We start from the raw sequence: 144,179 nt of genomic DNA on the forward strand, positions 1-144,179 counted from the left end.
CTGTCTTTCCAGGCTGTCACAAGGTGTTCCCCTGGTTGATCCAGATAATCAGATTTACAAACACTGGATATGATGTTAGTACCCAAAATGCCATGAACTCTGTATTGCAGGTGCACCCTTCTCCCTAAGCCAAGCTTGTGCCTGAACACATACCTGAGTGGGGTTAGATGGTTTTTTTTCCTAACAAACTTGGGTGGGGACGATAGTCATCACAAAATAGACAGACAGATGTCCATGACAGCCTTGGGCACCGCAAAGATTGCTCCAAGTTGGTTTTACAGACACATGATATGATGTTAAAATAATATCTAAGCGGCGGACATTTATCCATGAAATTATGGAGAAGCTGCTGACGGTGTGTTTGACCAGGAAGCAACTGGAAGAAGACATCGAGGAAGTCCACTCTCCAAGGTAAATGCTGTACATTATTATTATGTTACTTCATCACTGTAAAAAGATTGTATTGTTTTTCGTACAATATTTGGATATATAAAAATATATCTTACAATTGTGATGTTTTGGGGGGCTAAAAACACCGATTAAATAGATTTCAATCCATTTCAATGGCAGATGTTGGATGGAATGGAAAATACAAAACAAGAGTCTGACAGGAAATAATACACAACAGGATTTAAGATACACATGTTTTGAGTTAAGAGCTGCGTCACAGAACCAGTTGAGCTCATAAATTGAGGTTATTAATTAAATTAGGACGTAAGTACAACAATGTTACAAATTCTTTACCTCTCACACAACATTCTTTCCAATATGTATATAGTGCATTTATGTAAAGCTATGAATCCACAATTGAGTCTATTCCAGTTTCATTGAATGCTTGTTTTTTTTCTCTATAAATTATAATGGCAATATATTCAAATGCTCCATTGTTTAGTTGAAATTTATTTTCATTGACTTTTAATCAAAATTAGTGCTGTGAAATGATATTTTTAGCAGATTAATCACACTTTTGAATTTTGATTAATCATGGGTAATCGCTATAAATTACTTATTAAATTACCTTTAAAAAGACCCCAATATTTTGACACAAATGCAATTTATTGTCAGAATTTCAATAATGTTTTTAATATTTTGCTTAACTGTACATCATTTATTTGCTGAAAACATGGTAACAGTTTTATTTAAAGTTCTGTCTGGGTTCATTTTGAAGTGACATCTGTATTCGTATGCACTGACCTGCAACAACCTGCTCCTCTTTTTAGGTTACCAGCCGCTGTTAAGCATGAGCGCTCCGATTAAATTAAGTGATTCATCTGCGTTTATCAATGATAAATGCAATATTTTTGTGTGATTCCTTTATTATTAATTAAGTGATTTTTTTTTGTTTTTACTTTTTAACAAAATATTCCACATCCAAAGTTGCCTCATTTGGATTCAAAATTAATTCCTTTAAATATTATTAAAAATGATTAACAATGTTTGCGGGTTTTTTTGTTACTTTTTATTCAACTCTTTCATGTTTCTACTGTCATTCCTTTAAATCTCGGCCAATTGTTTTGGTTTCAAAGGCACTGTGTCCCTGCATATTTGTCTATAGTCAAAACTACAAAATAAAACAGTTTAGTTGAAAAATAAGAGTTGCACATTTTTAACCTCAGAAAAACCACATTGCACATACTGTATTTGTAAAAGTAAAAAAAAAAAAGTCTATATTTCAAGGTTTAAACTTTAGGATTCTTTGTTTGTTTCACAGTGCATTGCAAAAAATAGCTGTCAAAATATAATTTATTAGAATATATATTAATATAATATAAAATAATTTTACTTGACAAGACTTGTGTAACTAAAAATTAGCAGGACCTTTAAGCTGCAAATAAGTATTTTATTCTAAAAACAAGCATTAGTCGAATTGCAATTCTTAAATTAAGCATCCTCGAGATGTTGCAGGATCTTTAAACAATCATTTCTATGCGGGAGAAAACCAAAATACCTTATTTGAACAGTTATTTTCTAAATTTTTGCATGTTTAAAATAGAATAGAAAAATATAGTTATTCATGCCAAAATTAAGATTATGCAATGACTAAATATAGGTAAATAGCTCTTAAATCTAGGGGAATGTATAGAAATACAATTTTAAATCTTGGCAAGTGGCAAATAATTTGCAGTATAGGAAACGGATAAGTTCAGAGTTCTCTGTTCTGTGCCTTGTTGCTTTTGGGAGAGTCACTTACCGCTCCCCTCTCCAAGTCATTGTGCAGAGCTTTATCCAGCAGGGTCCTCTTGCTGCATCGCTCAGTGGCCACCAGTGTTATGTAGACGTAATTGTCCGTCCCTGAAAAGCGTTGCTCCCCAGTGGCAACGGTCACCGTGTACGTCGGCATCTCTGCTGGTATTCAGGATCAAAACAAAAATGAACCAGCAGAAAAAGGCGATGCAGGGCGTGTTCAGGCTTCTCCTCACGCCAGGAAACTGCAGTGGCACTCCCTACTAACCATGTCCTCTTCAGATGATTAGACACAGGAAAGCCGTCTTTATCATGCCAAACAGACACTCCTACTGACTTTTGAGTGACACGGCATCTATGAAATGTGTTTGCAGTGTCTTGTATTTTGACCCTCTAAAGTTGCTTTACTATTTTGCCACATATATTACAGACTAGGGTTATCCCGATACCAATATTTTGGTGCTGGTACCAAAATGCATTTCGATACTTTTCTTAAAAAAAAAAAGGAGACCACAATAAATGGCAATATTGGCTTTATTTTAACAAAAAATCTTACGGTACATTAAACACATGTTTATTATTGCAATCGAAGAACAATTTTGGCCTTAAATAAAATAGTGAACATACAAGGCAACTTGTCTTTTAGTAGTAAGTAAGCAAACAAAGGCTCCTAATTTGTCTGCTGACGTACGCAGTAACATATTGTGTCATTTATCATTCTATTATTTAGTCAAAATGATTAAGGACAAGCTGAAAAAACTGATTATTAATCTACTTGTTCATTTACTGTTAATATGTGCTTATTTTCCGTTTTAACATGTTCTACCTACACTTCTGTTCAAATGTAATAATCACTTATTCTTCTGTTGTTTGATACTTTACATTAGTTTTGGATAGAGATGTCCGATAATATCGGCCTGCCGATATTATCGGCCGATAAATGCTTTAAAATGTAATATCGGATATTATCGGTATCGGTTTTTTATTATCAGTATAGTTTTTTTTTATTTAATTTAATTTTTTTATTAAATCAACATAAAAAACGCAAGATGCACTTACAATTAGTACACCAACCCAAAAAACCTCCCTCCCCCATTTACACTCATTCACACAAAGGGTTGTTTCTTTCTGTTATTAATATTCTGGTTCCTACATTATATATCAATATATATCAATACAGTCTGCAAGGGATACAGTCCGTAAGCACACATGATTGGTTGGTCCACTAATAGTACTAACCTTTAACAGTTAATTTTACTCATTTTGATTCATTACTAGTTTCTATGTAACTGTTTTTATATTGTTTTACTTTCTTTTTTATTCAAGAAAATGTTTTTAATTTATTTATCTTCTTTTATTTTATAATTTTTTTTATCTTTACCTTATCTTTACCATACCTGGTTGTCCAAATTAGGCATAATAATGTGTTAATTCCACGACTGTATATATAGCGGTATCGGTTGATATCGGTATCGGTAATTAAGAGTTGGACAATATCGGAATATCGGATATCTGCAAAAAGCCATTATCGGACATCCCTAGTTTTGGATGATACCACAAATTTAGGTATCAATCCGATACCAAGTCGTTACAGGATCATACATTGGTCATATTCAAAGTCCTCATGTGTCCAGAGACATATTTCCTGAGTTTATAAACATAATATGAATTTTAAAAAAAGGAAAAAAGATTTTGTGACGACAAAAAATATAGATGTAAGTAGTATCGACTAGATACGCTCTTGTACTTGGTATCATTACAGTGGATGTCAGGTGTAGATCCACCCATGGCATTTGTTTACATTCAGGCGCGCTAGTTTTTGATAGCGGTGACGCTGGTGAGCTATTGTAACCTCCTACGGTGTGTATGAAGCATGTTTATCTATTCCTCGTCCTGCAGGGATGATACTTGTAAGAAACTCACTTTATTTGTCGCCATGGAGGCGAGGATTAGTGATTTAGACGTAGCTAAAACACTGCGGATGGATGTTGGCTGCTAGTTAGCTAGCCATGTTTTAAAGCCTCTCTTCCTGAGGGCGTTACCATGTTAAAGCGTCACCTTTATCTTTAGTTTTTAGACCAAAATGCATCCATTCTCCCTTTTTTGTCTACACACAGTGTCTGCTTGTAAGTACTCCGTGATTGTGCGCTGCCGAACATGCTCCTCTGCTCGTAAACCCAGAAATGTCATGACGTGACGGCGCGCCGTCATGCCCGTTAAAAAAATAAAAAAATTAATTGGGAACCGCTTTTCAAACAGAGTAAAGTACCGTTTTTGATTCATTAGTACCGCGATACTATAATAGTACCTATTACAGACAGCTGGTGAGTGTGCATTACACTCACTGATGTGTCATCTATCCATCACTACTTAATCATTACATAGAACCATTGAATGTTTTCACTTTAATAGTGTTTCAGATTGCATGAGAAAGGGAAATTTGATTAAATGATATCATTTATTAAGTATAATACACAACACAGCAGCGACAGAACCAATGTTGTAATATCAGTGAGAAGCAAAGTGCTCAGTCAGCAATAATAGCGCTGATGGGTTCATTGTAAACAGCACGGCAAGTGTAACCCACATGGTGCAACAACATTCTAAAATGCATGCAGAGGTAGATAAAGCTGATGGATGCCCACTTGTGATATACTTCAATTCAACTATGGCAAAGTCCATAACACATATAAGTACTTGGGGATTGATGATCTTTTAAATCACACATAGAAAAACTTGAGGCTAAACTTAAAATTAAGTTGTTGTTTTTTTTTTTAGAACAAGTACTGTTTCTCCCAAAAAGTTAAGAAATGCTTGATCCTGACCACTTTCAGCGCTTTTTATGACTTTATTTGAAAAAACTGTATATCACTGTGCCTTATGTTTTATTACTGGTTGTGTCAACCTTGTTATTGCAATTTAAATGCAAAGGCAAACTGTCCATCTTTGTCTATCTGCAGATATTCTCAATTGTTTTTTAATATATACAAACCCTGTTTCCATGTGAGTTGGGAAATTGTGTTAGATGTAAATATAAACGGAATACAATGATTTGCAAATCATTTTCAACCCATATTCAGTTGAATATGCTACAAAGACAACATATTTGATGTTCAAACTGATAAACATTTGTTTTTTTGCAAATAATCATTAACTTTAGAATTGGATGCCAGCAACACGTGACAAAGAAGTTGGGAAAGGTGGCAATAAATACTGATAAAGTTGAGGAATGCTCATCAAACACTTATTTGGAACATCCCACAGGTGAACAGGCAAATTGGGAACAGGTGGGTGCCATGATTGGGTATAAAAGTAGATTCCATGAAATGCTCAAGTCATTCACAAACAAGGATGGGGCGAGGGTCACCACTTTGTCAACAAATGCGTGAGCAAATTGTTGAACAGTTTAAGAAAAATCTTTCTCAACCAGCTATTGCAAGGAATTTAGGGATTTCACCATCTACGGTCCGTAATATCATCAAAGGGTTCAGAGAATCTGGAGAAATCACTGCACGTAAGCAGCTAAGCCTGTGACCTTCGATCCCTCAGGCTGTACTGCATCAACAAGCGACATCAGTGTGTAAAGGATATCACCACATGGGTTCAGGAACACTTCAGAAACCCACTGTCAGTAACTACAGTTGGTCGCTACATCTGTAAGTGCAAGTTAAAACTCTCCTATGCAAGGCGAAAACCGTTTATCAACAACACCCAGAAACGCCGTCGGCTTTGCTGGGCCTGAGCTCATCTAAGATGGACTGATACAAAGTGGAAACGTGTTCTGTGGTCTGACGGGTCCACATTTCAAATTGTTTTTGGAAACTGTGGACGTTGTGTCCTCCAGACCAAAGAGGAAAAGAACCATCCGGATTGTTATAGGCGCAAAATTGAAAAGCCAGCATCTGTGATGGTATGGGGGTGTATTAGTGCCCAAGACATGGGTAACTTACACATCTGTGAAGGCGCCATTAATGCTGAAAGGTACATACAGGTTTTGGAGCAACATATGTTGCCATCCAAGCAACGTTACCATGGAAGCCCCTGCTTATTTCAGCAAGACAATGCCAAGCCACGTGTTACATCAACGTGGCTTCTTAGTAAAAGAGTGCGGGTACTAGACGGGCCTGCCTGTATTCCAGATCTATCTTCCATTGAAAATGTGTGGCACATTATGAAGCCTAAAATACCACAACGGAGACCCCCGGACTGTTGAACAACTTAAGCTGTACATCAAGCAAGAATGGGAAAAAATTCCACCTGAGAAGCTTAAAAAAATGTGTCTCCTCAGTTCCCAAACATTTACTGAGTGTTGTTAAAAGGAAAGGCCATGTAACACAGTGGTGAACATGCCCTTTCCCAACTACTTTGGCACGTGTTGCAGCCATGAAATTCTAAGTTAATTATTATTTGCAAAAAAAAAATAAAGTTTATGAGTTTGAACATCAAATATGTTGTCTTTGTAGTGCATTCAACTGAATATGGGTTGAAAAGGATTTGCAAATCATTGTATTCTGTTTATATTTACATCTAACACAATTTCACAACTCATATGGAAACAGGATTTGTATATACATCACTTCTTGGTCTGGTTCCCACATATTTATGTAATTTTATGTGAAGAGACTCCAGTCACTACAGTTTGCAGTCAAAGGACATCCTTGGTTCTAGGAACCAACAAAAGTCTTGGTGAAAAAAAAAAAAGAAAAAAAAGCCATCAGATTTGCAGCTCCATGGCCTTAGAATGACTTACAAAAGGATCTGAGGTTACCTGAACTGATCACTTCGGGGGACTTTCAGTCCATTTTAAAGGATCTGTGAACTAGTTCTATTGGGCATTGTACTTGTTTTTAAAATTGCTTCATTGAAACTTTTTTTTTTACTTATTGTGTGATTTCATGTTTATGTTGTAAGTAATTTGTAGTTTTAACTATATGTGTGTGTGACTCCTCCTGTTTTGTTGTTGTTCTACATATTTATGCAACATGTTTTTCCTGCCCTCTTGGCTAGGTCACTCTTGCAAAACAGATTTTAATCTCAATGAGTTTTCCCTGGTTAAATAAATGAAAGTGAAATGAAAAATAAGAAGGTTTCCTACAGCCACAGCTGTTAATGCCAATGTTTTTCGACCCGACGTTGATTTGTTTTTATAAACCACGACCTGGCGACTCAGGTGTTAACTTAATAGAGGCGTTAATTGGAGCGTTAACGGTACTTTAAAATTAGGTGATATCTTAATTCACCCGTGGCAAAGTCCATAACACATATAAGTACTCAGGGATTGATGATCTTTTAAATCACACATAGAAAAAAGTGTGGCTAAACTTAAAATTAAGTTGTTTTATTTTTCTTTAGAACAAGTCCTGTCTTTCCCAACAAGTTAAGGAATTCTTGATTCTGACCACTTTCATGTCTTTGCTAGATTATGGAGACTTGCTTTTTATGAATTTATTTGAAAAAACGGTATATCACAGTGCCTTATGTTTTATTACTGGTTGGGGTAACCTTGTTATTGCACTTGATATGCAACGGCAAACTGTCCATCTTTGTCTATCTGCTCACTTCTTGGTCTGGTCCCCACATTTGTATGTTATTTTATGTGAAGAGACTCCAGTCGCTATAGTTTGCAGTCTTGGTAAAAAAAAAGCCATCAGATTTGGGGATCTGAGGTTACCTGAACTGATCACTTTGGGGAAATTTCAGTCCATTTTAAAGGATTGGGAAACTAGTTATATTGTGCATTGTACTTATTTTTAAAATTGCTTTATTGAAACATTTTATTTTTTACTTATTGCGTGATTTCATGTTTATGTTGTAAGTAATTTGTAGTTTTAACTATAGTGTGTGACTGCTCCGGTTTTGTTGTTCTACGTATTTATGCAACCTGTCACTCTTGCAAAACAGATTTTAATCTCAATGAGTTTTCCCTGGTTAAATAAACGAAAGTGAAATGAAAAATAAGGTTTCCTACAGCCTTGCCAATGTCTTTTGACCCGACGTTGATTTGTTTTTATAAACCACGACCTGGCGACTCAGGTGTTAACTTAATAGAGGCGTTAATTGGAGCGTTAACGGTACTTTAAAATTAGGTGATATTTCAATTCACTCGTGGCAAAGTCCATACCACATATACAGTTAGGTCTATAAATATTTGGACATTGACACAATTTTCAGTATTCCAGCTCTGTACAACACCACAATGGATTTGAAATGAAACAATCAACATGTGCTATAAGTGCAGGCTTTGAGCTTTAATTTGAGGGTATTTACATCCAAATCGGTTGAACGGTGTAGGAATCACAACACATTTTATATGTGCCTTCCACTTTTTAAGGGACCAAAAGTAATTGGACAAACTAACATAATCATAAATCAAATTGTCACTTTTTAATACTTTGTTGCAAATCCTTTGCAGTCAATGACAGCCTGAAGTCTGGAACCCATAGACATCACCAGACGCTGGGTTTCGTTCCTGGTGATGCTCTGCCGGGCCTCTGCTGCAGCTGTCTTCACTTCCTGCTTGTTCTTTGGGCATTTTCGCTTCAGTTTTGTCTTCAGCAAGTGAAAAGCACGCTCAATGGGATTCAGGTCAGGTGATTGACTTGGCCATTGCAGAACATTCCACTTCTTTGCCTTAAAAAACTATTTGGTTGCTTTCGCAGTATGCTTCGGGTCATTGTCCATCTGCACTGTGAAGCACCGTCCAATGAGTTTTGAAACATTTGGCTGATTTTGAGCAGATAATATTGCCCCAAACACTTCAGAATTCATTCTGCTGCTTTTGTCAGCTGTCACATCATCAATAAATATAAGAGATCCAGTTCCACTGGCAGCCATGCTAGCCACTACCACCACCATGCTTCACTGATGAGCTGGTATGCTTTGGATCTTAAACAGTTCCTTGCCTTCTCCATACTCTTCTCTTTCCATCATTCTGCTACAAGTTGATTCTTGTCTCATCTGTCCATAAGATGTTGTTCCAGAACTGCACAAATGTTTCTTGGCAAACTTTAATCTGGCCTTCCTGTTTTTGAGGCTCACCAATGGTTTACACCTTGTGAAGAAACCTCTGTATTTCCTCTGGTGAAGTCTTCTCTTAATTGTTGACTGGGACACAGATACACCTACTGTACCTCCTGGAGAGTTTTCTTCATCTGGCCAACTGTTGTGAAGGACTTTTTCTTGACAAGGGAAAGGATTTGTCTGTCATCCACCACACTTGTTTTCCGTGGTCTTCCATGTCTTTTGGTGTTGCTGAGCTCAGCAGTGTGTTCTCTCTTTATAAGAATGTACCAAACAGTTGGTTTGGCCACACCTAATGTTTTTGGGTCCAGTGGAAGACACTAAACCGCCTGAGAACAGGAACAGGGCGATCAAAAGCTACTATGGCCAGATGGGGCTACAAAACCGGCCCAACCACCTGCGAATGCGGAGAAGAGGACCACACGATGCAGCACTGCCTTGTCTGTCCTCTACTACCCAACCAGTGCAGCTTAAAAGATCTCGCAGAATTCAATGACAATGCAAAAGACTGTGTAAAGAAATGGGAAACTGTCATATAACCACATGCTTCAAAGACATGAAAAGAAGAAGAATGTTTTTGCTATCTCTCTGGTGGCTTTGTTTGGATTTTACCGCTTAATGATGGCTTGTTTCACTGATAGTGACAGCTCTTTGGACTTCATATTGAGAAATTACCTCCCCAGATTACAAATGAATACACCACACTTGAAATGACATCTTAGGCCTTTTATATGCTCTTTGTAAATTAAATAAATTAAAAAAAAACAAGAGAATAACACACACCTGGCCATGGAACAGCTGAGTAGCCAATTGTCCAATTACTTTTGGTCCCTTAAAAAGTGGAAGGCACATATAAAATGTGTTGTAATTCCTACACCGTTCATTTGATTTGGATGTAAATACCCTCAAATTAAAGCTCAAAGTCTGCACTTCAAGCACATCTTGATTGTTTCATTTCAAATCCATTGTGGTGTTGTACAGAGCTGGAATACTGAAAATTGTGTCAATGTCCAAATATTTATGGTAGGCTGACCATACGTCCTCTTTTCCCCGGACATGTCCTCTTTTGCGGGGATGTCCGGGGTGTCCGGGCGGGGTTTCTTAAATGCCTCAAATGTCCGGCGTTTTGAGTTAGGGTTGCGTGTATTTTCAATGTACGTCCAGAGTTAAGAAGGGGTTAAACAAAACAAAGTGTGGAGGCGTGCGTGTAACACGGGTGGGAAATAAGCCATATTTCCTCTCATGGCATCTCCTCATATTACCTGCGCCGTTTCCACGTTTAATCTCACGAGTTTAACACACGCGCTCACGTGACCCGCTGCAGCCGATTGCGCTCAATATGATCCACCGTCCCAAGATGGCTGGCAGGTGCGGTGGCTAAGCCTGGGGACATCTGTAGCCGGTATGTTTTAAAGTTGTCGTTTGCCTGCATATCGTAAAAACAACCGTCCAACATTTTACAACTAATTGTAAACTTATAGGTGCCGACCATCAGGGCCGAGTTGCGCCGAGAGAGTGTTATTAAGCCTTGTTGGTAAGTGAATCTGTTTGCTAATAGTAGCTGCTAGCCGTACCCATGTATGGGCGGTTAGCATCGGCTTTTAATCCCGTTTCCTCCAATGTTTCTGATCCCATTGAATTTATATTTATTTCGAGTCTTTATTTTGGGTACTTACAAATGGTGACTGAGTGTTGTGGCGTTTTAAGGCCATCTGCACTTTTTATGCTACGGTAAAGACAATGAATGAACACTGTTACACCCGTCATAGTGACGTCACTGTTATTGTTAATGTTACACCCGTCATAGTGACGTCACTGTTATTTTCTATTGTTTAATATTGTTAATGTTACACCCGTCATAGTGACGTCACTGTTATTTTCTATTGTTTAATATTGTTCATGTTGCACCCGTCATAGTGACAACACTGTGTACTGTCGTGTTTGTTATTTTGTACATACATGGGATTGTTTAATATTGTTAATGTTAGCAGTATTATTGCTAATAATGATAATAATAAGTAAGTAATTTGTAGTTTTAACTATAGTGTGTGACTGCTCCAGTTTTGTTGTTGTTCTACGTATTTATGCAACCTGTCAGTCTTGCAAAACAGATTTGAACAGTTTTACCTGGTTAAATAAAGGAAAGTGAAATGAAAAATAAGAAGGTTGCCTACAGCCACAGCTGTTAATGCCATTTGTTTTTATAAACCACGACCCGGCGGCTCCGGTGTTAACTGAATTGAGCCGTTAATTGGAGCGTGAACGGTACCATGAATTGATTAACGTGGACCCCGACTTAAACATGTTGAAAAACTTATTCAGGTGTTACCATTTAGTGGTCAATTGTACGGAATATGTACTGTACTGTACAATCTACTAATAAAAGATTCAATCAATCAATCAAACTTTAAAATGAAGTGGCCAATTGCCATCGAACAAGGCGTACCTAATGAAGTGACATTCAGGACTATCTCAGTGCAGACGGTTTGTAAACGAGCAAGCGTGAACAAAAAGAGAGCGTTTTAAACGTCTATTGCAGCTTTGTCGTCTTGTGTGCACTGTCCGACCACCCGTCGCCGTCCTTCCAGCAGAAACGCCAACACCGCAACCCAGCGCTGCCCGAGCGGCCTCCGCCGCCTCACATTTTCTAAGTGTACAAAGTAAGTAGTTGTTCCCATGGCGATGGCATCAAACTGCTCGGTGAGTAGCCACGCCTCCCACAGGAGCGTGATCGCGTTCATAACCACCATCGACGTCACCCAGAACTCCTCCCCGAGATAGGTGAGCCACCACGAGAGGCCGAGACTGCTTCCGGGCATCTCGTGGTGAAGGTAACTCGCCGCCGTGGCGATGAATAAGAGGTGGGCGCTCACCATGGAGAGGATGAAGAAGAGGAAGAGGCGGTGATTACCCCGGCCGACGCAGCTGTTTAGGAAAAGGCAGTGGTGGTCGTAGTCTTTAATGCACACGTTGCACAGCTTGCAGTGCTTGGTGTGGTCTGGCTGGAACAGCTGGAAAAAGAGACTTGGTCAGGTCTTACTGCAAGGTTCAAGGTGCTTTTATTATTGTCCATTCTTTAACATGTACAAACCCCGTTTCCATATGAGTTGGGAAATTGTGTTAGATGTAAATATAAACGGAGTAAAAAGATTTGCAAATCCTTTTCAACCCATATTCAATTAAATGCACTACAAAGACAAGATAGTTGATGTTCAAACTCATAAACTTAATTTTTTTTTTTGCAAATAATAATTAACTTAGAATTTCATGGCTGCAACACGTGCCAAAGTAGTTGGGAAAGGGCATGTTCACCACTGTGTTACATGGCCTTTCCTTTTAACAACACTCAGTAAACGTTTGGGAACTGAAGAGACACATTTTTGAAGCTTCTCAGGTGGAATTCTTTCCCATTCTTGCTTGATGTACAGCTTAAGTTGTTCAACAGTCCGGGGGTCTCCGTTGTGGTATTTCAGGCTTCATAATGCGCCACACATTTTCAATGGGAGACAGGTCTGGACTACAGGCAGGCCAGTCTAGTACCTGCACTCTTTTACTATGAAGCCACTTTGATTTAACACGTGGCTTGGCATTGTCTTGCTGAAATAAGCAGGGGCGTCCATTGTAACGTTGCTTGGATGGCAACATATGTTGCTCCAAAACCTGTATGTACCTTTCAGCATTAATGGCGCCTTCACAGATGTTTAAGTTACCCATGTCTTGGGCACTAATACACCCCCATACCATCACAGATGCTGGCTTTTCAACTTTGCGCCTATAACAATCCGGATGGTTCTTTTCCTCTTTGGTCCGGAGGACACGACGTCCACAGTTTCCAAAAACAATTTGAAATGTGGACTCGTCAGACCACAGAACACTTTTCCATTTTGTATCAGTCCATCTTAGATGAGCTCAGGCCCAGCGAAGCCGACGGCGTTTCTGGGCGTTGTTGATAAACGGTTTTCGCCTTGCATAGGAGAGTTTTAACTTGCACTTACAGATGTAGCGACCAACTGTAGTTACTGACAGTGGGTTTCTGAAGTGTTCCTGAGCCCATGTGGTGATATCCTTTACACACTGATGTCGCTTGTTGATGCAGTACAGCCTGAGGGATCGAAGGTCACGGGCTTAGCTGCTTACGTGCAGTGATTTCTCCAGATTCTCTGAACCCTTTGATGATATTACGGACCGTAGATGGTGAAATCCCTAAATTCCTTGCAATGGCTGGTTGAGAAAGGTTTTTCTTAAACTGTTCAACAATTTGCTCACGCATTTGTTGACAAAGTGGTGACCCTCGCCCCATCCTTGTTTGTGAATGACTGAGCATTTCATGGAATCTACTTTTATACCCAATCATGGCACCCACCTGTTCCCAATTTGCCTGTTCACCTATGGGATGTTCCAAATAAGTGTTTGATGAGCATTCCTCAACTTTATCAGTATTAATTTTCCTGAGGGAACTCTCCTGAAGGAATCAATAAAGTACTATCCATCTATCTTATTGCCACCTTTCCCAACTTCTTTGTCACGTGTTGCTGGCATCAAATCCTAAAGTTAATGATGATTTGCAAAAAAAAAAATGTTTATCAGTTTGAACATCAAAGATGTTGTCTTTGTAGCAACTGAATATGGGTTGAAAATGATTTGCAAATCATTGTATTCCGTTTATATTTACATCTAACACAATTTCCCAACTCATATGGAAACGGGGTTTGTACAAGACGTATAAGAAATGAAATTACGTTTTCGGCAGAGTCCCACTAAGAGCAAAGATACATTACAGGGAGACAAGAACGGGTCAGCCTCTTGCGGCGCCCCTTAAAAAAGGTGGGAAACAGGTGATATTGGGGAAGGGGGGAAGAGTAAAAACATATTCAGTCAAAGGCTGAACTCCCGGTAGGGGGTCCAGACTGAGGCCAAGGAAAAAAACAAACATAGCACACATAAACATGTTCCATATAATCACAAAACTTGCAACAGAGGGGAGGGAGTGGGAGCCACGGCGGCCGGCTGCAGCTAATTTGGAGGACAGCGCAGAGAAAGAGCCTTCAAAAAAAGTGTAGACAGAACAAGACAAAGAGAGCAAGCAGGGAGAAGACGGGGGGAGAATGCGACCGCCCTCACCAAGAGCCACGGCAGAAAGCACTACCACCAGTCTCCAGTAGGACGTCTTACCTCACAGTAGGGACAGAACCTGCGAGGGCTCTGGTTATTCTCCACCAGGTCAGCAACACAAGAGAACCGAGGATCTGATTCCGTTCTATCCAAAGACCCGGGGTCCTGACTCAGAACCTTGCAGAACAAAGCGAGGACGAGGCAGAAGTGGACCATAGACACCTGGACCAGGACACCGGTTGGCTCAGAACTTTCATTCGGTTAAGGCTGACAGTTTTCCCTCTTATATGGCTGATGCTGTTACCATGTGAACAGATAGTGTATTGTTAGGTTAAAGTTAAAGTACCAATGATTGTCACACACACTAGGTGTGGTGAAATTTGTCCTCTGCATTTGACCCATCCCCTTGTTCTCCCCCTGGGAGGTGAGGGGAGCAGTGGGCAGCAGCGGTGCCGCGCCCGGGAATCATTTTGGTGATTTAACCCCCAATTCCAACCCTTGATGCTGAGTGCCAAGCAGGGAGGTAATGGGTCCCATTTTTTTATATTCTTTGGTATGACTCGGCCGGGGTTTGAACTCACAACCTACCGATCTCAGGGCGGACACTCTAACCACTAGGCCACTGAGTAGGTTAACCTGGTGCAACACTGTGGCTCTAAAAATACATTTAACCAGGGATTAAAAAAAAAAAAAAAAAGTTACTTTGTAACATTGCATTGTGTTTTTAAATGCAACATTGTTGGAATAGGATATACAAATATAGTATACACTACACATCGACCATTTTCGGCGCTGATATTTGGCATTTTGACATATAACGTATTGGTCTTTTTTTTTTTACAACTACAACTTAATTTATATGATTAATTTATATGAAATACAATTTATTGTGGAGGAAAAATATAAAAAAAATCTTAATTTGTATTTCTGATTCTGATTCTGATTCACTACATCAGCAGATACTATATACACATGATACCAGTATTTTTTTTTAATTCACATACTTGCTATTACAAACCCCGTTTCCATATGAGTTGGGAAATTGTGTTAGATGTAAATATAAACGGAATACAAAGATTTGCAAATCCTTTTCAACCCATATTCAATTGAATGCACTACAAAGACAAGATATTTGATGTTCAAACTCAAAAACTTTTTTTTTTTTTTGCAAATAATAATTAACTTAGAATTTCATGGCTGCAACATGTGCCAAAGTAGTTGGGAAAGGGCATGTTCACCACTGTGTTACATGGCCTTTCCTTTTAACACTCAGTAAACGTTTGGGAACTGAAGAGACACATTTTTTAAGCTTTCAGGTGGAATTCTTTCTCATTCTTGCTTGATGTACAGCTTAAGTTGTTCAACAGTCCGGGGGTCTCCGTTGTGGTATTTTAGGCTTCATAATGCGCCACACATTTTCAATGGGAGACAGGTCTGGACTACAGGCAGGCCAATCTAGTACCTGCACTCTTTTACTATGACGCCACGTTGATGTAACACGTGGCTTGGCATTGTCTTGCTGAAATAAGCAGGGGCGTCCATGGTAACGTTGCTTTGATGGCAACATATGTTGCTCCAAACCCTGTATGTACCTTTCAGCATTAATGGTGCCTTCACAGATGTGTAAGTTACCCATGTCTTGGGCACTAATACACCCCCATACCATCACAGATGCTGGCTTTTCAACTTTGCGCCTATAACAATCCGGATGGTTCTTTTCCTCTTTGGTCCGGAGGACACAACGTCCACAGTTTCCAAAAACAATTTGAAATGTGGACTCGTCAGACCACAGAACACTTTTCCACTTTGTATCGGTCCATCTTAGATGAGCTCAGGCCCAGCGAAGCCGACGGCGTTTCTGGGTGTTGTTGATAAACAGTTATCGCCTTGCATAGGAGAGTTTTAACTTGCACTTACAGATGTAGCGACCAACTGTAGTTACTGACAGTGGGTTTCTGAAGTGTTCCTGAGCCCATGTGGTGATATCCTTTACACACTGATGTCGCTTGTTGATGCAGTACAGCCTGAGGGATCGAAGGTCACGGGCTTAGCTGCTTACGTGCAGTGATTTCTCCAGATTCTCTGAACCCTTTGATGATATTACGGACCGTAGATGGTGAAATCCCTAAATTCCTCGCAATAGCTGGTTGAGAAAGGTTTTTCTTAAACTGTTCAACAATTTGCTCACGCATTTGTTGACAAAGTGGTGACCCTCGCCCCATCCTTGTTTGTGAATGACTGAGCATTTCATGGAATCTACTTTTATACCCAATCATGGCACCCACCTGTTCCCAATATGTGGTCTTTGTAGCATATTCAACTGAATATGGGTTGAAAATTATTTGCAAATCATTGTATTCCATTTATATTTACATCACAATTTCCCAACTCATATGGAAACGGTGTTTGTACATCCAGGAAGAAATGATGTCAGCCAGCTTGAAAAATATCTCAACTCTAAACTACGCGAAGGAGCCCGCACAAAATGCTCTGCAAGTATCAAAGAGAGAGAGACCTCTGAGTGTTTGGCACACTCACTAGCTGTATTGACACTGCACTGATATGTCTGAGGTTCCACTGGATAACGTCTAAAAGATTTAACTACTAATCTACATAATTTTGGGAAACAAAAATTAAATTTGGCCAACATTGTTGAGCTCACAGTGGGAAAAAAAGGATATTAGCTGTTATTTTCCAATAAAAGCAAAGCAGGGAATGAAGCAGTCCGGCCATGAGGGTTCCCAAGTAAATGGGGTTGGGTAACCTGGAAGGGAGATGAAGACGTAACAAGCCGTGAAATATGCTGATAAAAGTTATCATACGATGGAAATGCAACGCTTTTCCAAACCTTTGATAGGTGGCCATGCGGTGGTATTGTGTGAAGATGCTTCTGGCAAGCCAGGGGAAGAGTACGCTGCAAAGGAGACCACCGTAACCTCCCATCACGGCCGCTATCAGCAGAATGACGGTTCCGCTCAGGCCGGGGAAAAACAGCGTCCAGTAGTACAAAGCTAGAGTCGGGGGAAAAAAAACAACACAAATAGACAAACATGAACGTACACATTTCGTGTACACAACATGATGGCGATTTTTTACCATCAGACTCTTTGGGCTTGTGGTAGATTGGCACGTTCATGTACTGACTCAGTAGTTTGGTGAGCTGTTTATGCCTACAAAATAAAAGCACATACAGAGTGGCACGTTCATGTACTGACTCAGTAGTTTGGTGAGCTGTTTATGCCTACAAAATAAAAGCACATATAGAGTGGCACATTCATGTACTGACTCAGTAGTTTGGTGAGCTGTTTATGCCTACAAAATAAAAGCACATATAGAGTGTCACGTTCATGTACTGACTCAGTAGTTTGGTGAGCTGTTTATGCCTACAAAATAAAAGCACATATAGAGTGTCACGTTCATGTACTGACTCAGTAGTTTGGTGAGCTGTTTATGCCTACAAAATTTTAAAAAAACTAATCGCAATGAAGTATATATATTCACTGGACACTTCATTAAGTACACTAACATGGTTAAAGGAGCAGCCATTGTAAGGTTCAGTAATACTTTCATGCAGCTTTTGTATTAGATCTTTATGAGAGCCTGCATTTATCAACATTACTTACAAAACCCAAAACCAGTGAAGTTGGCACGTTGTGTAAATCGTAAATAAAAACAGAATAATATGATTTGTAAATATTTTTCAACTTATATTCAATTGAATAGACTGCAAAGACAAGATATTTAACGTTCGAACTGGAAAACGTTATTTTTTTGCAAATATTAGCTCATTTGGAATTTGATGCCTGCAACATGTTTCAAAAAAGCTGGCACAAGTGGCAAAAAAGACTAAGAAAGTTGAGGAATGCTCATCCAACACTTGTTCGGAACATCCCACATGTGAACAGGATAATTGAGAACAGGTGGATTTGGAACATACCACAGGTGAACAGGCTAATTGAGAACAGGTGGGTGCCACGATTGGGTATAATAGCAGCTTCCATGAAATGCTCAGTCATTCACAAACAAGGATGGGGCGAGGGTCACCACTTTGTGAACAAATGTGGGAGCAAATTGTCTAACAGTTTAAGAACAACATTTCTCAACGAGCTATTGCGAGGAATTTAGGAATTTCACCATCTACGGTCCGTAATATCATCAAAAGGTTCAGAGAATCTGTAAAAATCACTGCACGTAAGCGTTAATATTACGGTCCTTCGATCCCTCAGGCGGTACTGCATCAAACAGCAACATCAGTGTGTATAGGATATCACCACATGGGCTCAGGAACACACCAGAAAACCACTGTCAGTAACTACAGTTGGTCGCTACATATGTAAGTGCAGGTTAAAACTCTACTCTGCAAAGTGAAAGCCATTTATCAACAACACCCAGAAATGCCACCGGCTTCGCTGGGGCCGAGCTCATCTAAGATGGACTGATGCAAAGTGGAAAAGTGTTCTGTGGTCTGACGAGTCCACATTTCAAATTGTTTTTGGAAACTGTGGACGTTGTGTCCTCTGGAACAAAGAGGAAAATAACCATCCGGATTGTTATAGGCGCAAAGTTGAAAAGCCAGCATCTGTGATGGTATGGGGGTGTATTAGTGCCCAAGGCATGGGTAACTTGCACATCTGTGAAGGCACCAGTAATGCTGAAAGTTACATACAGGTTTTGGAGCAACATATGTTGCCATCCAAGCAACGTTACCATGGACGCCCCTGCTTATTTCAGCAAGATCATGCCAAGCCACGTGTTACATCAACGTGGCTTCATAGTAAAAGAGTGCGGGTACTACACTGACCTGCCTGTAGTCCAGACCTATCTCCCATTGAAAATGTGTGGCGCATTATGAAGCCTAAAATACCACTACGTAGACCCCCGGACTGTTGAACAACTTAAGCTGTACATCAAGCAAGAATGGGAAATAATTCCACCTGAAAAGCTTCAAAATAGGTCTCCTCAGTTCCCAAACGTTTACTGAGTGTTGTTAAAAGGAAAGGCCATGTAACACAGTGGTAAAAATGCCCCTGTGCCAACTTTTTTGCTATGTGTTGCTGCCATTAAATTCCAAGTAAATGATTATTTGCCAAAAAAAAATGAAGTTTCTCAGTTCGAACATTAAATATCTTGTCTTTGCAGTGTATTCAATTGAATATAAGTTGAAAAGGATTTACAAATCATTGTATTCTGTTTTTATTTACGAATTACACAACGTGCCGACTTCACTGGTTTTGTACATACTGTATATTAAATATGTTGGGAATTGACCAACGTATGTATTTTTTTGTATTCACCTAAATGTTTTCCCCTGCCTGCTGAGGTCCAGTGGCGTCAGTCCGTTGAAGTTTTTCTCATGAAGCACCCTGCACCCAGCTTTCTGCAGCAGCATCCAGCACACCTCCACACCGCCTCGCTCTGCTGCAACGTGGAGAGCCGTCCACCCCTGCTGGTCGACGTCATCCGCAGCACAGCGCTGATACACAAAAAACAACACTATAGTCTAAAATGAATTTACATTTTTAGTTGATATTTTTTTATTTATTAAATTTCAACCTTTAGAGTAATATAGCATTTTTTATGTTTTTTACAAAGACGCTGCACAAATGTAGCTATATCATATCATATTTTCAAAGTTATAAACACAATTACAATTTTGAATATAAATCTTGAAACAAATATTGAATTATTACAAAAAATATTCAAAATTACTTATCACACACATACAAATTCTGTTTTAATCAACATTTGCGAAGGTTAGAAATATATTGCGGGCAAAAGCTGTGTATTTACCCCACTATGAAAAATATGATCAGTGAGATTATTGTTTGAATTCAACCCTCTTTCAAATGAAAATGGTGAATATTTTTTTTAATCGTTTATATCTTTGATATTCTTTTGCAATTTCCTTCACTCATTTGGAAATTTTCAAATACAAAAAACAATTTAAAAAATATTGAAAAATAACTTATTTAAATATAAAATTATTTTCAGAATGATTAAAAAACAGTTCTTTTAATACTGAAAACAATATTACATTATCATAAAAATATGAGATTATTTTTTAAAATAGATACAAATTATGTTTCACTGAATATTTGTGGAGGGTATAAATACATTTTGGGCAAAAGCTGTGTATTCAAAATATTCCGAAAAATGTGTTCAGTGAGATTTGTGTGTTTAAATTCAGCCATATTTCAAATAGAATGGCAAATATACATTTTATTAATAATATCTTCTTCTTACCTATTTTCAAAATGTTACAATTTAAAATATATATAATTTAAAACATTGAAAACAATAATTATATACATACAGTATATGTGAGATTTTGTAAAAAAATATTTTAAAATATTTTAAAACAAAGAAAATAATATAAAATCATTACAAAATATTACCTTTTTTCAAAATTACTTATCAAACACATACAAATTCAGTTTTACTCACTATTTGTGGAGAATAAATACATCTGGGTAAAAAGCTGTGTATTTACCCCACTCTGGAAAAAATTTACATTTAAATTATTGTGTTTGAATTCAGCCATCTTCTAATGAAAATGGCGAATATATTTTTCTTTAATAAATAATATACTGTATATATACTGTATTGTATTTTGCCATTTTCTTTAGCTATTTTCAACACTTAAAAACAAATTAATAAAACATTATTTGATAAAATATTACAAACATTAAATTGTCAAAAAAATATTATTACATTATTTGAAAAATATTGAAAACAATATGAAATTATAACAATATCATTATATGATTTTTTTTATATTATAAAAACTTTGAAAATATATTTAAAAAATGAAAGCAATATTAAATGATCATAAAATATTATTACATTATCTTCTAAATTACTTATTAAACATATACACATTCTGTTTTACTAGATAGTGTATTTGTGGAGGTTATAATTACATTTTTGACAAAAGCTGTGTACTTACCCCACTCTTAAAAAATACGATCAGTGTATCGTTTTAATTCAGCCATCTTTCAAATGAAAATGGCAAATATATATATTTTTAATACTTATATCTTCTACAATACTGTGCTATTTTCTTTACCTATTTTATATTTTTTTTAAAGAAAAAAACATGAACATTTTCACAAATATTGAAAAAAATATTACATTATTACAAAAACATTACAATATTTTCAAAATTATTCTAAAACACTATAAAAAATAAAAGCAAAATATCAAAACCAGTATTAAATTATTACAAAAATACTACATAATTTCCTAAATTAAAGTACTTATTAAATATACCCCTTCTGTTTCTCCATATTTATGGAAGGTATGAATACAATTGGGTCAAAAATTGTGTTCTACCACATTATTAAAAATAAGATCGATAAGATTATTTTGCTTATATTCCGCCATCTTTCAACAAACAAACTAAATCTTTCAAATTAGGTTTTTTTAGGTTTGCTTATGATTTTCTTTCTCTTTTATATGCATACATTATTAAGTCTAATGTGTCTGTAAACAACTGTCAGCAACCCAAACAGATGTGTCGTACCAATCTAAAGTGCATGCAGACTTAGATAAAGCTGCTGGACGCTGACAACTTACAGTATCATACTTCAACTGTCATCTTGTTGAGTTTGTAAAAAAAACTACAACAAGAGGTTGTCACGTATGAGGGGGGTCGCATCTTTCTGCGGGGTTTGTTCTCCCGGGATGCAGACGGACTACTCCGGACAAGGCGTGCAGGTAGGAACATGATTTCATTTTCGAAAATCAAAGAGGTACCAAAAACAGAAAACAAGCAGAAGGAAAAACGTGCCGATTGCACGTGAAGCTAAGGTACAAACTAGCACAGGAAGCATAAACTAGGAGACAAGAAATACTAAGGTAACCTGTTGCGTATGGCAAACAATGAAGCCAGACTGAGCGTGGCGAAAGAGGTGAATAAATAGCTCTCTGATTAGTGGTCGACCACAGGTGAGCGTGACGACCACTAACCAGAGGCAGGTGAACCCAATTAATCCCCATGGAAACTAAAACAAACCCAGAGGCGCACAAACAGGAACTAAGGGAGTCCAAAAAATGATCCAAGCCACAGATCATGAGAGGTTGTTCTGTTAATTGAAATTATCTTCTGACTTGAATTAAGAGAAATAAGAGACTTGGTTAACTGAACAGAGGCTTTAATTGATAATTTAATTAAATTAATTAATTTAATTTAATAATTGAATTGAATTTAATTGATTGATTTAATAAAAGGGGCGGCGTGGCGAAGTTGGTAGAGTGGCCGTGCCAGCAATCGGAGGGTTGCTGGTTACTGGGGTTCAATCCCCACCTTCTACCATCCTAGTCACGTCCGTTGTGTCCTTGGGCAAGACACTTCACCTTTGCTCCTGATGGCTGCTGGTTAGCGCCTTGCATGGCAGCTCCCGCCATCAGTGTGTGAATGTGTGTGTGAATGTGGAAATACTGTCAAAGCGCTTTGAGTACCTTGAAGGTAGAAAAGCGCTATACAAGTATAACCCATTTATCATTTATTATTTATAATTGCAGCATTGTAAGGGGATTTATATGGCCCCCATTCATCACGGTTTACCCGACACATGACACGTGACAAATTGGGGGAGAGGGCAATTCCAACTTTGACCACAGCGTCAGTTGCTATGTAGAGTGGCGCTTTCCATCATTTTCAGCGCTGCATTGCAAAATGAACCCCCCTCTTCCTCTTACGCGAGATCCACCCAGGAACGGGGCCATATGAGTCTTATGAGAACTTGCCTTTTTATTTGGACGGTAAGAATAAAAAAGGGTTGACTACCTGGTGTTTGAGAAGGTACTGGACCATATCTGTGTTGCCTGTAGATGCTGCAAGGTGGAGGGGCGTCACCCGGTGCATGTCTGTGTCCGTGAAACGCAGCATTTCCGTCTCCCACAAATAATGCACCGCAATTCTGGAGAAACATAACGCAAAGTCGGCGCGTGTATGAAACGTCCAGTTGTGACAAGATGGACCTGACTCACATGCTGCCTCCAGTCACCGCGTGATGCAAAGCCGATTTTCCTTGCAGATCCACGAGGCGCAGATCAGCTCCGTGCTGCATCATTTTATGAATGATGTAAACGTTTCCCTGCCTATCGGAAGACAACGCCGTTGTTAGACGTTAAAGAGACGCAAAGTAAACATCAGCAGCAAGTACCTGCACGCAAAGTGAAACGCCGTCTGTCCCGCGTCGCACGTCAGGTTGGGGTCAGCGGCGTTGCTGAGGAAAAGGTCGACCAGGGCAGAGTTGCCATGCAGGGCAGCATAGTGGAGCGGAGTAAAACCGCCCCAGCCTGGATCAAAGGAAATAAATGCACCAATTTCAAGATGTACGCCCTCGAAATGATGTATTACAGTAAGCAGGTGAAGTCAAAACTCTGACTTTGTGAAGCCTGGGATGAGGGTACACTACCGTTCAAAAGTTTGGGGTCACCCAAACAATTTTGTGGAATAGCCTTCATTTCTAAGAACAAGAATAGACTGTAGAGTTTCAGATGAAAGTTCTCTTTTTCTGGCCATTTTGAGCGTTTAATTGACCCCACAAATGTGATGCTCCAGAAACTCAATCTGCTCAAAGGAAGGTCAGTTGTGTAGCTTTTGTAACGAGCTAAACTGTTTTCAGATGTGTGAACATGATTGCACAAGGGTTTTCTAATCATCAATTAGCCTTCTGAGCCAATGAGCAAACACATTGTACCATTAGAACACTGGAGTGATAGTTGCTGGAAATGGGCCTCTATACACCTATGTAGATATTGCACCAAAAACCAGACATTTGCAGCTAGAATAGTCATTTACCACATTAGCAATGTATAGAGTGTATTTCTTTAAAGTTAAGACTAGTTTAAAGTTATCTTCATTGAAAAGTACAGTGCTTTTCCTTCAAAAATAAGGACATTTCAATGTGACCCCAAACTTTTGAACGGTAGTGTAAATTTAGTGTTTACCTTCCAAAAAAGAGAGTCAGTTACCTAAAATGAACTTGCTCGCTGGCAGATTTTCTTGAATAAACCCAACTTTTTTTTCATGACAAACGAGAAACAAGCTGTCAGACATGATATCTCTGTGCATGTGTAAACAGTAGATACCAAAACCAAACTTATTCCTATAGATTAATGTCGGGTGAGGATATTGTGTTCATGGTTAGTTGAATAGCTGCATTTAAAATATCCTAGATTTTAGATATTTAATATTAATTAGACTTTTGGACGTTTGGGCACACCTTCTCATTCAATGTGTTTTCTTTATTTTCATGACTATTTACATTGTAGATTGTCACTGAAGGCATCAAAACTATGAATGAACACATGTGGAGTTATGTACTTAACAAAAAAAAGGTGAAATAACTGAAAACATGTTTTATATTCTAGTTTCTTCAAAATAGCCACCCTTTGCTCTGATTACTTTTTCGCACACTCTTGGCATTCTCTCGATGAGCTTCAAGAGGTAGTCTCAAGGTAGTTCACTTCACAGGTGTGCTTGAAGCTTATAGAGAGAATGCCAAGAGTGTGCAAAGCAGTAATCAGAGCAAAGGGTGGCTATTTTGAAGAAACTCGAATATAAAACATGTTTTCAGTTATTTCACCTTTTTTACATAACTCCACATGTGTTCATTCATAGTTTTGATGCCTTCAGTGACAATCTACAATGTAAATAGCCATGAAAATAAAGAAAACGCATTGAATGAGAAGAAGGTGTGTACAAACTTTTGGCCTGTACTGTACATTATTTAGTTTTTCATTATTGTAAATAGAGTAATCCCTTGTCCTGAGGGAACTCTCCTGAAGAAATCACTAAAGTACTATCTATCTATCTTTATCGCTGTTCATTGGTTCATGACCACATGACTTTGAGGAATGAATTTCCACAAAGTAGGAATAATTATAAGAAATCAATCTGTTCAGTCTAAATATATTTTCAACATTATGAGAGCCCCCAAGACATGAAATAACACCCTTTAGTCACATTTACACTCCAATATAGTAATGCTGTCTGAGGCTGAGCCATGGTACTGAACAGCACACACTGATTGGTTTGGTCTCATCTCCATCCATCCATCCATCTTCTTCCGCTTATCCGAAGTCGGGTCGCGGGGGCAGCAGCCTAAGCAGGGAAACCCAGACTTCCCTCTCCCCAGCCACTTCGTCCAGCTCTTTCCGGGGGATCCCGAGGCGTTCCCAGGCCAGCCGGGAGACATAGTCTTCCCAACGTGTCCTGGGTCTTCCCCGTGGCCTCCTACCAGTCGGACGTGCCCTAAACACCTCCCTAGGGAGGCGTTCGGGTGGCATCCTGACCAGATGCCCGAACCACCTCAACTGGCTCCTCTCGATGTGGAGGAGCAGCGGCTTTACTTTGAGCTCCCCCCGGATGGCAGAGCTTCTCACCCTATCTCTAAGGGAGAGCCCCGCCACCCGGCGGAGGAAACTCATTTTGGCCGCTTGCACCCGTGATCTTGTCCTTTCGGTCATAACCCAAAGCTCATGACCATAAGTGAGGATGGGAACGTAGATCGACCGGTAAATTCAGAGCTTTGCCTTCCGGCTCAGCTCCTTCTTCACCACAACGGATCGATACAGCGTCCGCATTACTGAAGACGCCGCACCGATCCGCCTGTCGATCTCACGATCCACTCTTCCCTCACTCGTGAACAAGACTCCAAGGTACTTGAACTCCTCCACTTGGGGCAGGGTCTCCTCCGCAACCTTTTCCGGGCGAGAACCATGGACTCGGACTTGGAGGTGCTGATTCTCATCCCAGTCGCTTCACACTCAGCTGCGAACCGATCCAGCGAGAGCTGAAGATCCTGGCCAGATGAAGCCATCAGGACCACATCATCTGCAAAAAGCAGAGACCTAATCCTGCAGCCACCAAACCAGATCCCCTCAACGCCTTGACTGCGCCTAGAAATTCTGTCCATAAAAGTTATGAACAGAATAGGTGACAAAGGGCAGCCTTGGCGGAGTCCAACCCTCACTGGAAACGTGTCCGACTTACTGCCGGCAATGCGGAACAAACTCTGGCACTGATCATACAGGGAGCGGACCGCCACAATCAGACAGTCCGATACCCCATACTCTCTGAGCACTCCCCACAGGACTTCCCGAGGGACACGGTCGAATGCCTTCTCCAAGTCCACAAAACACATGTAGACTGGTTGGGCAAACTCCCATGCACCCTCAAGGACCCTGCCGAGAGTATAGAGCTGGTCCACAGTTCCACGACCAGGACGAAAACCACACTGTTCCTCCTGAATCCAAGGTTCGACTATCCGGCGTAGCCTCCTCTCCAGCACACCCGAATAGACCTTACCGGGAAGGCTGAGGAGTGTGATCCCACGATAGTTAGAACACACCCTCCGGTTCCCCTTCTTAAAGAGAGGAACCACCACCCTGGTCTGCCAATCCAGAGGTACCGCCCCCGATGTCCACGCGATGCTGCAGAGTCTTGTCAACCAAGACAGCCCCACAGCATCCAGAGCCTTAAGGAACTCCGGGCGGATCTCATCCACCCCCGGGGCCTTGCCACCGAGGAGCTTTTTAACTACCTCAGCAACCTCAGCCCCAGAAATAGGAGAGCCCACCACAGATTCCCCAGGCACTGCTTCCTCATAGGATGACGTGTTGGTGGGATTGAGGAGGTCTTCGAAGTATTCCCTCCACCGATCCACAACATCCGCAGTCGAGGTCAGCAGAACACCATCCCCACCATACACGGTGTTGATAGTGCACTGCTTCCCCTTCCTGAGGCGGCGGATGGTGGTCCAGAATCGTTTCGAAGCCGTCCGGAAGTCGTTTTCCATGGCTTCCCCGAACTCCTCCCATGTCCGAGTTTTTGCCTCCGTGACCGCTGAAGCCGCACACCGCTTGGCCTGTCGGTACATGTCCGCTACCTCAGGAGTCCTATGAGCCAAAAGAACCCGATAGGACTCCTTCTTCAGCTTGACGGCATCCCTCACCGCCGGTGTCCACCGCCAATAACACTGTTGCATTGATATTTTTTAGTTTATTTGGCCATTTTTATGCTTGAAAATGCTTGACTTAGTGCACAAATGTTGAAGAATATGCTTAACAAACTCCCCAAATGTGATGTGGTAAAGCCACAATATTTAAAGCGCGATGTGATTTGATTTAAGTTATAAACATTATATAATATAAACAGTAAATCGACTTGAACCTGGTCAGAGCCTTTCTCAGCGCTGCGTAGCTAAGTTAAGTTAAAGTTAAAGTACCAATGATTGTCACACACACCAGGTGTGGTGAAATTTGTCCTCTGCATTTGACCCGTCCCCTTGTTCACCCCTTGGGAGGTGAGGTGAGGGGAGCAGTGAGCAGCAGCGGTGGCCGCGCCCGGGAATCATTTTTGGTGATTCAACCCCCAATTCCAACCCTTGATGCTGGGTGCCAAGCAGGGAGGTAATGGGTCCCATTTTTATAGTCTTTGGTATGACTCAGCCGGGGTTTGAACTCGCGACCTACCGATCTCAGGGCGGACACTCTAACCACTAGGCCACTGAGCAGGTCGTGCTGAGCGCCGGGACGGACGGGCTTAACGGTGTCATGGCTGACTGAGCAGGTATGAGACGCCTCTGTCTCCTTGGACGTATCCTTACTCATCCATGCAGACTGGACACTGGCCGAGAGTTGGAGAGTCGGCTCTCTTGGTTGCTTTGTTGGGTCTGCTCCTGTCTCTGGCCATGCTCCCCCTCCACCCCTGCAGACGATGGGGTGGAACACCGCAGAGGCCACCAAAGTGTATATGTATTTTTTTGTTGTTGTTGTTTTTACTTTTGTAGCTGTATGTAGAAATGTCTGGTTGCATCAGTTCTGCTCTTTTTATGTCTTTTAATGTCCTTTGATGTTTGATGTTTCCCTCTTACACACATGCTTATGTGTGCTATGACTAGGAGTTTTTTCCCCCCTTGGCCTCTGTCTGGACCCCCTCTCCACGGGCCCAGGTTTAGACTGAATTCGCCTCCGTACAAATTGATGGATAACTTTCTTTGAAATCGTAAGTCAAGGTGACAAACAGATATTTAAGTATTTATTGTTATTTTTTACAAACTATCATATGGTATATAATAATTAGCGGTGCTAAAAAATGTTTTTTTTTATCACATTCGAATCCCGATTTTTTTTTGTAATTTTCTAAAATCTTTTTTTTTTTTTTTGGACAAATTTCTTAAAAATACATTTTTTTAGGCTTTATCTATGCTTACTTGGTGCATGTATGTGTTATACGTCAGCAACCAAAAGGAGATTTTGTAACCTGTAAACCAGGGGTGTCAAACTCATTTTAGATTGGGGGCCACATGGAGAAAAATCTATTCCAAAGTGGGCCGGACTGGTAAAATCACGGCACGATAACTTAAAAATAAAGACAACTTCAGATTGTTTTCTTTGTTTAAAAATAGAACAAGCACATTCTGAAAATGTACAAATCATAATGTTGCTACACTTACATGTTGCGGTTATTAGTATTCTATCTTTATTTGTCATTATTTATATTTTCTGAATAAATTATGTGATAATGTTCATCAGTCATCATTGGTGTTAATTATCAATCTATCAAGATAAAAAAAATATCAAAATCAAATTACAGTATGTTATTTATGTAGTTTTCTCATTTTCCTCGACCAGTGCACTAACATCATGTGTTTTTGTTTTTTTTACACATGTAGCATAATCTACAAAGATACAAAGGTTTGCTATTGCGACATCTAGAGGACACATTTAGAACAGCGGTTTCTTTAATTAAAAAATGTCGGGCTCATTTTTATACTTAGCAAACTCATACCGCGGGCCGGATAAAACCTGTTCGGGCTGGACCAGGCCCGCGGGACGTACGTCTAACACCCCTGCTGTAAGCTGTTTCGTTACGGTGTTGTTATTATTCTACCAAAGAGTAAAGGAAACCAAATTTCTAGGTATAATGATTGATGATACATTTAACTGGAAAGCTCATGTAAAAAATATACAACATAAAGTAGAAACACGTCAATAATGAATAAAGCAAAACATGTTCTAGGGATTTTAAATCAAATCCCCTGACGAGCAGGGAAACCTGCGAAACAGGCTTGTAGGGATGAAATAGCCTCTGTGTTTTTTCCTGACCTAACGTATATATATATATATATATATATATATATATATATATATATATATATATATATATATATATATATATATATAAATACGGCAAAATAACCTAGTTTGCCTATGAAAACATCACTGAATATTATTCATTCTGACTGCACACTAGAAATGATAAATAAAAGAAGAAATTTGGAACACAAATTTGGAATTATGCAGGATTTGCTTACCTGGGGTATATATATATATATATATATATATATATATATATATATATATATATATATATATATATATATATATATATATATATATATATATATATATATATATATATATATATATATATATGTATATATATATATATGTGTGTGTGTGTGTGTGTGTGTGTGTGTGTGTATATATATATATATATATGTGTGTGTGTGTGTATATATATTTTTATATATAGGGAAACCTGCGAAACAGGCTTGTAGAGATGAAATTTCCTCGGTGTTTTTTCCTGACCTAACATATATATATATATATATATATATATATATATATATATATATATATATATATATATATATATATATATATATATATATATATATATATATATATATATATATATATGTATATATATATATATATATATATATGGCAAAATAACCGAGTTTGCCTATGAAAACATCACTGAATATTATTCATTCTGACTGCACACTAGAAATGATAAATAAAAGAAGAAATTTGGAACACTATTATGCAGGATTTGCTTACCTGGGGGATATATATATATATATATATATATATATATATATATATATATATATATATATATATATATATATATATATATATATATATATATATATATAGGGAAACCTGCGAAACAGGCTTGTAGGGATGAAATTTCCTCTGTGTTTTTTCCTGACCTAGCGTATATATATATATATATATATATATATATATATATATATATATATATATATATATATATATATATATATATATATATATATATATATATATATATATATATATATATATAGGGAAACCTGCGAAACAGGCTTGTAGGGATGAAATTTCCTCTGTGTTTTTTCCTGACCTAGCGTATATATATATATATATATATATATATATATATATATATATATATATATATATATATATATATATATATATATATATATATATATATATACATATATATATATATATATATATATATATATATATATATATATATATATATATATATATATATATATATATATATATATATATATATGGGAAAATAACCTAGTTTGCCTATGAAAACATCACTGAATATTATAAATTCTGACTGCACACTAGAAATGATAAATAAAAGAAGAAATTTGGAACACTATTATGCAGGATTTGCTTACCTTTCTCCCTGAGGATCGATTTGTCACTTTCAATGAACAGTGCACATTGTTCAATGTTTCCTGTCTGTATAAAGTCAAATATGTCTTCGTCATCCAGGGAGCATGAAGGCACCGGATGCATTATCGTGGCTTCGCGTGCACAATTAGCCTTATTTCCCAATCACAGGTGAAACATGAGACAATTAGCATCTCAGTCGATGTGTTGCTCGCTCGTTTTGGAGATAATAAACAATATTTGGCCGCACGCAGAAGGGAGAGCCTCGCATAACGGTACAGTATGCCGTCCAAATACTGACCACGCCCTAGCCGTCTGATTGGTCAAACCCGTTCACATGATCAGTGACGTAATGAATGGACTGAGCTGGATGCCGATATAACAGGAAGTAGAAATTAAGCGACTAAATATGCATGTCATATAAAAACATGTTAGTGCGGAATATTATGTATTGTTGTTTTAAATGTACCAAATTATTTATGTGGGATAAATAAAATAAATATCTATCCTACATCATATATTCCTCTAGGTGGCGGTAATGCGCTTCAACACGTGTTCGCTGCCATCTAATTCACCCAGACAAGTTTAAGCTAGGTAGCTGACAGCAACATGGCATTTAAACAACTGGAGCGACTATTTATTACAGTTAGAGCAACGAGGTAAAATATAAGCACATTGCTCCACATACTGTTACTTTTAAAATGATTTTCGCATCCTGAAAGTGGAACAATACATATAGACAATGTATGACTCTTGCACATGCAGGTGACGTATTGTTTGTCGTCGTCATAAAATATCGCCGCATCGGGAAATAATTGCTTATGCTCCGGATTTTTTAAAAATAATTGCTGTACAAACTAAAAATATCCCCCAACTATGACGACTATTTAAAAAATGGTTTACTTTGCGTCTTCGAAAGCCTTTTGTGTTTTCTGGCCATTTTCGGCTGATAGTACTATAGCGTTGGCCCGCTAGATGGCACTATTGGTCATGTTTGTGACGTTCACTTACCTCTTCATTGTGGGATTTCATAAACAGGATGCTGGTAGAGGGTGGGACGCTGATATATGTTTTGGTAGATTATTTGAAGAAAGGGGAACACATCCTGGGAATTGGGTGTGCTTATTTTATACGGTATTTCCCCTCCCAATTGTTGTACTCCGTTATTAAGGCTAAGGCTACTTTACAGGTGCCCTACAGGTGCCCTCCACTGGCCTATCTGATTCCTAGCAGGTGTCACCGTCATAAAATTTAGCCGCATCGGGAAATAATTGCTTATGCTCCGGATTTTATTTTTATAATTGCTGTACAATCTAAAATCACGCAACTATGACGACTATTAAAAAAATTTAAAAAAGTTTTACTTTGTAGTCTTCGAAAGACTTTTGTGTTTTCTGGCTATTTTTACGCGGATAGTACTATAGCGTTAGCCCGCTAGATGGCACTGTTGGTCATGTTTGTGACGTTCACTTACCTCTTCATTGTGGGATTTCATAAACATGATGCTGGTAGAGGGTGGGACGCTGATATATGTTTAGGTAGATTATTTGAAGAAAGGGGAAACCTCCTGGGAATTGGGTGTGCTTATTTTATACGGTATTGCCCCTCCAAATTGTTGTACTCCGTTATTAAGGCTAAGGCTACTTTACAGGTGCCCTCCACTGGCCTATGATATCTGATTCCTAGCAGGTGACGTATGATTTGTCGTCGTCATAAAATATCGCCGCATCGGCAAATAATTACTTATGCTACGGATTTTATTTTTATATAATTGCTGTTCAATCTAAAAATATCACCCAACTATGACGACTATTTAAAAACATTTTTTTTTACTTTGCGTCCTCGGAAGCCTTTTGTGGTTTTTGGCTATTTTTAGGCTGATAGTACTATAGCGTTGGCCCGCTAGATGGCACTGTTGGTCATGTTTGTGACGTTCACTTATCTCTTCATTGTGGGATTTCATAAACAGGATGCTGTTAGAGGGTGGGATGCTGATATATTTTTAGGTAGATTATTTGGAGAAAGGGGAAAACATCCTGTGAATAGGGTGTGCTTGTTTTATGCGGTATTTTTGTACTCTGTTATTATGGCTAAGGCTACTTTACAGTCTTTACAATCTATATGTATATTCTAGTTATGTATTGTGTCTTTCTTGCAATTTCATGTATTATCCCAGCAGTTCTATTCACAACTTTAGAACATATATCTTTAATTGGAAGCTACATTAGCTACATTGTGATCATTATTAGTCATAATATATATCAGGTAGCCTCGTACAACTCTATAAAAAGCATTAAGAGTGGGAGGGCCTCATCCAAACAGCCCAACAACACATTTTCACTTCTGCTTCTCTGGGGAAGTAAGAAGGCACATGACTTGATCAGCTAATGTGAGTAACTCTGCTTGTTCAAAGTTCACTCTATATGCTGCAGATTAGTGAGGGCGGGCTCTTTTACAGCAGCACGGCACAGTAAGCGGCAGTCATGTCTTTGCAGGTCTCCGCTTGCCTTTGCTCTTGACATGGGAACGTGGACAGAGTAGGAACTCATCTGGACCTCCACAAGACACTTCACACTGCTCTGTTAAGACGCACACATGGCTCTCCCACTGACAAAGGTAAGACGTTTCTGAAATTGTGCATGTGGACAGCTGAACGAAATGTGTTCACACACACACACACACACACACACACACACACACACACACACACACACACACACACACTGGAACAGAAGCTTCTCACATGAGAGATGTTAAAGAATCAGTGCATTTGTGAGGAATGTGAGCTGCCTTTATAGGACTATAAAGGACATCCCCACTATATGTAAATCACATGTCTGTTAACAGAGAAGGATCTGAGTGACAACTTTATCGCAGACGGGGGTTGAAATTTTCGGCTGATTAGCTTTTTAAAAATATATATATATTTTTAATATTCCCGCAGTTTTACCACAAATGTAAATGTCTTTAAATACACACTAACACAAATCCAACTCACTGTAGTGTAGTTTAGAAATGGCAGTGGAATGGCAACCGTATGGTTTTACTTTTGCTTTGCGCACATAACTCTGGTGCGTTCAAAGAACCTTGATTAATGTTCAAAATAGCGGCGTTACAGTTTTTAAAGACCGGAGAGGTTCAACGCCCAGTAGGTGAAATAATAACTACAAAAATTATGTACCGTATTTTCCGCACTATAAGGCGCACCTAAAAACCTCCAATTTTCTCAAAAGCTGACAGTGCGCCTTATAATCCGGTGTGCCTTATATATGGACCAATATTGAGCCACAACAGGTCTCGCAACCCCAGCCTCTACTGTAGCGTCTATTCTATGCGCCTTATAATGCGGTGCACCTTATATATGAACAAAGTTTTAAAATAGGCCATTCATTGAAGGTGCGCCTTATAATCCGGTGCGCCTTATAGTGCGGAAAATACGGTAAGTATAATAATGATGTTTTATTATTATCGACTGATGAAAATCCTACACAAATCAGCTAATCTCTACCGTACACTATAAAGTAAAACTACTTAGCATGACTAATTGATTTTGTTATTATATTCATGTTTGCATTTACGATAGGTATTGATTAGCGCTCTAGTTTTCAGCTATCAATTCGCGGCAAGCAATCAGCGCACCAGTTGCCAGCTAGCTAGCTATTAGCAGCGCTCTGATGTGTTATTTGAATATCTTAGTATTGCACAATAAGAAGTTACCTTGAGGACCTGTTCAATTTAAAATGGCAACCTTATGGTTTTACTTTTGCATTGCGCACATAACTCTGGTGCGTTCAAGGAACCTTGATTAATGTTCAAAACAGCGCCGTCACAGTTTTTTAAAGACAGGAGAGGTTTAACGCCCAGTAGGTGAGATAATAAATATAACAATTATACAGTAAGTATAATAATGATGTATTATTATCTACTGATGAAAATCCTACACAAATCAGCTAATCTCCACCTTACACTATAAAGTAAAAGGAAAACTACTTAGCATGACTAATTGATTTCGGTATTATATTCATGTTAGCATTTACGATAGCTAGTGATTAGCGTTCTAGTTTCCAGCTATGAATTTACAGCAAGCAATCAGCGCACCAGGTGCCAGTTAGCTAGCGATTATCAGCGCTCTGCTGTGTTATTTGAATATCTTAGTATTGCACAATAAGAAGTTACCTTGAGGACCTGTAAAATTTAAAATGCAATTTTATACAGGTTGGGCGTTCCCGCTCTATCTCTTTATCAATTTTGGGGGTGCTTGACCTGGAAATGACAACACATGATGCTACCAAACCAATACTAGTTGAGGCTAGAAAATGACTGAAGGTGTATTAAATTTGATGATTGGAGTGATTAAAATGACATTTACGGTCATTTTGTGCTTCCATGTGCCTTAATCGCAATTCATTGAGTGACTCAAAAAAAAAAAAATTGTTTACATGGCTTCAGGGGTAGCACATCAATTTGTACAAAGTGAAGTGTTTAAAGTGGAGAGAATTTCTCTAATTAGATGCGAGAGGCTGCGGATTTCTAAACGTTGTCTTTGTCTCCCGTCCAGGATGAAAGCATAAAAGGGGAGAGGATCAATAAAGAAACAGGGGAGCTGAGTGCTTCGGGGGAGTTGTCCGTCTCTTTGGAGTTGGACAAGAAGAAAGCAGAGGCCTCCTCAGACCCTCTACCCTCTGAGTTGCTCCGAGAACAACTCCAAGAACTTGAGAGTCACCAATGCTCAAGTTTGACCCACAATGGGGACTCTATCCCTTTAGGGCAAAGGTGGGAGTGTCTGGTCAGAGTCCTGCCTCTCTATATACAGGTATTGCAACTCTTTCCTTAATCTTCTTTATCTTGAATCAGACACCGTCAATATGGAATGTACAGCTTTGGTTTGTGAGCATCACAGCAAAGGTTGATGGGACAAGTCAGGATCCTGGGAAGGTTTAGGATAACAGGAGGTGACATTCACATGTTTGCTGTTGAGTAATGTCAATGTGCTCTGTGGATTTATCTCGACTGTTAGCTCAGCTGTCGCATGAAATTCAAAAGCCTCTGGTATTGTTTTTAAAGAAGTGTGTAGATACAGTCGTGGTCAAAAGTTTGCATACACTTGTAAAGAACATAATGCCATGGCTGTCTTGAGTTTCCAATAATTTCGACAACTCTTATTTTTTTGTGATAGAGTGATTGGAGCACATACTTGTTGGTCACAAAAAACATTCATGAAGTTTGGTTCTTTATGAATTTATTATGGGTCTACTGAAAATGTGACCACATCTGCTGGGTCTAAAGTATACATACAGCAATGTTAATATTTGGTTACATGTCCCTTGGCAAGTTTCACTATAATAAGGCGCTTTTGGTAGCCATCCACAAGCTTCTGGCAAGCTTCTGGTAGAATTTTTGACCACTCCTCCTGACAAAATTGGTGCAGTTCAGCTAAATTTGTTGGTTTATTGACATGGACTTGTTTCTTCATCATTGTCCACACGTTTAAGTCACGACTTTGGAAAGGCCATTCTAAAACCTTAATTCCTTTACCACTTTTGACGTGTGTTTGGGGTCATTGTCCTGTTGGAACAACCAACTGCGCCCAAGACCCAACCTCCGGGTTGATGATTTTAGGTTGTCCTGAAGAATTTGGAGGTAATCCTCCTTTTTCATTGTCCCATTTACTCTCTGTAAAGCACCAGTTTCATTGGCAGCAAAATCTGACCACAGAACTTTCCTCCAGAAGGTCTTATCTTTGTCCATGTGATGTCAGATGAAACAAAAATTTAGCTGTTTGGCCACAATACCCAGCAATATGTTTCGAGGTGAAAAGGTGACGCCTTTAATCCCAGGAACACCATTCCTACCGTCAAGCATGGTGGTCGTAGTATTATGCTCTGGGCCTGTTTTGCTGCCAATGGATCTGGTGCTTTACAGAGAGTAAATGGGACAATGAAAAAGGAGGATTACCTCCAAATTCTTCAGTACATGTAGCATCATCTACAACACAACCTGTGAATTTCCGAAATCACACATGAAGTTAGAAGGGGATACATGTTATTTCAGCATATGTGCGCCCAGATGTGTCCCCAGTCCTCTATCTTAACCAGGCACATAGCTCCGCCGCCTCTGAAGTCATGCGAACTCCTGCGGCAGGGGATACAAAATTGCTATAACGACATCCAGTGGACACATTTTGAAGAGCAGTTTCTTTCATTCAAAAATTTCAGCTAATTTTTATACTTAACAAAATCATCTCGCAGGCCGGCAGCAGGAGGGGATAGACAGATGAAGGTAAAAAAGGAAGAAAGAAAGGGATATTGTGGTGACAAGCACAAGATAAACGGCTGGGGGCTATACAAATATATATATATATATATATATATATATATATATATATATATATATATATATATATATATATATATACTACCGTTCAAAAGTTTGGGGTCACATTGAAATGTCCTTATTTTTCAATGAAGATAACTTTAAACTACCGTAGTCTTAACTTTAAAGAAGTACACTCCATACATTGCTAATGTGGTAAATGATTATTCTAGCTGCAAATGTCCGGTTTTTGGTGCAATATCTACATAGGTGTATAGAGGCCCATTTCCAGCAACTATCACTCCAGTGTTCTAATGGTACAATGTGTTTGCTCATTGGCTCAGAAGGCTAATTGATGATTAGAAAACCCTTGTGCAATCATGTTCACACATCTGAAAACAGTTTAGCTCGTTACAGAAGCTACAAAACTGACCTTCCTTTGAGCAGATTGAGTTTCTGGAGCATCACATTTGTGGGGTCAATTAAACGCTCAAAATGGCCAGAAAAAGAGAACTTTCATCTGAAACTCGAAAGTCTATTCTTGTTCTTAGAAATGAAGGCTATTCCACAAAATTGTTTGGGTGACCCCAAACTTTTGAACGGTAGTATATATATATATATATATGTATATATATATATATATATATATATATATATATATATATATATATATATATATATATATATATATATATATATATATATATATATATATATATATATATATATATATACACACACACACACAGTATATATATATGCCACCCGGGCATATTCCTTTAACCCAATGTGGCCACGAGCCAAAACCTGTGATTGGCTGGCGACTGGTCCAGAGTGTAACCCACCTCTCGCCAGACATTGCTAGGATAGGCAAACTCTCACCCATGATCCGATGTAAAAAATGTAATGATTATTTTGTGGATTTTTCAACTTCCTAATCAATACTAAACTGTATTAAATCTGCATCCGGATTTCAAAGTTCTAATGTGCTTTGTCTGCAATGGCATGACCCGTCAGGGATTTACCGCTACATAAGACCAGCACACATTGAAATGCGATATCCTCTTAAGCCTGTGAAAAGAGAACATAGTGCCTTACTGGTTACTTAGAACGTGCTTTAGCTGCAGCTCTGGCACCTGTAAACAAGGCGCCATTGTTTGGTTTCATTTTGTGAAGTGTGCTACAAATGTTAATCCAATTAATTAAATTAAAGGCATTTGTCTATAGCAGGGCTCCCCAAACTTTTTGACTCGGGGACAGCATTGGGTTAAAACAATTTGGCCGGGGGCCGGGCTGTGTGTGTGTGTGTGTGTGTGTGTGTGTGTGTGTGTGTGTGTGTGTGTGTGTGTGTATATATATATATATATATATATATATATATATATATATATTCTTCGCGCACTAATTGACTGAAAGACTGCACACTTGATGTCACGTTATTGATAGAAAATTTCATTTTTAGACCATATGATTTGCCTGAGCGGCTAGGAGATACCAAGAGTAACAAGCGGTAGAAAATGGACTAGAAAGGACGGATTAAAAAAAATATTAATAAAATAAATAAATATATATATATATATTATTATTTTTTATTTTTTTTCAACTTGGGACTTCCAGCAGGCCGTATTTTGGGGACCACTGGTCTAGAGGGCTTTGGCCTAAGACCGTGTAGGTCTAAGATGTCGGCCTTCGACACCTTTGGCCCTAAAACACTCCAGATTTAAGACATTCTAAGCCAAGACAGTTTTGACCTAGGAGAGTCTAAACCTAAGACAGTCTCTCTAGACCAGAGGTCCCCAAACTTTTTAACTCGGAGGCCACATTGGGTTAAAAAAATTTGGCCGGGGGCCGGGCTGTGTGTGTATATATATATATATATATATATATATATATATATATATATATATATATATATATATATATATATATATATACACTACCGTTCAAAAGTTTGGGGTCACTCAAACAATTTTGTGGAATAGCCTTCATTTCTAAGAACAACAATAGACTGTCGAGTTTCAGATGAAAGTTCTCTTTTTCTGGCCATTTTGAGCGTTTAATTGACCCCACAAATGTGATGCTCCAGAAACTCAATCTGCTCAAAGGAAGGTCAGTTTTGTAGCTTCTGTAACGAGCTAAACTGTTTTCAGATGTGTGAATATGATTGCACAAAGGTTTTCTAATCATCAATTAGCCTTCTGAGCCAATGAGCAAACACATTGTACCATTAGAACACTGGAGTGATAGTTTCTGGAAATGGGCCTCTATACACCTATGTAGATATTGCACCAAAAACCAGACATTTGCAGCTAGAATAGTCATTTACCACATTAGCAATGTATAGAGTGTATTTCTTTAAAGTTAAAGTTAAGACTAGTTTAAAGTCATCTTCATTGAAAAGTACAGTGTTTGTCCTTATTTTTTAAATGTGACCCCAAACTTTTGAACGGTAGTGTATATATATATATATATATATGTCCTTTCTAATCCATTTTCTACCGCTTGTTACTCTCGGTGTATCTTAGCCGCTCAGGCAAATTATATTGTCAAAAAATGCATTTTCCCATCGATAATGTGATATCATCGCGCTTGGAGTATATGTATATATATATATATATATATATATATATATATATATATATATATATATATATATATATATATATATATATATATATATATACATATACTCCAAGCGCGATGATATCACATTATCGATGGGAAAATGCATTTTTAGACAATATAATTTGCCTGAGCGGCTAAGATACACCGAGAGTAACAAGCGGTAGAAAATGGATTAGAAAGGACAGATTTTAAAAAATAAACATGTGACTTCCTTAACTTGGGCCGTAGTTTGGGCACCCCTGGTCTATAGTGTGTGTTCAATCCAATTCATCAATATTGTCTGTCATGGCAGGTGTGTGAGGAAGGTGGAGGGCTTGAGGGTTTGGACTTGAAGGTACTTGCAGCTGTGACCGTAGACACCGTCATCTATAACATCCACAACAGGCTTGCAGAAAGACCTGCAGGTAGTGACTGACCCTCCCTCATGTTATCACACGCGGTCCAGCTTTGCTGGTTTTAGGGACTTTCTACATCTCTTTTTACTTCTGCTTTTCGATCTATGCTGTGTCTCTTTTCCAGAAGGCTTTCGCGTCTTTCATGTTCCTCAGAATAGAAAGTCAAAGTAGCATGCTTCCTTGTGAAGAAAAGTGATCTAACTTATGTTAACTAATGTTTGCAGAAGATGCTCGCGAGGAGGTTGTTCGATTCTTCCAACCAGAACACGACCAGGCCAAGTGTCCAGGATGGCTGTTGCTTAAATCTCTGTTGCTCCTAACTGCTGACAGCTCCGTAAGTTTATTAGGTTCCTGTTTGCGCGTCATCGTTTAGGGAAGAGAAAGTACTTGGACACTTAATTAGTCACACTTACCCAATATAATGGCATTTCCTTTACATGGTGTGGCTTTGACAATATTATAACAATGCTTACAGGAAGTATTTAGGGCCTTCATTCACATAAGTGGTCATTACAAGCATTGCATAACAAATTCTAAAAAGTCGCACTACTGCAAATTACAACAACAATAACCTTGTTAAATCAACCTATCAAAGTGATATGTTTTTGGCACAGTTATTGTATTGAATCTCATTGGATTTTGTGGGCACTGCGTGTATCAGCATGTTAGTAATAGCACTCATATCTAAAAAAAATAGAACAATGCATAGCTTTTCGGAGTTATTAAAGGTATAATCCATCACCAATTAACTACATTTAGTTCCACTTTATTTGTGTTTGTAGGACATACTGTCATGTATAAATCCAGGACTTCCTGCTGCCCTTGTGAAATGTTTGTATCTTCTCGTGTGCATGCCAGCAAAGGAGAACATAAAAGAGAGCTTTCAAGAGCTACTGACACAGGTGAAAATTAACTGACTCTTCCCCTTGATGTCAATGCACTTTTTGACTTCATAAGACTCGCTTTTTTTTAGGTTCTCCTCCAACTTTGTAGACAACCAGTCAATGTGGAGCGGCTGGTAGAGACACAGGAGCTTCAGTGCCTCATCATTGGGCTCACAACACTTTGGGACCAGACCAGCATCCCTTGGAGGCGTCAGGCCTCCCGCGTCCTCAAGGCGGTTTCTGCTGTGGCTACGAGCAACACGACTCCTAACCTGCTTGGTGAGCGCAAAACTTCATCTTTACACGTTGATTTAATTGGGGAAGAAAATGCATTTGTTGCAGTAATCAAAAATACAAGAGCATATCATCACACATTTCAGAGAGGCAAATAAGCTCAAATTTGTTACAGATAAGTCACTTTGCTTCACTAGCACTGTTTATCTTTTTTGGTGCTAGAAAACTGTAAAATGTCCTTATTTTTACAATTTTATTAGAAAAATCTTTATAACGTTAGCATCCCATTTTAATAGAAACAACTGAAATAGACTTACTGTATATGTTCCTATATTGTCCAAGACAAGAACTGTTTATTAGATTGACGTCTTTCCCAAAGGTTTGTTATTTTTGGGCGCAGCTCACACTTGTGCAGAGATACCGTTTCTGATACGTGTAATACCTTATTATACCACACAGGAGGCGAAAAATATTTAAAACACCTCTGAGCTCGATGTCGTGCTAGTTTATTGCCTCTTTCAGGGATTAGTTTGCATATTCCGAAGAATCAGTGTCCTCTACAGTGGACATTTGATTTTGTACTATTCATTTTGTCAGAGTTTCAGGAGCACTCTGCTGTTTGTAAAGGCTTTCTGGAAAAACTCTAATCAAAAATCATATCTACGACTCTATAATGTTTTTAAAGGCCTACTGAAATGCGATTTTCTTATTTAAACGGGATAGCAGGTCCATTCTATGTGTCATACTTGATCATTTCGCGATATTGCTATATTTTTGTTGAAAGGATTTAGTAGAGAACATCGACGATAAAGTTCGCAACTTTTGGTCGCTGATAAAAAAGCCTTGCCTGTACCGGAAGTAGCGTGACGTCACCGGTTGTGGAGCTCCTCACATCTGCACATTGTTTACAATCATGGCCACCAGCAGCAAGAGCGATTCGGACCGAGAAAGCAACAATTTCCCCATTAATTTGAGCGAGGATGAAAGATTCGTGGATGAGGAAAGTGAGAGTGAAGGACTAGAGGGCAGTGGAAGCGATTCAGATAGGGAAGATGCTGTGAGAGGCGGGTGGGACCTGATATTCAGCTGGGAATGACTAAAACAGTAAATAAACACAAGACATATATATACTCTCTTAGCCACAACACTACCAGGCTTATATTTAATATGCCACAAATTAATCCCGCATAACAAACACCTCCCCCCTCCCGTCCATATAACCCGCCAATACAAATCAAACATCCGCACAACACACTCAATCCCACAGCCCAAAGTACCGTTCACCTCCGCAAAGTTCATACAGCACATATATTTCCACAAAGTCCCCAAAGTTACACACGTGACATGCACATAGCAGCACGCACGTACGGGCAAGCGATCAAATGTTTGGAAGCCGCAGCTGCGTACTCACGGTACCGCGTATCCAACTCAAAGTCCTCCTGGTAAGAGTCTCTGTTCTCCCAGTTCTCCACAGGCCAATGGTAAAGCTTAACTGTCATCTTTCGGGTAATGTAAACAAGGAAACACCGGCTACGTGTTTGTGTTGCTGCAGCCGGCCGCTAATACACCGCTTCCCACCTACAGCTTTCTTCTTTGCTGTCTCCATTGTTCATTAAACAAATTGCAAAAGATTCACCAACACAGATGTCCAGAATAATGTGGAATTTTGCGATGAAAACAGACGACTTAATAGCTGGCCACAATAGTGTCCCAAAATGTCCGCTACAATCCGTGACGTCACGCGCAGAGGTCATCATACCGAGACGTTTTCAGCAGGATATTTCGCGGGAAATTTAAAATTGCACTTTACTAATCTAACCCGGCCGTATTGGCATGTGTTGCAATGTTAAGATTTCATCATTGATATATAAACTATCAGACTGCGTGGTCGGTAGTAGTGGGTCTCAGTAGGCCTTTATTAAGAATCTTCTGCAAAACTGTGAGTTCTTCACAAGTTTTTTGAACTGAACTCACGGGCCTTCAGTTGAATAGCCCAAAGGATGAAAAAGACAGGTCCAAAATCACCTTATGGAAAAAAAAATGTAACTGCCGAAAAGGAGAAGACTATAAGTGGTGCCTTGAGGAACACCTCAATTATATAAATCACAAGTTTGGAACCCAGTATTCTTTGTTTTTTAGCAAGGTTAAAATGGTAATGTAAGGATCTGCCAATATGCCTTTTTACAACAGGGACACTAGTGTTTTTAGGAATTTGCTGCAAAAATGTTTGTCTCCCAAATTTTGAATTGAACTCGATGGCCGATATGGTGTCATTCCCGGGCCGGATTTGGCCCCCAGGGCGCTAGTTGAATAGCCCTGGTCTATGTCTTAAAACAGCTATTGTGTTGGATTACACATACTTCTGTAGTAGAACCTGATGATAATATAAGCCATAGCTATACCTATATCAGTTATTTCACTGTAAAGCGCTTTGAGTGTTTATAAAAGCAAATCCAATCAATTATTATTATCACCTCAAATATGTACTTCAGTAGTGTAGATTTGTTTTGGGTAACAAATAAATGATGTGTCCTCTCTTTAGGAAAGAACTGCATTCGCATCTGCATCCAGAATCTCTCCCGAATCAGTACTGACGTGGCGGGTCCGCTTTTAGCTGAGGTGGCCACAGCTGTGTTTAGCTTTGTTCGAGACACATATCCTCTCAATCCAGCCCTCTTCACCGAGTTTGACTCCCACAATGGTTACGAGGCACTCGAAAACATTCTCCAACGGTGAGCAGATAAGAACAACAACCACATTGTAGGACTGGCAATTAAATAATTACTCTTTATTACCATCTTGGAATTATATAATGTAAGACACCAATGATATATACTCATGAATAATGTGGAATAACATGGTTTTAAAATACAATCCCATGAAGTTGAATAGTGCTTTTGCCATTCATTACAAAGAGTTGTTCTACTAATTCTGTTGATATATTTTTAATGGCTGCTGATGCCATTAAAGTTGTGAAGGCGGCGTATCAGAGGATCAGTTCCAGTCTGTGGAGGAGCTGCTGGCGCTCATTGCCTCGATCACCATGCTCGGGAAAACGGAGCTCAAAGTGGCTCTTTGTGTCAGTCACCCCCAACCTCCGGGCTTCAGATTTGAGGCTCCGCTCCATAAAGGTACGGCTCAACTTAACAACTTATCTACAGCTGACCTCTAATAGTGTCTTCATTGAACTCATAAGCTCAGAGCTCATCATTCCATTTGTGTGACTTCCGAATGGGTGGCTGCTCAATTTGCCCACTGTACCCCACTGTGGCGTGCAGCATCCCTCCGCTTAACAGGAAGCTGAGGTGATTATGTCTGGGATGATGAAGTGGCGGCTTTCCCTGTAACAATATTAGGATGCCCCACATCTATTCACCACTGGCCTACTGCAAGTGGCCATCTATCATGGATGCACACACCCATAGATTTAACACTCAGAAAATTGACATCCATAACAAACGCACACTGAGCAGCCATCCATCACATCAAGGAGAAGCTCTCGTTCCATCACAGAGCTCATGGAGTCTTGCATTGATCTTATTTAAGTTGGCTGATGCAATTGAACTTAAGCGTGAACATGAATCCTATTACTAAGCAGCTACTGTATATTTACTCACAACAAACAGCGGTGTGTTTGCTGCATTAATCTAATACCTTCCATGTGAACATTTTGACAAGGTGGCAAACAAACCACATCAAGGCACATTATTCTATGCTACCTTTGCATTCATATGTGCGCCATTGTTCGTTTTCTATCTATCTATGTACATGCAACTCGATTTGTTTACAATGTTCAGCGTGTGTTTGATGTTATACTGTAGGCTCTGTGACTCTAATAACAATTGACCTTGACAAAAAAACTCTTATTGAAGGCTTCTGACTGTGTTAACCTTGGTCTCATTGAAATAAATAGAACATTGGGATAAATACAATACGTCCTAAATCACCAGGACCACTTTTCATAAGTTGATGCACTACTGCTTTTTTCTCCAGGTTCTTCAGTTAAGAACCTACCTGCCTTACAGCTTCTGCAAACCTCCTTGCTGCGTTGCCAGGATCCTCTCCTGTGCTGCCAGATTCTGAGAACCTTTCAGATTATTTGGGAGAGGGACAAAGCTAATTTCTTCCTTTCGGAGTGGACTGTCCAGACCATGGCCCAACTGGCTGCGTGTGTCTGGCGCAAACCAGATGCGGTCCAAGCAATGTTCTTTTCAATGCTAGAGATGGTGAGCTGGAACTATTTTTATTTTACTGGGTTGTTCATGTGATGCTGATGCTTGGTCTTCTGCAGGTCATATTCAAGCTAAACTACATCCCCCATGAGGCATTGCGGGTAGTACTAGGCATCTTAAAGCAGAGCTGGTCGGGGGCACTGGCTGCAGGGGAAGGAGGGGCGGAGTTTGGAGTGGCAACCATTAAAAGCTTTCACAGGTGAGCAGTGTACATTTGTTTTATTGACCTCTTGGTTGATGTACACTCTACAAACGTTTATACTCATCATTACAACATTTGGCTCACATGCACTGATAGTATTGTTTCAAGAACAATAACGCTCAGTTTTGTTTGACACTCTCCAAAAGGCATGCATTTAACAACAGGTTTACTATTATGGTTGTGAGTTGCAATAATGTATTTTGGGTACCTTTTATCATTACACAGCTGAAAACATGCCTCTAAGGTTTAACAAAACGGAGTTCAAAGAGTCATTAAGTGAGATGAATCCTGAAATCATCACCTTGGTGATCATCTATGTAAAGGATGAACACCCTTAAGTGTGTTTTTTTTGTGTGGGGGAGCTTTTTGTGTTTTTATTGTGATGCAAAAGAGGACAATGTGATGATAACCACGTACCCAGAAATTAAACTTACCACAACACAGGAAAGTGTTTGCTCTGTTCAAAACGTGCAATACATTAAAAACTAATGTAATTATGTTTCTTATACTTACATGTATGTTAGTGTAGTTTCCTAATGAAGCCTTAGCTTGATGCTTGTCTACTTTCTCCTGCTCCGGCTTGCTGCGGCAACAACAAACAAAACGCCAGACGCTCCTCTTCGTTTTGTATCGTTTACTTGTCAACTTAATCCTTAAAAACATAAAACAATAACGATGTGGGAACAAATGAATGGCAAAATAAAGCGAGTTTGTTACAGTAAGAAAGAGTTAGAAAGTAAGAGTAAGGTCAAAAAACTGTGTGGCTCGATTCCACCATACCTGACTGCCATTACCCATAATACCTTGTGTCCAAACCATATTACCACACAGATCCTTCCGCCATATATGCAATTAAACAGTTACGTCATCAAATGATTTAGACAAATGTAATAATTACAAATAAAGTGTACCTTATAATTATTCTAAGCATGCAAATAAAGTAAATAGTCCCATTTTGGCTGAATAAACATAAAGCACCTTCCATAAATTGTAAATTATCTTAAACAACATTTAGGCTCCTACAGTTAGAAATCTTCAAAGGATGAGTAGTAAGGATGATTTTGTTTACTATATACAATGGTTAACTAACAGTATATTTACATTTGTATGCTAGTTTGTAATAAACTATGGTAGTAAGTATTGTAGTAATTTTTAAAGTGTTATTTAAAACATTGCTTTTTATGATGGCAAATGTTTGAATCTGGAAAGAATAAACTCACTATTTCCTTTCAGAAAATTAGTTTTGAAATCATAACACCTTTGAAGTCAACCAACATTGCCACTGTGTTGTTACATAAATTATTCTCGATGTCAATAAAAACTGAGCCTTCTTTGCTTTATTAAGGCAACCACAGTATTTGGATTCAGCGTTTGTTGGTTGAAAACATTTTCGCACGCTTGTGTAGGATGACCGTGCACAGCGGTATGCTAGCGGAGGTGCTAAGCGACTGGGGCCTCCTGGAGATGCTGCTGGTGGAACTTCGCAGGAGAGCCAAGATCATCCGGAAGGCTGGCGTTGTCTCCACTGCTCAATTAGGTAGGAGACAAAGTATGACTCACCCTCATGAGTGAACTCCATAACTACCATTACAGAGTGGCATTGAGCTACATGGACTACTTGTGTCAGTCACAGTGAGTCACATTTAACCAGAAATGTATTGACTCTGAGGCATTGGTCTTGTGTTTCTTAGATGCACAGCAGCCGCCATGTGTGGAGGACAACGACATGTTACTCACCGCTTGTATGCTTCAACTTGTGTCTACCCTTACTCTGCGTTCAATTAAGAACACAGGTACAAAGGTCACCCCTAATAATAATATGTGTTTATTGATTGTGTTCGGGTTCAACCTTTTTATTGAATGCAACGCACAAAGTAGCTCAGGTCAAAGGGTAAATCAACTCACATTACTGTATGTTCAAAGTCACAATAACAACCCTTATACATGTTTTGTCTATATATTGCTATCTGACCTACGATGGCTGTTGTGTCTAAGGTGAAAGGTCAGAACATTCAATTACCCTCAATTCCTCTTTGGAAAATTTCAACTTATCACCCTCCAACTTTCATTCATCAGCAAAAGAATCTTGCTAAGTCGGATGTCAAATTCCTAAAGTGCATAAAAATGTTTCGAACAAAGGACCCAGAAATGATGTGTAGTGTAAAGTGCCAAAAGTTTTCTTCTTATGCTATTTGAATTTAATCTATTCATACATACACTCATGCACATAATCACGTTTCATCAAACATATATTAACGTTGTTGCCCTAGGGAAAACTGGGTAACACATGGCACACTGACAAAGCTTAACCTATTGTTACTATAACAATCTACAAGGTTAATATTGGTTGCTTCTCTTTCTTCCCCTCCATTTTTCTGCTTTCTTTTGTATCTCTAGTTATCATTACGTATATGTATTGTTGCATTTGAACAACTATATTGTTGATAATAGAGGTAAGTTATTGGTATTGTTCATTATCGATAGCGCTATATTTGTATTGCTCCATTTGTAGTGTAATAATGCTCATTGTCATTTCTGTATTATTATTTATTCCGCTAACTGCTTCTTTGCTATCATTTTTACCATCATATTTGTACATATCCTATTTGCTGATGTTGCTCTATTGTTGTTGTTGTTGTCATTGTTGTGTTTGCTGTTGTTGTTGTTGTCTCTCTGTCTTATCCACCTCTTGTCCCCAAAGTTCCCCCTCTGTCTTCCTTTTTTTCTCGTTCTATCCCCTCTTGCTCCGGCCCGGCTGCACCAGCTGATAATATAAATATATTTGATAAAGTCAAATACAAATAAGGCAACAAGTGAAGTATCCTACACTTCTCTTTTGTAAAGTAAATCTGAACAGCCGATATGGGCATCTACATCAACTATATGATATGCCTGAGAAGCTGGACAGGACAAAAAAATAAATAAAATAAAATGAGTTGAATCTATTCTAATTCTGCAGTTTCTGTACGAGAACTTGGAATGGTCCCATACATAAAGATCTTCCTGGACGAAGATCAGTATCGGGCTCCCACTCTGAGCATTTTGGAGCATCTCGCCGAGCTGAACCCAGAGGAGTTCATGAGTACCGCCGTAGGAGCCCTGTGCTCCTCCACTCAACATGAACTGGCTTTGAAGCGAGACCTTCTACAGGTACTGTGCACACACATGCCGACGCGCCCATCCTTACGGTGATTTCAGCTTGTTGTCCTCCTCCTACACATCAAAACATAACAAATTGTAATGCACTTAAAATATAATTAGCAAACAAATTTATTTTCTTTACATGTGGGACGCTGATTAGATTTGAGACAAAGCAGATTGATTTGCTAAAGCAGGTTTAGCTGTTAACTCAGAACTGGATTTGATTAGGCTAGCAGCATTGTGCCGTGTCGCTATCCGATCGGTGAATGGGCCCGAAATGCGATTAGGCTTAACGAGGTTACACACCTACTGTATGTGTCCATTTTTTTTTATAGATGGCAATGAGAGGCGCTCTTACTTGCAGATATTGTGTATATTGCCCGTGTGTGTTGTTTGTGCTAACGCGGTTAAAGCAGGTGGCAATCAGATTGGGTCTGACCCGGGTTGCCAAGTGTTGAGAGCCATTGTGATTACTCCGGTTTCACTTAATCACATTTACCCCTGCGTTATGCCTCACACTTTACCTACCTGATGGATTAGCTCTCCAAATTGAATAAAGCTAATGTGATTTACTTGACCTCCCAAAACTATTTACCAGAAATGATTTATGATATATCTATATGTTTCATCTATTTTTCATCACCCTGTTTTAATTGACTTCAGCACATTTCAAAAGCCGAAAGCTTTGTGTAGAAATGTACTCTGAGGTTAATGTATAATACCTGCATTTTATGTCAAATTGTCTGTTTTACAGTCTGTGCTAAAGGTGCTGCAGAGCCCAAATAGCTGGGACGCTTTCCGACGGGCTGGCGGCTTCACGGGAATTCTCTCACTCGTGCTCGACATGGAAGGCGCTCTGGCCGACCCTCCTCGGGGAGAAGCGTGGCAGTCCGTCGAACGTCGACCCCTTCTTGACCTCATCCTTCTCGCCCTCCACATATTAGCCTCCGCAGTTCATCTTCACGTGGTGAATGCACACTTTTTTCAGACCGGCGGCTTTTACGAAAGGCTGGCTGAGGCTCTCCTCCAGCTGGGCTGCTTCCACGCTGAAAGCTTAGAGAGGAGCAGGTGGGAGGCAGAGGCAAGATGCTTTGTCAAGACCGCAGAAGACCACCAGCCTCTTGGAAAAAGCTTCTATCAGTTTGTTGAGTTAGCAGAAGAGGTCCCCGCAGGTCCCTCCTCCCCATCTGTCCACCTCCCAGTCACTCTCCGGACTTGTATTAGGCTCCTCTCCTATCTTGACTACTTTGCTACAGGCCATTGCTCCCCTCTGGACTTCAACTTTGGGTTAGAACCTGAGAATGGGTTTGACCGGGACATAATGGAAATAAACAGCTCAACAGGGCACAAAGGGGTGCGTTCAGCATCACCTCCTGTCCATATGGGGCATGTCCAGCCACCTTTGGAGGACATGCAAGGGAAATATCGATCCACAGGAACCAGCATATCCACAGTCCGCTCCAATTCCCAGTCGAGGTGCTTATTTTTCCTCACATGTTGAAACAGGCCTAAATTGAAGCTCTACAAAACATTAACAATATTTTCTGGTATTTAGGTTCACTTGTGAGCATGTCACACTTCACCCCGGAGCTATTCGAATCATCATGACTCTCCTCACATCAGTTTTTACTCCTGAGGACACGCAGGTATCTTTTTGTTTGACATCATCTCACGACTACTTTCAAGGTTTGACTCAATTCCTCTCCTTTGCTCAGCTCTCAACAGAGGTCCAGCTCGCAGTGGCGAATCACGTTCAGGCGGCGGCCAAGTCGGAGCGAAACCGTCAGATGATGTGTGAAGGAGGGCTTATCTCCACGGTCCTGACTCACTGCCGCAGCATGCTGCTGGATCCTCATCACCCCTTACATCTGACTGTTACAAGAATCTTGGAGAAGCTCTCCTCCCAGGCCATCACACCTTCAGTCTTCAGGTTAGATATGCTTCATCCAAAATAATCTTTTTGAACAGGATCCTTATTCTTATTAAGTTTGTTTCCTTTTTCAGAAAATTTCTATGTTTAGGAGACCCTCTGTGCTTGGCAGACAAGGCGAAAGTGCCATCCAAACCAGGAGAAGTAGCTGGTACTGTATATGTTACTTTGTGACAATGACACTCTCTTTGTTTTATATTACATTAAAGGTCCCAATACGCTATTTTTCAACAATTCTAGATATGTCTCAGAGGCCTCATAACAATCTATTGAAGTGTGTTGGCCAAAATCTAGCCATGATGCTGTAATTCAGTTTAAAAGTGTTCCTTTTGATCATTACTGGGATCAAGCCGTTTTGTGTGTCTGTAGCTTTAACGCTTATGAGCTGTTGTTTGTCTACACCTGTCTCCAACAGCGTGTGGCTGCTTTATACATATACACTGTATTTCTTCGCATGTCCAATGTAACAGATGACATATAACACATACTTACGGACACAAACAACAGTAGCATCAGCTTTGTTATGTAAACTACAGTGCTAATTATAGTCACTTTTTAACAGCAACGTCATGCTAAGTTAGCCTATTTGCTGAAGAAATACAAAATGACCGAACGTCTCTGACCACTATCACTAGCTTTAAACAGAGCTGACTAACTTTGGTCAGAGATGCAGGTGTTATTTTAGGATTTGTAGCAAAGCCTGCTTTTTTACGAAAGTCCTCCATGAAGTGGTGGGCGTAAACATGGGCTACATTACTGTTAGAACATCAATATTAGTCAAATTTGCATTATAGGGGACCAAAAGTTTTGGCAGTGAGTGACTTAGATTGTGTACTTTAATAACATTGCTGCTTAATTGTCGTGGTCCCACAGAAATTACGTATTATTTCAGTATATAACAGACACGTGAAATGTTTTTTTTGGAAATAGCAAGGAGAAAAAGAGTTATTAAAAAACCTTTGGCCCTGACTGTAATATTGAACTCAAAGCTTAGATCGGGGTCATCCAAACTTTTTCCATAAAGGTCTGCATAAGGAAAAGTGTGTAGGTGCCATTTATTCTAAATGTTTAAAGACTAAATTTAGTGTTGACTTTGTGTTATAGGGGTGTATATTGTAGCGTCCCGGAAGAGTTAGTGCTGCAAGGGGTTCTGGGTATTTTTCCTGTTGTGTTTATGTTGTGTTACGGTGCGGATGTTCTCCCGAAATGTGTTTGTCCTTCTTGTTTGGTGTGGGTTCACAGTGTGGCGCATATTTGTAACAGTGTTAAAGTTGTTTATACATCCACCCTCAGTGTGACCTGTATGGCTGTTGACCAAGTATACATTGCACTCACTTGTGTGTGTTAAAAGCCGTAGATATTATGTGACTGGGCCGGCACGCAAAGGCAGTGCCTTTAAGGTTTATTGACGCTCTGTACTTCTCCCTACGTCCGTGTACACACCGGCGTTTTAAAAAGTCATACATTTTACTTTTTGAAACCGATACCGATAATTTTGAAACTGATACCAATAATTTCCCATATTACATTTTAAAGCATTTATCGGCCAATAATATCGGCAGTCCGATATTATCGGCCATCTCTAGTTCTGAGTCATCTTTACATTTAATTTGCGGTTTCAATCATCACATTTTGCTTGTGTTGCTTCCTCCAGATCTCGGCACAAAGGCAGACACTGTTGCAGGGTCCACAGTGCGAACAATAAAGCGAGCCTCCAGCCTGTTAGAGTCGCCGACCTGCAGCGAATTCCCGGCCGGTCCCACCATTACTGCCCAACAGCTCATCAGTCTGGTGTCCATGACGGCACCGCGGACATTTCGGCCTCATCGAATCTCCGCCACACCTGCGTTTGTAGAGTTTGACATGAGTGAGAATGGCTATGGGTGAGTCACTAAGGTTGTATTGCTTAAATTGGTGATGGCTAGCGCTAGATCAGACCTGGGCGAATTAAGGCCCGAGGGCCGCATGTGGCCCGTTAAGCTTTCCAATCTGGCCCGCCGGACATTCCCAAATAATTGTTTTAGATCTTTAAGATCGAAACTATAGCTGCCATTATAATGTGCAGTGATGTTTTCAAATGACCGTAAGTCTTAAACCATACAAAGTTTTTCAATGGTTGGAATCTGCGCGTTTGCATTATATATTAGTTACTATGGTAATCTAAGTCACCGATTTTTACAAGAATGTTCTTAAGCGTAGTGATATATCAGACATATCAGATTGTAGGTTGTTGTTTTTTACCCTTCACGTTCATATTTTGTTGTGTTTGTTGCATTTTTGTTGCGTTTCGCTTGATTGTAAAATATGTCGATCGAGAGGGGGTGTGACGTTCATGTGTTGTCAATATTCAGTGTTCTATTGTTCATAGTTAATATTGTAAATCCCACCTTCTTTATTTTCATGTACATTCTGAGAGTCTCATTCAGTAAAAAAAATTAAAATTCCATTCCGTTGTTTCAGGCGGTCTGTAATAACGTTTTTAGCATTCAAACAGACGTTATTGTGAGGTTTTGTATTAGTGTTCCAAAAAATCAGATACACCCGCCCCCACACACATTTATTTTTCTAAATTTGCCCCCCTGAATCAAAATAATTGCCCAGGCCTGCGCTAGATAAATGTATTCAAATGTCACATGCTGCAGTGCAGGTACTGTACATTAAAAAAATACTAATAGCATTACGGTATGTCTTTGTGCTTTACAGCTGCCTATTCCTGCCCTCTCTGGCAACAGTGAAGGGAGTGACAGCCGATTCCATCTCAACTGGTGGAATAGGAGGAGGTGAGAGTCTAAATATTAAACAGGTGTAACGTGTTTATGAATAAATCTAATGTCTCGTGTCTCTTTCATTTTATTAGACTGCCGGGGTTTCCCTCCCACAGCCGGTCTCTCCTTTTCCTGCTGGTTCCAGATCAATAGGTTTAGTTCAGCGTGTGATTCACACCCAATCCGACTCCTGACAATTGTTCGCCACATGTCACGGACAGAGCAACAGTACATCTGCTTGTCTGTCTCTTTCTCTGCCTTTGATGGCTGTCTGGTCCTGTCCACTGAGGAGGAAGCTTTCACTTACTTGGGTAAGATATATTTGGATGTGGTTTATTCAATGTATGTTCACTGTCTACAATACACATGACACTTTCTCATAAAAGTAAACCCTTTTACATTTTAGCGACCATTTTAATGTCTTCTGAAGGGACAATACAGTATAAGTGTCATATAAGATTATATAAAACAGCAATATTCACATGAAACTTTGATGTACGTTAGACTAGTCAGTGTGCAGCTTGTATGGGAGTATAGAGTTACGGTGCTTTTTGATTGATTAATTGAAAATGTTATTAGTAGATTGCACATTTCAGTACATGTTCTGTACAATTGACCATTAAATGGTAACACCCGAATAAGTTATTCAACTTGTTTAAGTCGGGGGTCCACGTAATCAATTCATGCTCTGAAAGTAAGCCGACACACAAACCATTATAGTCTAAATAGCTGGAAACACAAGTGAGTACACCCTACAGTGAACTTGTCTAAATTGTGTGAATATTTAGTGTTATCTAGCACCGCTTAATCCTCTTGGCCATGGAATTCACCATAGCTGCTCAGGTTGTTACTGGAATCCTCTTCCACTCCTCTATGATGACATCACTGGTACAGCCGTTGACGTTAAGACACCTAGCATTCCTCCTTCTTTCTGCCTGAGGATGTTTATTTGAGGTCTACAGGAAACATACTTGGCCAGTCCTTCAACATCATCTTTTTAAAGGATTCCTATTATGCAAAATCAACTTTTCTTACCTGTTGGCATCTGTTTTTGTGTATTTGGGATATGTCCTGAAAAATGTAAATCAAGCCATGGAGGCATGGCAGAGATATTTCTAAAACTATCTTGCCTTCTTCCAAACTTGCTCCAAACGAGCCGTTTGGAATTTGAGACTTTAGTTTCGTATTTTGCCTTTGTTATGTCAGCAGATTGGCATGCAGCAGCCTTGTACATGCGCATGTGTGCTAAAATCCACCGCTGTTGCCATAAAAAGTAGCATATAGTTCCAACTTATATCTGTCAATAGACTCCAAATGGAAGCGCTAAAAACTACAACATGGCTGAGAGGGTGGAGACGCAGTTGAAGGGGGCTTGGCTCTGGAGGAGGTCTTCACCACGTAAATAAGATTGCAAAATGGTACATTTTGAAGAGACGGTCAGAAAGTGGCTTTAAGATGGTTTGTAAAACAAAATTCTGACCAAAGAATCACCATTACATGTCATGTAGACCAGTGGTCCCCAACCACTGGACCGATTGGTACCGGGCCGCACAAGAAGAAAAAAAAAAAGTAATAATAAAAAAAAAATTTAAAAAATTTGTTTTTTTTAAAATGTTTATTATTACTTTTGGTTTTTTTTTTTTTTTTAGTAAACCAACATAAATAACACAATATATAGATTATATATCAATATAGATCAATACAGTCTGCAGGGATACAGTCCGTAAGCACACATGATTGTATTTTTTATGAAAAAAAAAAAAAAAAAACACCCCCCGGTCCGTGGGACAAATTTTCAAGCGTTGACCGGTCCGCAGATACAAAAAGGTTGGGGACCACTGATGTAGACCACAAGGAAGTGTTGAAAAAAATCACAATATGATTTTTTTAAGCAAGCCACTTGTCATCTTGGAGATGTGTTTGAGCTCCGCATCATGTTACCACCAGCCTCTGGGTTTCTCAAGAGGGATCATGCTCTGCTTCACAATGTCACAGTACATGTTGGAATTTATGTTTCCCCTCAATGGACCAGAGCTACTCATTGCCAGCAGCACTCCTGCGCCTCAGACCGTTATGCTACCACCATGTTTGTAGGAATGTCACAATTATCTTGCTATTCACTAGTATTGCCAGCTATTTAGACTATGGGCCCCCAAACTACGGCCCGTGGGCCGGATATAGCACGACAGCGTCCAAAATCCGGCCCGCAGGAAGTCCCAAGTTAAAAAAATAAATATATATATTTATATATACATTTTTCTTTATTATTATTTTAAATCTGTCCTTTCTAATCCATTTTCTACCCGCTTATTACTCTCTGTGTCTCCTAGCCGCTCAGGCAAATCATATTGTCTAAAAATGCATTTTCCCATCAATAACGTGACATCACTCACTCGCAGTGTCGGGCGAGCACGTGACAAGTGCGCTTGCCCGACACTGCCCGACAAGTGCGCAGCGCACTCTTTCAGTCAATATGTATATATATACATATATATAAATACATATATACATACATATATGTTTATATATATAAATACATTTGACATATATATATATACATATATATATACTGTATATATGTATGTATGTATGTATGTGTATATACACACATATATATATATATATATATATATATATATATATATATATATATATATATATATATATATATATATATATATATATATATATATATATATATATATATATATATATATGTATATGTATTTATGTATATATACAGCCCGGCCCCCGGCCAAATTGTTTTAACCCATGGCGGCCCCCGAGTCAAAAAGTTTGGGGATCCCTGATTTACACAATCATGGCTGTGTGTTAAGTCCTTTTTCAGTCAATCTATAATGTGCTACAAGCTGTACACTGACTATTTTATACACAAGTTTAATTTGTATAGTATTGTCCCAGAGAAGATATACTGCAACAAAAATAGTTGCAAAAATGTGAACAGTGTACTTGTACTGTAATCAGAATCAGAATAGTTTTTATTGCCATTGTTTGAGAACGGGTTCACCAATTAGGAATTTTTCTTGGCACAATCATGCAACATAAAACACATATAACACAGAATAGGTAATAAAAATTAGCTGTAACTGAGCTATCAGATCTAATATGACCCAGGTTTACTATGGACCTTTGACTTGACTTTTATCTACAGATATGATGGAGCCAGAATTGGGCACCCCAACCTCTTTGCCCACCTCACTGAGGTTCCGTTGTTCCAGCTTGCTTGTTCCAGGTCAGTGGCACCATCTTGTTGTGGTCATGGCAAAAGACGTGAAAAAAAGCTGCGTGGCTTCCGCCTACTTCAACGGCAAAGCAGTAGGGACTGGAAAGGTACGGCGGGAAAAGAGAGACATTAAAGCGTTGAAATATAGCAGATTACCGCTTCATGTGTTTGTGTTCTTATTCAGATGAGATACATTCAGCCATTCCCAGGCAAGTATGTCTACATGGACCCCACGGCTGTGATTGACGTGTATGGACTGATCGGAACGCCCGCTCTTTGGAAGGAACATGCTGCTCTTGTGTGGAGGGTCGGAACTTCCTATCTTTTTGAGACGGCTTTAAGCCCTGAGGTTGTGAAAGTCATGTACTCTCAAGGCACTTCTTACTTGGGCAACTTTCTGGCTCTGTGCGACAAAGGCAGGTCCTATGATGTTGTAATTCAACCTGTAAAGTGTTTTTTTTGGTGTGTGATTTACCTGCTGATGGATGTAGCAGATCACAATCCAGAAGTCGAGTCTATCCCTCTTCAGCTGGTTCCTGAGGAGAGGATCACATTTGGCATCAACCCAGCAGTTTCCACATTAACGACTGTGGTGCAGATCCGAGAGAAATATAATGAAGTTGACTGCAGACTGATTGCTAAAGAGGTTCGTTCAGCTGGAACGCTCTTTCAATGCTAATTGGGTATGTGTTTACGAGTCGTGCTGTCTAATTCCAGCTGGGGATAACTTCTCGAGACCAGTCCACTCCAGTGTTCCTGGCTCACAACATTAGTCAGCACTTAAGTGGGACAGCCCGCACAATCGGAGCAGCCCTGGTTGGACATTATGGTCAGTTTTATATATGATTTATTTTACTGAAATATTTCCTGTCGTTATACTGTCTAAACACATTGCCTTGGAGTCGGCTCTCTTGTTTGCTTTGTTGGGTCTGCTCCTGACTCTGGCCATGCTCACCCCACCCCAGCAGACGATGGTGTGAAACACCGCAGAGGCCACCACAGTGTATATGTTTTTGTTTTGTTTGACTTTTGTAACTGTATGTAGAAATGTATGGTTGCATCAGCTCTGCTCTTTTAATGTTTTTAATGTCATTTGTGTTCTTTGATGTTTGATGTTTTCCTCTTACACACATGCTTATGTGTGCTATGGCTATGAGGGTTTTTTTCTTGGCCTCAGTCTGGACCCCCTCTCCAGGGGCCCAGGCTTAGACTGAATCCCCCCACCCCCCAAGCGTTTACCTCTTTCTCACCTTTTCTGTAAGGGGCGCCGGAAGTTGTCAGACCCGTCAGTGATCCTGTTCTGTCTCCCTGTAATGTTTGTCTGATTTTCAATGGGATTGTGCTGAAAATCTTAATTTCCCCTCGGGGATTAATAAAGTGTTTCTGATTCTGATTTTCCTTGTAGGTGTGCGCTCATTTATACCTCGAAGTACCGCTGATGGCTTCCTGTATGTTGGCGGGCCTGCAGTTGTTCTCAGTCTAATTGCAATGGCAGCGGATGACAGCTCCTTGTATGCAGCGGTCAAGGTTCTCGTCTCCGTACTGGAGACTAATTCTGCCATACAGCAGGAAATGAAGCGCATCAATGGATACAAAGTATGTTCCAAGTATTTAGTCTTAAAAACAGAAAAAAAATCCATGAGGGGATTTAGTTATAGAGTTGTTCTCTTTGCAGGTGCTAGCGTTCTTGCTAAAAATGAAAAGTCAACTCGTTAGCCACAGAGTTTTTCAACTGATTCTGTACCTTTCGAGTTCCATGGAGCTGAGCTGTGCTTCAGACTGTCTGCAGAATACTTCTGCTTTCCAGGCTCTTCTGTTGGATCTTGAGGTATAGAGCTCTGGGATAGTGGTCCTACATGGGCTCAAATACATTGCCGGTTCATTACATTTGTTTTATGTTTTTTAGGTGTGGAAGAACACATCCGAAAATCTGGATCTTTCTGTTCTGAACCACTTTGCTGAGATCTTGAAGTCACAGAGGTAGTTCCCACCCTCACTTGACCCTTTTTTAATGAAATTGTATTCTTACCTCGCATGACAACATGTTATGCAACTTCTGGACACTGAAATAAAGAAGCTCTTGTTCAGGATTGACAGCAAGTCCTTATCGTCCGCTCTGTCAACATTTTCAGAAGCTTGTCATAGATATCAAGCTTGTGTGTCATGGGAAAGTACAACATGGAATCAATGAAAGGACAGAGCCTGACTGGACAAGTGCATGAACGGTTCTAAATAAACATCCCTGCCAATAACATATTGTGACAGATGTTCTCTCTGCTTCCTCAGCAAAGACAGCAGGATTGCAGTGGTCATGCACCAACTGGGCCTGCTTCCAAGTTTACTCTTTGAACTTTGCGACGCGTCTGTGACCTATCGAAAGGTCAAGCTTGTTTCTTGTGTCATCATGTGCCTCCTGAAAACTCACTTCACTACTCTGGATATAAGCAGGTACTATCTGATAATGTTGCTGTTTTTTTTACAGGTAAGCATAAGTTGGCCATCATTTCTTGTATTCTTGTAGAGTTAAGCATGAACATTTCAGCAAAGGAAAATGTAATTCGAATTCTATGGTTAATAGGTCAATGTATGTTTTCATGTTGTCATTTAATTTTCACTTCACGAATGTAGATGGAAATACCAAAAACGACTAGTTTATTTGAACTTCATTTAAGAAAAAAAAAGAAAAACAAAGCATTTTAATTTTTTGGTGTTGAAGGGCCATAACAACATCTAAAAAACAGTTTGATTTTAATTTTATATTTCATATAATAAAATGTAAATCATTGGAAACAGGAAAACAGACCAGGTTTTATTATTATTTATTATTTTCAAAGTAAAAGCGGAGATAACTGTTTCAAATGTTTTTGGAGGCCTACACAGAAATCATTTTAGACACGGCACAACAAAGTCTGACATTTACAGAAATCTATATACACACAAATCACACGAAAGTTGAGGCAAAAAGGATTGGCTCACGCACAATACAACGCTATAGTACAGTATTTTTTCTTACAGGCCAGTCCGCAGTCCTGTCTTTAAATCGCTACTTCCGGTTTTGGTGACGGAACGTAAAAAAACATCCGTTTTGGTATGTTTCGCTGTTTCTGTGGGTATGTGTGTAGAGATTTCTGTATGTGTCAGTCATCGTTGTGCCGTGTCTAAAATAATTTCTGTGTAAGCCTTCTAATACATTTTAGTCAGACTTACACTCACAGACAAACAGGTACTGTAGTAATTATCCTTGCTTTTACTTTGAAAATAAAACCTTGCGGTGTCTGCAAATGAAAAACTATTTGATCTGTTTTACGGTTGATTTACTGAGGATTTTTATTTTTGCTATATGAAATATGAAATGAAAATCAAACCATTTTTTATTGAGTTGTAGTTATTGCTCTTTAAAGAATAATTGTTTTTTTATTTTATTTTTTGCATTTAAAAGTAAAATTCAAATGAACCAATTGTTTTTTGTTTTTCAATTTCCATTCATGAAACTAAAATTCAATGACCAAAACATACAGTTCTCTGACTTTAATACAATCACAAACACCTATGTAAGCAACATTAAAAAAAAACTGTGTTATTTTTGCAAAGCCATAATTTCTGTATTCTGCCAACACTTCGCAATTAACAATAGTATCTAATCTGTCTCCTTGCTTACTAAAGCATCAAAGATTAAGTAGTCTTGAGTGTTTTTATAACCTCTCAATTCAAACATCAAGGACTTGATCTACTAAGTGTTTACATGTATTAAAACACGTGCAAACTTAATAGCGCACGCAAAGCTCATCTATAACTTTCTGCACTGAGGAGTACGTCTCTTGAATGAGCAAAGTAGAGAGTGCAATCAATTCAGCGCGTCTGTCTTCATGAATATGCAAAGTATATGCTGATTATCAGAACGGCCACAATACTGTGAGGAGGAGATGCAAATATTATAATTTATGTGATACTCAGTGGCCTTGTGGTTAGAGTATCCACCCTGAGATCGGTAGGTGGTGAGTTCAAACCCCGGCCGAGTCATACCAAAGACTATAAAAATGGGATCCATGACTTCCCTGCTTGGCACTCAGCATCAAAGGTTGGAATTGGGGGTTAAATCACCAAAAATGATTCCCGGGCGCGGCCACCACTGCTGCCCACTGCTCCCCTCGCCTCCCAAGGGGTGATCAAGGGTGATGGGTCAAATGCAGAGAATAATTTTGCCACACCTAGTGTGTGTGTGACAATCATTGGTACTTTAACTTAAATGTATTAATCTTGAAACTGTTTGTACACGCTGATTGTATTTTTAGCATGTTTGGAAGGTACGTACAAACTGGCCGCTCAGCGGTCATTGTGTAGAGGGGATCGCTGCAATGACAGACGATAGAGAACAAATCAACATATTGAGAAGAAACAAAGATATTAGACCATACATTTTATTATTTTAAACTGCTAGATAACATAATGGGCTGATTAAAACAAATTAATGTGACTATTTTTTTTAATACAGTATATGAAAAAAACCTCTAGTATTTTCTTGCTGCTGGATCATTCCAGACATAGCCTCACAACACTGTGGCGGCTTACAGCTTTGGCACACTAAAAATACGATCTGGAGTCTAGATTGTGCTTCTATATCCAGCTGTATAATCACTCGCCATACAGTAATAGATGACATCTGCCTATTACCTGACACCTGACATGTTAGCTACTTCTCTTTGTTTATAATGTTTATAATGTCTATTTTCTATTTCCTGCTGGATCTACTCTCTATTTTATGCTGCTGCTGTCACATATACTGTATATACTGTAATATTGTACATGGTCATTGGTATATATTGTATACAGTATATGTTATAGACATAATATAAAATAACTGTATATATATTATTCTGTACACATATTATGTAAATATTCGTATATATGTTAGATTTTTTTATCGCTTTATTAGTCTATTTATACCTGCATTGTCCTTTCCATCCTTACACTTTCCATCATTGTAACTGAGCTACTGTGTTGAACAATTTCCCTTGTGGATCATTAAAATTTGTCTAAGTCTAAGTCTATATAGCCCAGAAAAGGTGGTACAGATTATAGTTGTGTGCTGCATGTTCCACAACATGGCAAAACACCACAGGTTGGCCTATAGGATGTAATGATTTAGGGTGGAAATGAGTGTCTCCATGGGCACAGCTGGTAGTACACACAAAAACCTAATTTAAATAGTGCCGTTTCACCACTTTTGCACTTGTTATTAATTGTAAACACAGTCTTAGTAGATCACCCGCAACACGGCCACTAATAGAACACACAATTTTATAACTTGCCCATGCTATTTAGGGTGAAATACAACAACAAACTTTGGAAATAGTTGGTGGTTGGTGGTAGAACGAAATGTAGCTTACCAACGCCAATATGTGAATGTAGACTGAATGAATTATAAGCTCTCACTAAAAAGCACTTTGAGTGTCTCAAAAGGCACTATATAAATCAAATTGGTTATTACTATTACAAAATGAATGGCTATGTGAATATTGTTTTCCTATTTTGTCAGACTTGGTCTGTTTTTGGTCTACACACTCCCTCCTCTACGTAACACCACTGAAAGCCATGACATGTCTGACAGTGATGTTTCCCAAGAAACAAAAGGTAGACAAGATTGCATCTCTGAATTATTTCCCCCCAAGTGGCACCTTTTCCCTTTTAATAACCCGCACCTGTCATCTATGCTTTCTTAGCTGAAAGTTCTTATCCCGCCAGCATCATCTTGATCCGCAACCAGCTGTTACTTGTTCTTTGTGACATCCTTGCCTCCGACAGCCCTTTGATCAAAGAGTGGGTTACATGTGTTTGCTTGCTTTGCCTAAACCAAAAATCTAATTTGAAAGACGATGATGTAATGGAAGCAATGTTAACTACAGCTGTCATGTTGTTATCCCCCTCCAGTCAGCAGAATGCTGTCTTTAATGTCCTGGGCAGCGATTGGTTCCTGCTCTTCCTGAAGCCGCACCTTCATTCTTCTACTTTGAAACTGGGACTTGTCCTGCTCACACACTTCCTGTCCGGTGCCACACAACTCAGCAGCTTCAGGGAGGCCGTGGTCCCCGGAAGCCTCATAGATGGGACACAGGAGCCTTTTTCCATCATGGGTACACATGAGTTTAACAATGACTCCCAGCTGGAGTTCTGTGTTTAGACAGGCAAAGTGCAGGAAACTGCTGGTAAATTTACAGAAAAAACTGAAGTTAATTGATTTGGAGATTTCTTATTTGAACAATGTTTAAAATTAAATAGTTTATATTTTAGTTTAATCCAATTCTTTCTGTAAATATGTGTGACTTATTCTCCCATAAACTACAGTGAACATCAAGGAACCAATGGTACATTATACAAAATAGAAATGTTGCAACTTTAGCAGTGCCCAACCTTTCCCACTAGATGACACTGTTTCTCTTTCCTTCTAATATTGTTACTTTTTGATTTTTTTAGAGTGCAGTGACCCAAAGATGATCAAATGTGTGCTCTTTTTGAGTTATTTCTGTAGTGTTTAACGGATTTTTCAGCTGTGTATCAGGCCAACATGTGACCCTAAATCAGGGGTGTCAAACTTGATTTCAGTGAGAGCCAGATTGCAGTTATGGCTGAACAATATTTGAATATAAATGCGTAAGAAGTGGCCTCATTATAATACTACACAGTAGTCTACGCATTTTATTATTGTATACATTTTTCAGGTACACTGTAATCTAAATAAAAATAAAATAATAATCTGGCATTTTCAGTAAAAACTGCTACCTCTGTTGCCAGAATTTTACAGTAAATTTTTTTTTTTTTTCTTTCACCGCACAATCTATTGTCATTCTTACAGTGTACAATTTAATGGGTGATCAAGTCAAGTAGATGTTGCAGTATTTATTTATATTTTAATAACATTTTATGGATTGTCCATCCATCAATCCATTTTCTACCACTTGTCCCTCTCGGGTATGATGATATATTTGTTGCAATGTTAGCTCATATTAAGGTTAAACATGTATGCAACTGCATGCAGTACATGTATTTCTTTCTGTCAAAATGGAAAGAATGAATACTGACACACATAATTTCTAGGCCTTCGTGGGCCGCATTAAATGATGTGGCGGGTTAGATGTGTCCCCCGGGCCTTGAGTTCGACCCCGGTGCTTTAAACTAACTTTCCCTCTCCTTTTTTTAATCTTTCCACTTCTAGACAATCTTCGGGCTCACTCTTGGTCGTATGAATGCTCCAGTGCTGCATGCCCTGGCTTTGAAGTTCTCCAAGGTCTTCTGCTCAGACACTGTCAGCTCCCTCGGGTCTATGAAGCTTTGGCTGCCCTGCTGCTGGGCAGGAAGATCAGCCATTCTCCTGACAAAGAGGTGGCTATTTTGCAAGTCCTAAATGAAAATTATGTATGTTTGATTATATGCTTGTAATCCTGTCACTCATAATCTGCAGGTGAGCTTAGATGACTTTTTCCAGTCCTTGATTGACAGCCAAGCAGACACTCCTGGCCTGCAACTCTGTGTGGAGGCTGCAACAATACTACTGGAACTGGTCAAAGTCATCATCACGGAAGTAAAAACTATATAAGTTCTCCACTATTTCTTAACTTTCATGAACATTTTGACTTAAATTGATCACAACCTTTATTTTGACAAAGCAGAGGCCAGGCACTGGTGCATCATGGGAGGTGAAGCTCCCTGAAAGTGTGATGCAGTTCTTTTGTCTACTGCGTAACCTTCGACCCCAAGACCCACTGTGGTCATCTACAGAGTTCCTTCATGCACTCGCTGCTGTCGTGTTCTCCTGGCACAGTGCAGAGGTTAGTGTGTTTATTTTAGTCACATCTCTCCTATGTCTTGTGTTTATTTTGCTGGTTGTGACCTTTTAAGGGCCAGCGTCAGCCTTGCAGAATGAAGGATAACGAGGATGCACTCAAGAGACAGTCAGCAAGGAAGCCAGTATACGTCTTCATGCGTGTTCTCCTGAAGGACAGCCTTTTTAATGTGTGTGGCAACAGCAACACACATCCTCTAGTGGTACTAGCTGAGGTAAATGTCCGCACATGAACAATGCCATTTCTTTTAAGTTCACCCCTAAATGTCCATATGTATGTGTGCACTTTCGCCACATGCTGCAAGACTATTACTGATCCAGAAGGTGCCACTCTTTGCTTAGTTACGGAATAAATAAAGAAGAGCAATGGCAGTAATTAAGTAATTTCCTAGAAAGGAGAAAAAAACAAAAGTAGAATGGCTGTGTTGAGTATTTTGCAATTCCATGTTGTAGGAAGATCTAACCTGTAATAATCCTCATAAATATTATAGTTCTGTCCAGATGCGGCACCGCTGAAACAGAGGCAGAGTTTCCAGACTGAGCTGCTGGAGTTCATTATGGACACCATCCAAATGCTCAGCAATGGTGAAGACAACATCACTCAGATCTTCTCACAAGGTATATCATTTATATTAAATGCATGTATCAACATGTAAAAACCGGGATGTTTTTTTCAGGCTCCATAGCGCAGAGCTCTACAGGCCAGATTTGCACATTGATGGGGAATGTGGTGCTCTTTAGTAAGGTTCTGGTTCAAACACTTTACAATGGAACATTCCTGGGGGCCTCTGAGAGTTTGCTCAACTTCCTCGCAGATCAGATTGTAGCGGTGAGATGAGCACAACACACCCATGCTTGCGCTCTTTACGTAAACACTCCGCCGTAAACCGACCATGTCATGCTGCGCCCAGCATGCTAAGAGCAGCGGAGTGAAGCAGGAAAATAAATGTGCATTGCTTGTGAATCCTTTAATTGGGAAGAGTAACGTTCCTCTAATAGTTCTGACTTATAGTATTTCTCAACACTCTACTTTTAGGCACTTGAAAGAGGCCAAAACCATAAGGAGAAGACTGTATCAGCTCTCTACTCCTGCACCAATAAAGTACTGCTTTACTTCCTGTCTCAACCCCGACATTCCCAAGCAGAGATGGAAAGCATCATCAGGACTTTCCAAACCATCAATGATCGCTGGGATGTTCTCATGGCAACGTACAATTCCAACGTGAACTTCATCACATGTCTTCTTCACTGTCTCTTATTGATTGGATCTGGCAGGTAAAACATACCATACATACTGTAATTATAACCAGAGTGTTTATTTACACTGTAACAATATACCAGTATTTGTTTTTAACAGTAAAATACGGTATCAAAATTTACTGTAACATTACAACAAATGACTGTAAAAATTATGATACTCATATTTCACAGCAATTAACTTTTATTTCACCGTAAAATACTCTAATTTCAAACGGATTTGACTTTTTAGGGGGTTCTGTAGACTACGTTGCACAATGTTATACAGTGGGTGCCAGTACATTGTTAAAACGAGAGGGTAGTTAGCAATAAAATAACAATTGTGAAGTCACAACATATTGTGGTAATTTTGTTTTAATTGACTATTAAGTTACAACTGTGAAGTTAGAGAATTTAGTTGTAACATTATTATTAATAGCAAAATCACAGCTTTGCAGTCACAGTAAATTGCTATAAAGATATTTCACAGTAAATGACTGCGAATGTTGCTGTCCTAGTAATGCAATTATTAACCGGTACTTTGCTGTAAATTTACAATTAAATAGTTTTACAGTGTACAGAGACTGGAAGGATGGTAGGCCATAACTGGAGAGAGGTCGTCATTTGGAGTGCATGAAAAAGTAAAACGTAACTTTCGTTTCCCACATCGTCCTTTATTAACAAGTTTGTTGCACAACACAGCAGCAACAGAACCGATGTTGTAAAGGTGCAAACTGTTCAGTCAGCATTGATACAGCTAATGAGTAAATAGGAAACAACACTAAGTATAACACGTGCAGGTTTCACACCAACAGCTGAGTAACATTTTAAAGTGAATGCAAATGTAGTAAAAGCGGTTGGATGTTCAGTTAACAAATTTAAATAAAAAAAGCTGCTGAATGTTGACCACTGGTAAAAAAAATAATTACAAAAAAGGTGCTGGTACTTGAAATGCAGATACTGTTCTTTTTAAAAAATACAATAAAATACAGGCACATATGTTAATACAGAATGTGTTTTTTTTTACCTGTCACAAATTCGTACGCATCCAGCAATTAACGGAGACTTTGTTTCATTAGAGAGGTTGATTGAAGCATTTACGGAAATTGCACTGCTGTAACTACATTTAATATATATAAATATTTCTTTTTTTTTTTTAAATTGTGAAGCTTCCCTGAAGGATTTTGGGGTGCACAAAAAGCAAAATTTTCAGCCCGCCCATTACCTGCCAAAGCCCAACATGAAGCAGACGTTGACTTAGATATTTCCACAGGTATGTAAACCATGTGAACCTTTTTTTTATTTACATTCGCCATCAGTTTGTGATCGTGTGTGTGAATCGGTGAATGTATGTGACGTGTAATGTCAAGCGCTTTGGGTTTTGTGCAGGTATAGTAAAGCGCTATATAAATACAGCTCAATGCTCAAGCGTGACAGTCTTGGAATGCTTTTTGGATGCTATTTAGGCCTTTGTGTTTCAGATGACAAAAAACTGATATCCTCAGCAAAGACCTGCTGGTCAAAGGTCATGACAGAGCGCCAGCACACACTGGAAGAAGTGTACAAGATAGAGATCTCGGCCAGCCACACAGCCGAGAGGGCACCTGCGAGCATGACTGACATCAGCCCACTGTGGGAGGAGACTGCACACAAAGCCTGGTTGCTGCACTCAGGTCAGCTCTGATTTGGGCCCATTATTAGAAGAGTAGATTGAGTTGCCTCTTGGATGTATTCCAATGGTAGATTGAGTAGTTTTACTTTATTTAGTTGTATTTGCTTTTTCAATACAATGATTAACTTCTTGTTGTACTTGTAGGTCAGTTAAGAAGGTTAAAATGTTCCTTTGAACTTTCCATGATGGACAATTTGAACCTCGAAAAAACTACTTCACTTGTTTTTTAATCACTCCCATCATTTTCAATGGGGTGATTAGAAATAACGTTCAACTTTGGATATTCCAATACACTCTGTAATAGAACTGTATAAAATAACATAATTCTATAAATATAATGAAGTAAATGTTTCATTGTAAATTCACAGCAAATTCACTTTAACGTTTATAAAAAATTTACTGTGAAATTTCTTTACAGCAATTCACTGTAGCTGCAGAGCTATGATTTTAATTACAATAAATTTAGAACTAAATGCTATAACTTTTAATACGACAGTATTATACGACGGTATAGCTCGGTTGGCAGAGCGGCCGTGCCAGCAACTTGAGGGTTGCAGGTTCGATCCCCGCTTCCGCCATCCTAGTCACTGCCGTTGTGTCCTTGGGCAAGACACTTTACCCACCTGCTCCCAGTGCCACCCACACTGGTTTAAAATGTAACTTAGATATTGGGTTTCACAATGTAAAGCGCTTTGAGTCACTTGAGAAAAAGCGCTATATAAATGTAATTCACTTCACTTCACAACTTCACAATTGAAATGTTATAGGTACACTGCAAAAAATCAGTGTTCAAAAACAAGAAAAAAAAATACAAAAATGAGGGGTATTTTATTTGAACTAAGCAAAATTATCTGCCAATAGAACAAGAAAATTTGGCTTGTCAAGACTTTCCTAAACAAGTAAAATTAGCTAACCTCAATGAACCCAAAAATACCTTAAAATAAGTATATTCTCACTAACAACAACTGTACTACTATATGAGTACGTATTTTCTATCGTTTCATTGAAAATAAAACAGCAAAGTCCATTTGGCTGTCATCTATTTTAATATGAGACACAATTGTGTCAAAGTTATGATTTTGTTCATGCTTGAAATAAGACATTATTACTTTAAAAAAGTAGTTTTATACTTGTGAGTGTTGATGACACAGCTTTGCAACAGTTGATATTCTAGTTTCAAGCATGTTTTACTCACTATAGGTGATAAAATCTCAGCAACAAGCTGTAATATCTTACTGAGATAATTTAGGACCAAAACACTTAAAACAAGTAAAACACTCTAACATAAAATCTGCTTAGTGAGAAGAATTATCTTATTAGACAGAAAATAAGCAAATATCACCCTTATTTGAGATATTTAATCTTACTTAGATTTCAGTTTTTGCAGTGTAATTACAATAACATTACAACTATATGTTGTTACTTCAAAATTGTAATGTTATAGTTAATTACTCTGTTTTTAACAATATACTGTCATTTACTGTACAAAATTGTGCAACGTAATTTTCGGAACCCCTTAAGAGACGAATCAGTTTGAATTTATAGTGATATTATATGTTATATCAATATAGGACTTGTTTTATTGTGAAATAACAGGTAATTGCAGAGAAACATAAGGGTATAATATTTTTTTATAGTCATTTGTTGTAATGTTAAGAGTACATATTGATTACAGTATTTTACTGTGGAAAAAGTACAATTAAATGCTGTGTAATACTGTTTTTTTTACAGTTCCTACAGTATGTATAATAAAATACAATAGAATGATCTAATGCAATGCAGTGTACTACAATCGTATACAGTCAAATTAGATATGATACAATACGACAATACACGTTACTATACACAAATGTAATGCAAAATGCATTTTTCCCTTACATTGTTAAATTTTACACTCTGACAGCACCTGGAAGGAAGAACAGTCTGCCCGCTCCTTTTTGCATCGTGGTTGCTTTAGCATGTTGCTAACAAAAGAGATACAAGCCCTTATGTTTTTTGCCCTTGACATTTCACATTTGGGTGTGTCATATTCTTTCAGAAAATCAGAAGCAAGCAATGCCCAGCAGCTCCCACAACAAGTTTGACATGATCAGCAGTGCTGTTCGCTCAGCTATGGGGAAACAGGACAAGGAGAGAGTGACGGCGGAGGTATACGCTCACATCCCAGGACACGACACAAACAAACCAACACTTCTCCCAAAGTCACCGCTATGTTTGTGCTTGGGGCCTTTACGCCCTGTGGGAGGATTTTTTTATTTTTTTTTTATCATTTCTTTAAATGGATTTGGATGATCACAGCTGATCACCCCTGAGTGGGCACAATAATTGATGCCAGCTCGTGCTGTCCATGAGAACACTTGCTGCCGTTTGCCGCTGAAGGTTAAAGACGCGTTTATTGTTGTTTTTCCCCCCGAAACACGCGGCCCAGATCATTAGTTCCCCCACAACGCTTAAGACGTTGAGGCCATCTGGAGCAGGGAGCGGGGACATATTACTCAGGCACACAGGCATGAAATTACCGCGTCTGTGTCTGTCCCAACACCACTAAGCGTGCACGTGTGTGTGTGTGTGTGTGTGTGTGTGTGTGTGTGTGTGTGTGTGTTGTGGACGTATCCTGCCTGCCGAAATTGGGTTGGCAATTATAGTGGTAGCAATCTGATGAAAACATTATTCATTTGATGTTCTTCTTTATCATATCACTCTGTGACAGGCTCTCAGAGAGGGTGATGAATTGTTTTTTTCCACGTGAGAAGAAGCAAGAGGGATCTCTCTCTCTTCCCTGCACTTTGTTGAAGGACGTCACACTGAACATTGAGATTTGTTTAAAACAAATAGACCGATCACTGCAATGGTCGACCAAAGGAACGAGTGAGGCAATAATTAATTTCTGGATCATCAACTTGTGGCCTTTATTTGGCTAGTGAGAGATGTGTTCGAGGATTCACCGTAACGCACCTCGGCAGAGCACTGGCCAGATATTAACATGCAGTACATTGAATAAAAATCCATCTTAAATACTTCTGCAGGTGCTGAGTAGAACTATAGAGAGTGATAGGCAGTGCAAAGTCAAGCTGCTGTGCAAGTCTTCCAAATAATTATTTCATCAGAGAATGCAGTTTCTATAATCATATCTGTGTCCTCATATTACGAAGATAATTAACAGCACTAATGATCACGTTAAGTTCATTACACATTCCCTACCATCCCAGAATGAAGTTGACATTATGTTGCCTTATCATCAAAGGTGGCGTATTGTTGGAAAGTCATTAAAATGGAAATGAGTGTGATGTTCTGATGTTAATTGCGGTGGGAAGAGATGAGTTATGTATTTAATGCAGCATTTAAAAGCCAATCAGTCTCCTATCTGCTAAATGGGGTAATTAATGCTATATATTACTTATGTTTGTCCAATTGAAGGAATGAAATTGCAAGATGACTTGCTGTTTATCTGTCACGCCACAGCTCTAGTTTGCAAACTTCATTATTACTCTCGTTTCTGGCTGTATTATTTTGATAGTCCTCCCCTCGCATTACGCCCGCCTTTCTCTTTTTTTCAGTGCACAACTTCTCATTTGGAAATACACTGTCATTTGGAAAAATAATTTTCATTCTCCAGCGCGCTCGTCGAATCAAAACTTGATTGTCAACTCACTCGTTTATTTTGAAATTAGCTTAATTTTTGCCCGTTTTATACAACACAAGACGTTTTTGCAACTCGTTTATCGCACAAGATTACGCCCCAAAACGCAGAATTAGCATCTGTAAATAAGACTGGATATAAAAGAGTTACTGCGTTGTTCATTCCTTGGGTTAAATGGCTGTCCTGGGTCAGCGGTGAGGATGGACACATGTTGTTTCACTCGTCTCTCAGCGAGCACTGCTGTGATGATGGGCTTAATGAAGCAGTTAACAGTCAGAATATGATCCCTGTGTGTCTGCTCAACACCAGCATCCTGCAGTGTCAACACGGCTCTGCTTGTTATTTTTTCTTTTCTCTTTTAATCGACACGCGCACATTTACCTTGCCCCCTACTGTGGTGTGGCTCGGTGATATTAATGTTTATGTTAATTAGATCACACACAACAAAGGATTACATTCTCAGACAGGGGTTATTGTAAGGCTGTAGCCAGTAGCTTATTTGGCCCCCGTGAATGCAATTTAGAGCCAATGTAATTGTATGAATGTGTTGTAATTGCATGAGGAAATAACAATATGAAAATGTGATCTTGTGTGTGTGTGTGCGTGTGTGTGTGTGTGTGTGTGTGTGCGCGCGTGTGTGTGTGTGTGTGTCTCCTTGTATTTCTACCCTTCTTGAGACATCAACAAGGAAAAGTGCCGTCCATATGAGGTTCGGTGAGCAAGTTAGGACATAAATCATGGTCCCAATACGGAAAACCATTGCATCTAATAGAGAATGTCTCATTTGCACCCCTGGTGGTGAAATCTATCAAAATTAGGTTGGTCCCACTCCCAAAAAGGAGGGATTTTTCAAATTGACTATGTGTCGGTTTTAAAAGTGCTCCCTCTCTGGTCAACATATGTATTAGGGGGGCTTTGAAAATTGAAATGCGCCCCCTTTGCCCAAAAAAATGTTTTTAAATAAATAAATAAAAAGATGTATGTAGAGACTTACTGTAATAACTTGAAGTAAATAATGAAGATTAAAAACCAGTTACAAAAAATAAAATTAAAATCAAAAATAACTAAAAGCATACATTTTTTATATTTGCATAGTATGTATGCATTATTAATGTTGTAAATACAAATATTTATATATCTAGCAAGGGTGGTCCTAAAGAGGTAGGCATTTTTTTTGGAGGTCCCAAGAAGGTAAGAAATACAAGAATGTGTGTGTGTGTGTGTGTGTGTGTGTGTGTGTGTGTGTGTGGGTGGGTGTGGGTGTGTGTGGGTGCATGAAAACATGAAAAGAGGAACGATTGCACTGCTGTTTTGCATTTGCATTTTCTACTCTTGTCTTTTTTCACAGGAGTTTCTCTCCTACATGGAGTCACACCGACAAAGGGGTTACCGCATGTTCGAGAATATGAGGACAAATCACCTACAGGTTCAAATAAAAATACTATTCCCCAATCTATATTTTGAAATAACAAAGCAATGTATTTGGATTGGTCATCCCTTGTCATCTTGTCTTGTTCCTGCGGCCCAGTTACGAGCAGGTGAGCGGGATCGGGTCAACTCCCGGTGGCTGCATGTGGAGGCAGAGCTGTTGAGGGAGAGGGGCGTGTTTGGGCCGAGCCCTGGGGTGCTGCTGAGCCGTGACTGGGTCCAGGACGCTGCCGAAGGACCCAACCGGACCAGACTGCGCATACGCAGAAAGGAACTAAGGCGATCCAGACGGGTACAGTAGTAATTGGAGCAGGCAATCTTCCCATGGTAACCCAAAGGGATACTTTGGATTTATAGTTTGTCTGCTGCAGGGTTTTATGTACAGTACACAGGCCTCAATTTTATGATCATTTACTGACTTACCACACTATTGAAAACTGCACTCGAATTGTGTTTTCGTCTACTTGCCTACGGCAGTGCATGAAGAAATCAAAAGATGACCTGTGCGAATACATTGTGGTTGTCTATGGACAAACTCGAAAGTTGAACGCAATTGGGTCCGTCTAATTTGGAATGAAAAATCAAATTTTCCCGTAAGGATATTATGTAAATTCATTTGTTCTACCACGAACCATGAAAAATAATTTGTGTAATTTTGTCACGCTCTCATGCCTAATGACAATAAAGCCTTGTATTCTATTCTAAACCATCACAAAACCTTGTTTTAAACTCAAACTCAAACTCAAAACTCCACAGGTAATTTGAATTAAGTTTAATTTTAAGATGACAATATCGATATCGACTGACTAATGCCTTTAATAGAATAGAATAGAATGCCTTTTATTGTCACTATACACAGGTACAATGAGATTAAAAGCAACTCCAGTGTCAGTGCGACATTCTACAAATATCCAAAACATAGGATGGAAAGAAAAAGAAAAATAGTGCAAAAGGAGGAAAGGTGCACAGTCCAGTCCTGAGAACGAATGTTCTGAATGTGTTGTTTCTTTAAATGCCTTTCACAAACGGCAATCCTCTCTGGCTGGCAAGCGGCTAGCAGCTAATTATGTGTCTCCATCCACAGTGTGGCGCCGCTCCTCTAAACTAATAATAATTACCTCCAAATAAACTGCAGTATCTTAAGTATCATTATCAAGTATCACTGGAGGACGAGGCTAAACATATTACACATTGAGAGAAAGCCAGGAGTAGGCATGCTAATAGCTAAGATAACCTAGCTTTAAATAGCACCAAGAAATATGTTTTTAGTAAACTTAAAGAAGTGTAGATGGAAACACGTTGCAGCAAAAAGTAAGCAGATATTAACAGGAAATGTAAAAGTTGATTAATAAGAGTCTAGAGAGAGGATAATATAACAACTGTTGGTGTGTCAGCATTGTCACAGTCCAAACACGGCATGCAAGAGGAGGGCGGATTGATCCATAAATTGGTAGTATGAAAATACGGAATATGATCGATACTAGATTGCTTTGATCGATATTTTCTCAAAATCATTTAGAAAAATTGTTTTCTTAATGTTTACAACTTCAGATTATAAGTACCTGGACATAGGAGGACTGAGAGGGCAAAATTGATTTGAATGAGTAATAGATAGTAGTTTTTGATTTTGTTTAGTTATTGTGTACTATTGACTTTGTTTTGCTAAACAATTGTATGTTTATTAAATATAATGATGAACTGGTTTAAATAGTGTGATGATATTGTTAAACTGTCAATTGCACCTACCATAAAAATATTGAAACATTTACAGTTAGTACATGTGATCGGTATCGGTATTGGACGATCTCACTCATGGGTGATCAGTATCGGAATCAGCAGCATAAATTTCTGATCGGAACATCCCTAGGTATCAGACATTCTTAACTGTCATGTTCGTGTAAAACTAGTTGGACCACAGTTTGATAAAACAAAAGTAAAGTAAAACTGCTCAGCCTTTGACAGACAAATAATGGCGAAGGAATAGGAAGTAGGGGTGTGGGAAAAAATCGATTCGAATTCAAATCGCCATTCTCACGTTGTACGATTCAGTATCGATTCTCATTTTTCAAAAATCGATTTTCTTTTTTTTAAATTAATCAATCCAACAAAACAATACACAGCAATACCATAACAATGCAATCCAATTCCAAAACCAAACCCGACCCAGCAACACTCAGAACTGCAATAAACAGAGCAATTGAGAGGAGACACAAACACGACACAGAACAAACCAAAAGTAGTGAAACAAAAATGAATATTATCAACAACAGTATCAATATTAGTAACAATTTCAACATAGCAGTGATTAAAAATCCCTCATTGACATTATCATTAGACATTTATAAAAAAAAAAAAAGAACAATAGTGTCACAGTGGCTTACACTTGCATCGCATCTCATAAGCTTGACAACACACTGTGTCCAATATTTTCACAAAGATAAAATAAGTCATATTTTTGGTTCATTAAATAGTTAAAACAAATTTACATTACTGCAATCAGTTGATAAAACATTGTCCTTTACAATTATAAAAGCTTTTTATAAAAATCTACTACTCTGCTTGCATGTCAGCAGACTGGGGTAGATCCTGCTGAAATCCTATGTATTGAATGAATAGAGAATTGTTTTGAATCGGAAAAATATCGTTTTTGAATCAAGAATCGCGTTGAATCGAAAAAATCGATTTATAATCGACTCGTGACCCCAAGAATGGATATTGAATCGAATCGTGGGACACCCAAAGATTTGCAGCCCTAATAGGAAGTCAAAGTTCTATATCTGGTTCTGTGGTGAAGGTTACACTTTTCCTCACCATACCCCCTATGGTGGCGTTTTCACAATAATCCCTCTTCCGTAAAACGGCCAAAGAAAACACATAGCACACTTTTCTCTCATGATATTTGTTGATGTTGTGTATGTGAATAATAGTTTGAACTCTCAAAATTTGACTTTTGTGGCATTTTTTCTGTTAAAATCCAAATTACATCTCTTTTGTAACTTTTCCAATCCATTTCTACTTCAGATGCGTTTAGTCAAACATCAGGTAGGCTGCAATAATGCTTTAAAATGGTGATGATATTTATATTTAAAGATGCTAGGAGCTCTATCCTTGGGCATGAGGACGGGAACGCCAGCAGACAGCAACAACATAACAGAAGCTGATGCAGGTTAAAGAAAATACAAAATGTATTCACTGATTGTGTTGTTTCAAATTCACCATATTGTGGACTCTTTTTCCATTTGGACTAGAGCCAAAGAGTCTGCGCGATGTCGGCACCGAGGCTAAAGAAGAGGATGAAGATGGAGGACAGGCGTGCGATCGGCTGACCTTCTTTCCGGTTTTGAAAGAGTCACCTGCTGCCACTGAAGATCCACTCGACCCTGTCACCCCTGAGCCTTGCTGCCACACGAAGACCTGCGCTGACATACGCATCATCCTGCAGGAGCTGCATCCTGGAGAGGAGGTAGTGTGGCACGAATCACAATCAGAATTACCTGACGTGCACTCCGATAGCTCGTCTTCCCTCATTAGTTTAAGGCTTTAATGCCGAGGCCCAGCTCAGCGTTTCCGGCGCATATTGACAGGGATTCTCTTTACTCTGGCAACCAGCTGCGGCTTTTAATGTTTCTGACAGATGTATTAATAAAAACAGTAGGAGGTGATGCAAGCTGTCTTACATCTGCTTAGTAAGTGTGTGATCAGCGCACTTGTCTTGCAGTGGTTCAAGTGTGTGAGTCCTGCTGAGCATGCTGTCAAATGAACACAGTCATTAGCGCTGAGAAATGCACACACACACACACACATACAGTACACATTGCAACACGCATATGCAGACGCGCGGACACAGTGCGGACAGTAACACACAAAAGCAGACCCACGCATAATTAGCTTTCCAGCGCCAATAGTGTGATTATGACAGTAATGTGTGTGGGGAGAAATCAATGGTCTGACATTAAGCTCTCAGTCAATAAAGGCCCCCCCCCCTTTTCTCTCCTTCCTCCCATCAGCAGCTAAATCTCTCAGACTGATAATGCATATCTGTCTAGTGCACAATACGGAGATAAAGAAGCAAGTTTATTGTTATGTATTTAATCGTTGATAATAATTCTAACTAGTTTTCCTAAAATCTAGTCATTGTTGGGGCCAGGCAACCAGATGGCAGCTTGTGCTTACTGAGGGAAATTGCCATTTAATATTAGCGCGGGTAAAAACGTTGCGCCACGTAGCTGAGACTCTTAAACTCTTTCACATGACACTATTCATCACGGCACGTACGTTTGTGCACATTCAGACACGGGGTTCTGATCATTTAGCAGGTTGCCTATTGTGTATGTGACAGTGATTAATTCTCCTAATAATGGCCAGGCAAGACCTCCTCTTCCTTCACAAGGGTGACTCTTCTATCTGGGGGTAGGGAGTCTGATTTGATTAGTATAAATTGTGAGGGGCCTGCGGCTATGTTTGGGCCCCATATGGTTTTGGGGCTCTGTGTCCCAGAGGGGCCAACACAGGGGGGCAGCCAGGTGTGCACACTCACTGTGAAATGACGGGGGGAGACAATAGAATTACCCACATTAACACTATGCAGTTAGCATTAGTGCCAACCAGCCCTGAAAGCAGCATGCGGGTCATTTTGGTGCTGAATGAAGATGTTGGAAAGGGGGCCGGGCCTACTCCTCCCCATCAATCAACTCCTATAATGAAGTGCACATCGGTTTCTTTTTAATAATGATTAGTTTATGTGATTAAAATGATCAATCAAGTCAGGCCTGAGATGCCTGTGCTGGGTGGATATGCAATGTTACACTGTGTTTTAAATGTTTAGGTTCATGCGAAGATGTGTGTTGTGATGGTGAGCAGCCTGAAAGTGACTCAAGGGGTGCTGCTGTTCGCCAAAGAGAGTCTGCTCTTGTGCCAAGGATTCACTCTAAGTGCGAGTGGAGATGTTTGCTGCAGAAACCATCACCCTAGCAGGTACAGCTGTGTGTTTTGTACAAAAGGCAGGCCTGTTCAGGTGTTTCAGCCCTCCTTTCTTTCGTTTCCTTCTCCAGCGTGAGGAATTCCTTCATTTCCAGCATGCTGACTAAGGAGTCCGCATCCAGATGCAGACGCTGGCTCTATGAGGACATCAAGGAGGCCCGTTTTATGCGGTTCTTGCTGGAGGTTAAACATCCCCCATTTTTCTGTTGATTTCAAAGGAGATAATCTAGCAATTAGCATTTCCAAAACGGATGTTTTTCCACTTCACAATATCTGCTAAGATATTTAGCCTATGTCTTTGCTGTAGTTCTGGGCTATACAGTGTTACTGTATACTCCATATTATACACTATGCTGTTGCGCTGCTGTTTCTTGCTGCACTCAATCAATAAAATCACCTAAGTATGGCTCGCCAATAGGCTTTCACTTATACAGTAGCTCCTCAAATTACAAGCCTAATTGGTTTTGTGACGGAGTTCTTAATTCAAAACACTTGTATCTCAAATCAACGTCTACCATTCAAAAAATAAAAAATAAAAAAATATTGATGCTCGATGCCCCTAAACCGCATCATTTTAACACATAAACTGCCATACAATAGAATGTAGTACAATCAACTATAGTTTTATAAAGTAATTTATTTATAATGTAACGCTTTTACATTGGAGACTAGACTTTTACAGTATCTTCTTCAAGCTGTTTCTCCATCAAACACACCATCAGCAGCGTTTCCATATTTTCATGGATGAATGTCCACCATTTGGATATTATTTTAACATTCTTGGCTGCCGTTAGACTGACTCTGCTTCAGTATGGTGCAGTATAGCAGTGACACGCTCAAATTGCTTAGCCAAGTCGGCAACACCATCGGACATATTTTTAGTGATTTATTTTTCCATTTCAATAAACATTATCCGCTTCTTATTCTCAGCAATGTCCTTCACACTCTACTACTTGAGGCATGCTGTGCCATACCAAGACGTAAATACAGAAGGGGGAAATTTGGCCATGTGAACATCACCTTCATACTTTGCTACAAGTTATTTCTTAAATCCAATAGTATTCCTCACCTTTTTAATTAAATTAATGGCCTTTGTAACTTTCTTTGGCCCCATAGTGGCTTATTTAGCAATCAATCTCAATAAAAGAAACACACGTGTTGGATGCTTTGAGAACTCGATTTCTGCGGAATGATATGCAGGCAAACAGACTTTTTTTGTTCGGAGCAATGTTTGGCCGAGACGGTAAACAAAGACAAAATGTGGGCGAAAATTGTCATTGAAAAGCAAATCATACGAAAGATGGGGGGCACAATAATTGAGGTTTGAGTGTATTTTGACTATCCTAAACCAAGTTGTATAAGCAGTATCAAGGGATTTGTTGTAATAATAAAGTTTGGTAAACAACGCTTTAAATTTCTAGTTTTCATATGCAAAACTTGCATTATTGAACAGTTGTTAGCTATGTCTTAGAATTGTCTTTAAAGTTACCGGTAGTACTTTCAAATCAAAGACTGTTCTGTTTCCTAGGACAATGCCATTGAGGTCTTTATGAAAAATGGTCACTCGGCCTTCTTGGTGTTCATAAATAAAGATCATGTCTCTGCATATAAAAGGTATAGTAATACTTACAAGACTGAATATAGAAAGAAAGTACTGACAGTGAACTGACCTCAGATCTGCCTCTTGCAGGTTGTGCAAGGTGGTTTCGTCATTAAAAGGCAGAGGAGTTGCTGATGTCATTGCTAACGCCAGGTAGGTATCATGATAATCTAATGTCAATGTATTGAGACAGTTTTTGTTCTTGTTTTATTCAAGAGCTTATGTAAGAGATACTCAAAAACATTCATTCACTGTTCAGTGTGTCTTAGAAGTCGAGCGTGCTTCATCAGTTCATGCTTTCAGACTTAGATAGGACAGCTCTAGTCTTAAAGGATGGTGCTGGATCCAATGTATTAATCCATTAAGGTAGGGACATGTACCTACATGTCCCTACAAGAATGGCTTTGCTCTGTTGTGGCGCAAAAACGACAGTTGTTAAGATACATTGGCGTGACCCTCTGCAACAGTAGCTCGGGTAGAACCGCCCTTGTTAGCATTCCATTCAGTTGTAGCAATGGTCACCTGAAACCAAAGGTAGCAGTTTTGTGTATGTGGTTTATAAGAGGCTAAAATATTGAATCTCTTTGGGAGGGATAAAAGGAAAGCATTGCATGTGGGGAGTAGGTGGTGTGGCATACCCCCGCTCTGTATAGCGATTGTTTCTGAACCATGACCTGGATGGTCACAAAAACATGCAGCTACCAAATAAAAAAATAACACACTACGTTCTAGCTTCTGACTCGCCACACATCCTGATTGACTGCGGCCACAGAGTTTGGTGTTACCAGTCCTGAATAAGACCTCATCTCTTCAAACTTTGACCTCACACAGTCTACTTTCAGATGATTTCCCCTGGGGTCTTTACATTTTTTTAAGCACAAATTACACAGTCTGCTCTCATGAACGAGGAACACATTGTCCTCGTCGTCAGACTTTTCAGTTTCCATCTCCTCGTCGTCCTCCACAACTTTAAGCAAGGGATTTCTTTGTATATTCACTCTAGTCAGATTGCCTAGCGCTTTGACAAACTCTGGTAGCCTGGTGAAGAGATTATCAAATAGGGCTAACTCTTGGAGACTCTCGAGGGCCACCATAGTAGGAAGCAAGGCATTCAGCTTGTTCAATCCCAGATTTAGACTCTTCAACTTGGTAAGGGAAGCCAACGTTGAGGGTAAACCTGTCGAGGTTAGACGATTGTTACAGAGGTTGAGATAGGTCAAACCCACCAGTTTACCGATGGACTCGGGCACAGACTCCAGCTTGTTGCTGTGCATGTCCAGCCATCTGAGGGACGACAGCTTCCCGATTCCTTCTGGCAGTTTTTTAATCTCGTTGCGGCTGAGATCCAACTCGTCCATGTTAGTCAGCTTGAAGAGACACTGCGGAAAGATGGTTATGCCCATGTTGCTAAGCGTAAGTCTCCGCCAGCCGTCGGGCTTCATCCGTAAGGCCTTCTTGGCATCCTTAAGGGTCACCTTTGTCCCGGTGGCTCCTTTCCTTTTGGCCATGGTGCTAGGACATACAGGGAATATACATATGACTTTAGCCTACATTTATCAGCCTACTAATTCTACAGTGAATATGTTGGTTATGGGTTTATGTGCGCCGTTGTGCAAGGCTGATGTGATCAAGACTCTTTCACACAGAGATTCAACAAAATTGCCTCATTAGAGACGCAACAGAAATCGGCCTTTTTGCGTAATCTGTTTTTTATACAAAACGCAGAAAAATGTGATACTGCTACATCTGTATGTGTTTTTACACAACAACCTGGCATCTCACACAAAGTTATAATCAGATAAGATGTGTCACAATGCCAGTGCCAGCATTTTTGTTTGATTTATAAAGTAAAGACCAATAATAGCTTTCTGCACAATATTGTCCTATCGATACTGGTGCCAAAATATATTTTGATAGTTACCTTGATAAACAAAGAGGACCACCAAAAAAGTCATTAATGGCTTTGTTTTAACAGAAAATCATGAACATACTTCTCTTTTGCAAATTAAAATTTTTTTTTGGCATTAAATAAGATAATTAAAACATACTTAACAACTTATATTTTAGTAGTAAATAAGCTCCCAATTTGCCATTTGACGTATGCCGTAATTTCCGATTATTATTTTGTCAAAATTATGAGGGACAAGTGGTAGAGAATGGATGGATGAATGAATTATTGATCTACATATTAATATCTGGTTACTTTATGTTTTAAGTTTTCACATGTTATATCTGCACTTCTGCTATAATGTAATAAGCACGTATTCTTATGTTGTTTGGATTCTTTACATTCTTTACAGGGTCATACACTGGTCATACTTAAAGTCCTCCTGTGTCCATGGACGTATTTCCTGAGTTTATAACCCATTCAAAAATGACCAAAAATGTTGTGATAACAAAAAATATCAATGTAATCATTGTAGTTTCGACTAAATACGGCTCTTGTACTTGGTATCGTTACAGTCAATATTTGTATAGATCCACCGATTTGTTTCCATTCAGGAGCGCTATCTTGCTGTTAGCGATCAGCTACTGTATCGTCCTACGATGTGTAGTGAAGCATGTTTAGCTATTCCTCGTCCTGCAAGGAGGATACCTGGAAGAAACAGCATTCGTGATTTAGAAGTAGCTAAAACACTGTGGAGGGACGTTAGCTGTTAGCTAGCTATGTTTTGAAGCATCGCTTGCAGAGTGACGCTTCAGTGTTTATCGCTTCACCTTTATCGTAAGTTTTTAAGCCAAAATACATCTTAAAGCTTCTTTTAGATAAAGATCTTGCAAAATTGCTGCATCAGAGCCATCACAAAAACTCTGGCATTTATACACTCTTGCCTTTTAGTAGTGGTATATTGTTGGAACTGCATGGGCTTTTACACAGCAACACAGCATTATGGCATAATAATTTCATACAAGTCAGTGTCGCATAAAATACTTGTAGGACATCAACAATTGCTTTTAAACACAACAGATCGGTTGAAGTGTGAAACTTAATCGCCTAATCCCTCACACAAGTGCTGTTCCCCCTTTGTTACGGCTCTGATACTACATTTGAGTGCCCCCGATGACACGAAAAAAGTTGGAAAAATGCCGGCTTTTACATGCCATGTGAAGGGGGCTTAAAGGGTCTAATTTATTCACACGCACAAAAGGCTCATGTATTGCCTGGGGCAATGAGAAAAGCATGCTCTCTGAGGAATTAAGAGCTTGAGTGGTTTGTGTGTGCGCAAGTGCGCGGCGGTGTTATGTTTGAACTAGTGCGCGCTCACCCGGTGTTGCCCGCGGGAGTATTTAAGAGCACGACTCTCTAATTAAGGCTAATGCTGGGGAACAAAAGCAGGGAGGCGACACTGGGTAAAACAGCAAAAACAAATGAGTGCAGATGCTCTGTCACCGTTCACTGTAGTTTGTCCACGAAATGAAGGTGTGTGATTTTGTTTGGGGTGGTAGGGCACTCAAGTGTAATGACATACATGACTTTACTGTACGAAAGTACATGTACACGTGAATGAAGAGTCAAATCCGGACTTTGATAAATGATAGTTTATGGAGTCTGATGGAAGCGTCGCTCCCTGTCTAAGATAGGAAGGTGTGTGTGTTTTTGTTTGTGTCTGCACCCCAAGGCCCTCTCTCGCCTCATTCATCATCCTCAGGATGAGAGGGGCTATCTACCGGTGCTTGTTCCCATTATAAGCTCCTATAGAAAACTATTGTATGAAATTATTGCCTGCAATTAGATAACACATGCTATGATTGATTTAGTGTAGGTTTACAAAATAATTTGGTCACAGGGTATCTGACTTAATTTCATATTGTAGTCCCTATTTTTCTCTACTATTTTCAACATAAATGAATATATTCACTCACCATATTCTTGTATTCCCGTTATTAAAGCGACAAGATTGTGGTCCGTTTTAACTGCACACCAACAGCTGCATCTCCTGCGCCAAAAAAAATGTTCAGGCATAACAAACTAACATTCAAGACTTCCAAATGCTCGGACTTTGCCCTACCTGCTGATTGTACTCCTCAAAACCGAGAGGAAAGCTCGGGGATGCAAGGTTTCCAAAGCTGCACACTAGAAATGCAAGTTTCCTCTTGTTTGGCATTGTTACTTAGCAACTTGGGGGTCCTTGGCAGCAGGACTTTATTGTCATGTTACTGGCCCGCAGAGGGGAAGGAGATTTCAAGAGCAAATGAATGCTCTTCTAATTTAAATCAAACAACTTAAATGTGTGAGTAAATTACTTAAGGGATGTAACACAGATTTGTTGTTTAGTCAGACGCCTGTTCTATCATTGTGGAATGGAAATAATTAAAAACTGTCTGCGAGCTTTTGAATGTATATGGTATTTCACTAAATATGTAATATAGCACTAAGCAATTACATGTATAATAAGCTCTGCAGTGATATAAACGTCTCACTTCATTTGAAATGATGTTGCACTAGTGGCTTGCAGTACCATGCGCCACCGCTTCTATGAAGCAAAATATTGTTGCTTACGTTTGTCAGTCGAACAACACACTGTGTGGCCCGCTTTCTTCTTTATCCTTTCGCCGGAATCCATTTCAGATACTTGTTCAAACAAAAACAAAACCCCCCAAAAATGAAATTGTTATATATATTTAGGGCGTTTTCTATTCACAGACGTAAGGATGTGTTAGCCAATCATTCCACAGACTGGTTACGTCTGACGTCATCAAGCTGTGTCGTCATCGAACGCGGTCACGTACAGCACAACGTGACAAACGCCGCTGACAACTCCACATCCACTCGAATGGAAGTTTACATTTTCCAGTCGTTTTTCTGCCGCCAGCCTTACTAAAGTTAACTTAATTAAGTTATCAGGTTGGGGGTTCTGTCGAAATATATTAGCTGTTAGCTCACACGCCCCGAACGCGGGCAACAACTCGTCAGTTGTACACAGTGCGCCGTTTGACGCCATATTGAAGCGCTTTCTGACGTGTTCGTTACAAAAACAACAGCATGGACCTCCCCCTAAGGAAGACTTCTACAAGGGCGTCGCTTCTTTAGCCTCGCTAATCATTTGAAAATGCTCAGGGATGTAAGTGGTTTTTAACGTCTGCAACGGTTATTTAGTCAAGTTAACCCATCTTTATCATCATTTTGCTTAATGTTTGTCAGTGTGGATGTACATTTACAGTACCCTTCCTTTTTATATCCTTAATTTTAATATATATAAAACATGTTTTATGTATTTATTTATTTAATTTTACTGTACCCTTCCTTTGTCAACAAAAACAGGGCACAAGACAACAGATCCATGTCTGGGTGGAAATCACTAGAGCAGGGGTGTCAAAGTCAAGGCCCGCGGGCCAGATACGGCCCGCAAACAAATTATCTATGGCCCCACAAAATCAATCAATGTTTACTTATATAGCCCTAAATCACGAGTGTCTCAAAGGGCTGCACAAGCCACAACGACATCCTTGGCTCAGATCCCACATCAGGGCAAGAAAAAACTCAACCCAATGGGATGACAATGAGAAACCTTTGAGGGGACCGCAGATGTGGGGTCCCCATCCCCTTGGGCGACCAGTGCAATGGGCGTCGAGTAGATCTAGCATAATAATAGATGATAATTGCAACTAGACATGTCCGATAATGGCTTCTTTTCCGATGTCCGATATTCCGATATTGTCCAACCCTTAATTACAGATTCCGATATCAACTGATACCGATATATTCAGTCGTGGAATTAACACATTATTATGCCTAATTTTGTTGTGATGCCCCGCTGGATGCATTAAACAATGTAACAAGGTTTTCCAAAATAAATCAACTCAAGTTATGGGAAATAAATGCCAACACGGCTCTGCCATATTTATTATTGAAGTCACAAAGTGCATTATTTTTTTTAACATGCCTCAAAACAGCAGCTTGGAATTTGGGACATGCGGGGGTGTATATTGTAGCGTCCCCGGAAGAGTTAGTGCTGCAAGGGGTTCTGGGTATTTGTTCTGTTGTGTTTATGTTGTGTTACGGTGGGGATGTTCTCCCGAAATGTGTTTGTCATTCTTGTTTGGTGTGGATTCACAGTGTGGCGCATATTTGTAACAGTGTTAAAGTTGTTTATACGGCTACCCTCGGTGTGACCTCTATGGCTGTTGACCAAGTATACTTGCATTCACTTGTGTGTGTGTAAAGCCGTAAATATTATGTGATTGGGCCGGCACGCAAAGGCAGTGCCTTTAAGGTTTATTGGCGCTCTGTACTTCTCCCTACGTCCGTGTACCACTCTGTACAGCGGCGTTTTATAAAGTCATAAATTTCCTTTTTGAAACCGATACCGATAATTTCCGATATCACATTTTAAAGCATTTATCGGCCGACAATATCGGCAGTCCGATAATATCGGACATCCCTAATTGCAACGTATTGCAATAATATTTGATTAGTATTAAAACCGGCCCGTAGGCCACACGTACCTATACTCCCATCAGTGTTGACGCTAGGCATTTTCAAAATGGGGTCCCAGCAGTGGCGGGCCGTGCGTTTCCCACCTAGGCCTTTAGTGATGTCCGACTTCATTGATTACCTCTCAAAATACCATCATTTATGTCACCACATGACCATTGCTGGAGAAATACTATACAGGAACACGTTTACGCACTCCTGGGCATTGTACAAAACGGGTTATTTTCTGGCGCATTTAAAAATCAATAAACCCGCATCAGCAATTAAAACATATCTTATGTGGTACTGTCAAAATTAATATTGCAAAAAAAAAATTTTAACGTGAAAAAATTAAGAAATAAAATATCTGAACTCACATTTCATCGACAGCTGAAGTTGGGGTTGGCCGAAATGGTCTCACAAGATGTAGTTCCTCTTTAAATATCCTTCTTGAAAATATATGTGTTGTCTTGTCTAATCATTAAAGATGCAGACGAGGCGTGTTGGCTGAGTTCTTAAAGTTTACTCCGTAGCGTGCTCATCAAACACATCCTGCTGCCAGCATGTCTACATTAAACCTAAACGGGGAAACGGGGGCATGCTCGTCACTACTGTGGCATGCTGGGTAATGGAGTTCTTATGATACCTGGCTCATAACATCACTATATATCTGCATTAGGCCATCTAGAAGGCCTTACTGACAACAACACGTGATCTGATTGGCTATCGCAACTGTCTGTCACTGTATGTCTCCGTTCACTTACAGCTGGTAGGAGCATAATATGACATGAAGCATACTTGCCAACCTTGAGACCTCCAATATCGGGGGGTAGGGGGTGGGTGGGGGGGGTTATTTACAGCTAGAATTCACCAACTCGAGTATTTCATATATATATATATATATATATATATATATATATATATATATATATATATATATATATATATATATATATATATATATATATATATATATATATATGTGAAATCCTTGACTCTCAGTGAATTCTAGCTATATATATATATATATATATATATATATATATATATTTATTTATTTTATTTACATAAAATAAATACTTGAATTTCAGTGTTCCGGTGGCTATCCATTAGATGGCAGTATTGTCCTGTTTAACTTCTCCGTTCATGATGAGTATATCATTTCGGCCACCGTGTTCAATGGAGAAGTCTGTTCTACATATTTACAGGCAACATACACCTTCCCCTTCGAACTGTCCTGGATGAACTGAAATTCTTGTTTCCATTCGTTTGAATTCGTTAGGCAAGCTGTTTATATTGTGGGAAAGCGGACGTGAGAACAGGCTGTCCCCACTCAGTCACAGGTCCGCATTGAGCTGGAGGGGGCGTGGCCTCCAGCTCCGGCTGAATACCGGGAGTTTGTCGGGAGAAAATCTCTGCCGGGAGGTTGTCGGGAGAGGCGCTGAATACCGGGATTCTCCCGCTAAAAACGGGAGGGTTGGCAAGTATGCCATGAAGAGAATATGAATACTTTTAGATATTTAAGGAAAGTAAGTTAAAAGTGACTTTTATCTTTAATTATGATCATGAGTTCTGGTTATGTTCGGCCAGCAGTTCCTCCCACCTCCAAAGACATGCACCTGGGGATAGGTTGATTGGCAACACTAAATTGGCCCTTGTGTGTGAATGTGAGTGGGAATGTTGTCTGTCTATCTGTGTTGGCCCTACGATGAGGTGGCGACTTGTGCAGGGTATACCCCGCCTACCGCCCGAATGCAGCTGAGATAGGCTCCAGCAACCCAGAAAGGGATAGATGGATGGATGTAAATGTATTCAGTTATAAATATCCATTCACTTTCTTCTTTCCTTCAAGGATCTAAACTTTACCGCTGCCGTGTTTTTTTTATATGTTTTTATTGTAATATTTTCAGAATGTGTTTTTTCTTTTTTTGGCCAAAGGAAGACAAAACAATCTGAAGTTGTCTTTATTTTTTAGTTTTAATGCCATGATTTTAATAGTCCGCCCCGCGTGTGCACAGATTTTCCTCCATCCGGCCCCTGAGCTAAAATGAATTTGACACCCCTGCATTAGAGCATTCCTAGATATAATTATTAGGTCAGTCATAATACCTACCAGGGGCGCCGCTAGGGATTTTGGGCCCCATGAAAAGAATCTTTACAGGGCCCCCATTATTTTTTCTGTATTAATTTCATCATCATTAGGGGCCTCTCTGGGCCTCCATCATGGGCCCCTAGAATCCGTCTCCTTTACCTCCCCTTTTCGGCGCCCCTGATACCTACACAAATCAAATTCACAAATAAGTTAAAAAAAACTATATTCATTAACAAAAATGAATATTCCTTCATTTTAGAGCAGTTTTGTCCTTAGTGTGACCAAGAGCCATTTGTGGTCTGTGCTTGTCTTGTATTGGTCTTCAGCCCAATCCAAATGTAGCATAATTTAAACATTTTAAAAGAATGAAAGGGCATAATGTAAGGAGAAAATATTAAATATTGATGCGAATAACACAAAGCTTACATGTAGGCTCATTTTTTGACAATTTAGTGCTGCTTGACACAAATATTGTGTTAATATTGAATATTTATGATGTTATGAAGTGTAAATTTGAATGGTTGTTTTATAAATATGTGTTCAGTCTTTATATGCTTCAATGTTTGTGTTCAAATAATTCTCATAATCACTCAGTAAATTCGGCTGGGTCACTTCTCTTATGTTACAGTTAAACCTATGTTGCTTGGCAAACATTTTGGAAAAAAGTTTAGGGACTGATGCAATTTCAAGGTGTTTGTTTTTCATGTCCACCAGGAAGACTCCTGTGGTTGAGAAGACAACCCTTTTCAAATGGCAGGTAAGAAAATACATATGACTCATCATCTGTTGTGTTATCATGTACAGTAATGTTTCCATGTCAGTTCTATTCTTTCAAATTGGAGATGCAATTACTGTATTACTGCTGTCAAACAAAAAAGTGAAGTAACGTTATTGCTGTAGTTAAATATTGTTATTTTTTCATTTCTTTTTTTATTATTATTATTATTATTATTCTTCGGTCAATGGTCAACAAAATAAACAAACAGTTGTACATTCATGGATTGAAAATGAAAATGTTGCAGACCGAAAGGGTTTAGGCTGAAGTTGAACACTTATTGCGCCTAACCCTATAAACAATGTCAAGTACAAGATGAACTTCCGAAAATTATGAAATGTCCTTTGTACAACATATTATAAATACACATTATACACAACATAAACACAGTTAAATTATATACACATTAAAGGCATGTGAAATATCCTTGTACACATGTTAAACCTTTGCACCAATTATACACTATATACAAACAATTATACTTCCATTATTATTTATATCTCACATTTAGTTTTTAATTAACATTGATCATAGTATTAACTACAGTGTTGATTCAAGAGTGATATATTTTTTCAAGACATTGGTTTTAAAGTGTTTTTTAAATGTGTGAATGGAACTGGAACATTTTAAGGAATCATCCATGCTGTTCCACAGTTGAACCCCCCTGATTTTCACACCATCTCTATATTAATCCAAGGTTGACCAATGCAGTGTTTGTGTACATTTTGTTCTTCTTGCAGAAAGGGGAGATACGCAATTTTGAGTACTTGATGCATCTGAATACTCTTGCTGGGAGGACATACAATGACCTCATGCAGTATCCAGTTTTCCCCTGGATCCTAGCTGACTACAAATCAGAGGTAGGATACCTTTTAGATTGATGTACAGTATCTCACAAAAGTGAGAACACACCCTTCACAATACAGCAAGCACTTTGTTATATCTTCTCAATATGGGATATAACTTAAAGTTGTCAACGTATAGCTTGGAAAACAGTATATATTTACTATCTTCCAAAAATAACTCAACACACATCATTGTCTAAGTAGCTGGCAAAAAATTAGTGCACATAATCATGAAGAAGTCCAAATTGTGGGAATGTTTAGGATAGTTTGAGCAACCGGTGGCGTCGAAGGGATGGGGTAGTGGGTGGGAGGGGGTCTAACTACCTACACCCTCCTATCAAAAATGCAAAATGGTTTGTTCCACCTGAATAGCAGCAACCTTAACTTTGAACACTTCACTCAACACAGATTGTCAAATTGTCATCAAAGCTCACCTTTAAACATTCACACTCAGCACCAGCATTTTGGAACAGGGAGAGGTGATTGAAGAAAGATAAAACTATAATGAACGCATTGGAGAAAGTTATGTACACATTTCACTTTTGCATGTCATTGCGCATAACTGTGGTGAGCTCAAAGACCCTTGATTCAATTTAGAAACAGATGTGTCCCTATGTTTTAAAGACACAGGGAGATCTAACTCACAGGAAATGCACTATTAATCATATAATCATAGTAATGATGTATTAATATGATTTGTATTATCCACTGATGATAAATATTATGCATATCAGCTAATTTCTACTCTACACTCTAAAGTAAAGGGAAACTTGATTATTTATTTATTTATTTACATATAGTCATATTTAAAAAAAAAAAGTACAGGTTATATAATTATTTAATATGTACTTAATATTAATATTCTGGCCTGTCAATATTGAATTTTTTGGCACTTTTTTGAAAAAAAAGAGCGCTTTATCTACTGTAGATATGTTCTAGATATGTTAATCACATCTTCAAAAGATAAAAACCTAATGAAAGTTTTTACATGTGTTTTATAAAGATGGTTTCCACCAAATTAATGCAATAATTAGTTTTTTAGTGCATGCAAATATACCAAGTGTGTGTGTATGGAACAGTGATGTTGGGTTTAGAGTGGAATGTGGGACCCTTTATGAGTCTTGTGTATAGGTGTATGGGGCTCCAGAATATATCAATCAATGTTTATTTAAATAGCCCAAACTCTCAAGTGTCTCCAAGGGATGCACAAGCCACACCGACATCCTCGGTTCAGAGCCCACATAAGGGCAAGGAAAAACTCACAACCCAGTGGGATGTCAATGAGAATGACTATGAGAAACCTTCGAGAGGACCGCAGATGTTGGTGACACCCCCCCCCCCCCCTCTAGGGGAGACCGGATGCAATGGACGTCAAGTGGGTCTAGCATAATATTGTGAAAGTCCAGTTCATAGTGGATCTAACATAATAGTGAGAGTCCAGTCCATAGTGGGGCCAACAGGAGACCATCCCGAGCGGAGACGGGTCAGCAGCGCAGAGATGTCCCCAACTGATGCACAGGCGAGCGGTCCACCCCGGGTCCCGACTCTGGACAGCTAGCACATCAATCCCTGGCCACCAGACCTGTGCCCCCTCTTCCACAAGGGAGAGGGAGGCAGAGCAGAAAAGAAAAGAATATAGTGCTACACTGCTATTAACACCATTGTTATCTAGAACTGCCTTGTTCCTCTGGGGCATGGGGAATTCACCAGAGACGCACACTTTGAATAATTTTCCTTACTCTATCACAACATCACAGGGCTTGTAAATGAATGTCCAGTGCCAGCAGCACTTGTGCAGACCTAAGCAAGGATGCTACCCATCACCATTCTTGACTGTAGACAAGACACAGTTATCTTGGTACTAACTCGTGTTGCCAGTTATCTAAACAGTGCATGTCTGTGGAATCATTTGTATGTATGCATGGGAAATGTATAGGAAGTCTATACAGTTTACGACCTATCCAATCCATTGAGCAACCTGACTGGCTGCGGGACCCACCATGCTCCCTTCATGACAAGCAGTGACCCAAATTGGTCATCGCTACATACAGAGTGAAAAAAGTCCAAAACATATTTTTTTAATAATTTGATTATTATAGTTAACAACTAAAAATCCCAAATTCAGTATCCCATAAAATTTGAAAAATTATCAAAGTTCAATATTGTAGACTACAGTTTCACTATCCAATCATATAATTAATTACAAAAACTTAGAAGGGGCAGCACGGTGGCAGAGGGGTTAGTGCGTCTGCCTCACAATACGAAGGTCCTGAGTAGTCGTTAGTTCAATCCCGGCCTCGGGATCTTTCTGTGTGGAGTTTGCATGTTCTCCCCGTGACTGCGTGGGTTCCCTCCGGGTACTCCGGCTTCCTCCCACCTCCAAAGACATGCACCTGGGATAGGTTGATTGGCAACACTAAATTGACCCTAGTGTGGGAATGTGAGTGTGAATGTTGTCTGTCTATCTGTGTTGGCCCTGCGATGAGGTGGCAACTTGTCCAGGGTGTACCCCGCCTTCCGCCCGATAGTAGCTGAGATAGGCTCCAGCGCCCCCCGCGACCCCGAAGGGAATAAGCGGTAGAAAATGGATGGATGGATGGAAAAACTTAGAAAGCATTTGATTGGTCTATTTTTGTTATTTGGAACCTTAGAAATAATGTCATCCTTCTTACTTAATGTTTGCGTTTTATCAATTTTGCCTTTATTGCATGCAATTACATATCTTTTAAACGTTATTACCTGGTCATGGAAAACATATTTTACTTTAATATAGTCCTAACATTTTTTGCTAGAATAAATATAAATACCTAAATACAGGGTGACACAAAAAAAGCGTTCATCACCTAAACTTGAATAACTTTTGAAATAATCAATTATTTTTATTTTTCAGATTTACCAAGAAGAATTAATGTTCTAAAAATTTTGGAAAATGTCAACTTCGAGATGCCATGGATTACTGAACAAAAGACATTTATAGTTCTATGTATCTGCTAGCCACCTTATTTTATTATTTCAAAGCAAGTTATCCATCAAATTGTACTTAAAAATATAATAATCAAATGCATAGACTTTTGTGTAATATTATCATGAGGTGATTATGCATGTACATTTATTTACATTAACTGTTACAAGCGGCCCGCTGAAGACAGCTATAACTGAGATGTGGCCATTAATAACAAGTTTGACACCCCTGCTCTAATCTAATGAGTAGGCGTGTAAGACTACGGTATCTTGCAAAAGACTCATAACTGCAAATCAGTGTTTATACATTTAGAAGACATGACTCGTTCGCAAATGTCACATCTTTACCAGAAAAAGACCCACTGAAAACAGGTCCGCGACGCACTAAACAGATGCGAAGCACTGCTCCAATCCAAGTTTCATTCCTAAAGTATTGTTGTCCCTTGAGAAGATATAATGAAAATTGTTGCTAAAATATGATTGATGTACTCTACTGTAACATCATATTGACTACAAATGAATGTGTGTCTTACCCAAACAGTCACTGGACCTGTCAGATCCTAAAATATTCCGTGATCTGTCGAAACCAATGGGCGCTCAGACGGAAAAAAGAAAGCAGATGTTCATCCAGAGATATGAAGACGTGGAGAACAGTAAGGATGAAGGTATCTATCCAGCATGCTATATTTCATCCTTCTGCTTTTGTGGTATCACAGTGTATCTTTTTTAAATGTTTTTTATAGGAGTTATGTCAGCACGATGCCACTATTGTACTCACTACTCCTCAGCAATCATTGTGGCCTCTTTCCTTGTTCGCATGGAGCCATTTTCTCACACCTTCCAGGCACTGCAGGTGAAACAAAATGTATTAATATTCACTCCACAAAATAGCAAGTATAAACAACTTTCATCTTTGATTCAGTGAGTTGTACATCATCAATTAAATTAATTTACTGCATGATTATTTTTATAATTAAAATAGAAATGACTGCCTTTTTTTCCATATAAACCAAATGCAACACTACTAAAAGAAAAACATGCTTAAGGTGTGAACAACTCTTTATGAGTGATTAGAATGATTGAAATTAATATTAACTAGGCTCATTATAAACATAATGCATAAAAGTCAGCTCACACAAACAAATGCTTGCCAATTACAGTAAACTGAAGCAACCAGAGTTTTCCTTATTTAGGGGGGAGGAAAACATTTTTACAATAATAATGTTTACGTCTCACTATAATGTAATCCTGTTACTCTGCATCTTGTACCAACCCTTTCACTTTTTTGTCTTGGTTTGAAAACGCATTATAGTGCGATTTCAATATATATGCAAATAATGGCAGGAGGCATCTTAAATCAGCTCGTACAGATAGCCATTGCTGTCGCAAATTTCCAATACAGCGTCCAATTGATTATAATGAAAAGGCATGCATATTTGATAGTCAGAATAAAGCAATAAAGATGTTAGTCTGGTGAATTATTGTGCCTTTTTGTCTGCTGAAGCGCAATGTTGTAATATCCATAACCGGATTTACATCTTTAACCAGGTTTATCAATATATAAGCTAGTTATATTCATTGCAATAAGTGTTTTACTCTAAATTACATTCTCTCTCATGAGATTTTCATCACAGATTATAGGAATTTATGGAAGGATGAAATGCTTCCGTGTGTTTCACTGCTCTGACTACTGTAGTAATGTAACATTACATCACTTTATCACCGTATCTGTGTCTCTTTCTCTCATTCTAGGGAGGACTTGATATCCCGGAGCGGATGTTTTATAGTGTAAACAAAGAGTGGGAGTCTGCCTCCTGTGACAACATGAGTGATGTCAGAGAGCTGATTCCTGAGTTTTTCTACCTGCCGGACTTCCTGCTGAACTCCAACCACATGCAGCTGGGTCAGCCTCCAAAACTCATAATTCTCTCCATCTTTGACAAAAAAGACACTTTAGGCCTGATCTACTAATCTAAATATCACGTGCAAACTAAAATTGCATGTGCTATTAGTGGGAGTGTTGTGTGGGATTTACTAAAACTTTGTGTACAATTGATAACTTGTACAGATCGCCTTATTTAAATGAGGTTTTTGCATGTATGATGCGGCTTTCACCATGGAGACACTCATTTACTTCCACATTGATGTTAGCATGCTCCTCCTTCCTGTGGCTTTTTGCCATGTACTGAAACATGCTGCGGACATGTACCACTTTTTATGGGCATTTTAGAAGTAGTCCTGCAGTGCAGACACAACGTAACCCACTTTATAGCGTGCTGAAGGTGCGCATCTTGGGAGATACTGGCACGATATTGGGAGCTTGTGCCGGAAAGTTCCGTATGCAAAAAAATGCATATTGCAATACATTTTTATAATTTGTATGAAAAAACGCCAACAGACACCAAAACGCATCAATTACATTTTTTAATCAGCCCCTTATGTCATACAGCCACTGCAGTGCGATCACATCCTTTCTCAAAACTTTTTGCCTCTTTGCACTTCCTTTTTAGACGTACTAAAAATAGACGCAAAACAGCCGTTGCAGAACAGTTTTGGTCTCGATAAATCACATTGCCTGTACCAAATAATTAAATTTGCATTTTCTCCTCCCAGTATTTTATGCATATTCATGAAGAGAGACAAGCTAAATGGATTGCGCTGCTTTATTTTCTCACTTAAAAGACACAATCCTCCGCGCACAGCCTTTATAGATCAGCTTTGCGTGTGCTATCAAGTTTGCACGTGTTTTAATACACGCACACCTTTAGTAGATCAGGCCTTTTGTACACACTTTTATGCAGTTCACTTAGCAGTCACACTGGTATTTCTGTCATGGGACCAAATAACATGCATTAAGTAAAGACTTGATTGAACAGGTTTTGTGACATATTATGTGGCGTAACACAAATATTTCAAACCAAAATGCACAAATCACGTTTTAGCTCAAGTAAAACAAAACACACCAGAGTTCACCTGATTGGTGTACAGGTGAAACTCAAATAATTAAAATATCGCGCAAAAGTTTGTATATTACAGCAAGGTGAAACTAATATAAAGTTAAAGTACCACTGATAGTCACACACACACGAGGTGTGGTGAAATTACCCTCTGCCTTTGACCCATCCCCTTGTTCCACCCCCTGGGAGGTGAGGGGAGCAGTGAGCAGCAGCGATGGCTGCGCTCGGGAATCATTTTGGTGATTTAACCCCCAATTCCAACCCTTGATGCTGAGTGCCAAGCAGAGAAGTAATGGGTCCCAGTTTTATAGTCTTTGGTATGACTCGGGTTTGAACTCACGACCTACCGATCTCAGGGTATTACATTAATACTGTGTATTACAGTATGACATAGGATCATAACATGCAATTAAAGATGTTTCAAGCCTTCTTTTGATATAATTTTGATTATGGTTTACAGCTTATGAAAAGCTCGAACTGAAAATCTCAGTAAATTTGGAGTTTTTAAAAACTGTAAGCCATGATCAAGCACAATATTCAAATGTTTTGAGTATCACCTGTACATCAGGGTTTCGGATCACTGAATTCACACTTCCATCCATCCTTCCATTTTCTACCGCTTGTCCCTTTCGGAGTCGCGGGGGGTGCTGGAGCCTATCTCAGCTGCATTCGGGCGGAAGGCGGGGTACACCCTGGACAAGTCGCCACCTCATCGCAGGGCCAACACAGATAGACAGACAACATTCACACTCACATTCACACACTAGGACCAAATGAATTGTACTAGCGGAAGAATCACACTAGAGTTTCTTTTAACTGAACTAAAGATGACAATTGTGAACGCACCCTAAAGGAGTGCCGTATTTTTCGGAGTATAAGTCGCTCCGGAGTATAAGTCGCACCGGCCGAAAATGCATAATAAAGAAGGAAAAAAACATATATAAGTCGCACTGGAGTATAAGTCGCATTTTTTGGGGAAATTTATTTGATAAAACCCAACACCAAGAATAGACATTTGAAAGGCAATTTAAAATAAATAAAGAATAGTGAACAACAGGCTGAATAAGTGTACGTTATATGACGCATAAATAACCAACTGAGAACGCGCCCGGTATGTTAACGTAACATATTATGGTAAGAGTCATTCAAATAACTATAACATATAGAACATGCTATACGTTTACCAAACAGTCTGTCACTCCTAATCGCTAAATCCCATGAAATCTTATACATCTAGTCTCTTACGCAGGGGTCCCCAAACTTTTTGACTCGGGGGCCGCATTGGGTTAAAAAAATTTGGCCGGGGGCCAGGCTGTATGTATATATATATATATATATATGTATATATATATATATATATATATATATATACATAGTCTTTATAATCTGTTTTGTCATTTAACATCAATTACCATTGATGTTCAACATTTAACATTCTCACGTTATCGATTGGAAAATTAATTTTTAGACAATATGATTTGCCTGAGCGGCAAGGAAAGATTAAAAAAATAAATAAAATTAACCTGGGACTTCCTGTGGGCCGGATTTTGGATGCTGTGGGGCCGGAATCCGGTCCGTGAGCCGTAGTTTGGGAACCCCTGCTCTTAGGTGAATGAGCTAAATAATATTATTTGATATTTTACGGTAATGTGTTAATAATTTCACACATAAGTCGCTCCTGAGTATAAGTCGCACCCCCGGCCAAACTGCGACTTATAGTCCGAAAAATACGGTAATTCAACCTTCTTCAATGCTTGATGTTCATGTGTATTATACTGTATGCTCGTTTTCATTGTCAACCAGCTATTCCAGACTAGATCTACAGCTATTATCCTGTTTCGTCTCCCGTCGTTCTTAGTTCAAGAATTCTCTTAAACGTAGAGTCTTAATTTCACATCGGTTTTGATGCACAAGTCCGTTATTACAACAGACAGGCTGTATAGTCCATCTTGACTCAAAATACTTCATTTGATTCTTGTAAACATGAAACATGGCATTTAGTGAACCATCACGGTGGTTTGATGTCATTTTAAAAGTTCTAGCAAGAAATAGTGAGGTGTTGTTGCAATACTGACTGTAGTTACGTTCCAACTGCATTATACATTCAGTAACTTCTGGTAATGCAGCGCTTTGCAATGGTTCCTCTTTATAGTTTACACTATCTATCATCTTAAAATGTAACAGTTTATCAGTGTTGCAGTCACTGTTGGTAAAACTCCCCATGACACATTGTGCATCGACAAACACTTTAATCTGCACCGTCATTGTTTAAACTGACTTGCTGTCCTCGTCTGCACTTCTGCCTTTAGGCTGCAGGGAGGACGGAACCGCTCTTGGAGATGTGGAACTGCCGGCATGGGCGAAAGATGACCCTCAGGAGTTCATTAGAATCCAACGTGAGGTCAGTGACCTCATACTCACTGACGCTTTCAGCTACTAATTAAATTATGCGGAGTTTTCCCATAAGAGCTATTAAATGCTTTTCAAAACAAACCGTATACAGTGTATAGTAATAGTGTTGGTTGCACTAATCTTGAATCATATTACAATTACTGTATATAGTAGAGGTCTTTTTCACAACACACACTTTTTGTAATGTTTTTTGTTTTTTTTATTATATAATGGCCAGTTTTCTTGCTTATCAATGAAAACGTGTCTGTAGGACAACAAGCCTATTCAGCACAACTCAAGGAAGGCCTTTATTTTTCCCACAATGCATCTAGTCTACAAGCTCTCTGTCTTTTCTCAGCTATTCCCTTGTGTAAGCTTATTGGATCATTTTGCGCTTGACTCTCCCTTTTCTCCATCCCGCGGGCATCCCAACTGTTATCACTGCACAATCTACTCGACTACTGCCCACCATTCTCATAAAATTAGTAACTTTTAACGATTTTTTTTCTTCCATACACAAATTAAATCAAGACAATACATCCTTGTTATGAGGTTTTTTTTTTGGTTACTCGAGGGTGGGATTATTAAGAATAGTTGCAAGCGCACAGCAGGTCATTATGTCCCCTTTTTTTTTCTTATTAACTCTTCAAAACCAATCTCTGGCTAATTCTGCACAAATCATTCTTTAATGCCAATGTGGTGGCAAGCTCATAACACAACTCTGCAGTGTCTGACTTCTAAATTGACTTTTCAAGGAAATCACACAGTACCTTTTTTAATTTGATTGCTTGTGGATGTTAAAACCAGTTTCTAGTGTTGCTCAAATCTTGTATTAAAAATTTGAATGTTGGTGTCAGTAATACCAAACCACTGCATACGTTCGTGTTGACTAGTAGTCGACTGTTGACTCTCCTTTTTATCACAGGCCTTGGAAAGTGACTATGTGAGTTCACACCTCCACTTGTGGATTGACCTGATTTTTGGGTACCGGCAACAAGGCCCCGCTGCTGTTGAAAGCATCAACACCTTCCATCCGTACTTTTATGGCCATAGGGACCATCAGTATGTGAAAGACCCGCTCATCAAAAGCACAATTTTGGGCTATGTTAGCAACTTTGGGCAGATTCCCAAACAGGTAAAAAAAAAATTGCTGTTTCCAAACAATTTTAAATAAATTGGAAAATAATCTTTTGTTTTTGCTGTAGCTCTTTATCAAACCTCATCCGCCTCGTTGTGGCACAAAGAAAGATGTTGCTTCACCACCTCATCCGATGCCTTTTTTCTTCAGTCTGGACAAACTCAAGATGGCAGCCCAACCATTCAGAGGTACATTTTGCTGCTAAAAACAGCCTTCAAAAACAAGTGTTTTGTTCCATTTCCTGTCACTTAAAATTCCATATCATAAAAAGGCCCACAAGTGTGGAAGTGTGACAGGGAATGCGGTCCTGATTGTTTAGTCAGAAAGATAAGTTGCTCTACAAACTTGAGGTCCCAAACATTCAGATGAAAGCTAAAGAGAAACTTCAGGCTCAGCATGAAAATATCAGGAAGCATACTTCCAAATCAACAATAGAATGGCATCCCTTGAAGGCAAAATTAGAGCCCAGACCTAAATGGCACGGAAAATCAACGTAGAGAGACCTATAGAGGGTTGATGTATTCACAGTCCGACAGGTTTAGAGCGCTTTTCAAGGTAAACATTGAATGATATGCAAAAATTCAACACTGTGCTCATTTACGCAACCTGCTCATGACACTTCATTAGAATAGCTCAGGTTTTAATTCACTTTATGGCCTAAAGTTATTCATTATATTAGGTTATTCATCATATTTGAACATAGCATCAGCAAGTGTAAAGGGTAACATTGACTCCAATAATATAGTTACAATCCAGGAAAAAAAAATGCATGCAATTATTGTCATCTCCAACTGCCACCACTTTGTGTGTCTCCCCCCCTTTTATTTTATCTCACACCATTTGACGCCAATTATTATATACAAGATGTGCCCCGGTCTTGGGGGGATCGTTGGAACAGCGCAAGAGCATCCATATTTTAATTTGCACTATGGACGGAGAGGAAGGCGCTATCTGTTCAAACTACAATATGGAGATGACTCTTTTGCTGAGCTCTACTTAATAATCGGAATATCCCTACAGGCCCACTGAGGGAGAGGAGATGAAGCCGCAAATGCTCAGGGAGAGATTCCTGCATATTACCTTTCATATTAAATCTTAGAGTGTCTGATCTGATCAATAAGCAGATAGAGATGAATAGGTGGAGGAATGCCTGGACTCACGCAGAATTTACTTCTTTCTGGGGACTTTAGAAAGCAAATCTGGTGACAGGGTGTAATGATTTGTTCCTCTTCCTGCACAGATAGCTCAATTACAAGAACAATTACAGCCGCTCTATCTCTCTCTGACTGCACACACAGCGAGACACTCTTACACTCAACTTTTGAATCAGGTGTCCCCCAAGGACATTCACTCTTTCTAGTTTATCTGGATATTGCTGCCCTAATTGTCCTTTTTTCTGTTGTTTATTTAATGACATGCTATACAAATGTACCTAACCCATTAATCTGATATGTTTCTTTATAGGCCATTAATACAATATTTACATATTTTGAGCCGGAGTAAGCATTGTATGTGTATATTTTGTTTAATTAGTCCTTTATTAATAGATTACAACATTTAGGAAACATGTTGGTACTTTTGTCGGTGCCCCACTTGCAGTCACAAACTGTGTAATATACACTCTATGATCTTTCGACAGAGCTGCCAAGAGGTCCAGTCGGTCAAATAATATGCCTGGAGAAAGAAGTGCTTGTTCTAGAGAGAAACCGACTCCTCCTGTCACCTTTGCTGAGCTGCTACTTCAGCTGGGGTTTCCCTGACAACAGCTGTACTTTTGGAAATTACGTCACTGACAAGGTTAGTGTAGCCATTGCCTTTACTGGTACATTTTTGAAATGTAGTCACCAAAGGCACATGCAAAGCTCATCTACTAAATGTGCGCACAGAGGATTGCGTCGCTTTAGGGAGCGCAATCCATTTAGTGTGTCTGTCTTCATTAATATGCAGAATATATGCTGATCATCAGATAGCCCACAATGCTGGTAGGAGAAGGTGCATATATAATTGTTCAGTTTGATTTTTCAAGAACAAAACTCAACGCTATTTTGCGTCTTTATTTAGCACGTCTAAAAAGTATGTGCAAACTGACACAGTTACACACACGGCTTTGAGAAAGCAGCACCGTCCTACATGTACTTGTCAACATATCAAATATAAAAATATCAGATATATTGTCTATTCAGCAATATCATTTTATAATTTAATAGCTGCTGGACGACTTAGAGGCTGATTAAAAGGAATTAAATTGATGTGTTTTTGTGTCTGCTGGAGGGGGTTTTAATGAAGTTTTTTCGTATTGAAGATATATTATTAACTTGGGTTGTCAAACGATTACAATTATTAATCACGATTAATCACATTTTGTTTATAGTTAACTCAAAATTATCTCGATTAATCGCAGATAGGTATAATTTTTAGTCATTAATAAGTGTACCTTAGACAGATCATTTTCAGGGGGGGGGGGCTATCCCAGCTGTAATCTGTGATATTTCTACCTGAATAAATGCTTCTGATATTCTGTACATTACGTGTTGTGAAGTTAATGGTCTTCATATTGCTGCATGACAATGTTTTAGAGACAATGAACAAGTATTGTGTGTCTAGGAGTGAAGCACGGAGGACGATGTGTGTGCACGGAGGAAATACCTGTTGGAATTGGGCTCGTTGTTATCATAAAATTGGCAATAAAAGCTAAAAAGAAAGTCAGACTCTGTTTGTTTTCTCCTGGACACTACAATACATTATATTACTTTATTTTTTTAGGTGTGGCGGCTAATATGAAGCCGTACATTAAGGAGAAACCCTAAATGTAGTTAAACCGGATGTATAGCGTAGTGCTTTTAATTTTGAAGCCGGAAAAGTGTGATTGTTTTGAGAAAGTGTCTTGACATGTTTTATTGTCGGATCGACTGTTTGCAATAAAAAAAAAGTCTCCTTTCGACATCCTGCCGACCGTCTTTTATTTCTGTTGAGCTTTTATGTCATCTTACTTACTAAAGCAGTCACAGTAACAATCTAAATGTTATGTTATCACTGCACCTTAATCGTAATCTGAACATGGAAGTGAAGCACCACCCACCTCTTTCAACGCGCGCAGCAGGCGTTTGCTGCAAGGATGTCGCCTCTTTTCACGGTAAAAAATAGTCCTTTTTTGTCAGGAAGAACAACGTGCGATGGCTCTGAACCTGATATTTCCATTATGTAGACTTTCCTTAGTCCATTTCTGCTCGCTTGTGGCTCATCAGTAGCAAGTGAACAGCAACCGAGTACCACCGCTATGGCAAGTGTCAAAAAGAAAATGTTCGCATTAATCGCCCGATAAAAAAAAATGGTGCCTTTATTGAAATTTATAGTTAACTCGTTAACTTTGACAGCCCTATTATTAACATATCTCCAATGTGAAAAAAACTTTCCTACAATATGCATTTTCTTACATATTTCTCTTCACATTCGCAGTCAGTGCCACAGCCTCTCCCATGAGTGCACCTACAGTGTGCAAAAAAAAAGTGGTTTCTATTGTAGGTGCAACGCAGGACTACTTTTAAAATGCCCATAAAAAGTGGTACATGTCTGCTGTTTTAAAACATAGCAAAAAGCCACAGTTAGGAGGCGCATGATAACATGAATGCGCAGTAAATGATCAAGTGTCTCTGTGGTGAAAGCCCCTCATAGTACACGCAAAAACCTTGTTTGAATAAGGTTTTTGCACACAGTCTTTGTAGATCACATGCAATACACCCACTAGTAGTAGACACAATTTTATAGTTTGCACACAATGTTTAGCACATGGAATTTGGATGTAGTAGATCAGGTCCTAAGTCTTTAATCACTGTATCTCATGCCTTTGCTTTTATGTTTATTAAGACCTTCGCTGTGTGCGAGATTTTATGTGACTGGGGGGCCACGCTGTGCGCTGCCTGTCCCAATCCAACAACCATCATCACAGCAGGAAGCAGCACTGTGGTTTGTGTGTGGGATGTGGCGGTCAACAAGGACAAACGTGTCCACATGAAACTAAGACAGGTGAGCCTGCAAGCTATTTAGACGTACACTGAAACTGAGTTAGTCAAGCCACATTTACCAGATATTAGCAATTATCATGTGTGGTTGACCAAAAAAAACATTTATGATCAAAAGACCTCAAATATACCAAAACATATTCATACATGCCTTATATACAAAATCTATCAACAATTTTAACAACCCCCCTATACTTTACATGTATTTCCTAAAGATACTAACTTTCAACAGCCGAGTGATGAGTGTTTAAAGTATTACAAGTGTTGAGTTTTTTTTAATTGTTTTTGTTTTGTAAAACTACTGTAAGTTAATAATACACATTGTAAAAAATAATTTACAATGAAGGTTAAATAATAATAATATGTATACATATATATATATATATATATATATATATATATATATATATATATATATATATATATATATATATATATATATATATATATATATATATATAAATTTTTTATTTATTTAAATTTTTTAAAGTTTTTTTTAATTTAAATTATTATTATTATTTAAAAAAAAATAAAAAAAAATTTTTTATTTAAAAAAAATTCAATATATTTACACTGGACAATTCTTGCAAGACTTTTGTTTGGCAAAATATTTTATTATGTTTAGATTTAAATTCCTGACATCATAATTATGTTACAATATTTAATTACACATTTGAATTACATTACTTAGGACTCAGGCATAGTTCATAACACTAAAACAACAACAATAGAAGACAAAATGCCTGAAAAATAAAAACAAATGAATAAGTATGGTAAGAAAAATAACCAAAGAATAAAATACTCACACATTAGTTGGGACGTCAGTTGTTCCACAAAGCCACTATAATGCTGTGTTCCATTTACCTCGAAAGTTGGAAGTCAGAGCTCGGAATGATGTCACAGCTGAGTTGTGAGCCTTCCAGTTACGAGGTCGGAAATCAAGATGGCCACATCCACGGAAGCTATTTTTGAGCTTGCCTTGTCTGAATATACTTATGGAAAAAGATGCACGTTTTCTGCAACCTTCAATCACGGTGGATGAAAAGGGGAAACCGACGCTATTGCTAGCGATGTAGAGTGTGTATACCACATGAAATAAATGTAGTTTAGGCTATAGTGACGTTACCATAGAAAACTGTCCTACAATACATTGAATATGGCTGATTTACTGCGACCAAAACATAATCAGAAGTGCTAAAAACTGATATTATAGAAGCATATATTATTGTTTAAATTCAGTGCAGCCATCTCTGACACAAACTCGGGAGTGGTGAAAATGCTCCAACTTTCTGAGTCGGAAATCTGGCCTCGAGGGGCGTTGCACTTGAAATTCTGACTAGGAACTCAAAAAATTCTGACTTCCCAGTACAAATGGAACGTACCATAAGTCACATCAGCACTGCACTGATTGGTTGTCAGTTGCACCGTGGGTGTGGTCTTTTCATTATGGTAAGTGCATACACCTGTGTGGTGTGAATAATGGTGGCACTGTGAGCAAGGGAAGATACATTTTTGTTGACAGTCACCTTTTTTTGTCGTCGTCTTTTAACGTTTTCTATGTTCATTACAGTCTTTTCTATCATTTAAGCATATTGTTTTTTTCTGTCATCTTCATCATGATCATCATACAAAGTAAGTGCCTGTTTACTATCACAGATGGAGCAATAAACACCACATGTACATATATATAATCAATCTGACGCATCATCAATGTCAGCCACCTGTTGGCGTTTGGGGGAACTTTTAAATGCATATGCCACAATGAACCTAATTGAGCTTAATGCAGTTTGTGATACTGACCATGGGAAGACTAAATCAGTATTGATCAGTTTTCTTTGCTGAATTTCTTGGCGAAACTACGTGACAGTGAGGCTTGCAGGATTCATTTTCAAACAAGTAACCAAATGTGGTTCCTCTCCCAATTACGACTTAACATTGTTCTTCTTGTGCATATTTCTGCAATTCCTTGTTGAGTTCATGTGCACAAGTTTAACTTACCTAAAATGTTAAATACATGTTTTTGTTACGTTTAAAGCTGATTACGGTATTGTTTTTACCCACAGCCACTATATGGTCACGCTGATGTGGTGACATGCCTGACTGCGTCTGAGGTCCATAGCTTGGTGGTGAGCGGTTCGAGGGATCTGACGTGCATCTTGTGGGATCTGGAAGAGCTGAGCTACGTCACGCAGTTGGTGGGACATACGAGCAGTGTCTGTGCAGTGGCAGTAAATGATCTCACGGTATGTTTCACCTTATCAGTGCAGGATGGTAGGATGCATCACTGTATCCTATTCGTGAGCGTTATCTGTACATTTATGCACTGAAGGGAGTTGACGCTCTATTACTCTATCCAAGGGTGAGATTGCATCATGTGCTGGGCCTGTGCTGTACCTGTGGACCATGAAGGGTCAACTGCTAGCTTGCTCTGACACTTCCTGTGGGCCTCAGGCTGACATCCTTTGTGTCAGCTTCTCACAGCGGCAAGAGTGGGACGCTAGGAATGTGGTGGTCACCGGCTGTGCTGACGGCACCATACGGGTGAGTGTCTTTTTAAGGTCGCCCCTTAGAACTTTTTGCCAGACTAATAACGACATTATTTTCTTGTTTTATGTAGTGTTTTTTGCACAGCGTTTGAATGTGTGTCGTTACTTTGGTATTAGCCTCGCAGGTAGCAGCCTTAGTGTCCATCAAGATAATAATAATAGCATATGGGTTGTGTGTGTTTAAAATAAGCATAACACTGCCTCGCTGCAATCAAGCTGAAAACTCTTAAATTGGGCTCCGCTTTGGAATGGGTGCCAATGCAACACACACACACACTCGCGCACACATGCGTGTACACACGCACACACCCACAGACACACTTGGTGTTATTACTTTATTATTACCTTGAGTTATGGAGGGTGTATGCGCACCGCTGCATATGTGTGTGTTTGCTATTATGTTGAATTATGTCTGATTTTTCTACTCGTTATGTGTCTTTCACACAGATATGGAGGACAGAGTACACCAGAAGACAATTAACTGGCCCTCCAGAAGAGCTTGTGTCCCCAGGGCGAGACTCAACAGCGAGCGCCGGTAATGCTGCCTGCTTTTTTTACGATGCGATATAGATCTATTTGTAAAAGACAGGATGAAGTGGGTGTGACTGAGCGGAAACCAAACATATTTTCATTTTTTAAGTTTCGCAAGGAAACACACCTCTAATTAGATAAATCCTTAGGTGTGAGATGATTATTTTCATATCCCTCGCTAGCATTAGGGCTAGCAGGAATGATGTTGTTATAAAGTTATTAAGCATAGAGGCAGTAAACACTGATGAGTGAATCTGCTGACGTGCGTATGCGTTTATAATTTAGAAAGCAATAATACCCAGATCTAATTTGGTATACATTGGTTACAGCCCCATGTCACCTCATAGGAGCACTGTGCAAATTACACTGAGACTACCCTTTATGTAACATTTGTATTTGAGGCATTTCTCCTCACTTTAGCAGGGCATTGAGTGACCATAGGCCGATCATTTTTATTTGAATGTGCGGGATTGAAGAGTTAAGATTACAAGCGTATGATGAACAGATTATAATTTTTAACTCTCACTGCGCTGATGTTTCCCTAGCAAGTGACTCAAAGCAGGTTAAACACTGGAAGAGACGTCTGGTGTTGCGACGGGAGATCAACGGAATTCATCGCAGCAAAAATATTCCAGCTATCACAGCATTGGCCATGTCCAGGTATGCTCACAGTAAAGGAAGAGACATTTAGAATGTTGTGTTGCAAGACTGACATACATTGCTGTGTTTGCATAGGACCCATGCTACGTTGTTGGCAGGCGACGCCTGGGGCCGAGTTTTCACATGCACCTGTGAGTGAGCTTACTTCCAGCCGTGTAGCATTTATTGTTGGTGCCTCACTCAAGACTTGAACTCAGTCCATTTGACCGCGAATGTGAATAACGAGTACAGTACTGTACTCTTCTATGTAAATACTGAAACCGCAAATTGAATTAAACATTTTAGCTATACCTGAGCATTTGCTCTCTTTCTTTTATGTCGTACAACTAATGCTGTCAAGCGATTAATTTTTTTGAATCAGAATAATGTCACTCTTGAATTTTGATTAATCGTGATTAATCGCAATTGTTACAACAGTGTTTTTTTACTTAAAGGTGGTACTTTTGTTAACAATGTTGTCAAACAACTCCTTGTTGTTGACGCACTAATAGCATTATTGCTAACAGCTGCCTCACAAGCTTTTCGATGCTTTTTTTAAAAACTTGTCATGCTTCAGATAATTAATCACTGCAATTAGGGATGTCCGATAATATCGGACTGCCGATATTATCGGCCGATAAATGCTTTAAAATGTAATATCGGAAATTATCGGTTTCAAAATGATCGGTATGGGTTTCAAAAAAGTAAAATTTATGACTTTTTAAAACGCTACTGTGTACACGGACGTAGGGAGAAGTACAGAGCGCCAATAACCCTTAAAAGCACTGCCATAACATCTAACAGCTTTTCCCACACACAAGTGAATGCAGTGCATACTTGATCAACAGCCATACAGGTCACACTGAGGGTGCACGTATAAACAACTTTAACACTGTTACAAATATGCGCCACACTGTGAACCCACACCAAACAAGAATGACAAACACATTTCGGGAGAACATCCGCACCGTAACACAACATAAACACAACAGAACAAATACCCAAAACCCCTTGCAGCACTAACTCTTCCGGGACGCTACAATATACACCCCCGCTACCCCCAAGCCCTGCCCCCCCCAACCCCGCCCACCTCAATTCATGGTAAAGTTACATTGTTTAATGCATCCAGCGGGGCATCACAACAAAATTAGGCATAATAATGTGTTAATTCCATGACTGTATGTATATCGGTATCGGTTGATATCGTAATCGGTAATTAAGAGTTGGACAATATCGGATATCGGCAAAAAAGCCATTATCGGACATCCCTAGCTGCAATAAATGCAAATTGCTTTGGTTTGCCTTTTGAAGTGACATTCGCCAGCAAATACACCGGTTGCACTGGCATATGCGTTGACCTGATCACTGACCGAATAACAACCCGTGCCACCTTTCACGTAACCATCCACGGTTAAGGCAAAGAAGCACGTACCGTCAAAATAAATTTTGCGATTAATCTGCATTTATAAATGTATATTGCAATAATGATTTTTTTTTGTGATTAATCGCATGCATTGACGCGATAACTTTGACTTACTCGTGTCTCAGCAGAACTTGATCGAAGCTGTATAATTTAGAGTTCAATCAAAGCTTTAATGTAAAATATGTTTCTAAAGTCACACAAAACTCCAGAAGTTAAGACTCTTGCAGAACTTGATTTCAGTTAGCATATAAATTATTATTTTTAAATATTATGTACATATTTTGCATTTTTACTGTGATGCCACCACAGAAGGGTACCAATGACGGCATAAAGCAAAAGTTTAATGGTGACCATAGATCCAGAAACAGAACTTATTTCAATGTAAGAAACTGATAGTCTGTCCTGGCTGCTCAGTACAATATGGCTAATAAAACAAAGGCACAAAAATGACTGAATGTTTGAACATTTTCATTTCATCTAGAGCAGGGGTGTCAAACTAGTTTTTACTGAACGCCTAATCCAGAGGGCCACTTATAACAGTGAATAATATATGAATATTTATGTATATTTGCCTCAAAATATTATTACACAATTACCTATGCATTTTATTATAATTTTTGTATATACAAATTGATGGATAACGTGCTTTGAAATCATAAATCAAGGTGAGTAGCAGCAATCGAATATTTTAATATATTTATTTAATTTTTTAATTTTTTGTATTACAATATATATTTGTTGCAAGATCCGTTAATAAAGTATAAATGATGTGCATTTTATTGCAGTAGATAAATTGTTTAATTTGTTGTCTAAATGGCCCAAAGGGACAAATTTAGTTAGAAAGATGCAGTACTTTGAGATTAGTTAGAAAGATGCAGTACTTTGAGATTATTTCCAGGCTTTCGCGGGCTACATAAAAAGATGTGATGGGCCATATCTGGCCCTTGGCCTTGAGTTTGAGTAAAAACAAAAAGCAGGTTTGCATGTTTTACCAGTAGATGCCTTTACCTTGTCATAACATTCTTATGGCAGTTAAAAGTGTTACTTAAAGGGGAACTGCACTGTCTTTGCCTATCGTTCACAATCCTCCAAGACGACGGATGAATTTTTTTTTTTAATGCATTGTAACTCATAATTAAAAGTCTGCTTACAGCGGAGCCAATAGGAGCTCCTCTATTCGTCCTATAAAACTCAATTAATACCCATCCAAAAACCGCCAATAATACTCCATTTACATTTAGTGACTTGATAGTTAACCACGTATTAGTAATACTGTTATTATAAGTGCTAACGCAGACAAAGTATTTATAGTTGTCTGGCTAAGTTGACATCATCAGCTGGTGAGCTGCTTTCTCACGTTGGAGCTTGTGAAAGTTTTTTCTAGATCACAAATCATGCCTCGCACCTTGATGGTAAAAGGATTAGGACATACTCTGGCAAGTTGGTGCGTTGGCATGGCTCTGTTGTGTAGAGCGGCCGTATCAGCAACTTGAAAGTTCCAAGTTCGATCCCTACTTCCGCGATCCTGGTCGTTGCCGTTGTGTCCTTGGGCAAGACACTTTACCCTCCTGCTCCCAGTGCTACCCATACTGGTTTAAATGTAGCTCAATGATGTAGATCAAAGTGTATGTATATAGCCCTTAATCACAAGTGTCTCAAAGGGCTGCACAAACCACAACGACAGATAATCGGTTTCACCATGTAAAGCGCTTTGAGTCTCATTCTTCATCTAAACGGGAATATATCAACATCCTATCAATCGGTATCCTGCTGAGAGCAGACATTGTACAGTAAGGGATGTTTTATTATGTTTGTTGGCTCTCATGAAGTCTGCAGTGGGTAGCAATCAGTGATGTAGTTGAAGAAAAAAGGAAACGTTGTGATTCGTTTTTGAAAGGTATGCGCCAAATATGCTCACATATTACATTTTATTATAGATAGATAGTACTTTATTGATTCCTTCAGGAGAGTTCCCTCAGGAAAATTTAAATTCCAGCAGCAGTGTACAGAGTTGAGATCGAATTTAAAAAGTAAAAAGTAAATAATGGGGGTATAAATGGAAACAAAATAGAAACATATTACAATAAGAATAAGAATAAAAAGCAACAATGAGAATAAAAATATAACAGTAAAATAAGAATATAACAAAAGAAACTAGACAGTAGTGACCATGTTATGAAAAGGTATTGCACTGTTATTGTTTTGCATCCCCAATCCAATCCAATCCACTTTATTTATATAGCACATTTACACAACAAGAATGTTTCCAAAGTGCTGCACAGCCATGTTAAAAACAATATTAAAAACAATATTATGCTACACCAATGACTGAATAAAAACAAAGAATAAGTGAATAGAAAACCAATACAAAACAATATAAAAAATAAATATGATTAAAAACGATTTTAAAGGGTAAAACCAATTAAAACAGTAAAATAGACATCAAAATTTATAAAAAACACAGAGGACAACAGAGGCAGAGGACCACACAACTCACGTACTGTTAAAAGCCAAAGAATAAAAGTGGGCCTTAAGACGAGACTAAAAACACTCCACTGTGGAAGCAGTTTGAACATGGAGGGGCAGAGTGTTCCAGAGCTTAGGGCCGACCACAGAGAAGGCCCTGTCTCCCCTGGTTTTAAGTCTCGTCCTGGGCACCACGAGCTGGAGCTGGCTCTCGGACCTCAGAGCGTGCGCAGGAGTGTAAATTTGGATAAGGTCCGAGATATCATATATCCCCTGTCATCCGAGTACCCTCCCTCCCCCCCAGAGAGGAGTTGTACAGTCTAATGGCATGTGGGACAAAGGAGTTTTTGAGTCTATTAGTCCTGCACTTGGGATGAAGCAGTCTAGCACTGAACAGGCTCCTCTGGCTACTGACAACGGTATGCAGAGGGTGACTGGCATGTGCCAGTTAGTACATTACATAAATACTTTATACATTTATTCAACATGCATAAAAAACCCTAATGAAGGTATATGAATGTTTTTTTGAAGAGTTTTAAGGGCAGAATAAAGCGACTCCCATGGGCTTCATTGTAAGTGGACGTTTGATCGCATTTATTTACTATTTAGAATGTACAAAAAAAAATATGTGTTCTTGTCTTACATAAGGATTGTGAATGATAGGCAAAATTCCAAAAAACAAAGTGCGGTTCCCCTATAAGGGTTTCATGATGGTGATAGTAAAACAATTGCTTGTACTTCTATTTAGTACATTATTTCTTACTTTACAAATAAAAAACAGCTAATGCTGCATCTTGTTTTTAGTGTTTTTGAGAAAGCAAAGAGAACAAATTGCATGTTTAGCCAGCATGAGAATGATGAGAAGGGTTTTTAATGGTTAGTAGTAGAGCGCCTCTCATGAAGTACAAACAATGGTGTGCAAGCATGCCGGCATTCTTAGCTGCAAATGTTTAGCTGTTTATGGTGTGATGCATTTACAAATGTGTGGTATTTTAGTTATTTGTGCCTCCATCATTCATATTTTACTAAACTGCGTGTGTGTGTGTGTGTCCAATGCATGTTTGGATCGTTAGCAAAGAGATGTTAACCAATAGGGGCCTTTTGATTGCAGACTTTGAATTTGGGACACATCTTCAACCCTAATTGATAGTTTTTATTAACCCTCCTATTGACCTCGATTTTTGCCTACACCATCGTTCCTCAGGGGTCACATAGACCCCAGAGATGTAAAGCTCTATAAGTTGTTGTGTGTGGGAGTAAGACACATGATCCAATTGACTTTTTTGTGCTCCCAAGTCTTCTGAACACAGAGAAGTCAACTCTGAGTCGATCTGACCATCATACACTGAATTATTGTTGTTTGAATACCGTTTGGTGTCAAATTTGACCGTTTTTTATTGATTTTTTGGCACACTACGCCCCCCCCCCCCCAGATAACCTCCCAGTGGTAAACCACTTATTTGTGCTCCTAGGTCCCCTGAACACAAAGAAACAAATTGTGAGTCAATCCAACCATCTTAGACCGAGTTATCGCAGTTTGAATACTGTTAGGCGGCCATCATTGAATGTGACCGAATTGTATTAATTGTATGGTGTTGTTGTTGTTGTTGTTTTTTGCCATTTAGATTGCACTTAGTCAGGCTTCTACCCTAAGACCAGCTATAGCTCTTAGGGTCATGGAAGCACGCAAACCCCCTGACCACGATAAGGTGGCAATCCTCCAGGGGGAAGTTTTTTATAACTTTTTTTTTTTTTCTTTTTTTTTTTCTTTTTTTTTTTTTTCAACAACAACAAATATCTGACCGTTGGCCATTTGGAGTGTCCATTTGAAAATAACAATATTCGTCTCACTCTCCAAGAAAGGGTCAAGCACAAACCCTCTGACCAGGATAAGGTGGCAATCCTCAATGGGGGAAGTTTTTTTATTACTCTTTATATTTTGTATTTTTTTTTTTTTTGTTTTGTTTTTTTTCAACAACAACAAATATCTGACCATTGGCCGGCCATTTGGAGTGTCCATATTTGAAGAAAAAAATAACAAGACAGTAGGCTATTTACCAAAAATATTGTCTTATTTCAAAAAAACTAAAATACTGTAAAAGTCTGCCACTCCTATTTTTTCACAGACTGCAAAAAGTAGCCTAGAGTCTACCTCTCTCAAGAAATGTAAAACAAATGAAAAATGGCAATATTCATCCCCCACTCTCCAAGAAAGGGTAAAGCACTACTGGGCACATGATCCACAACGGATGTGCTCCTTGCAGATGTATTTGCCACATCCCCCACATGTATTAGTTGTCTTGTTATCGTTCCTAGTGGAACAGATCTGGCACCTGCCTCGTTTTTGCCCTCTGGCCACTGGAGGATTGGAGGTGTGTGCCTCCCTCTGAACATCCTCCACTATCACCACAGCAGCCGCTGAGGCTCTTGGTAGGACAACTCTTCGTGCAATTTGGGGTTGCACCAGCGCGTACCCCAGCTGTTCCAGGAACAGCCTCCTCCGGTACAGCTTTTCGCTGTTCCAGCCTTCACTGATCTCCCTCCAAAGCACAAAAGCGTTGTAGGCACTCACATCGATGATGTTGAAGAATACAACAAGGGGCCATCGTGCAGTCATGCGTCGGCAGCTGTACGTGCCTGTGACTTTATCCAGGTTGTCAACACCACCCTTTGTGGCATTGTAGTCCAACACCATTTGTGGCTTCTTGTCCTCCCTGGTGCTGAGCTGGGCATCCTTGTGCATCGTACTCATGAGCACAACGTTCTTCCCTTTCTTGGGGCAATACGAAACAGCTGTGGCGTTCTCAGTGAAGGCAAACACTGAGGATGTAGCCTGTCTGTTCTTGATTGCAACAAGCTCAGAGGGAAGCTCTGGCTTGTTCTTGCGGACTGTCCCCAGCATGGTGACTTTCCGCTTTGCGAGTTCTTCACCAAGGGCATAGGAGGTGAAGAAGTTGTCGCACGTTATATTGTGCCCCTCCAGTCCCTCAGCCATGTCCAGGACAACCCTCATGCCCTGATTTTTTTCAGGTGCTTCCCCAGGGGCTTTGCCGGTGTAGACCTGCATATTCCAGGCATAGCTCGACTGGGCATCACATGCTGCCCATATTTTAATGCCGTATTTGGCTGGTTTACTCGGGATGTACTGTCTAAATGGACAGCGGCCACGAAACGCCACCAGACATTCATCCACAGTCACATGGGGGCCTGGGTTGTAAAGCAATGGCAGTTGCTGAACCCACTTGTCCCATACATCCCGGATAGCTGCCAGCTTGTCATGTTCTCTCCGGCCCTGTCTTTTCTCTCTGTCATCGAACCGTAGGACACGAGACATAATATGGAATTTCTTCAGAGACATGGTGGCTGGGAAGATGGCCCTTCCAGTCTCTTTATTCCACAGGCTTTCTGCTGCCTCGCCTTTGGACTTGTACACGCCCCCCAAAATGAGCAACCCGATGTATGCCTGCAAGTCAATTGCATCGATCGGCTTCCAACTGTCCCCAAACACACGACTCCCCTCTAAATTGGTCATCAAGAGTACATGGTTCTCAATTGATGGTGTCATGAGGAGCTCAAATGCAGATTTTATGTCTTGGACACGGCTAATCGCATATCGGGTTGGGCCTGGAACCATTTTGATGACATTACCAGCGCTAAGTCTACCCTGCCGTTGACGTGGGGCAGGGGACCACGACAACTTTCCATTTTTGGACAGGAAAATGTCTGCTGGTGTTCCAGTGTTGACAGGAACTTCAGCATCAAGGGTCTCATCCTCATCAGAGGACGATGCCCCATAATCAGGGTCTTCCACAACATTGTCTTCGATTTCAGACACATTTTCCTCTATGTCTACCTCTTCACTAAAAACCTGATCCAAAACCTCCTGGACAGAGAACGTCTTGTGGTTTGGCATCATCAAACTCAAAACAAGAGAGAGAGAGAGAGAGAGTATATCACAAACAGCAGCAGAGAAATGGTTTAGAAGGCAAACTCGAAACAAGAGAGAGAGAGAGAGTATATCACAAACAGCAGCAGAGAAATGGTTTAGAAGGCAAACTCGAAACAAGAGAGAGAGAGAGAGAGAGAGAGAGTATATCACAAACAGCAGCAGAGACAGCAGCAGAGAAATGGTTTAGAAGGCTGCTATGCGAGTGCTTTTATATGTTTGCTCCTCCCCCCTCCCCTCCTCTTGTTCTCACACGGCGCGGGAACGGAATGTTTGAACTGTTCCGACATCCCGCCATTCCGACAGAGTATAAATTATAAATTTATTTTCAAGACCATTTATCTCAGTGGTTTCTGCATCAATTACTAATAAAGATCTACTCACTGCTTTTTTCTGTGTTCAGGGGACTTAGGAGCACAAATAAATGGTTTCCTACTGGGATGTTCGAGGTAGAAAAACGCTAAAATGGCCACCAAACGCTACTCAAACCACACTAGTTCAGCATGTAATAGTCAGATAAACTCACAGTGATTGTTCCATTTCATTTCTTGTGTGACACTTATATGGAAAACTGAGTTTATATGTATTTGTACGTTCAGAAATTACGAAAATCACTTTTGGTCACATTCAAGACCAAGCCTAACAGTATTCAAACTGCAATAACTCGGTCTATGATGGTTGGATTGACTCACTATTTGTTTCTTTGTGTTCAGGGGACTTAGGAGCACACATAAGTAATTTCCCACTGGGGGGTATTTGGTGGGGGGGGGTGCAATGTGCCGAAATATCTATGGAAAACTGTCAAAATGGCTGCCAAACGATATTAAACCAACAATAATTCAGTGTATGATGGTCAGATCAACTCACAATTGAATTCTCTGTGTTCAGATCACTTGGGAGCACAAAAAAGTCAATTGGATCATGTGTCTCACTCTAACACACAAAGACTTATAGTGCTTTCCAATCCTGGGGTCTATATGACCCCTGAGGAACGATGGCGTGGTCAAAATGTGTACAGAGAAATGAGAAACAATCATGCAGTTGATTTTATATTTTTCTGTGTCTCCCTGATGGATTAGGAAAAGTCATGAAATATTAGGAAGAAAAACTAATGACAACCATCTTTTTAGAGACTCTCAAAATGCCTTTCTTAACCAAATATGGTTATATTCCAAACCCATTTTTGCATACAGGCAAAGCTTAACATTACCGACTTAAAGCTGTGTTTGTGTCATAGGTTCGGGCTCTCCTGTACCACTTTTTTCCTCCTCACCATCCGGGAAGAGGTCTGTCTTTAACCTCTGTGTGTGTGTGGCTAATTGTGCTAAGTAAAGTAGCTTAATAGAGTGGAAAATAGTCCTCGTAATTTTCCCGGAGAGCCGCCAATGACCTTCTCTAAAGACAACGGCCGGCTCCATTCTCTCTACATGGCTGGTTTTACGACAGAGATGTCCAAGCGTCGCCTTCTTCAGAGTAATTAAATCAAATAAATTATAGCGCCAAGGCAGAACCATCTTGTAGCCTAACCCAATTATAATGCACTGTAAAGCTAATTATTAACCATGATTACAATTAGTCTAATTTGAATAAATGTAGTCATTAGCAAGTTCATACCGATCGACGAGTGTGAACTGTGGGGGATGATGATCATCATCATCATCATCATCATCATCTCCGCTGCTCCCACTCACAGTCACTCATTCTCTTTTGCCTGGGATATTTTTCACCCTGACATTCACCTTTCCTGCCTGCCAGTGCATAACGCCAACACCCCCTAAGAATTTATTTGCTGCTAATTGCTGAGGCCATTTTGGTAGGATGGACTCCCTGTGCCCCTCGGTTCAATTCAATTTACTTTATGTACCTGGCCCCAAATCATAACAACTATTATCTCAGATTACTTTTTCCATACACCATGCATGGCTTGAGTATGGAGGATAGTGTTATATTTGATGGGTGAGGGCAAACCAAACTCTTATTACACAAGTTAATCCAAATATGGTTATATTCCAAACCCTATAGACTTAGAGACTTCCTTTTTATTGTCATTCAAATTTGAACTTTACAGTACAGATAAGAACGAAATTGTGTTGCATTAGCTGGTTGCAGTGCAGGATAAAAGAGCAATAAGGTGCAGATATAAATAAAAAGATTACTGTACAGATAAATTTTGCACTTTTGAATATGAATCCACGTTTATGGATGTATGTTATATTGTCTTTATATTCCAGCGAGTTAATCCATTTTTGGAGGGAATTGAGGGGATTATTATGATGCGTTCAAGAGTCCCAGGCCTGAGGGAAGAAGCTGTTACAGAACCTGGAGGTTCTGCTACAGAGGCTGCAGAACCTCTTTCTAGAGTTCAGCAGTGAAAACAGTCCTTGGTCGGGGTGGGAGGAGTCTCTACAGATTTTCTGAGCCCTGGTCAGGCAGCGGCTTTTTGCAATTTCCCGAATAGGAAGAAGAGGAGTCCTGATGATCTTTTACGCCGTCCCCACCACTCTCTGCAGAGACTTCCAGTCTGAGGAACTGCAGGCTCCAGTCCAGACAGAGATGTAGTTGGTCAGTAGGCTCTCTATAGTGCCTCTGTAGAATGGGGGGAGGGAGCTGTGCTCTTTTCATCCGACGCAAAAAGTGCATGTGCTGCTGAGCTCTGTTTACAAGAGCTCTGGTGTGTAGGGACCAGGTCATATTGTCAGTTATCTGCACCCCCAGGAACTTGGTGCTGCTTACAATCTCCACTGCTGTGCCGTTGATGAAGAGTGGAGTGTGGCTGGACTGGTGCCTCCTGAAGTCGACGATGATCTCCTTGGTCTTGTCGACGTTCAAGACCAGGTTGTTGGTTCTGCACCAGATGTTTCACCTCCTCCCTGTAGTCCATGTTGTTGTTATCACGGATGAGGCCCACTACTGTTGTGTCGTGCGCATACTTCACAATGTGGTTAGTAGTGGACCTGGCGCAGCAGTCATGGGTCATCAATGTGAACAGCAGCGGACTCAGGATGCAGCCTTGGGGGGAGCCGGTGCTCAGGTAGATGGCACTGGAGGTGTTGTCGCCCACTCTCACAGACTGGGGTCTGTCTGTGTGGAAGTCAAGCAGCCAGTTGCATAGGGGGGTACTGAATCCAAGGGGGGCCAGTTTTCTCACCAAGTGCTGCAGGATGATTGTTTTGAACGCCGAGCTGAAGTCCAGAAACAACATCCCCACGTGAGTGTCCTTTCCTTCCAGATGTTCTAAGCTCAAGTGGAGTGCAGAGGAGATGGCGTCCTCTGTGGAGCGGTTAGGGCGATAAGCAAACTATAGAGCACAGGTGTCAAGTTCTATGTGGCCCGCGAAAGCCTGGAAAAAATGGGTTTAAATAAAATACTTTTTTAAATTTTTTACTAAATTCTTTCAATTTTGACAGAAAAAATTGCAGATTTTAAACCTTAATATTATTTGATGAGGAGCTGGACGAAGTGGCTGGGTAGAGGGAAGTCTGGGCTTCCCTGCTTAAGCTGCTGCCCCCGCAACCCGACCTCGGATAAGCGGAAGAAGATGGATGGATGGATGGATATTATTTGATCATGCCAATTGTAGTATTATATGCCATATTGCAAAACTACCGAATTTTTCGGATTATAAGTCGCAGTTTTTTTCATAGTTTGGCCGGGGGTGCGACTTATACTCGGGAGCGACTTATGTGTGAAATTATTAACACATTACCGTAAAATATCAAATAATATTATTTAGCTCATTCACGTAAGAGACTAGACCAGTGGTTCTTAACCTGGGTTCGATCGAACCCTAAGGGTTCGGTGAGTCGGCCTCAGGGGTTCGGCGGAGGTCAAGACACACCCGACTCATCGTGTAAATAAAAAGTTCTCCCTATCGGCGTATTATGGATACCCCCAAACAATGTTCCTTCTAATTTCCCATCTGATTTGCAGGTGTGTAATTTGTTGTGAGTTCATGCACTGTGTTGGTTTTGTTCTTTGAACAAGGTGATGTTAATGCACGGTTCATTTTGTGCACCAGTAAAAAAAAACATACAACTTTGTCTTGAATTTGAAAAAAACAAACATTTTATATTTCACTAAAGAAGGGTTCGGGGAATGCGCATAAGAAAGTGGTGGGGTTCGGTACCTCCAACAAGGTTAAGAACCACTGGACTAGACGTATAAGATTTCATGGGATTCAGCGATTAGGAGTGACAGATTGTTTGGTAAACGTATAGCATGTTCTATATGTTATAGTTATTTGAATGACTCTTACCATAATATGTTACGTTAACATACCAGGCACGTTCTCAGTTGGTTATTTATGCGTCATATAACGTACACTTATTCAGCCTGTTCACTATTCTTTATTTATTTTAAATTGCCTTTCAAATGTCTATTCTTGGTGTTGGGTTTTATCAAATAAATTTCCCCCAAAAATGCGACTTATACTCCAGTGCGACTTATATATGTTTTTTTCCTTCTTTATTTTCGGCCGGTGCGACGTATAGTCTGAAAAATACGGTATTTTTGTGAGATAAAAACAAAGTTACATTTCTGCTTGTCACCTTTATTTATGATTTTAAAGCAAGTTATGCATAAGAAAATCTAATAATCAAATGTATATGCATTTTGATTAATCATGAGATAGATTAATCACAGGTTATTACCCGCATTCATAATATAAATTAATTTTTAAAAAGCGGCCCTCTGAAAGCAACCATTACTGCGATGTGGCCCTCATGGAAAATGAGTTTGACACGCCTGCTATAGAGGAATATGAAATCGAGGTGTACGCACCTGTACTTTGAAATAGTAAGTGGCGAGGCAACACTATTTCTTTCATGCACTTTTCCAATATAAGATACATCTTTTGATAAAGTCTGAATTGCTTACAGGAATGACTCATTTACACTGCTCTTCTTTACCCAGTATGCTCTGTTAAATTATGCTAAGCTAACAGGCTGCTTGCTTTAACCACCAATGTTGATTAGTTTGATTTAAAGTAGCATAGCTGACTTTTTATGAGTAGGATTTTTTTAGCAAACAGTACTTTACTTCTCGAGAAAAAATGTACAGCAACACTTTTAAACTATAAGATACAGCTGACTATTTATTTAGCCTTCACTGTATGCTAAGCTAACAGGCTACTTATTATTGATGCAAATATCAAACTTAAAAATGCAAGCCTGTTTGTTTTGTGTTATGAGTAGCACTTACTTTTAAAATGGAATATGAACTCTAAGATAATATATTAGTTGCTTTAAGGATTAGGGTACATTTAAAAATGTTGGTTGCTACTTTTCTTTAGCCTTTGCACTGGTTAGCGAGTGGATTGTGTTGAGCTGAAGCATCACAAATATGTTTTTCATGAGCATAACTTTCTTTGCCTTTCATTTGAATGTTTTTTTATTCCAACACACTTTAAAACTTTTAGACATGCGGTTTCTAACAGGAATTAGTTACATTCAACATGGCTATGCCCATAGATATACACTATATTGCCAAACGTATTTGGCCACCTGCCTTGACTCACATATGAACTTGGAAGTGCCATCCCATTCCTAACCCATAGGGTTCAATATGATGTCAGTCCACCTTTTGCAGCTATTACAGCTTCAACTCTTCTGGGAAGGCTGTCCACAAGGTTGCGGAGTGTGTTTATAGGAATTTTCCACCATTCTTCCAAAAGCGCATTGGTGAGGTCACACACTGATGTTGGTGGAGAAGGCCTGGCTCTCAGTCTCCATTCTAATTCATCCCAAAGGTGTTCTATCGAATTCAGGTCAGGACTTTGTGCAGGACAATCAAATTCATCCACACCAGACTCTGTCATCCATGTCTATATGGACTTTGCTTTGTGCACTAGTGCACAGTCATGTTGGAAGAGGAAGGGGCCCACTCCAAACTGTTCCCACAAGGTTGGGAGCATGGAATTGTCCAACATGTATTGGTATCCTGGAGCATTCAAAGTTAATTTCACTGGAACTAAGGGGCCAGCCCTATTCCTGAAAAACAACCCCACACCATAATTCCTCTTCCACCAAATTTCACACTCTGCACAATGCAGTCCGAAATGTACCGTTCTTCTGGCAACCTCCAAACCCAGACTCGTCCATCAGATTGCCAGATGGAGAAGCGTGATTCATCTCTCCAGAGAAGGCGTCTCCACTGCTCCAGAGTCCAGTGGCGACGTGCTTTACACAACTGCGTCCGACGCTTTGCATTGGACTTGGTGATGTATTGCTTAGATGCAGCTGCTCGGCCATGGAACCCCATTCCATGAAGCTCTCTGCGTACTGTACGTGGGCTAATTGGAATGTCACATGAAGTTTGGAGCTCTGTAGCAACTGACTGTGCAGAAAGTCGTCTACCTCTTTGCACTATGCGCTTCAGCATCCGCTGACCCCTCTCTGTCAGTTTACGTGGCCTACCACTTGGTGGCTGAGTTGCTGTTGTTCCCAAACTCTTCAATTTTCTTATAATAAAGCCGACAGTTGACTTTGGAATATTTCGGAGCGAGGAAATTTCACGACTGGATTTGTTGCACAGGTGGCATCTATGACAGTTCCACGCTGGAAATCACTGAGCTCCTGAGAGCGGCCAGTTCCTTCACAAATGTTTGTAGAAACAGTCTCTATGCCTAAGTGCTTGGTTTTATACACCTGTGGCCGGGCCAAGTGATTAGGACACCCAATTCTGATCATTTGCATGGGTGGCCAAATACTTTTGGCAATATAGTGTAGGTAGACACGATGCAAACCAATGTCCCTCTGTGGCGGCCATCTTTGCAGGGGCCACTTTCTTATTTAATGCATTACAATAGATATGCGTTGTATATAGAAAATAAATCATAACTGGCTTATTTTTCAATCTTTTTTTTTTTTTATTGTTTACTTTATCTTCATTCATTCATTTTTTTTTCATTTATTTATTTCAGGCAATGACATAAAAAAGTACAAAGTTGACAACACATAATATAAATCAATATAGTGCAAAAGGTAATGTATAGTATGTAATGCATGATTGTCCAGTTTTGCCTGAAAGGGGAGTGGGAAGAAGATCATTTATTTAATCCCACCCCCAGTTCTCCATTCAGTGATTATTCACATGAGTTCACTGTTACTTTGTTCAAGGATTATAATACAGATGTTGTATCATACTGGCATTACCACAGGTAGCAATAATTATTACACTGTAACAATAATCTTCAATGTCAAAAAAGTGCAATAATACAGATTTTATTTTTAATCAAATTAAATGTCTTACCTATAAAATGTTATTTCCAGTGTCCTTGTTTCAACCGTATGTTGTTGTGTGTCATCATATGCAGCACAATGTGCAGGCATTCCTGTTGTCTTCTTTTCCCTGCTGTCAACAACAATGAAATGTTCTGGCACTTTGTCCCTACTAGCTAAGGCACGCCGAAGGCACACATCTCAAAAGGCTGTCGTATCTAGCCTTTTTATCTATGGCTACCAGTGGTGTGCCGTCAGGGCCAGCAAGGCCTTCTCTGCTGGCCTAACATAACCAGAAATCATGATCATAATTAAAGATACATTTATTTTTTTAATTGACTTTCCTTAAATATCTAAACATATTCATATTCTCTTCATGTCATATTATGCTTGTTCCAGGGCTGTTGTTTTTAGTTTTAGTTTGTATCCAATCAGAATTTAGCTAGCTTATGTTGCCATGCTGTACCAAATCTGCAAGAGGCCTTCAGAATAAACAATGTGGGCGTCGGTGCACTGTAAGCGATCGGGGACATACTGTTAGAATAATTGTTCCTAAATTATCACAAAAACGTTGTGTTACATTGAGGGTCTGGTGAGAAGACAAAAGCTGTCTTTGAAACCTACCAAGAGTAAGGCTCGTAAAACTCCACTGTGTAGAGGGGAAAGCAAGATGAAGGTATTCCTGTTTGTTTTCTCTCATGTATGGTAATCAACAGAAATATATTGTTCTAACCCAAGGACTTCAAAGCGGAGAGATGGCAGGATATGCCCAATTTCCAGACGACCTCTTTTTGAAGTATTTTACGAACTCTTTTTGAACTATTTTATGGACCTCTTTTTGAAGTATTTTACGAACTCTTTTTGAACTATTTTATGGACCTCTTTTTGAAGTATTTTACAAACTCTTTTTGAACTATTTTATGGACCTGTTTTTTTAACTATTTTACGAACTCTTTTTGAACGGACCTTTTCTGTGAATTGTTTACGACCTTTGTCCTTTGGAAACAGCGGTGGCCATGTGGTCGGGGATGGTCCAAAATAAAAGAAGGAGGCGTGCAATCTGTGCAAGGGTACAGTGTACAGACGACTCTCCTCAATATTGAGTCCAAATTGAATTCTGTCTCTGTTTAATTCTTTGCCTCTTGTCTTGTTTAATAGATGTCATCAGTGTTTGAACCTGACACATACAGTTGATAGACAGTTGTGATAGCCAATCATATCACGAGTTGTTGTCGGTAAGGTCTTCTAGATGGCCTCACGTTGAACGAGACGTTTACACGTCCTGTGATTTGATACTCACCGGGACCATTAGCGGATGAATTTGAGAACACAGAGTTGAGAGAGAGTTGCGACAGCCAATCAGATCACAAGTTGTTGACAGTAGCCTATCTAAGTAGCCTGATGTTAACGAAACTGGGATTCGATATTTACTTGTCATTCCAAAAAGAGTATCCAATCACAAGTTTCAATTCAGCAGGAAGCGGGAAGTGTTGCGCCGTAGCCAGACCGGGATAGTACAGAAGGAGAACAAAACGTTGATTAGGTGGAAGATATATATTTGCAAGGCCATTTTCAAGAAGGATATTTAAAGAGAAACTACATCTTGTGGGACGATGTAGTTTCTGTCTAGCTCGGCAGTTCTGGCGATGAAATCTTCGCCATTTCCACTCGAATAAGTCGACGACGAGGGGTATCGCTGGCTTATACGGCGTCGAATAGGTCCTACTAAATGTGAGTTCAAATATTAAATGTTTTCTCTTTTCATATGTTTTTTGCAATTTAAATTTTGACAGTACCACATAAGATATGTTTTAATTGCTGATGCGTTTTACTTTATTTTTAAATGCGCCAGAATATAACCCGTTTTGTATACTGTTGATGTGATTAGGGCGTAAGTGTGTTCCTGTATAGTATTTCACCACTCATGTGGTGACATCAATGATGATATTTTTAGAGGTAATCTTTGATGTCGGACATCACTGAAGGCCTAGGTGGGAAACGCGCGGCCCACCACTGATGGCTATGTTAAGTTACAATTTCCATGTACGTTAATGCAAATCTAAAACAAGAAAATAAAATTCCTCCAAACCAGAACATTTATAAAAAAAACAACATTTTTAATGCGAAGCAAAGATATCCATCTTCACCTAGGCATGATTTTATTAGTATTAACTATGTTTATTTCTCCTCTGTATCTATTGGAGAATGTACAAAGCTGCCCTGTCTTAGGACATAGCAGAAAAGGAGCAAAAACAATCATTTCTTTCTACAAAACCTCCAGAGCATCCACAGAACAATAACAGAGCATTTTTATGAACATCTGCCTGACAGGCCAGAGATGCAGACAAACCAAACAACAATAGGACTTAAGCTGGACTGGAACCAGGCGGTTAAAGACACACAAACCCTTATTAAGGCTGAAACAAATGCCTAATTGTCAAGATTGCATGTTCATAAATATACTTTCTCAGTCCAGACCTCATTCTGTACTCCTCCCCGGGAGGTACCATGGAAATCCATGTGTTGAGAGCTACTGTGTTTACAGCTGTTTCTCCTGGAAGAGGATCTGAGCGTACACTGTGTCTGGGCTGGAGGCGGCGGGGTCGGGGCTGGCTGAAGCCACTGGTTCCAGATTGGGCCGCACCAGCTCCAGCTCCGCATAGGTTAGACTGTCCTCCTTGAGTGCTCGAGCCTGCCAATGGGAGGGAGGAATTTATCCAGAGATTTAGTCAAATATAAAAGAGAGAATACAGTACCCTTACAAAAGTGAGTACAGCCTTCATACTTAAATGGGCCGTATTATATCTTACAAAACCCAAAACCAGTGAAGTTGGCATGTTGTGAAATTCGTAAATAAAAACAGAATACCATGATTTGCAAATCCTTTTCAACTTATATATAATACAATAGATTGCAAAGACAAGATATTTAATGTTCGAACTGAGAAACGTAATTTGTTTTTGCAAATCATTAACTTAGAACTTAAAGGCAGCAACACATTGCAAAAAAGTTGGGACAGGGGCATTTTTACCACTGTGTTACACGGCCTTTCCTTTTAACAACACTCAGTAAACGTTTGGGAACTGAGGAGACCAATTTTTGAAGCTTTTCAGTGGAATTATTTCCCATTCTTGCTTGATTTACAGCTTAAGTTGTTCAACAGTCTGTGGTCTCCGTTGTCGTATTTTAGGCTTCATATTGCGTCACACATTTTCAATGGGAGACAGATCTGGACTACAGGCAGGCCAGTCTAGTACCTGCACTCTTTTGCTATGAAGCCCCCATTTTGTAACATGTGGCTTGGCATTGTCTTGCTGAAATAAGCATGGGCGTCCATGATAATGTAATAACGTGATAACTGTAGTTACTGACAGTGGTTTTCTGAAGTGTTTCTGAGCCCATGTGGTGATATCCTTTACACACCGATGTCGCTTGTTGATGCAGTACCGCCTGAGGGATCCGAGGTCATTCAATATTTCGTGCAGGGATTTCTCCAGATTCTCTGAACCTTTTGAGGATATTACAGACCTTAGATGGTGAAATCCCCAAATTCCTTGCAATAGCTCATGGAGAAATGTTGTTCTTAAACTGTTCGACAATTTTCTCACGCATTTGTTCACAAAGTGGTGACCCTCGCCCCATCCTTGTTTGTGAATGACTGAGCATTTCATGGAAGCTGCTTTTATACCCAATCATGGCACCCACCTGTTCCCAATTAGCCTGTTCACCTGTGGGATGTTCCAAATAAGTGTTTGATGAGAATTCCTCAACTTTCTCAGTCTTTTTTTGCCACTTGAAACATGTTGCAGGCATCAAATTCTAAATGAGATTCCAAATTTGCAAAAAATAACGTTTACGTGTTTGAACGTCAAGTATCTTGTTTTTGCTGTCTATTCAATTGAATATAAGTTGAAAAGGATTTGTCAATCATTGTATTCTGTTTTTATTTACGATTTACACAACGTGCCAACTTCACTGGTTTTGGGTTTTGTACTTTACAGTAGTCCGTGTACAGCTTGCATATTGGTATATATTTACTACCCATTGGAAAAAGGTCAACTTCTAGTGAACCCGTGTCCAAATTGTGTCCAAAGTGTCAATATTTAGTGAACAATGTCAGTATTGTTGAATAGCCCCACAGGACTAGCAGCACTCGTTCCCAGACCATGACGCTTCCAGCGATTTTACTGTAGACAAAACATATTTTGCTACTCACTTATGTTCGCAGCTATTTAGACAATAATGGCTATGTGTTGAGACATTGCAGGATCGTAAATCTATTATGCCCTAGAAGCGGTACACTGACTATTTAAAGTGTGTACAAGTTTACATTCTATAGTATTGTGGGTTAAGAATATGTGCTTTAATATAAAGCCACTGTCCAAATACTTCAGAACCTTGCCAACCATACTCAGACCTCCAAGTTCTAATCTCCTTGTTATGCTTGTCCACATGAAGTACAGCAACTCATCTGATGTATTTCATCACATAAAGCGCAAGAATGGGAGAAATACTTTTCTTATGTCGGAACTTGCTTAATTGTTTTAATTGTCGAAATAAAACCAGTGAAGCACCCTAAATAAATAATTGTGTTTGAAAAGCAATAGAGATAAATATAATTATCAAGCTCATAACCGAATGAAGAGAGGGCAATAAACTCCCGTAGAGTCGTGAGACAAATTTTCCTCTTGCGTGTATTTCTGTTGCAGCAATTGGAGCTGCATTTTAAAAATGATTAAATTAATTTCATGCATTGCTGACATAAGTAGAGGGAATGAGTGATGATGGGGAAACTTACTGTGGTAGACCTTCTTTTGTTAGCTTTTGACCTTTTAGGCTTTTGGGGTCTTTTGGAAGCCGCAGGTGCTGAAAAGCAAAGTACAGAATGGCAGAAATTACAGATGAATTGAAAATTGGCAAGTGTTTCTTAATAGCTTAGGTCGGGGGTCAGCAACCCGCGGCTCTTTAGTGCCACCCCAGTGGCTCCCTGGAGTATTTTTAAAAAAGGTTTGAAAATGGAAACAGATGGGGGGAAAATATTTTTTTTTGTTTTAGTATGTTTTTTGTTTGAGGACAAACATGACACAAACGTTCCCAATTGTTAGAAAGCTCGCTGTTTAATATGTTTGTGTGTATGCTTCGCTGATGAGAGTATTTGGTGAACATTGTTTTGTCCTACTAATTTTGGCAGTTCTTGAACTCACCATAGTGTGGACTGTGACGCAACAGTGTGTTTACATGTAAAATCTTCCACTCTTTCGTTGTCTCATTTTGTCCACCAAAAGTTTTATACTGTGTGTGAATGCACAAAGGTGAGCTTTGTTGATGTTATTGACTTGTTGGAGTGCTAATCAGGCATATTTGGTCACTCCATGACTGCAAGCTAATCGATGCTAACATGCTATTTAGGCTAGCTGTATGTACATATTGCATCATTATGCCTCGTTTGTAGCAATATTTGAGCTAATTTAATTTCCTTTACTTATGTCCTCTGTGTATTTAATTTATATTTGCATGTCTCATGACACATTATCTGTATGTTATATTGACTGCATTTCAGATAGTTGTTTGTGTGCCATGTTGTTCCAGACCACAGCAAACATTACATAGCTTGCCAAAGATTGTAATAAATACATTAGAAGAAAACAGCCTGCCGTTTCCTTTAACTTGGACAATCTCACCTTCTGAGTAGCCTCTGATTAACTAATGGTTTCTGATGTAAAAATGTGTAGAATAAATATAAAATGTCAACGAAGATTTGCTTCAGCCTGCGACACATAGTCATTTTGATAGTAGGCTATTATAGCTAATATAGACCCTTACATCATGTGTTGCCTTCATTATAAGACGTATTTATGGATTTTCATTTTTTGTGGCTCCAGACAGATTTGTTTTTTGTATTTTTGGTCTAATATGGCTCTTTCAATGTTTCGGGTTGCCGTCATTTCAGGTTTTTTTGTATGATAACGGACAGACTTTCACTTTGTGGAGCTTTGCCCAAATAGTTTCATTCTAGTGTTGCCCAATTGTCTTTCATTGTGCTGCAATTTCAATTATGCTGATTTTAGAATTTGTCCTGGCTGTATACCTTCATGTGCTGTTATTTTAACCCTCCAATTCAGTTTCTTAGCGTCACAGGGGGCTGGGGCCTCTGTCCTTCCTCCTGTTACCTTCTAATGCCTTCAACACATTTGGAAAATATGATGCAAACACACCAGGACCAAAGCCGGGTGAGTGGAACACTACATTTTTAATACACAGGTTTTAATATGTGACCTGCATATAAGACCAGTTTATCAGTATTAACATCTTTGGATATTTTTCAATTGTCTTTTTAATATTAGTGTAATAACCACATAAAGAATAAGTCATCCCTATTGTTTGCTAACTTGTCCTAATTTGAGAGTTAACTGGCTGTCTGTGCCCCCTTTGTCGCTGGTCTGTGAGTGACAGGAAGAAAAGCTCTGACTGACTGAGAGAAGAAGTTCTGCGCTATCTGTTAGTTTGCATGTATAAATCTCTATGCCAACATGTCTTTATTCAGGCCAAGTCCAGTAAAGCAATCAAATCCATCCCAATGTCTTTACCTTTAACTGGAGTGTGTGGTAATGGTTTCTCAGGCACTTTTGGGGGTTTTAACGCCACTTTTATAACACTCTTCTGCCCCGTGTCTTTCTTTTGTGCTTTTGGGGAGGAACTGGAAGAACTACCAGAGCTGGTCACAGTTTCTCCTGAACTGCGGGGAACAGAGAAGATCAAACTCAAGCAAAGAAAATGTGGACATATTGATGAAGTGAGATTGGACATACCTGCTCTCTGGACACCTGACCAGTAGGTAACTTGCTGTGGAGCATCAAAAATGTATGTTTATTAATATCATCAATGTAAAGTGGAACCTCAGAAGTTAAACCCCAATGAAGTTGTTTAAGGTTTTTTTTTGTGAGTGTGCATAATCCCACTACAAAAGTATCTATCTAATCTATAATACAAACCTAAAATCTGTATTAGATTTACTATATTGCAACGTGAAACCTCTGTTCTGGCTGCTCATTAAAATATGGCGAAATCGGTACACAGACTGTAATACAGTAAATAAAGAAGAAGAAGAAAAATAGACTAGTCTTTAGTGACTCACGTCCTTATGCCAATGTCACCAAGTCATGAAAGGGAGAGTACACAATTGTTTTTTAAATTGTACTACACAGTGGTTAACCTATTTTACAGTTGTATCACTTAAGTATGTTAAAAAGCATGATTTATGAAGTCCACTCTCCACTTACGTGCTGTGCATCATCATTAAAGTTAGTACCGTATTTTTCGGAGTATAAGTCGCTCCGGAGTATAAGTCGCACCGGCCGAAAATGCATAATAAAGAAGGAAAAAAACATATATAAGTCGCACTGGAGTGAGTATAAGTCGCATTCTTGGGGGAAATTTATTTGATAAAACCCAACACCAAGAATAGACATTTGAAAGGCAATTTAAAATAAAGAATAGTGAACAACAGGCTGAATAAGTGTACGTTATATGAGGCATAAATAACCAACTGAGAACGTGCCTGGTATGTTAACGTAACATATTATGGTAAGAGTCATTCAAATAACTATAACATATAGAACATGCTATACGTTTACCAAACAATCTGTCACTCCTAATCGCTAAATCCCATGAAATCTTATACATCTGACTCTTACGTGAATGAGCTAAATAATATTATTTGATATTTTACGGTAATGTGTTAATAATTTCACACATAAGTCGCTCCTGAGTACAAGTCGCACCCCCTGCCAAACTATGAAAAAAACTGCCACTTATAGTCCGAAAAATACGGTATAGTGAGCACACGATTGATTTTGAAGTTTAAATTCTAGTGCTTCACTTATTTTTACACTTACATGACAGTCAAGGATGTTACAAACAGGAAGTCGACTCCCTTTCCTCACAACATCAGGTAAAAATTCACTTTTTCTGCAACAATTTTTCTTTATTTGGCAGTTTGTTCATTGTTATTTTTAAATGACTATATTCTTTTTACACTTTTCTATTAGTAAACTGTTCTTTTGGCATTATTTTCCACATTAAATTGTAAGTCAGTATTCCCCATTGTGTTTGTCCGCTGAGGTTCCACTGTTTTTATTTGTTCATGTCAATTTGGGATGCAAAATTTAGTGACCTTTTAGCCTCTGTCTCCTGTACAAGTACTGGATGGTGAGAGTGAGCGTGAAGAGGAAGATGGAGAGCAATCCCAGCGAGCAGATCACCACAGCGCACACGTTTACGTCTACAAGACCAACAGCATCAAATAGCAGCCATTAACGTTGAGGAGCGACATTAGCCTTCAGGACCAGGGGGAATACCTGATAACAGACGCCAAATTCCTTCACTGCTATGAGCCTCCAGAGTAAAATGCACTGGAGAAAGGGAGGAAAAAGAGGAACATTTTGAGAAGAAGAAAACAGTCCAGGCAAAGCATGTTTTGCTGATGTTTTCTAAAGAAAGTGATCCACTGTAAGCCAGACAGCCTCCATGGTTTCCAGAAATATCACACAGGCTGACATGGGTGGTGAGTGACACCCACACACACACACACGACACACACTCAATACAAATGAATGAGGACGTTGCAGTCAGTACTGAATGATGTGGTGTCAACAGGGTCAGGGGTATTTAGCAAAAGGGTTGAGTACATAAACGACTTAACCTCAGCCCCCCTTAATGACTTTTTAAATGCATACTCTTCATAAACTCAGGAGATACAATCGTGGTCAAAAGTTTACATACACTTGTAAAGAACATAATGTCATGGCTTTCTTGAGTTTCCAATAATTTCTACAACTCTTATTTTTTTGTGATAGAGTGATTGGAGGACATACTTGTTGGTCACAAAAAAACATTCATAAAGTTTGGTTCTTTTATGAATGTATTATGGGTCTACTGAAAATGTGACCAATTCTGCTGGGTCAAAAGTATACATACAGCAATGTTAAAATTTGGTTACATGTCTCTTGGCAAGTTTCACTGCAATAAGGTGCTTTTGGTAGCCATCCATAAGCTTCTAGCAAGCTTCCTGGTTGAATTTTTGACCACTCCTCTTGACAAAATTGGTGCAGTTCAGCTAAATGTGTTTGTTTTCTGACATGGACTTGTTTCTTCATCATTGTCCACACGTTTAAGTCAGGACTTTGCAAAGGCCATTCCAAAACCTTAATTCTAGCCTGATTTAGCCATTCCTTTACCACTTTTAACGTGTGTTTGGGGTCATTGTCCTGTTGAAATACCTAACTGCGCCCAAGACCCAACCTCCGGGCTGATGATTTTAGGTTGTTCTGAAGAATTTGTAGGTAATCCTCCTTTTTCATTGTCCCATTTACTCTCTGTAAAGCACCAGTTCCATTGGCAGCAAAACAGGCCCAGAGCATAATACTACCACCACCATGCTTGACGGTAGGTGTGGTGTTCCTGGGATTAATGGCCTCACCTTTTCTCCTCCAAACATATTGCTGGGTATTGTGGCCAAACAGCTCAATTTTTGTTTCATCTGACCACAGAACTTTCCTCCAGAAGGTCTTATCTTTGTCCATGTGATGTCAGATGAAACAAAAATTAAGCTGTTTGGCCACAATACCCAACAATATGTTTGGAGGAGAATAGGAGAAAAAGAACCAAACTTCATGAATGTTTTTTGTGACCAACAAGTATGTGCTCCAGTCACTATCACAAAAAAAATAAGAGTTGTAAAAATTTTTGGAAACGCAAGACAGCCATGACATTATGTTCTTTACATAATACATAACTTTTGACCACGACTTTATATCAACGGTAATCGACTGTATTTAGTTATCCAATGAGATTCAATACAAGAGCTATAGGAGGAAAATGCCTTTCCAAATAATGAGAATAACACAATGCTTCATAACTGCAAACTACAACCCAACCACATCACCTAAAGCAGGGGTGTCCAAACTTTTTCCACTGAGGGCCGCACACGGAAAAATTAAAGCCTGCGGGGGCCATTTTGATAGTTTTAATTTTCAAATCATAACAAAATATATGGATTTTTTTTTTTTTTTTACCTTTAGGGCTCCCGGGGACCATAAATGGTCTAAGTCATTAAAATGTTAAAAACAAGTCAAATTATTTTTTTATTTTTTTTATTTAATGCTTACAGTAAATCTCTACAGTATATCAACTTCAGGTTGATATAAAATTTAAAAAACCAAAAAGGTTTTATGCCTTTTCTGTCAAGACAACTTTGTTTTTAATAATAAAACTGAAATATGCAGTATTTCCCCCACTGCCCAAAACATTCAGAAAGCAATGTTTGATGTAAAGTAATAAGAGCCTTAAAAAAATCAATAATGCAAGACACCATTGATATTAATTCATTGTTATTTTTGAGTAACCACAGTGAAAAGATAAATAAAATCCCATTAAATATATTTAGGATACAAAAGGTGCCCCACTCAAAGTGATACATTTGTATTAGTTTTTTTTTTACTTTCAACACTTAAGTTACGAGATCAACTTCAGATATATCCGTCAATTTTACGTTTGAACTATTATTTTGTTTGTTTTATGCTCTTTTGTCAAAGAAAACGTTGATGTTTTTGTATGGCAACCACACAATATATGCAATATTTTCCACATAAAACATTTTAAAGTGAAATAATTGGAGCCTTAAATAGGTCAATAATTCATTATAACATTGATTTTTTATTTTTTTTAAGCAATGGCAAAAAAAGAAAAATAAAGATAGACAAAAGAAAAAAACAGCCTTCCTGGCAGCTTTGTGTCAACATTGCAACTTTTTCTAGTTAATGTTTATTTTGTATTTTTGCAATAGCATTTCCAGAATGTGTGGCGGGCCGGTAAACAATTAGCTGCGGGCCGCAAATGGCACCCGGGCTGCACTTTGGACACCCCTGACCTAAAACAAATGATTCAGTCTAAAACTGAGTATTATTATCTTCCTACATTTGCACATTTCCCCCTTTTAGTTCCCTTTAACTTGCGAGAGACGCATTTAGCAGTGTGATTTGTTTGCCCTTATGTCAGCTCTTGTTTTGTTTTTGGCTGCTGTGGATGTGGCTATGTGCATGACGGAGATGCCTGCGGCCGTGTGGCTTCGTCACGGGGACATTGCCCTGAATGTAGGACAGGGCGTTGGCAGATGCCTCCGCCATGTTGAATTTTCTACAGGAGAAGTAAAAACTATACTGTAAAAAGGCGCTCACATCATGCCTGCATCATTGTGGCTGCACCCTTAAACCTCAATGATTTCATGTAAAATTTAATTTAGCTTTGTTGTGGTCGTGCGGTGTGGATTTGGGTGGGCAAGTTCTGCTGCGACTGTACGTTTTCCCGACGCTTGCATAAAAGCACCCTCCAAACTGCTGATGTCATGCATTTGAGAGTTTGTGAACGCAGCCTGCTCAGCAACGTGCTACCCTGTGCTCCTCGCACTCATTCACAGAGCGATATTGTTGAGTGTGGTTTGGCGGGGTGAGCTCATTGTTTTTATATGGAAATACCAGGGAAATGAGGTGACACATACACAAGTCTAATAGGGCGCAAGGAGCTCATCATTGCTTTTGTACAAGCAAAAATGTCCCCATGGTAATTAGAGCTTGAGAGCACTTTTGCAATGTTTGATTATTTCCATGACGCGGACTGCATGTGTGTGGTTATTAGGGATGTCCTGGTATTCCAGGCAGTAGGTTTTCCAAGCAACAACAGGAGAATTCCCCTTCTTCGCCACTGCAGTTGCTCTTGCCAAAGTGTGCGTTTTTTGCTTGCCAGAATCAACCGATGATTGAACGGCGATGTTGATAACTGACTGTGCCTTTAATGTAAACTGACTTGCCAGATGGTTCGATTTATAAATACATACAGACGTGACAGAGATGGAATTGTGATTATTATGGTGCACATTGAATCAAAATGTCTGGTTCTAGTGGCAACATATTTGTTTTTCTGTATGCAAGCTTGCTGTTGTATTTAACTAGGTGTGGTCCTTAGCTTCTTGTTTTTTTGCAGTTTTTTTGGACAGACCAAAATGGCATCATCTGTGGTATAAACTGACTCACTTCAGTTCTCATGAATCCATGTGCCTCTCAAGGCAAGTCTATTTTCTTTCTGAAGACCATATAAGCCACTCACACAGAAGGCAAAACACTCTTTTGGCTACCTGTCAGCTGTGTGGTGGCAGAACCATTAGACGAGGCCCTCCATACGTTCCTGGTTTTCCTTATCTCATGCACTCGACATGTGTAGAAGCCCTGGTCGGTACCGCTCACGTTGAGAATCTTCAAGCGGTACACCTCTCCTTCCGTTTGCTCATAAAAGCGAAACTTGGGCTGGGGGAAGCGGCGGGTGTAGTTCCCGTACAGCTTGATTTTCTTCATGCTCATCTTGACGATGAGGAACTGGGAGGGCTCGGGGGCCGCAGTGGAGGTAGACGGAGAAGGTAAAGGTGGTGCTAGGGAGGGAGCAGCCAAAGGGGAGACGAACCATCGGAGGACGAGGACGCTGCTGCTCCTCTTTCTCTGGGACACTAAGCAGGACAGTGTCAGGTTCGTCCGCTCGGTTGCCGTGACAACAGGTCCGGGGATCACGGTCACATTTAAGGCATGGCATACTTCTGCTGACAAACCACACAAGGAATACAATAAGAGACTTGCTTGTGGTCGTAATCTCCTGAGAGCCACTGTCCTCTGCAGTGGACAGTTGTGTTTTTGAATAATAGAGCTAGTTTTTCCTGAAATGTGTAATTTTCACCAAAGATATAGAGCAAAAACAAATGTCCACTGCAAAGGACGCTGGTTCTCAGGAAGATCTACTGTGCATGTGTTGTTTCGTAGTTGTTGTTACCGCTCCTAAAAGCAAAGACAAAACATTCATGCATTGTTAGAATTGCTCAAAAACTAATCAAAGCAATTTCCAGAAACCTTTGTGGGGGAGTGGAGCATGTGCAACAACCTATTAGAATTTAAAGGGATCATGATATTTTTTCTACATTTAAAACACATGCAAAATATATGCTGATCATCAATACGGCCACAATACCGGGAGAAGAAGATGCAAGTATATTTATTTAGCACGCCCAAAGTGATTTACCAATGTTTTATTTAGCACGCGTGGGAAGGACGTGCAAACTGACAGTTATACACGGCTGCAGATCAGTGCTGGCGCTGCACAGACAGACGATGGACAGACGAGAATCCTCCTTCTTTTGTTTGTGTCAACATTTTGGACGGTGGGAAATAAAAAAAATATTAGACGTTTCGTCGATTCAGCAACATCATTTTATACCGTATTTTCCGGACCATAGGGCGCACTGCCGATGAATGGTCTATTTTTTATCTTTTTTCATATATAAGGCGCACTGGATTATAGAGCGCATGAAAGGAGTCATATTATTATTATTTTTTTCTAAATGTAAAACACCTCCTTGTGGTCTACATAACATGTAATGGTGGTTCTTTGGTCAAAATGTTGCATAGATTATGATTTACAGATCATCTTCAAGCCGCTTTCTGACAGTCGCTTCAGGATGCGCCGTTTTGTGGGCGGTCTTATTTACGTGGCTCACCTTCGGTAGCGTCTTCTCCCCGTCATCTTTGTTGTAGCGGTGTAGCGTGCAAGGACGGGAGTGGAAGAAGTGTCAAAAGATGGAGCTAACTGTTTTAATGACATTCAGACTTTACTTAAATCAATAACGGAGCAGCATCTCCTCATCCGGAAACAACCACACCGGAAGTGTGTCCCGTGAAAAACCGTCCGAACCGACCGGAACTCTAATAACTAAAGTTCCTTGGGTGAATAATGTAAACTCACTACACCGGTATGTTTTAGCGCTTTTATGGCGAATTTATTGACAGATATAAATAAGAACTTTACACTACTTTTTATTAAGAAATGGCAACAGCGGAGGATGAAATAAACCCATAACAAGAAGATAGAGAAAAAGAAGAAGATTATCGACAGATCAGCAGGTACCAGAAGGTAAGAAAAGTTGCTTTTGCATGATATTGCGAAACAAAACGCCAGATAATATGTCTTACCTTATACACACACCATAATAACACTTGTATGTTTAATGCGCCAACAGTCCTTTAAGCGGTACGGCTTCATAGCTTACCAAAGTCGTACTAAAACATTTTGATAGATTTTTGAGCGCTGTGTGTAATGTTCTATATTTTTGCAATTTTTCAGGATTTACGCAGATCCCAAATACAGATCAGCGGGTACCAGAAGGTAAGAAAAGTTGCTTTTGCATAATACTGCGAAACAAAACGCCAGATAATATGTCTTACCTTATACACACACCATAATAATACTCGTATGTTTAATGCGCCAACAATCCTTAAGCGGTGCGGCTTCATAGCTTACCAAAGTCATACTAAACAGTTTGATAGATTTTTGAGCGCCGTGTGTAATGTTCTATATTTTCAATGGAACATTTAAAATGTTGGTGTTGTTTACTTGAGACCCATCATAGTGCAGTCTACACTTATCTCTTATGTTTGACTGCCATCTACTGGTCACACTTATCATTACACCATGTAGCAAATAAAATAGCTTTGAGGTGGGTATGCGCAACCAAAATGATTCCTTACATTAGGCGCACCAGGTTATAAGGCGCACCGTCGAGTTTTGAGAAAAAAATTTTTTTTTAAGTGTGCCTTATAGTAATTTCATAGCTGCTAGAGGACTCAAGAGGCATTTAAACAAATTCAATGGATGAGTTTGGGTGTCCTTTAGTATTTTTTTTAATGACGTTGGTTTTGTTTTCCACATAGAATATATATTATTAAAATATTTCTTATATGAAGATAACTTCTTGAAGTATGCATACTTTTGTGTCTTAAGTGAAGTAAGTGCAGCCTCTCTCCAATGAGCGCACCTTCAGCTGTAAAAATAAAAAGTGGTGTCAATGTAGGTGCAATGCAGGACTGCTTCTAAAATGTCCATACAAAGTGGTAGATGTCTTCTGCATGTTTGAAAACATAGCAAAACACCATGATAACATGAATGCGCAGTACATGAGTGTCTCCATGGTGATGCCCCATATAGTACATGCAAAATCCTCATTTAAATACCGCGGTCTGCACCGCTTTTCAATTGCACATGCAGTCTTAGTAAATCGGGTGAATCGATATTGCAAGAAATTAAAAGGTCTATCGATCCATAATCAATCAAGTTGACTATTTTACCCAGCCCTGGGTCTGAGTCTGCACACCAAAATGCAACTGGTTGAGTTCCGTCCATCTGATCCTAACGTTTTAGTTTGTTTTAGGAAGCAGCTATGCTAACTAACAAATACAAACACTGCAACACAATTTTGGGGATTTTGTTAACTGATATATATATTTTTTGTATCTGTGCCGTTGAGTTGCAATGGAGCCTGAATGCAGATTGTAGATTTCTCTCCATCTAATCACACCGTTTTACATCTTTCTCCATGAACAAGGAACCAGCCTTTTAACTTACCAACGAGTGGAACGGACCTTTTGTTTTGTGGCTTCATTACAAAGGCCATTTATTGACATGTGCTGCAATGTCCTTGTCAAAGCACACACTGTTTATTGCTGAAACTGCAGCTCGCCACAGTGTGGTTGCACAAATGTAGCACTCTGCTTCACCCCCTTCTTTCGTGGATAGTTCACTTCTGCATAGTGCTACCCCAGTTTACATTTGTTAGGTCACATGAGTGGCTCCTCCCTTAACCTCTAAAGAGTTGTTTGATTTCCTGCCAGTTCAACATAATTGTGGCATTTTGTTTACATGGACGCCCATACCGGCTGCATGGTTTCACGCCTCTCGACCTTATCCTAATGTTTTTCTATCATTAGATGGGAAATTCGGCCCGTCCTACCCCTGCACTCTCTGCTCTGCATGCTGCCGTTGTGTTTCGCTACAGGTAGTGATGATTTGTTCCGCAGCCAGCTGGGTCAGCTCAGTTCGAGCAGAGACGCAGAGTCTGGACACAAGATGTGTGATCAAACAGGCTAAAAAAAAAAAAGATAAATCTACTGGTGTTATATAGTATAGCACACCCCAAAACAGCCCTGAAGAAAAAAGGACAGCAGGGACAAGGTAGCAGATGCCGTCTATTGTTGCATTGTTTGTTTACAAGTTAGTTGGGAATCTTTCTGAGGGTGGAGTGACCATATTTTCGTTCACGAAAACCAGAACTTTTCGGCCCGGCAATGAGATGCTCAGCGATGCTTTATAAATTCAAGACATTCAAAATATGCCTCTGCTGTTCGGATTGAAAATTGTATACTACAATATACTATCTATAGCAGTGGTTCTTAACATTGTTGGAGGTACCGAACCCCACCAGTTTCATATGCGCATTCACCAAACCCTTCTTTAGTGAAAAAAAAATAATAATTTTTTTTTTCAAATTCAAGACAAAGTTATATGTTTTTGGTAACACTTTAGTATGGGGAACATATTCTAAATAACAAAGACTTAATTTAGAGTTATTTGGTTAGGGTTCGGGTCAGGGTTAGAGGGTTTGGGTTATATTAAGGCCATGCCGAATAAGGCATTACTAAGTACTTAATAATGACTAGTTAAGAGCCAATATGTTACTAATTTGCATGTTAATAAGCAACTAATTAATGGTGAATATTTTCCCCATACTAAAGTGTTACCATGTTTTTTTTTACTGGTGCACAAAATGAACCGTGCATGTTGTTCAAACAACAAAACCAACACAGTGCATAAACTCACAACAAATTACACGCCTGCAAATCAGTCAAATGTTGCCGTATCCGTAATACGCCGATAGGGAGAAGTTTGTATTTACACGATGAGTCGGGTGTGTTTTGACCTCCGCCGAACCCCCGAGGCCGATTCACCGAACCCCTAGGGTTCGATCGAACCCAGGTTAAGAACCACTGATCTATAGCCAGAGATGAAGGCACACATTCATATAGGCTTCTCAGAGCTTACTCAACATGTTTTGTTATGCCTAAAATAGCATGTTTTTGATGGGTTTCAACAATGCAAAAATTACTAAAAATCTTTGAAAAGAAAGAATGATAGAAACTATACTTGTTTTGTGTTATAAAAAAATTGCCTGTAGGAAAATAATAGTACTATTTCTGGACAGTTAAATAACTACAAAATATGAAACAATATTTGTAAATGCTGCTTTACTAAAAATAGCAAAAACGTCTCAATAAAGATATTCCTTCAACAAACAAAAAATATCTATCTGTCCTAATGCAGATCAATGTAATGGCTCTATGAAAAACAATTAAACATTTTAAATAGAAAACGGACGGACCAAGACAGTATGTAAGAAAACAGGACATGTCCTGGAAAACTGTTTGTTTGGTCACCCTACCTAAGAGTCTGTGCATGCGCCACAATTGAATGTGACATGACTCCGACAAACAAAATACAAAACACGCTGTAATTACAAGGTTGTGTAAAGTTGATTGTACTTACTGAAGAAAACGGGCGTTGATGACTTTTGCAATGATGCCTTTTGCTTACTGCACACTGAGGAGTTCTTTATGTTCTAAATAAAGCTTTAATTTCAGGGTTCACCATAAGCTATTTTCCTTACTCATTCCATGCGTGCTCGCTCCGTCCCTTTTTTGCATTGCTGTAAACAAGATAATAATAATAATAATACCTGGGGTTTATATAGCGCTTTTCTAAGTACCCAAAGTCGCTTTACATGTTAAAATGATGAACATACCTGTGAGCAGAGCTTTAATCAGGACCAGCCGCACTACAGAGATGTACATTGTCCTCTCTCAGTGAATCCATAAACCCAGAAAACTGCAGCGCGCCTAAACAAGCGGAGCACGACTGCACGACCCAGCAGAGCCTTCGGCCGCATTAACTCTTCCCCTCTTTCTCTTCTTTTCGCCGTAATATGAAACAGTACATGCTCTGTTCCTGCTTAGGAACTCCCACTCATTCTCCCAGTAGTCTCTCTCTCACATTCTCTCTCCGGCCTGTTTCGGCTGTCTGTGTGTCCTGCTAAACGTAGGAAATGTCATTTCCTGAGTTCCTGTGAGGAGTCTTGGGCCAAGGCCTTAAACCCCAGAAGCCCAGTGTTTCGGTCCAATCTCGTGGTTTAGTGTTGGTCCATCACAATGTGTGTCATTTTTAGAAGCGAACGCAAGTGCTGAAAGTGCATTTCCATCATCCACAATTACTTGTCTAGTTATGGCTGTCTCCCAGTGGTGCGAACGCTGCCACTCAAATATGCTCACTTCTGTGCTTTTCTTTCTGTGTGTGGTAATGATGCATTTGTGTGGATGTGCGTGTGTGTGGTGGGACTTCTCCCCCGTCTGGCTGCTGGAAAGAGTGGCACAGGCTTGTCTCTGGCTGTGGTTGACAGACGGTCCCAGGGGGATGAGGGCTGCTTTATTGGGCAGCCTAAATTGCTGAGGCAGGGCTTCTGCTGGCGCTACGAACGCCGGCGCCAAAGCCAAATGGAATCACAACAAAGTTAACCCTTGGTGTGTGCTTTGCAATGACAGCAGTGGTCTTCATGCCATTGCTATGCTGCTGGCATCCACAAGGAAAAATATTTGCATATTACAGTGTTACTGTAACTCTAAAGTTGTAAGCCCCACAAGTTGTATGATTTATAGTTTTATTTTGGGTGTAAAAAATGCCTCATAACTATTACTTGTTTTTACTTGTGGTTATCTTTATTGTATACTTGTATGGTCTGGATCAGGGGTCACCAACCTTTTTGAAACCAAGAGCTACTTATTGGGTACTGATTAATGCGAAGGGCTACCAGTTTGATACACACTTAAATAAATTGCCAGAAATAGCCAATTTGCTCAATTTACCTTTAACTCTATGTTATTATCAAATAATTGAACGGTTAAATAGAGGAGAAAACATGAAAAAAATGAAAATAACATTTTGAAACATAGTTTATCTTCAATTTCGACTCTTTAAAATTCAAAATTCAACCGAAAAAAAGAAGAGAAAAACTAGCTAATTCGAATCTTTTAGAAAAAATTAAAAAAAGAATTTATGGAACATCATTAGTAATTTTTCCCGATTAAGATTAATTTTAAAATTTTGATTACATGTTTTAAATAGGTTAAAATCCAATCTGCATTTTGTTAGAATATATAACAAATTGGACCAAGCTATATTTCTAACAAAGACAAATCATTATTTCTTCTAGATTTTCCAGAACAAAAATTTTAAAAGAAATTCAAAAGACTTTGAAATAAGATTTAAATTTGATTCTACAGATTTTCTAGATTTGCCAGAATATTTTTTTTGAATTTTAATCATAATAAGTTTGAAGAAATATTTCACAAATATTCTTTGTCGAAAAAACAGAAGCTAAAATGAAGAATTAAATTAAAATGTATTTATTATTCTTTACAGTAAAAAAAAAAATGTACTTGAACATTGATTTAAATTGTCAGGAAAGAAGAGGAAGACATTTAAAAGGTAAAAAGGTATATGTGTTTAAAAATCCTAAAATCATTTTTAAGGTTGTATTTTTTCTCTAAAATTGTCTTTCTGAAAGTTATAAGAAGCAAAGAAAAAAAATAAATGAATTGATTTAAACAAGTGAAGACCAAGTCTTTAAAATATTTTCTTGGATTTTCCAAATTCTATTTGAGTTTTGTCTCTCTTAGAATTAAAAATGTCGAGCAAAGCGAGACCAGCTTGCTAGTAAATAAATAAAATTTAAAAAATAGAGGCAGCTCACTGGTAAGTGCTGCTATTTGAGCTATTTTTAGAACAGGCCAACGGGCTACTCATCTGGTCCTTACGGGCTACCTGGTGCCCGCGGGCACCGCAATGGTGACCCCTGGTCTGGATATACACTATATTGCCAAAAGTATTTGGCCACCCGTCCAAATGATCAGAATCAGGTGTCCTAATCACAGCCACAGGTGTATAAAATCAAGCACTTAGGCATAGAGACTGTTTCTACAAACATTTGTAAAAGAATGGGCCGCTCTCAGGAGCTCTGTGATTCCAGCGTGGAACTGTCATAGGATGCCACCTGTGCAACAAATCCAGTCGTGAAATTTCCTCGCTCCTAAATATTCCAAAGTCAACTGTCGGCTTTATTATAAGAAAATGGAAGAGTTTGGGAACAACAGCAACTCAGCCACCAAGTGGTAGGCCACGTAAACTGACAAGAGAGGGGTCAGCGGATGCCGAAGCGCATAGTGCAAAGACTTTATGCACACTCAGTTGCTACAGAGCTCCAAACTTCATGTGACCTTCCAATTAGCCCACGTACAGTACGCAGAGAGATTCATAGAATGGGTTTCCATGGCCGAACAGCTGCATCTAAGCCATACATCAGCAAGTCCAATGCAAAGCGTGGGATGCAGTGGTGTAAAGCACGTCGCCACTGGACTCTAGAGCAGTGGAGAAGCCTTCTCTGGAGTGATGAATCACGCTTTTCCATCTGGTAATCTGATGGACGAGTTGGGGTTTGGAGGTTGCCAGGAGAACGGTACATTTCGGACTGCATTGTGCCGAGAGTGAAATTTGGTGGAAGAGGAATTATGGTGTGGGGTTGTTTGTCAGGAGTTGGGCTTGGCCCCTTAGTTCCAGTGAAAGGAACTTTGAATGCTCCAGGATACCAAAACATTTTGGACAATTCCATGCTCTCAACCTTGTGGGAACAGTTTGGAGCGGGCCCCTTCCTCTTCCAACATGACTGTGCACCAGTGCACAAAGCAAGGTCCATAAAGACATGGATGACAGAGTCTGGTGTGGATGAACTTGACTGGCCTGCACAGAGTCCTGACCTGAACTCGATATAACACCTTTGGGATGAATTAGAATGGAGACTGAGAGCTAGGCCTTCTCGACCAACATCAGTGTGTGACCTCACCAATGCGCTTTTGGAAGAATGGTCGAAAGTTCCTATAAACTCACTCCGCAACCTTGTGGACAGCCTTCCCAGAGGACTTGAAGCTGTAGTAACTGCAAAAGGTGGACCGACATCATATTGAACCCTGTGGGTTAGGAATGGGATGTTCAAGTTCATATGTGAGTCAATCAATCATCAATCAATCAATGTTTATTTATATAGCCCTAAATCACAAGTGTCTCAAAGGGCTGCACAAGTCACAACGACATCCTCGGTACAGAGCCCACATACGGGCAAGGAAAAACTCACCCCAGTGGGACGTCGGTGTGAATGACTATGAGAAACCTTGGAGAGGACCGCATATGTGGGTAACCCCCCCCCCCCCCCCCCCCCCCTCTAGGGGAGACCGAAAGCAATGGATGTCGAGTGGGTCTGACATAATATTGTGAAAGTCCAGTCCACAGTGGATCCAACACATCAGCGAGAGTCCAGTCCATAGTGGGGCCAGCAGGAAACCGTCCCGAGCGGAGACGGGTCAGCAGCGCAGAGATGTCCCCAACCGATGCACAGGCTAGCGGTCCACCCGGGGTCCCGACTCTGGACAGTCAGCACTTCATCCATGGCCACCGGACCTGTGCAACTCCCCCTCCCAAGGGAGAGGGAAGCAGAGGAGAGAAGAAAAGAAACGGCAGATCAACTGGTCTAAAAAGGGGGTGTATTTAAAGGCTAGAGTATACAAATGAGCCTTAAGATGAGACTTAAATGCTTCTACGGAGGCAGCATCTCTAACTGTTACCGGGAGGGCATTCCATAGTACTGGAGCCCGAACAGAAAACGCTCTATAGCCCGCAGACTTTTTTTTGGCTCTGGGAATCACTAATAAGCCGGAGTACTTTGAACGCAGATTTCTTGTCGGGACATATGGTACAATACAATCGGCGAGATAGGCTGGAGCTAGACCGTATAGTATTTTATACGTAAGTAGTAAAACATTAAAGTCGCATCTTAAGTGCACAGGAAGCCAGTGCAGGTGAGCCAGTATAGGCGTAATATGATCAGACTTTCTTGTTTTTGTCAAAAGTCTAGCAGCCGCATTTTGTACCAACTGTAATCTTTTAATGCTAGACATAGGGAGACCCGAAAATAAAACGTTACAGTAATCGAGACGAGACGTAACGAACGCATGAATAATGATCTCAGCGTCGCTAGTGGACAAGATGGAACGAATTTTAGCGATATTACGGAAATTAAAGAAGGCCGTTTTAGTAACACTCTTAATGTGTGACTCAAACGAGAGAGTTGGGTCGAAGATAATACCCAGATTCTTTACCGAGTCGCCTTGTGTAATTGTTTGGTTGTCAAATGTTAAGGTGGTATTATTAAATAGATTTCAGTGTTGAGCACGACCGATAATCAGCATTTCCGTTTTCTTAGCGTTGAGTTGCAAAAAGTTAGCGGACATCCATTGTTTAATTTCATTAAGACACGCCTCCAGCTGACTACAATCCGCCGTGTTGGTCAGCTTTAGGGGCATGTATAGTTGGGTGTCATCAGCATAACAGTGAAAGCTAACACCGTATTTGCGTATGATGTCACCTAGCGGCAGCATGCAAATACTAAAGAGTGCAGGGCCAAGAACCGAGTCAAGGCAGGTGGCCAAATACTTTTGGCAATATAGTGTACTTTGCACAGGACAAAGTCAGTGCTTTGCTTCTTTTTACATTTGTGTGATGACTAAGAACGCTATAAAGCATTTTGACATTAGCGATTTGTTTATTGTTTACATTTTACTATTTGCAGTTAACTTCTCTT

The 144,179-nt window shown here is 39.4% G+C and overlaps 6 protein-coding genes across 14 annotated transcripts in view; 1 reads left to right on the top strand and 5 right to left on the bottom strand.

The window, feature by feature from the left end:
- Positions 1 to 2,382, bottom strand: part of LOC133657190 (polyunsaturated fatty acid 5-lipoxygenase-like) — a 31,186-nt gene extending 28,804 nt beyond the window's left edge. The window contains exon 1 of the mRNA XM_062058202.1: positions 2,192 to 2,382. Coding sequence (XP_061914186.1) covers positions 2,192 to 2,341 — 150 coding nt within the window. The 5' untranslated portion in view covers positions 2,342 to 2,382. The remainder of the gene's footprint in view (positions 1 to 2,191) is intronic.
- An 8,528-nt stretch (positions 2,383 to 10,910) lies between these two features.
- si:ch211-223a10.1 (uncharacterized) lies at positions 10,911 to 31,076 on the bottom strand. Its single transcript, XM_062057624.1, has 10 exons — positions 30,807 to 31,076; positions 23,484 to 23,619; positions 23,308 to 23,418; positions 23,105 to 23,237; positions 19,611 to 19,789; positions 17,413 to 17,486; positions 17,165 to 17,327; positions 16,998 to 17,080; positions 14,377 to 14,567; positions 10,911 to 12,215 (listed from the first exon to the last, which is right to left on the bottom strand). Exons 1-10 carry the CDS (start codon positions 30,925 to 30,927, stop codon positions 11,727 to 11,729), a joined length of 1,680 nt encoding a protein of 559 aa, XP_061913608.1. The 5' UTR covers positions 30,928 to 31,076; the 3' UTR covers positions 10,911 to 11,726.
- A 279-nt stretch (positions 31,077 to 31,355) lies between these two features.
- On the top strand, positions 31,356 to 106,783 carry wdfy4 (WDFY family member 4). Of its 6 annotated transcripts, none has more exons than XM_062058208.1 (65): positions 31,356 to 31,460; positions 33,297 to 33,417; positions 35,360 to 35,614; positions 40,031 to 40,142; positions 40,358 to 40,467; positions 40,916 to 41,035; positions 41,107 to 41,296; positions 43,794 to 43,983; positions 44,222 to 44,382; positions 45,245 to 45,477; positions 45,543 to 45,682; positions 47,092 to 47,222; positions 47,377 to 47,478; positions 48,645 to 48,835; positions 49,581 to 50,302; positions 50,382 to 50,472; positions 50,542 to 50,756; positions 50,831 to 50,907; positions 52,411 to 52,639; positions 53,460 to 53,536; positions 53,614 to 53,832; positions 56,694 to 56,872; positions 56,950 to 57,181; positions 57,260 to 57,411; positions 57,483 to 57,594; positions 58,171 to 58,361; positions 58,441 to 58,593; positions 58,672 to 58,745; positions 59,052 to 59,213; positions 62,302 to 62,396; positions 62,486 to 62,582; positions 62,694 to 62,896; positions 63,976 to 64,142; positions 64,222 to 64,341; positions 64,427 to 64,588; positions 64,659 to 64,817; positions 65,094 to 65,220; positions 65,280 to 65,431; positions 65,639 to 65,877; positions 67,008 to 67,111; positions 67,305 to 67,511; positions 69,549 to 69,658; positions 72,499 to 72,576; positions 72,679 to 72,870; positions 75,669 to 75,744; positions 75,827 to 76,041; positions 77,404 to 77,552; positions 77,630 to 77,741; positions 79,087 to 79,172; positions 79,249 to 79,311; positions 88,380 to 88,422; positions 89,181 to 89,300; positions 92,788 to 92,911; positions 92,990 to 93,099; positions 93,999 to 94,149; positions 97,513 to 97,604; positions 98,520 to 98,729; positions 98,800 to 98,920; positions 100,372 to 100,529; positions 102,597 to 102,755; positions 104,815 to 104,994; positions 105,110 to 105,292; positions 105,745 to 105,832; positions 106,374 to 106,488; positions 106,564 to 106,783. In XM_062058208.1, exons 2-65 carry the CDS (start codon positions 33,397 to 33,399, stop codon positions 106,625 to 106,627), a joined length of 9,672 nt encoding a protein of 3,223 aa, XP_061914192.1. In that variant the 5' UTR covers positions 31,356 to 31,460; positions 33,297 to 33,396; the 3' UTR covers positions 106,628 to 106,783. The 6 variants fall into 6 exon arrangements, with proteins under 6 accessions (XP_061914192.1, XP_061914193.1, XP_061914191.1 ...); XM_062058209.1 differs by lacking the exon at positions 31,356 to 31,460 and adding an exon at positions 31,550 to 31,566; XM_062058207.1 differs by lacking the exon at positions 31,356 to 31,460 and adding an exon at positions 32,958 to 33,190.
- Positions 79,413 to 84,137, bottom strand: lrrc18a (leucine rich repeat containing 18a). Of its 4 annotated transcripts, none has more exons than XM_062058215.1 (4): positions 83,660 to 84,137; positions 83,169 to 83,233; positions 83,023 to 83,096; positions 79,413 to 80,670 (listed from the first exon to the last, which is right to left on the bottom strand). In XM_062058215.1, the coding sequence occupies exon 4, from the start codon at positions 80,664 to 80,666 to the stop codon at positions 79,887 to 79,889; it is 780 nt and encodes a 259-aa protein (XP_061914199.1). In that variant the 5' UTR covers positions 80,667 to 80,670; positions 83,023 to 83,096; positions 83,169 to 83,233; positions 83,660 to 84,137; the 3' UTR covers positions 79,413 to 79,886. The 4 variants fall into 4 exon arrangements, with proteins under 4 accessions (XP_061914199.1, XP_061914197.1, XP_061914200.1 ...); XM_062058213.1 differs by having other exon boundaries at positions 83,169 to 83,316; XM_062058216.1 differs by having other exon boundaries at positions 79,413 to 80,698; positions 83,169 to 83,316.
- A 5,506-nt stretch (positions 106,784 to 112,289) lies between the features above and the next one.
- Positions 112,290 to 114,430, bottom strand: LOC133656783 (piggyBac transposable element-derived protein 4-like). Its single transcript, XM_062057625.1, has one exon. It carries the CDS (start codon positions 114,270 to 114,272, stop codon positions 112,581 to 112,583), a length of 1,692 nt encoding a protein of 563 aa, XP_061913609.1. The 5' UTR covers positions 114,273 to 114,430; the 3' UTR covers positions 112,290 to 112,580.
- A 9,245-nt stretch (positions 114,431 to 123,675) lies between these two features.
- Positions 123,676 to 139,405, bottom strand: vstm4a (V-set and transmembrane domain containing 4a). Its single transcript, XM_062057626.1, has 8 exons — positions 139,242 to 139,405; positions 133,707 to 134,159; positions 129,877 to 129,930; positions 129,693 to 129,800; positions 128,329 to 128,362; positions 128,107 to 128,255; positions 126,318 to 126,385; positions 123,676 to 124,211 (listed from the first exon to the last, which is right to left on the bottom strand). Exons 1-8 carry the CDS (start codon positions 139,288 to 139,290, stop codon positions 124,059 to 124,061), a joined length of 1,068 nt encoding a protein of 355 aa, XP_061913610.1. The 5' UTR covers positions 139,291 to 139,405; the 3' UTR covers positions 123,676 to 124,058.
- Positions 139,406 to 144,179: the final 4,774 nt, after the last annotated feature.

The sequence above is a fragment of the Entelurus aequoreus genome, linkage group LG09 (assembly GCF_033978785.1).
Source record: "Entelurus aequoreus isolate RoL-2023_Sb linkage group LG09, RoL_Eaeq_v1.1, whole genome shotgun sequence".
NCBI lineage: Eukaryota > Metazoa > Chordata > Actinopteri > Syngnathiformes > Syngnathidae > Entelurus > Entelurus aequoreus.

Bases quoted from the DNA above. Each gene is read 5' to 3' on its own strand.
- si:ch211-223a10.1 (XM_062057624.1), bottom strand. From the start codon at position 30,927: ATGCATCCGGTGCCTTCATGCTCCCTGGATGACGAAGACATATTTGAC. The intron at 17,487-19,610 runs GTGAATACAAAA...TTTATTTTGTAG, and splicing joins AGGCAGGGGAAAACATTTAG to GCATAAACAGCTCACCAAAC. The intron at 12,216-14,376 runs GTAAGACGTCCT...CTCTTTTTCCAG, and splicing joins GGTTCTGTCCCTACTGTGAG to CTGTTCCAGCCAGACCACAC.
- wdfy4 (XM_062058208.1), top strand. From the start codon at position 33,397: ATGGCTCTCCCACTGACAAAG. The intron at 53,833-56,693 runs GTAAGATATATT...TTTTATCTACAG, and splicing joins GGAAGCTTTCACTTACTTGG to ATATGATGGAGCCAGAATTG. The intron at 97,605-98,519 runs GTCAGTGACCTC...TTTTTATCACAG, and splicing joins TCATTAGAATCCAACGTGAG to GCCTTGGAAAGTGACTATGT.
- lrrc18a (XM_062058215.1), bottom strand. From the start codon at position 80,666: ATGGCCAAAAGGAAAGGAGCCACCGGGACAAAGGTGACCCTTAAGGAT.
- LOC133656783 (XM_062057625.1), bottom strand. From the start codon at position 114,272: ATGATGCCAAACCACAAGACGTTCTCTGTCCAGGAGGTTTTGGATCAG.
- vstm4a (XM_062057626.1), bottom strand. From the start codon at position 139,290: ATGTACATCTCTGTAGTGCGGCTGGTCCTGATTAAAGCTCTGCTCACA. The intron at 134,160-139,241 runs GTATGTTCATCA...GTTTGTCAGCAG, and splicing joins GATTAAAGCTCTGCTCACAG to AAGTATGCCATGCCTTAAAT. The intron at 129,931-133,706 runs GTAGCCAAAAGA...CCCTTTCTCCAG, and splicing joins TGCCACCACACAGCTGACAG to TGCATTTTACTCTGGAGGCT.